We start from the raw sequence: 144179 nt of genomic DNA, 5'->3' as shown, positions 1-144179 counted from the left end.
ATGATATTCTTTACCCCTGTAACTAACATGAGCACTACTAACCAAAGCATGCATAATGTAACCTATGAAATTACTAAAGGTTTAGAATAGATGAAGAGAAGGGAGAAAAGAAGACAAGTGCAGGACATGTTATTTGGAGAGGGAAGGAGATTCTGAAAGAAACACCTACAGCATTAAGTCTTGACAATGCCAAGAAGGGTTCCTTCTGTGTTGTAAGGAAGCGAGAGGGAAATGAGACAGTTGGGAATTTGGGAGGGAGCGAATTCGAGCATAACTATTTATTTGGAGGCAGAACATTTGCTGATGTTAAGGTAAGTATCAAGGACATCAATTATGTGTGTGGTAAGTCAGCTTATTTTCAGTTGCCACATAACTGGGTAGGTAGTTGCTATGCAATTCTAGTTTCCCTAGGATCTATTACACTAACAAGCTGCATTTTCCTCTTGAGAGATACATCAAGCGAAGTAAGAGTACTTTTAAACAGATCCTTAGTGATATTGTTGGATCACTTATACCTTCTACAGGAGTGACATTAAAATGTGTTAAGATTAAAAAGCTGTCTACATTAGTAGATCGACTTGCTACTCCCACAGCAGGAGTGCTGACTGTCATAAATAAAGAATTGCTTGCTATGAGAGCTATAATTATGCAAAATCACTTTGCATTGGATTTGCTTCTCGCAAAGGAGGAGTGTAATCAAATTTGTTTTGGAGAACCATCCTATCACACAGGGGCTTTATACACAACAAATATTTCAGTCTGTACAATGGAATTATCACTGTGCTATCATTACCCCGAGACACACAGGGCCTGATTACAATGTTTGTCAGAATGACCGTCCAACCGACATGGCCGCGGTGAGATTCCAACCGACTCACCTGCGAGCTTTCCGACTGCTGTATTACGATGTACACACGGCAAATTTCGGATTGCATTGGTCGGAGATGACTCTCACACAACCTCGCCGGTCGGAACCGAGTGCGATCCGACTGTGGCAGTTGGAAAGGCTGTTCTATAGGGATTCCGACTCCGCAGATGCATCGGTTGTACCACCGAGCCAATTATGATGCATCTGACACGGTTGCGGTTCCATAGCGGCTGTCTGCCACATGGCAAGTGTAAATCACAGAAACTGACACTAATTAACACAACACCACCCATAGTATGTCCTCACAAAACTGTACAGCTGATGACAATACTAGAAGTAGCTTCACCCACCAATACACCTGTAAAAGACAAACATTACCAGACAAAGATCCTTTGCTATCAGAATCCAGCAGAGCCTGACAGAGCACATTGCTGTTCCTACTTACATACTTTGCAGCCATCCCTTCACACCTTCACACACCCCGATTGCATCACTGACTGCACATTTAACTTTTTTTTTGTTCCTTCTTGTTCTGCACACCTCTTCAATCTCACACTCACTAACTCACAAAGGTCAAAAAGAGGCTGTTTCCTTCTCTAACCGGGACCCAATCTATTTGGATACACACGTATTGCACCACAGGTAAGCTCAAGGGCGCCCTATTAGCAGCACTCTCATAAGACATCCATTTGGCTTCCACATTATATTATATATTGGGTAGGTGCATAACACCCTGTTAGCCACTTTTTTACATGAGCGGCGTGCCCTCTGATATATATCTAGCGCCAAGGATTATTATTCCAAAGCTCTCAAACCCTCCCTTACGGACATGCTCTTGTTTGGGTAGATATGTATGTCAGAAAAATTGTGTCACAAAATGAATGTAACCCTATTGGTTCTTTAGTGCAACATAGACTCCTTAGACAGAGGACCTTGATTAGACACTATTTACCCACACTTTTTTAACTCCATCCATTAAGCTAATATTGGCTTCATCTGGTAGAAATGAGACTTTGAAGGGCAGAAACATGTTGACCTAATCAGGGGTATATTTGCTGATAACCCCTAGTCCTCTTTGCTTTTAATGATGTAAAAGGGTACCGTACATAAAGATATGTGGTCCCCTGGAGACAGTTTTAGATTCCTTTTCCATTTCTTTCTGCACTCTGTCCCTCACTTATCACAGTTTTGGTCCCCTCTTTATAAAAACACCTTAGCTCTTCAGAGTAGAAGAGTGGTTGCCCACACCAGGGACCTTGCGGCCCTGGTGTAAGGAGTGGACCTTATGATGAAGCATGTCACCCTTGGGTGAGTGAGGGTTCTCATCCTAAGAAAGGCCTCTCCCCGCCCCACATAGGGCACACAATTTCTTGGCCTTCTGATTGTCTCTATATTACTCCATGGTTTTCCTTTTTTCGAGTATAAAATGCTCTTTTATGGTTTAAATCTTTTATTGACATTTCAAAAACATGCATAGAGACACTGACAGATGGAATCATCAACTCCCTGTGGGCCTAAAATGTGTGACAGGGCCCTTCACCATGGAAATATGTGATAAGTATTGGGTCTCTGCCCCAAATTAGAAGACCGCACAGAGTCCCAGAGAAGACACCATCAAACGGGAAAACTCTAAAAGAAACCCTCTACCTCCCTCCCTCCCTAGCCCCTACCCACCCCCTCCCCAGTTCCACGTCCATCAACTCAGCCCTCTAACTTTCCCGTCAAGTCTTTATCCCTACTCCTCCTCCCTGCTCATCTGTTAAGCGCAACAAGCGTAAGTAGTGAGGGCAGGTAACCTCTCGGAATTCGAAGGAGAAGAGCACCAGAAAGGGTCTCCACAACTCCCCATACTTGGTGCCCTCCCCCGCCAGTGTTAACGTAAGTTTCTCTATCCCAAGGACATGCCACAAACGGTATAGCCAGCCCGTGAAGGTCGGAATGGTGGGGGTGCGCCAGTGAGTAAGTATGCTCTGTGTCGCTGAACCCAGCGCAATGGCCATTTGCCGACCCCTGCGCGATTTAAGCGGGTAGGTCAAGGAGTTTGGGCGGCCTAACAATGTGTACGCCGGGAAGCGCGGTATCACTGTATTGAAATGCTTGTCCACCTCATCGAGCACCTGAGTCCAATATGGCTGGATGTGTTCACATTCCCAGAGTAAGTGTACCAGGGTGCCTGTATGATCACAACCCCTCCAGCACTTCGCATCCCTCATCCGATCCATAGCGTGTAGACGTTCCGGGTTGTAGTACCAATATGTCACTACCTTTGTAAGGGTGTCTGTAAGCCCCATGTGGTAAGCTGAATGTCGGGCCCTATAATAAATCCCCTTCCACTCCTTGTGAGTCAATGTTCTACCCAACTCCCTCTCCCAACGCATCTTACCGGGGTTGTAAGTGTGTGCGAATCGAACCTGTAGCATCCTGTATATAAAATGCTCTTTTAAAAGAGAATGTACTTTCAGTAAGTTGAAATTTAGATTGGGAGTAGTATGCACTCCCTTTGGGGCTTCTCCCTCTGATCTTTTGTGTTAATAAGGAGAAGGTGTATGCCATCATGCCGGCGGAGAGCTTTTTCGAAATACCAAAAGGTATGGAGTCTGGTAAGTGACCCCAAAACATCAGCCACAAGTCAGCTATGACACCTTACCACACTGAACTGCAATTGTCCAAGTTTTGTAATCATGCCTTTTTGAAAATGAAGCAGTAGCCAAAGTATTGTAGATGTGTAACCAATGCAGACAACCAGTATACCTGCACTGAACATCCAAAATTTCCCAAACAATCAAATTTCCAAATATCTACATGTAGGCTGTCAGTGTATAACAATGCACCTCATCATGGCACCAACAAAAACTTCTGTCAACATTTTTAAAAAATGGCCCTTAGCTAGAGTAAGTAGTTACTGGGTATATAATGAAAACCACTTCATCAAGTAATTAGATCTCCCTAAGGAGGAGTACTCACTGCACTGACCACAAATCCCAGCAGGCCATCCACTCCATACTCCATCCACCTCTGTCAGTCATCTTGCTACTACACTCACCCTCACTGGCGGGAAGTCATCAGTCAAGTTGGGGGGAGGGGAAGGGGTGTTAGAAATGCCTACACATCCCAGCAGGCCGTTCTAATACAATCTCACCTAGGATGTACCTCCAAAACCATTTACCTCACATCTCACGATGGAGTTCAAGGGAATATTCACTGAGCTGTATCTACTCAATGCTATGCACATACACAGATGACTACTCAGGCTGAGGTACCACAGCCTCTTGAATAGAAAAGAAGGAGGCCATCACTCACAGCATGGCTATATTATATGGGAATATACACAAACTCCTCAGGGTTAGGCTGTTACTTCAATGTGTCTGGTGAGACATAGACCATGCACAGCACACACAAATACAAAATAACAGTAACAATAGATGAGTATCTATGTCATGCATTTTTTGTAGATGTTGAGCTCAATAATCCTCAAATGTCAACTACAGAGTGCCAGGTACAAGTCAATGTCAGTAGACATGCTACAATCCAATTTGAGAACATGAGCATATCAGCACAGATGTTGAGCACGGCCATAATTCACATCATGATTAAGTTGCATTGTCTATGCCAAAAAGAGGCTAACATTGCGGGAATAGGTGACAAATCATCCATCTAACACTGTTTAGGCATCTAGGCATATTCTCAATGTGTACCAGTTGAGGTATAATGTATAATCACATAATTGACTGTGTCATCTCTGTATCAACAGGTCAATCTGGGAATACCTCGATGCAGAGTGAAGAAAACAGCCAGACTCAGACTCCAACCTTGAATGAGCTCCCTGGCAAAGAAGACTCTCCCTTACCCTTGGACGAGGAAGAAGAACCTGGCCCATTAGACTTGGCTGGGCAGATGGCACCAGCACGTCCCGCAGTATCCACGGCGACAACTCCCACCTCAGCCACCAACATCCAGGTAACCCCTATCACAGCAGATGCACCAGCAACCACTGGTAACAACATCATCAAGCCTGCACAGTCCACTCTGGAGTTGATGGACAAAAACTCAGTCAATGAGGAAGGAGGATCTGCTTCGACTGTGCAGGGATAAACCGTGCCAGCACGTTGTGGTAGGGGTGGTGGGATGGGACGTGTGGATCCCCGTCGCCAAACAGCTTGTGCCCCTGATGCCCAAGCCAACCCTCTCCTGGGTACCTGATGCCTATGAGGGGTACAAGGGAGCAATGGGCCAGGTTTCTGAACACCTCTGGAACATTGAACAATTGCAGGCGACTCAAGACCGAAGACTCTAGAGCTTCAATGATCAAATTGATTAGGTCACAGTTGTGCTGAGGGAGATCAGTTCCACCCTGCGCCAGGCATTTGCACACACAAGTGCCCCTCTCTGTGTGATGTCTCCAGCTGTACCATCAACATCTGCACAAGCCACAGGGAGAGACACTGAGGCAGATGCAGAATCTTCAGTACCCCAGTAGCCTGCAGTTGTTGCCCCCCTAAACATGGAAACATGGTGTGGGTGGCCCAAAGAAAGATAAGGGAGGGTCAGATGGCAACGCACAAGCACCAGGCAGTAAAAAAAAGGCACACCCATATCCTTCTTTGTGGGCTACCCGTTTACTTTGTTGACTATTCATACCAACTGTTCCACATCAGATGGAAGTACACTGTTAGACTTTGGAGTCTGATAAGTGTGGCTATGTTTTTTCGGATTTCAACCAACAACACTGTCAACTAGTCTATTTTCTTTTTTCTTATGACTGATCCATAATGTGTTTCTTCACCTATCCAACATGTTTTGTAAATCAAATACACTTTGCACATCAATTCCAGCTCATGTTGTGTCTTTGACATCTATCTCAAATTGTTGTGAATATCATGTGAGCACTCTGATGAAAGGGTAATCGAACTAGGTCAACAAGTACATGTAAATTGTCATACAGATTCAGTGTATCATACAAACTTTAGTCCACGGTACATATTTACAGATAGTCATTTGTAAGAACAATCATCACAGGTTGACATCCCACTCAACAATCTATGCCACCTAACTAGTTTGTCATGTTCAAACAACTAGACAAATAATTTGGAGGAGCAACATCAGGCAATGCAAACTTCGATGCGAAAATCACATTTGATTTTCTGTGAACACCTGGTAGCAAATCACAAACACCATAAATGCCATACAAAATTATTGGACAAAGGAAAAGCACACATGACTGTACTACTGACCAGTGTAAACAGGTCCCATTACAACAATTTGGGCTGCATCTTTAGGTAGGTTACAAGCATATGTCAGTGGTGTGGCACTTGCACTGCGACATACAATGAGGACACACATCTACAGCTACATCAAGTTTTCAAACCTTGATCATCTAGGTGATATGAATGGGAACTTCCATAGTCTATCCCCACAACCACATTTGTTTTAGCACATGATGGTACACTTATTGCAAAACAAAGTATACACGATGGGTTGAAAGTCCATTAGTGTTGTAGCAACATCTATTCCTATTATTGCAAGCACGTGTTATAACAGTTATGTATCCTTAAAGTCTGCGCCAGACATTCCCAGGATCATTCCATGTCCAGATTGCACTTAGACACAGCATCAGATGCCTGGTGATGGCACAACTCAAAAACTCCCCTCAGTTGATGACATGGCAAAGGGAACTGAAACAACAAAATGAAATAAGATCAGCAAGGGCAAATCATGTCTCACAAGCAAGTACAAACTGAAATTTCAACCACAACAATGCCACAGTTAACACTAGTTAGGCCTGAATGACACCGTGTGCATGTGACTATGACCATACCCCAAACCTGCCCTGCATAAACATTGGCACACTTATCTTATACTCTGATATGTACATACACATAGTCTACACAGTCCACACAGCTACACAACAACAAACACAGTGGAATTGGAAATAAATCTCAGTGCATACTTTCAGCAATGAAAATAAGTTGTTGATAAGCTGAACTCACAAGTCAACTCCTTTCTCCTCACTCCTGTCTTCATTGCCCAGTCCCAGATTCTCAGCTAGTGAGCCCTTGCTAGTCTTCATCTTCAATCAGAGGGATTTCTTTCCTAATTGCCAGGTTGTGGAGCATGCAGCAGTCAATGGTGATCTGGCACACCTTTCCAGGAGAATATTGTAGGGCTCCTTCAGTTTTGTCAAGACAGCGGAATCTTACCTTCAGAAGGGCAAAAGTCTGCTCCAATATCCTCCTTGTCCTCCCATGAGCCTCATTGAAGCGGACTGCTCCTGGAGTGACTGGATTCCGCAATGGTGTTAGTAACTAAGGCTGGTTGGAGTATCCTGCATCTCCTAAATGGGAGATAGACATGGGAGATAGACATGAGTACAATGTACAAGCATCACACAAACCCACTCACAATAAACATCATTAAAAAGCTTACTTACCAACAAGCCAGGCCCACTCTAGCAGTAGTTGAGTCATCACATGGGGTTTGACCCTGTTCATTAGAATGTACAAGTCGTAGGCTGATCCAGGAAATCTGACAAAGATGTGGGAAATATCTGCCAAATACACCACCTGTAGGTTGATTGAGTGGAAGTGCTTCCTATCCTGATATACTTGCTCATTGGCCTGTGGTGGAAGCAAAGTAATATGTGTCCCATCAATTGCTCTAATGGCATGTCGAATTTGCCCAAACCCATAAAAATCAGCTTTGATATTGGTCAATTCCCCTGGTTAGGGAAACTTGATGTAGCTCACCATGTGTCTGGTCAAGGCCTGCAGTACATCCCTAAGTACATTGCTAAACATAGGCTGGGACATTCCACCAGATGTTGACACTGTATACTGGAATGACCCCCTGGACAAGAAATGCAGTACTGCCATCACCTTAACTTTGGGCGCCAGTGTGGTAGGATAGTAGCGATGCGGACACAATGAAGGTGCCAACTGCTGGCACAAATCATTTATTGTAGCCTTATTGAGACAGAATTTTCCAAGCACGTCTCTCTCTTCCATGGTTTGTAGGTCAGGAAAGGGCTTGTAGACTGGAGGCAGTCCTATGGCTCCTCAGTGAAAACTATGTGAGAAGTGTTAACATAGTAGGTGTTAGATCACATTGTGCCCAGCAACATTCACTTAGACAAACACCAAAAACCAAGTGACCACACATGACAGTCCATGGCAGTGCAAATCAGATTTCACAGAACATAAATACATTAAGCATACCACAGCATACATGATATTTCTGAAAATGTCGCAAATATATAGTTAACAACGTATATTGGGACAGCTTTCTGCCCCTAACCATTGGCACTGCTAATTTCAAAATTGCATTTGCAATATTCTTTTTTTCCACAAATTCCTCTTTTTCGTTTTTCAAATCATTGTTTTACTCCATTAGTAATCCACACTTTCGCTTGAATTAATTATGGTCCTCATGCAAGGAAAAAGCCATTTCCCAAATTTCCAATGCTCCTGCTGGGCCATCCGAACCTCTCTTAAAGAACACGACTAAAGCCAAATTCATCCGTAGCAGTTTTATTAAAATCCAATGCATTTCGGGCCTCTAGGGCCCTTCGTCGGGGAAAACTGAAAATAACAATTACACATATTTTAATATTACATCAGCCAATATATGCGAACAAATGCCAAAAATCTCGTGTTTAGAGTTGCCCTCTCTTTTTTCTCTCAATGATAAGTAAAACTTAAAATGCATTCAAGAGGAATTTGTGGAAAAAAAGAATATTGCAAATGCAATTTTGAAATCAGCAGTGCCAATTTTGTTGTTTAGTTTTACACGTGCTGTTTGGGCTGGGCACGACGACATTGAGCACGCAATGGTAAAAAATGGAAGTTCATAAAATTCAGAGAACTTTGTCGTAAAAGCAAGGTGTGCAACTCGTTCAGATATGATGTCAAATATATAGTTACACAAGAAGTAAAGTAGACTTGACTCATATCACTAGTTGCAGTTTTTTTGGATGCAAGATCAAGCAGTACATAGTCCAAATCTCACAAGCCAAGAACACATGACTTAGGTACATCTAATGACTGAGTGAATTCTGTCGGAAACACAGTAGGATTATGTTATGTATGGCATCATGTACATCACATACATCTTGAGTTTCAGTCAGCACTTCATGCAGACAAATGTTACATGGTATGCACTGTCATGCTATCATGTATTCATTGCACAAACAATGACATACACAACCCATTGACAATGTACATCTTTCTCAATTTGCAGATGTGCACTTAAGCATGGAACACAAAGACACTTACAATGTCCCATTTAATTTCTGTAGGGTGACTGAATTTTGAGTGTATAGGCCCTCTGGGAAGGTAGGATACTGTACATCAGACTCACACACACACTTTCCACCTGGACATCACACCCATCACACACTGACAGTGGCTTCCCAAACTGTTATATGGTATATTTACATATGCTAATGGTCATGGGTGGCATACTGCCGGAGAGAAAGTTGAAAATCAGATACTGTACTGTGTACGTTCATGTTGGTTTAGCCTGCCAACAAGTGTTTCATGGTCCTCTCAAGGTGACTTCTTCATGTGAATGTGGGCTTTGCTTTGCAGGCTCCTTCAATACAGAATATAGTGCATCCAGGCAGGGAAACATCCATTACAATGCAGTCATTACAACAACCTACCTTTACAACGCAACTGTTACAACGCAACTGTCTTTACATCGCGTGCCATTAAAACGCATGTCACTACAATGCATGGCATTACAACGCATTATAAGGTAAGTAATGGAGATTTGTTTAGTATTAGGGTGGGTATGGGTTTTGGGGTACATGGGAATAGTAATTTTTACCCCTACACTATCCAACACTTTCCCTACTGTTGCACTCACTGGAGTGAGAATAGTAATTTTTACCCTTGCACTATCCAACACTTACCCTACTGTTGCCCTAAAAGTATTATGCGTTGTAATGGTATGCGGTGTAATGGAATGTGTTGTAATGGTAGTTTTTAAAAATGCATTGTAATGGCATGCGTTGTAAAATCATGCAATGTAATGGTAGTTGCGATGTAAAGACTGTGTTGTAAAAGCATGCATTGTAATTGCATGTGTTGTAACATCATATATTCATCCAGGCATGGTGTAGTACAAATCATCATCATTTTCTAGTTTTTTTCCCCAACTGATCCCTCATTCAAAAGTTGTGGTAGGTAGTTCAGAACTGAGGCGGCCACAGCCATAGGCTGTAACTTATTATGGTGACAGTTGCGTCTCGCTGATTGTGTCCGCCTGCAGCGAAGACCGACGCTGTAAATTTCCATTGCTAATGTAGCAATCCTACTTGCGGACCACCAGCTATTTTGAACTGCACGGTAGGCGGAGTGTCAGGCAGCATTTGAATGCATTGGACCACTTTGGAAAATGCAACCGATGCGGACCTATCCCTTTGACCGCCATACAGAAGACCGCCTCTGCGGTCTAGATATAAGCCTTGCATTTTGCTACACAGATCACTTGCTTTCAGAACATGCACTTCTTCAGGCCTCCCCTTCTCTCTGCTGCTGTTCACATCCTCTGTGAGTTACAATGTCTCGCTGTACTGGGATCAGGGCCCTCGTCTGCACAGCTGAGGAGCTGAAGATGCTGGTTGACACGGTCCTTACCCTGTACAGGCGAACCAGAGGAGCAGGTGAGAACAATACAGACAGGATACATATTTTAAATGTCATCTAACCATACACATAGGGAAGATTGTTGCAATGAGACACACATCTGAATCTGTAGCCAATTGTTCAAAAGTGTGTTTGGAAATATGATGGACAAGTTCACTACTGTATGTGTGTCAGTACTGGTCTGGACTTCATATCACTATTCTCATGTGAATATTTCATCATCAACTACAAACTTCGTATGGTGTATTAGTTAGGCTCAATCTTTCTGGAAGGTCAGATGGCAGGAAATCGACCGAAGTACTAGGACTGACACCTTAATCCAGTGTAGAAGCTAAGTCGGACTCAGGGATATCAGACACAAGTGATTGAGGATTGATCAACCCATTGGGGCAGTGTCTCCTTTAATTCGAAGCAACCCTGATTGAGAGAATAATACGTCATTGGTGACTCATATCAGAAGCCACTCTTTATGAGAGTTTAAGCCTCACCTTTGTACTGAACACTCCTGCAGAAGTTTCTTCAGAGGAGCGGAGGTCCATCCACAAGAGGACAGCTATAACCTAACCGAGAGAACCATTCGACTCCTGAGATCCGTTCAGAGGTATAATCCCGATGAAAACATAGGCGTCGTCCTCACTTTTCAACACTCCGGCTGGAGTGACGCACTGCAGTCCCATTGGACCAGTGTTAAGAGATCCCCTAAACTCCACTCGTATTGAATTATGAATTATTGGACCTGATGAAGATGGAGATTATCAGCAATTTCCATTGAAATGCACGTCGATCGGATGGTGTGACATTTTAGTCACCAGCACAGGCACTGAGGGTTGATGTTTCACCCCTTGTGCTTCCATCTGTGTATGCAGTGTTGTACTGGGGTGTATATGGGTGTGTGTAGTATGTGTCAGTGATACAATTAAGGAGTACGTGGATGAGGTGTGAGTATGGGGCTGTATCGGGATGGGATTGGATTTTAGTCCTCCAGGACTAAATGGTAATTGTATATTGGATTGACAAATAACACATTGATAATGTTTGTCGAATGAGAAAATTTAATTGATCACATGTGTATATACTGTTTTGTAAATGAGGAGCATTGTCTAAAATATGTATCACAATGAAAAAAAGTTGTTCCCTCTTTTTAAATCAAACGACAAAGAAAATAAATGAATTTTGAATTATAAATAATGTGAGATATGTTGTGTAACAGGAGATGACCCACTAATTTGACGCTAGCTGGTAGCAAAGAAATATAGGTCAAGTGGGAGGTTTTCTATTTTGTAACGGTTTATTCCCCCTTACTCCCAAACCTACATAGGTATCCTTTCAGGGGGGCACCTCTCTTATTCAGACTGTATACAGTCACAACAACAACTTCACATACATAATGCAATATCAGCGTTACCTTAGTCATATCACAAGCCCTCACATTGCAAATCACAGTGATCCACAATGGCCATGTCAGATGTAGGAAGGTGACCCGATATATGGGTCATAATGTCCATTCAGGCCACGTGTAGATCGTGTTAGAAAATGTGCATTTGACACAGTGTAATCATTGGTAATTTAGCATACTAGTTAGGTGCATGTCCAGGGCCAAAATGCCACTGTTCTCTTCCCCAGAACACACAGGTGTGCTGAGGTTAGTAGCTATGAGTGTTCATGCCACCTGTGTTGTTCTCCTATCCATAGTGTAGTGAAATGTGTTGCAAGGTCACTTAGGGCAAGGTCAGGTTGGAATGTGGTGTCAACAGGAAATAAAAAAGTGTCCTGAAATATGTTAAGATCACATTTTTGACAACAGGTGCGGTGTTGAGAGTTGTAGTCTGCTAACTTGGTGATTGTTTACACTAACTATTCCTGACGTATGTGACAATGTGCATGGATATGTACAGCTTGCATGTGTACTTAGTGTCCCATACCATGCCATCCTTACAGGTCAACGCACTTCAAAAGATTTTCCTGTGGAGGACCCTTATCCAGTAGGTGCATTCCCTAGCAGTCACAAGTCGGTACTTTGCCCACTTATGCAAACGGTGGCAGGACCTGAGAGGCTGGGCAAAGAAGATCGCTGAAGTCCAGCTGGGCCTGGCACATCCAGGCAGAAGAGGTGCACGCCACACCCTGACCTCCCTAATGCGTCGCATACAGGCAGTGGCCTATCCTGAACTCGATGGACAGCTGAGAGCCAGACAGCAGCAAGGAGGGGGTGAGGATGTGCCTTGATAAACTTTGTACAATACCATGCATGTACATGTTTTGCAGACAGTGTCATGACTTTTAGTTTTTGCTACAACCGAGACCCATGTAATGTATAACATGTAACATATACAACAAGAGTTGTTGTTGCATGTTAGGTCCCTTGAATCAGGGCCATGTAAGATTAAAAGAAGCTGGGTACTACCAGTAGCGCAATTCTATCATGTAATGGGCGCATGGCAACACAATGTGCAAAGAAGAGACCCTTTACATGTTTCTGTGATGCTCAACATAGATCATCCCAAATACCATTGTTTGCCGTGCTCTCTGTATTGAGACAACAAGACGTTTATGTTATTTGATGCTTGTGAACTTGACTGTGGCATGCCATGCAATACAACCAGGTATCAGGCACTGTGTAATTGTAGGCCTTTGTGAGAAGTTGGCCTGGTATATGCTGTTTACTAGTGAAGGTGAACACCTTGCACCAGTACAACTCTTATGGTAAATAGGTTTAAGAATTGTTTTACCACATAATCTCCTGAATCACCAAATGAAAGGACACCACACAGGTATACATATCAAATATATATGTATTTATTACTAAACAACTCTCTACTAATCTCTTTATGAGATTAGAAGTCAGGAACATATGCACAAATCAACGTTTCACAATAAATTAAGCACAAATATGGCTGGGGCCCTAGGGGCGTACCAGACCACATACTAAAAAAGAGACTTAAGAACAACGACTTGCAAAGGGACAAGGCCTAGGGCCTTTAGAAGTGTTGGGGTCTCACAAAACCACCCAAGGCAGGTAAGTAAAGGACCCACGGGGGACGCGTGCAGTGTGTGAATACAGGCGCGAATCGCCGTAGACTTCAAAGGGGCAAGTCGCAGTTAAGAATTAAGGGTTTAAGGGCACTTCGGGAGAGTCTACAAGCAAGTCACTTACAGGGTAAGTAGTTCTAGGGCCAACACCCACAGGAGCACCGTAGTGCAAGAGTTACCTCACCCAGGGAAGCAGGGTGCATAGGTGGTTTGAGGTGTCGGGTCGCGGCATCGTTTTCAATGGAGACCAGTGAAGACTTGCTGCTTGCGAAGAAGGAAGAAGTGTCCAGTGGAATCCAAGCCTGGATTCGGAAGAGGAAAGACCTGAAAGCAGAGGGGACAGTGTTCAAAGTCACTTGGCAGTGACCCAGGGCAAGGAAGATGAATGCCCACAGTCGTCCAAAGATTCAGGTAGTTCACGGGGGTCTTGACTCTTCAGCCACGAGGTCCAGGAGGTGTCAACGACAACCAGGAGCTGGATTCAGTGTGTCCCACAAAGTCTGCAGCTTACAGCAGTGTCGGTGACCAGATTGGAGCCAACAAGCGTTGGCAACAGCAAGTCTTGTGGATTGGAGAAAAAGGCAGCGGTGTAGACCAGCGAGGTCTTGGGGACTCACCCAGCAAGGGTAAGTCAGGGCAGGCCTGGAGCAACCAGGGGAGCCCTTTGGTTTTGTAGAAAAGTCTTCAGGGGACCCACAAGCCAGCCGGCAAGAGATCGCGAAGATGCCTTGGGAGGATCCACTCAACAGGGGCCCACGGTCACTCGGGACAGTGTAAGCTGCTGATCTTCGGAGGGATCTCTGCTAGAGGCTTGTACCGCATGAGGCCCAAAGCACAGGTTTGTAGAGCATTGTGAAGGGTTGCACTCGACAATAGTGCAAGGTACCCATGGATTGCGGTTCCTCGTCGCTTGTGGGGTCCACTTGCCTCAGCTTCGCTGGGGACTCACGATGGCCTTGGAGAAGTCAGGAAATTCTCTTTTTGGGCTGTAGGGACTTTGGTCTCCGGCAGGAGCGGTGGAGTTTGCGACCATTGTTGCAGTTTTTGGTGCCTGCCAAGCAGGGGAGTCACTCCTTGACTCCAAGGGAGATTCTTCAGTCTTCCAGAGGTAGTGGAACGTCGAAGGTCCGGGATTCTTCTTCAGAGCGTCATCCAAGGATATCTAGTTTGCAATGGCAAGGGTTCCCTAACTTATACTAGAAGGAAGGGAAACAGAAAGGGGATGAGTCAGTTTCTGATTTCTTTACACGATTTGAAGAGACATTCCATGATTTTAGTGGGCAGTCATTGACAGATGACACGGGTAAGCATCTGTTCGTTGACAAATTTGTCGCTACATGTTGCCAGAAATAGCCAGTTGGCTAAAGGCCAGCGAGAGTTCATGGACTACTTCTTCCCCAGTCTCCCTTTTGACTATGGCTCAGTATTATGAGGGACTGGAATTGGAAGCAAAAGGCAAGGAGGATAAAAAGATTAAGGATCTAAAAACGAAAGTTATGTTGGCTCAAATCTGTGGTCCCTCATATAGAGGTGGTGGTAGAGGTGGACGTGCGATGTATCGCCCAGGTGTACCCCCTTTCCCTCGAGCAACTTTGTCTTCTGATCAGTGTGCTTATTGTAAAGAAAATGGACATTGGCGTGCTGCGTGCCCCCTTTTGCAAAGTCAGCAGTTTCATCGGGGTAGAGGAAGTATTAGAAGCCGCCCAGGTAACACAGGAAATAGGGGAGGCATGAATAATCGTACCAGAATTGAGGCAGTTGAACACAATCCAAATTATTTTAATACCTTTGATAGACAAAACCAATACCAACTGTCTGATTATTCGGCTGATGGTCCTAAGGATTCTGATTATGCATAGGAATGCCTAGGATGGGGTAAGCAACCGGTTGAGGTCCCAGTGGATCAGAGGAGTCCCTATGTCGATGCAAACGTCTTGGGATCTACTGATCAGTTTCTGGTTGATGCAGGAGCTACTCGTAGTGCTCTGTCTAAACAATTGGTTCCTAGGGCTCCCCTGTCTGGCACAATGATAACATCGATAGGGTTCGATGGGACACCTACACTTAGCCCACTGTCACAGCCACTTGCATTTAGTCTAGATACATTCACTGCAACATGTCCATTTCTGCTTTCCCCTAACACACCGGTTAACATTGTGGGTATCGATATGCTTAAACATTTTCGTGCTACAATACGTTGTTTCCCAGAGGGTGTGTGTGTTATTTTAAACAATAACTATCCAATGGTTGAGAGGTCTTGGCTAGTACCTTGTGGGCTACATCAGATACCGATGTGGGACAAATGGTTATCCCACCAGTACATATTCAAGTGAAAGGAGGTGCTTCTTTGCCTTGACTGCCCCAATATAAAATATCTCGGGAAGGTGAAGAAGCATTGATACACATTGTTCAGGATTTGATTAAGGTGGGGGTTGTGGAAGAAGTCCCTTACAATACCTGTAATAGCCCTATTCTTCCTATTTTGAAAAAAGACACTGATTCTAAAATTTATAGATTCATAATTGACTAGCGAGAGGTTAACAATATCGTAGTGCCCCAATATCCGGTAGGCTCTGACATCACGACACTTCACTATGGTTCCTCCTACTGCAACTACATTCAGTGTGATTGATTTGAAGAATGCATTCTTCTCTATGCCTATTCATCCTGACAGCCGTTATTTGTTCAGCCTCACTTTGAATAATCGATCATTCAGATTTTGTGGAGCTCCACAAGGGTATACAGAGAGTCCTAGCATTTATAGCCAGGCATTGAAAAGGCAGCTTGATTATTTCCATGTGCCAAAAGGGGTGGCTCTTATTCAATATGTCGATGACATCATGTTGGCTGCCGATACCCCTGAACAGTGTGAAGAAGGAACACTCTTATTGCTATCATTCCTTGCCTCTCATCATCACAAAGTCTCTCGGAAGAAATTGCAATATTGTAGACAGTAGGTTACCTGTTTAGTTCACCTCCAGTCTAAGGAGGGACGTGCACTTACACCAGATCACATTCAAGCTATTTTAGACACGCCTGTGTCCGGTACTCAGAAGGATGTTCTTGCACTGATTGGCCTTACTTCTTTCTGTAGGCAGTGGATCCCTAGCTTTTCTCACATTGTTAAACCCTTGTTGGCCCTTTTAACTAAAGATACTCCGATGCCCCTCCCATGGACTACTGAATGCCAGCATGCTTTTCAACAGTTACGTCAAGCTCTTTGTTCTGCACCAGTATTAGGAACTCCAGACTACACTAAGGCTTTCACACTCTATGTACACAAGAGAGACGGTTGTGCTCACCCAGTTTTAACACAGCCACACGGTGATAAGCAGCGTCCTTGTGCATATTTCTCAGCTGTCCTCGATCCAGTCGCCCATGCGCTGCCTGGGTGTTTTCGAGCGGTGGCGGCGACAGTGTTTGCCTGGAAGGTGGTGTTCAATACCCTGCAGGAGTGTGTGTTGAGCAGTTCGCTGTGTTGCGAGTGGTGAAGTCTACGGTATTTGTTTACTGTTGGAATTTTTATCTTGCTATTTGCACAGTGTTAGATTGCCTCATTTTAATCATTCCTCATTTTAAAAAGTTGCACTTTAAAATAGCTCACCCATTTCCCGCCGCGAGTCTGAACCCTGGGGCCTGCTGCTGAAACCGGGTTCGCCTGTCATTGGTCGCTAACGGACCCTGTAAGCGGCGGCCATTGCTGGGTTAGCACTCTAGTCGCTGGATGTTACTTAAGCACGCCCTGACGCGACCGCGCTGCAGTGTTTGCCTGGAGGGTTGTGTTCAATACCCTCCAGGAGCGTGTGTTGAGCAGTTCGCTGTGTTGCGAGTGGTGAAGTCTACGGTATTTGTTTACTGTTGGAATTTTTATCTTGCTATTTGCATAGTGTTAGATTGCCTCATTTTAATCATTCCTCATTTTAAAAAGTTGCACTTTAAAATAGCTCACCCATTTCCCGACGCAAGTCTGAACCCTGGGGCCTGCTGCTGAAACCGGGTTCGCCTGTCATTGGTCGCTAACTGACCCGGTGAGCGGCGGCCATTGCTGGGTTAGCACTCTAGTCGCTGGATGTTACTTAAGCACGCCCTGACGCGACCGCGCACCGGACGCGCGCAGCCGAAGGTGCGCCCAAGGCAAGCCCATCTGCGCCCGTCCGCGCTCGTGCCGGGCTCAGGGCTAGGAACTCTACCTCTCCTGTTCCAAAACATAGATCTTACTCCAGGGATACACTTCTGAAACTAAACCCTGCTAACGGCATGTCTTCCTGCCCCAGATTCTCCCCCATTATTACACCTAACTTCCTGCCCGCACAATGTGGAGGCTGCTCGGGCTCACTTCCTTTAATTTTGGCTGCTCCTATTAAAACTCCCACTTCAGGCTACTTGAGAGCCGATCTACCTAAGAGGGTATCATCACTTGAATGCCTTTTGGTTAATGCTCGGTCTTTAGTGAAGCATAGCCATGAATGCTCCCTCCTGATTGAAGGTCAGGATGTCAAGATGGCCTTTATTACTGAATCCTGGACAGATAATGCGTCTGGACCAGATTTGATTAAGGACTCTCCTCCTGACTTTCTTAGTTACAGCCTTGACCGCCCACTAAGGAGAGGTGGGGACCTGGCGGTGATATGCCACAAAAGCCTCAGCCCCACTTTTGAGGATGCCTCCAATAGCTTGTGTGAGGCCTTATCAATCAATGTGCGGTTCGGCCCTCATGACACATTTAAGGTGATGCTTATTTACCATCCCCCAGGTATCAAAGGGGGTTTTCTCGACTCCATTGGCCTACTGCTGGAAGAGGGTCTATGTGCTAAAACTTTCACCGCCTTAGGCGATTTTAATTTTCATTTAGATGACCCTACGGACCCCGAAACAGCCCGATTGGTTGATATCATGAGTGCCGTTGATCTCCGGCAACATGTATCTTGACCCACTCACAGGGCTGGCCATACCTTGGATGGGATCTTTACAAATTCACCCTGTCTGTCTATCCTGGATACCATGCCTCTACCATGGTCTGACCACTCAGCCATCATTTTCGAGATCACCCAGTCATCCTCACCACAAGCCTATTTAAAACCCAGGGTCGGGATAGCCTAACGGGCCTGGAAAAATATTAATTCGATCAATCTTAGTAATGCCCTGACTATCTCAGTCCCTGACTTATCTCCAAACATAGAGGAAGCGTCAGCAATTTATGACGACTAGATTAAGTCGGCTTGTCATAAACTTGCCCCTGTTAAATGGTGCTTCCCTAAACGTAGGACACCCTCTGCCCCTTGGTTCTCGCAGAATCTCCAGGGGCTGAAATCAGAATGTAAGAGTTTGGAGCGGATATGGAGGAACGGCTATGATTCTATCAATAAAGATCGGTACAGATCCCGCCTCCTAGCTTACAAAAACTTACTACTGACTGAAAAAAAGGCTTACTTTTCTAAAAAAATCACTGAAGCTAAATCTTCGGCAAAAGAACTTTTTAAAACTGTCACCGCCCTTCTTATCCCCCCTAAACCCACCCTGCACAGCAGTGCTGAGTTCTGCAACACGCTAGCCCATTTATTATTGTCTAAAGTAGAAGCTATCTTTTCATCCTTTAACATGCCCTCAGGCTTCCCCTCTGAGATAAGCCCTGATTTGATGCCCTCCAACAACACCCCCATTCTTGATAATTTCACGCCATTATCCAGTCAGGTGGTGGCCAATCTTTTGCTGGGCTGTAGATCCGGTTCTCCTAAAGACCCCTGTCCTGCCTCTATAATCAAATTGTCCCCTGATATCATCACTAATACTCTTACTCCATTACTCAATCAGATAATGGTGTCAGGGCATTACCCCCTGTCATGGAAAACTGCTTCTATTCTACCGCTCATAAAAAAAACCAACTCGATCCCAAAGATCCCAATCACTACAGGCCCATTTCCCGTCTTCCATTACCTGCTAAAATCTTGGAGAAGGTGATGAATACGCAACTCAGCCTTTTTTTGGACACAAACAACCTGCTGGACCACTCTCAATATGGGTTCCGGGCCGGGCAGAGCACCGAATCAGCCCTGTTAAAAGCCACTGAATAGATCCGGGAAGCCGTCGACCAAGGAGGCTCAGCTATTTTGATCTTGCTGGACCTGTCGGCGGCCTTTGATACGGTACACCATGATGTTCTACTGGGACGACTTTCAAAGGCCGGGATACAGGGCTCTGCCTTGGCTCTCCTGAAGTCCTTTTTGACTAATAGAACTCAAAAGGTGGACATGGGAACGTACTCCTCCAAGTCATTTGTCCTTCCCTGTGGAGTTCCACAGGGGTCTTCATTTAGCCCTACGCTTTTTAATGTCTACGTGAAACCTCTTGCACCTCTCATATGATCATATGGCCTTCGGTTGACCTCCTATGCCGATGATACCCAGATAGTGATATCCCTAAAAAAAGGGATTGAAGCAACTAAATCCTCTATCTGCCAAGATTGTATGGCCACCATCACCAGTTGGATGGCTGCTAACTGTCTGAAAGTAAACGCTGGCAAAACAGAGGTGATCATGTTCGGGAATAATCCTTGTCTCTGGTCCCCGGCCTGGTGGCCTAGTGAAATGGGCCCCCCTCCCCCCCTAGCTACCAATGTAAAAGACTTGGGGGTGACGGTTGATAACAGGCTCTCCTTTGAGAATCAGGTAAATAAAGTGATAACTACTTGCTTTCTAACCCTAAGGACTCTGAGGAAAATTAAACCCTACTTAACAACTGATAGCTTCAGGTCTGTTGTGTCGGCCTTAGCTCTGTCCCATCTGGATTATTGTAATAGTCTGTTCTTTACGGATGTATGTCGTTACAACGCACCCTTTTACAACGCATGCACTTACAACGCATTTTTTACAACGCAACATCCACTACAACGCATTCCATTACATAGCATGACACTACAATGCATGTTTAAAAACTACCTTTACAACGCATTCAATTACATCGCATACTACCTTTACAACGCACACCATTACAACGCATAGTATAGGGGTAAAAATTACTATTCTAACTCCAGGGGGTGCAACAGTAGGGTAAGTGTTGGATTGCGTTGTAATGGTATGCGTTGTAAAGGTAGTATGCGATATAATGGAATGCGTTGTAAAGGTAGTTTTTAAACATGCGTTGTAGTGTCATGCTATGTAATGGAATGCGTTGTAGTGGATGTTGCGTTGTAAAAATTTTGTTGTAAGTGTAGTGCATTGTAACAGTGGCGTTGTAAAGGTTGTTCACCGTACTTTACAGTTCACAATAAATATCTAAGCAGACTCCAGATGGCACAGAATGCGGCAGCTAGGTTGCTAATAAATACTCCCAAGTTCGTGTCTGTCAGCAAAGGACTACGGAATTTGCATTGGCTACCCATGAAACAACGGGTTCTTTTTAAGGCCCTTTGTATAGCTCACAAATCATTACACGGAGCTGGACCACAGGACCTTAGAGAACGCTTCCAGTGGTATCTTCCTGAGAGAGCTCTTCGCTCTAGGGATGCTAAACTGGCTGTTATCACCAGGGCCAAAAAGGCCAACTGGGGTGGTAAGAGTTTTGTGCGTAAGGCCTCCTATGCCTGGAACGAATTCCTTTTTTTTTTAGGTCCACCTTTGATCTCCTTTCCTTTAGAAGGGGTCTGAATACCTGGCTGTTTTCAGTCTAGGCCCCGATTCGCTCCTGGCCATGAGTTATGTTCATTTCCTTTCCAGACATTCTGCTACAGCGCCAGGACACCTTCGGGTAGTAGTGCGCTCTATAAGCTGATATAACATAGCATAACATAACATAACATACGTCAAAGTGAGGGAATAGTCTTGTCACACAGATTGCTTGTGCTAGTACCCCATTCAGTTGATGCTCTTTTAAATCAAACGAAAACACAACATTTGACTAGTGCCCACTTGACAGCATATGAATTGACACTTTTGGCTCCTCATATCACCCTGAAAAGATTCTTGACCCTGAATCCTGCTACATTATTACCATTTCCAGCCACTCAGTCTCAGTCACAAGAGTTACATGATTTTATATCCCAAACTGAAGAACACACCCAGGGTCGTGTCGACCTACAAGATATGCCATTTTCTAGTGTTGATGGGGAACTCTGGGTTGATGGGTCTTGCTTGAAGTTTACTGATGGCACGACATCCGCTGTCTATGCAATCACAACACTTCAGACAGTAGTTGAGACAGCTCGCATTCCACAGAAGTCTGCTCAAGCAGCCGAGTTGATAGCACTGACAAGAGCATGTGAGCTTAGTACAGATCTACTTGTGAACATCTACACAGATAGCCGATATGCTTTTGGAGTGGCTCATGATTTTGGGCAACTCTGGAAGGAAAGAGGCTTTCTTACTTCACAAGGGACGCAAATAGTGCATGGGGAATTAGTACACAATCTCCTTACTGCCTTGACATATCCTAAGAAAGTGGCAATTGTTAAGTGTAGCTCACACAAGAAAGTGACTGATAAAATAGGAAAAGGCAATGCCTTTGCGGATTAAATCACAAAAGGACTCCACTACATATGTGGAGGAGGGAACAAGAGGCATGGGGTTCTAGGAGCTAGCAGCCTCCAATATAAATGTTTTCCACAAAGAGCTGCTCCTAGTGTGATAACCCAAACGAGTTACAAGAACCTCATGAGTGTGGGCATCTCACAAAAAGTTACGGACTGGTCTCACACACCACCTGGTGTCATGCTTCATCATTGACCAGTCCTCTCCCTCTAAAACCTTCGTTTGATAGAGGGCGGGCATACACTTGATGACAAGGATGCACTTCTAAACGACTAAGTGGGGGCCTGTGAGATTGTGAGTGAGGTTAAAAATCATTATAGTAATCAGAAGTGTTTTTTAATGTGACTGAAAACTATATGATATTAAAATGTATGTGATGGTGATTGGGGTAATTAGTGTCCCCTAACCGTCTTGTGAATGGTCAACATGTTTCTGCCAAAGCGGCCCAGTAGGGTCCATGGCATTCATCAGGACCTAGTAATATATGGGGGCTCCGTTCTTACCAAATGTTGGTAAGATGTTACCACTGTGTGGGTGTGGCGAAGGCCACACATCACTTCCTAGAATGCTTCCAATGGTGAAGCCCTAATTAAATAGACAACTTGTCCCATGGGGGGACATTCGGCAGGACCTAGTGAGCCCAGCTGTGTTGGCAGATCATCGCGACATCCTGGACACAGAGAAAGGACAGGCCTCATCACCTCAAGGACCTGAGGAAATCTTCCCGGACCACACAATCCCTGGTACATCTCGATATCAGCTGCGACCCCGGAAGAGAAACACTTCATTGCTGAAAAAGACTGTTTGAGCCACTGTCCTGGGTAGTGAAAGACTGAGTTACAATAGTAGTTTTTTGTCTTCACATAACACCTATTTCATTTGTAGAAGTAAAGGCTATTACCACCTACCTATTGGGTGGTCAGGTAGCTGTTTTGTGTCCTTTTTTTTATCACCTGTGTTTTTGGCACCTGCATCCTACCACAACGACTATAAAATGTTTAATGACATTTCTAAGAGCCGATTTAAGAGGACAATACAGCATGATGAGGTAGATCAAACTGATACTGCATTGCAGCTGTATATTGTCTTTAATTTGGAACTATTCTTCTTTGTTGGTGCGGCCTTAAATAGCAGAAAAATAAGGCACTTAACACGTGCTGTAGAGGCTGTAACCAATCAGACAGCCATGGCACTTGGAAACATCATGGAAGAACTACAAATTGCGAGAATTGTGGCACTCCAAAACAGGATGATTTTAGATGTGATCCTGGCAGACCATGGTGGAGCATGCCGCATTATTGGGAGCAGCTGCTATGTCTACATCCCTGACCATGTCACTTCAGTTTGTGAAGCAATTTCTAAGCTGCACTAGATAGCCACTAAAATCCATCAGGATTCAGGAACGTGGACTTTGACTGGATGGCTATGGACTATGTTTACTGTATGGGGCTGGAAGATACTGTCAGCCCTATGTATATTTGTTGCGATCCTTTTTATTTGTTGCCTATGTATCCAATGTGGCCCGATGCACTGTTCCCTTTGTGCTTCTACCTGTACCTCATGTATACCAGCTAAACAAAATGTCAAGAATGTAAATGCCCGAGAAATTAGTGAGTTAATGATGATTGATGTCCATGATACCTTCCATGCTCCTTCTAAATCATAGAGATGTCTTCAGCTAATGCTAAAAGGGCCGTCTGTGGAAATCGAAAATAATTGCTGTTAGCATGAGCTGAAGCCATCTTGTTTGCAGCATCCATTTTGTTAGCCGTGTGATTCTGCAGGCTTCTCTGTTGCTTACTTTTCTATTCTGCTTGAGTCATCAACCTTAGTTAACTCCTTCTGCACTGAGCCAGAGCAATGTCTGAGCTCAGAAAGGCCTGTAGCTGCTAGAATGCACCTGTTTGGGAATGTAACTGTCTATCATATCCTACTGATGTAAGCAGTTCTGTTTCCTCTCCCACTTTGCTGACTAAGTGATATCCATCTGCCCATGTTAGCGGATACCTATTCCTGTGTAGGCCTGTACCTTCTATTTGTAACTACATGCTTACTCTGCAACAAACTGTGTATAAAAGGCCCATGGTTTCTGTATTCCATGTACTACCTCCTACAGCGCCTGAGGGTGTTGTATTGATGTAGTCCCACTCATGAGTGATTAATAAACTTGTTATTTTGAATTACAGCTTCAGTGCCAATCTCTTCTTTGTTAGTCTAAGGACCCGTGGACAAAATTAAGGGTGAACCCTGCACTGGTGTGCCCCTGAAAAGGCACATTTCCACAGCTTAATACATCGTTAGAGTATGTGAGTCTGTGTATTTACATTATTAGTGATCTGAACATAGGCTACATCATGCTGGCATGATGTGCCTTTATATTCTCTCTTGATGCACACATGGCCCCACATTTGAACTTTTACCCAGAGATATAATGCACCATACTTGACCATGGTTACCTGCCTAATAGGGTATGTATGTGCTATCAGAGGGACATGTTTGTTGTTTTTTTTATAAATAATCTTTTTTCATTTTATATTGAACACAACAGACAGCCGTGGATACAATATGATAACACGTGTTGTAGTACAGAACCATTTGCATTATTGTGCCCTTTAGGTAGGGGGGCGAATCACCATAATCAACATTACAAATAATCAAGGACAACGGTAATTCTCTACATAATTTGTCTACTGATGATATTGCATATAGCTGTATCAAAACATAATGTTAAATAAGAAAAGAAAATTAAACATAATACCACCTAACTAATGTGTCCACCTCATGATTGACATAACCTGTTTCATGTTACCTCTAGATGTGTCGCTTATGCAGGGTCTGATCCATTAGGGTTCTGCTGTGGAAGGTAGTTTCTATGACAGAGAAGTGAGGGAAAGGGTTGTACAGTGCCAATGCCAAGGCACTGAACGCCAAATAGCGATGCAGCGTGCGCAATGAAATTTGTTTTATTTATTTACATTACTCCGGTCGGCCGTGAGCCGGAGTTTACTACCCCCCACCCTGCCCCTTCCCGCCCTGCCCCGCAGCACTCCCTCCACGAGCCGCTACTGGCTCCGCTGTGTAATGCCTAGCAAGTAGTGTGCCCCCTGAGCTGAGATGGTAGTTACCGTTGCTGCTGTCAGTATATCCGTTATCTTCCCCCAGTATGTTGTGATGTGAGGGCACGTCCAGACCATATGTATAAAGTCAGCGCCGAGTCATGACGTCTAGGACAGATATCAACAGAGGTCAAGTACATCATACGCCAGCCTGTGTGGGGTTAAGTATGTGTGGTGTAAATAATTAAATTGCGTGAATTTCAGTTTGACATTCTATTGAGATAATTTTGGGGTTTCCTACACCCTGTTTCCACTGCTTGTCTGTGATTTCGATGGATAGTGCCATTGTCCAGTATTTTCTTAATGGAGTGAATGAGGGGGCTGCGTCTGCTCTAAGGGAATTGTAGATGGTTGTGACGGCTTTCTTGCCTGTTCCATGTGTCAGTAGTGTCTGCAAGGCTTCAGATGTTGGTGGTACCGTGCTGATAACCCCCAAATTTGTGTTGTCTTCTGTGTTAGTGTTTCGTAAATAAGGAATGTTCAAGGTGATACATCATAGTTATCCAGAGTCAAAACTTCATAAAGTGAATCAGTAAATAAGTCTCCCCATGTTGTCAGACCGACTGCCTGCCATTCCACTAATTCTAGGCGTTATATACGAGTAAAGGACCCTGGTGATGTCTCAACGGGGAGATCTGGGGCATACGGTGGAGGGTGGCATTTGGCTAATACATAATTCGACCAGGCTGTACGAGCTGCCAGTCGTACGGTGCAGCCCTCAATCCTCTGGATCTGAGTTTTAGTACCTGATAGCCACTCAAGCAGGTCTGGTTGCGATAACGTAATTGCCCAGGTGTCCAGTTCAGCTAGGTTCTTCTTTGCGAGTCAGTGCATGGGCCACTGGAGTTGAGTGGCTGCATAGTATAGCTCGTAATCGGGCGCTCCTAAACCCCCCTCTTAGATAGGGAGGTGAAGCTTCGAGAGTGCCACACTAGCCCTGGTGTTGCCCCATATCAAGGATACTAGCAATGATCATAGTTCTCTGAATAATTTCCTAGGCGGTTTATAGGGAAGGACCGTAAAGAAGTATAAAAGCCTAGGGAGGAGGAGCATCTTGGATAGGGCTATCCGGCCCATGGGGGAGAGCAGGAGAGTGATCCAGAACAGAAGAGTCGCTCTAGCGCTTGTAATCGCCTTCCCCAGATTACCGTCCATGAGATCAGGGACATGTTGGTTGTTAAGTGTGGGTCAGGGTTGTCAAGGAGTGTTTGTGTGTCAAGTGATGTTGAGTGTGTGTATATGTTGAGGTATGATGTGTCACATGCAATCAGTGGAACAGCCACAAGAGTTAGGACTTCTGGGTTGTGGTAGAGTTGTGGTAGAGTGTATCAGTCTAGTGATATTTGCTTTGTGACTGCTTTATTTGTTTCTTTTATTATGTCGCCCTAAGTGGGAATGGTATACCTCGACGTAAGTCCTGTGCTCACTACACCACTGTATTCAAGCTAGCTTGGCTGATAAAGGGTGATGCCCTGAAACCGGTCCCAGGATGCTTGTTTCCGGTCCAGGGAGGACCTGACTTGGCAGTTCAGGCTGTACCGTTCCCACAAGGACCAGGGTCAAGATTGATTTGCATATGGCTGGGTCCATACTGGGGTGGTGTGGTGAGCAAAAGAATGATGGATTTAACACAGATCCTTGTGACTGGGGATGAATGTCTGCATTGTCCAGCATTCCTTCCATCAATTGTTTCTTATGCAGAGTTCACCCTAAGTGGTAAGGGTATGCCCAGACGTGTGTCCCGTGCTCACTACACCACTGGATTCAAGCTGGCCTGGCTGATGAAGGGAGATGCCATGAAACCGGTCCCAGGATGCTTGTATCTGGTCCGGGAGGACCTGGCTTGGCAGTTTGGGCTGGACTGTTTGCACAAGGAACAGGGTCAAGACTGATTTGCATATGACTGGGTCCAAACTGGGTTGGTGTAGTGAGCAAAAGAATGATGAATTTAACCCAGATCCTTTTGACTGGGGTTGAATGTTTGCATTGTCCAGCATTTCGTGCATCAATTGTTTCTTTTGCATATGTAGTTTTAGAAACAGCAAAACATTAGACATGCAATTTTGTTTTTCATTCACACTACTTGTTTCACTGCTTTGGAGTGAGTTTCTGGAGATTATGTTTTTTTTCCAAGTTGCCATTTTATTTAAGAAAAACTGACAAATATATAAACGGTTAGAAAACAAAAAAAAACTGTTCCAGAGAAAAAAGAAGAAAAAAGGTTCTTGTTAGAACCACCTTTCATGTTTAAAGAAAAGATAAACTGTATGTCTGTATGTATATATAATGAAGAGTGGTTGTATAAGAAACTGACTGGGTGTGGAAGTGCCTGCATAGGTGAGTGATTGGGTGTGTTGATGGCTGCATGAGTGAGTGACTGCCCCTGTAACTGGCTGTATGGGGGAGTGAATGGCTGTGTAAGTGCCTGTATGAGTGACTGACTGGGTGGGTGAGTCTGTGTATAAGTGAGTGACTGGGTGTGTAAATGGCTGTTTGAGTATGTAACTGGGTATGTAAGTATCTATATGGTGAGTGAGTGACTCTGTGAGTGGGTGATTGGGTGTGTGAGTGGCAATATCAGTGTATGAGTGGCTGGGTGAGTGGGTATATGAGAGAATGAGTGGGTGCATCAGCTGCTGTATGATTGAGATAGTGGGCATGTGAGTGAGTGTATGAGTGAGTGACAGCCTGCGAGAGTGCTGTATGGGTGAGTGCTTGGATGATTGAGTGAGTGGTTGTGTGTGTGGCTGCATAGGTGAGAGACTAGGTTTGTTAGTGCCTGTGTGAGTGAGTGACTGAGTGTGAGAGTGTCTATATGGGTGAATGAGTGGGTGTGTGAGTGCCTGTATGATTCAGTGAATAGTTGTGTGACTGGCTGTATGGGTGAGTGGCTGGGTGTGGTATTGCCTGTATTAGTTAGTGAAGGGGTGGGTGAGTGTCTGTATAAGCGAGTGACTGGGTGTGTTAGTGGCTATAGGGGTGAGTGAGTGGGTGGGTAAGTGTTTGTATAAGTTAGTCACTGGATATGTAAATGGTCGAATATCTGACTGAATGGGGGTACAAGAGACTGAATAAGTCAGTGACTGGCAGTGTCTGCAGGTGTGTGGGTGAATACATAACTATGTGAGTAGCTATATGGGTTAGTGAATGTATCTGTAAGTAGCTCTATGAGTGAGTGAGTGGCTATGTCAGTGTTTGCATCAGTGTGTGTCTGGGTGTCTCAGTGGCTGGACTATTGTGTGCATGGGTGTACTAGTATATAGAACTGTGTGTGTCTGGGTGATTCAGTGAATACACAAGAGTGGGTCTGGGTGCTCAGTGAATGCTTGGGTATACTACTGTATGTATCAGTGTGTGGGTGGATGTATTAGTCTATGTAGGAGTGTGTGTCTGGGTGTGTTAGTGTTGGTATCAGTGTGTGTCCGGGTGTGGTACTGTATACAACAGTGTGTGACTGTGTGTGTTACAGTCTGTATATGTGTGTAAATAGGTGTGTGAGTATCCATGTAGATGAGTAAATGGGTACGTGAGTGTCTGTATCAATGACTAATTGGCTGTGTGAGGGCCTGTATGAGGTAAGTACCTGTATGTAATATTGAATATGTATGGCAGTAGCTGTATAAGTAACTGACTGGCTGTATTAGTAGCTGTTTTGGTAAGTAGACATATGTGTCACTGTTTACAGGAACAGCTGTCTTTCTAGCTACATGGGTGAGTGATTGGGTGTATCAGTCGTTACATGGGAAAGTGACTGAATATGTTTATGATTTTATGCATGACTGACTGGTTGTATAAGGTACTGTGTAGGTAACTAACTGCATGTTCTAGTACCTGTATTCAAAAGTAACTAAGTGTTTGAATATCTGTAAGGGTAAGTAAGATTATGTAGTAGTAGATGTATTTGTAAGTGAGATGGTGTGTTACTAACTGTGAGAGTGAGTTAGTGGGTGAGCGAGTGGTTGAATGGATGAGTGACTGCATGTATGAGTTGTATAATCGGTGTGTCTGTCAATGTGACAGTGGTGTATAGTTTTACACTATAAATTTGCTGAACTACACTAAAAGTAATAATTAGGACATCAGCAAAACAAAGTGGTGGCAAGGTATGCCAAGTGCTCATCATGCATAAAAACACTCGTCAGGGGTATGTTTAAGAAATATTTTTGTGGTACAACAACTATTTAGAGACATCTAAAGACATAGCACTCCAGACAGTATTGAAGAGAATCAATATATGCTAGTATTTCATTTTCAAAATTGCAGAAACATAACAATACACATTGGCTATGCTGAAACAGTATATCACAATATAGTAAAACATTTAATTTCATTTTCCCTTTTTTCACTGTTCTCAGCTTTCATACTTGTTCACCATAAATGATGTACTGCATGAAGCTTCATCCTTGAACAGAGGGGAAGAGAGTATTGTATGGATTGTAGAAAAAGAAAATCTGTACAACATATTACTGAACGTAACACTATGCATTGCACTCACTACAATTTGGTAATCAGTTGTTTAACCTATGGTACTACACTAATCTAAACAACTATAGTTTCAATTGTTTTTTAAATATTATACCTGATACAATACAACTAATAAATATAAACTATACTTGAATTTGAGAGATCCTTCTGAAAACATTATCCCTTGTAGGCCAAATGATGTCTAAAACACTAATGATCCATGCACAAAAAATCCCACACATTACTTTGTTCTTCAAATAGTATGTCAAGTTTGGGTTGCAGAAACAAAAGGTGAACATTTTGTAGTTTGAAAGGCAGTTTTGGTTTGTATCTAATATACTTATGATTGAAATGTGTCCATCCAGTTTAACTCTTTAGTTAGACAGTGTAGTGTCCAGATGTTATATTCACTCCTTTCTGGAAGATAAAAGGACTCTTCAATTTTGTAGAACTTTTTAAAGACATCACTCACGATAGGCCGAATGATGTGTTAACCCTAATGATCCATGATGGAGAAACACTATACAGAATTTGTTTTCCAAAAATCCTCCTTGGAACTTTGGTTGCAGAAACAAAAGGTAAGAGTTTGGTAGCTTGAAAGGAAGTTTTGTTTTGTATTTAATGTTGCTGTCATTGGATTCTATCAATCCAGTTTTACTCTTTAAATGCACAGGGTGGTGCCCAGATTTTATATTGAGTCCTTTGTGATAGATAATTGCCAAAGTGCTATAAATTCTTCCAGAAATTGATACTTGTCTGGCCTTGAAGTTTGTAATTTGAGTTTCTAATTTAGATCCATCTGCTCTGCATCATTGTAACATTATTATAAGGTATTTTTCAGTACTTCATAGATGCAACATAGACATAACATTTGATCTACCTTGTGAGCAGGTCATTTTTTAGTTTGCATTTTTTACCTATCTTTCAAAAGGCACAGATTTGCAATCTGGTAAAGATAGGTACAGAAAACGTTCAGAATGTATTTGAGTGGCGGATGTAAAAGAGCAATAAAAGAGCAATCTTCACAGTCATGGTTCCATTTGTAACTTAATCCAAATAAATCATCAATATTTTAGGAATTTGGGTAATTTCGCGTTCCGCGGAGAACGCGAAATTGCCCAAAATTCTGCTTTCCACGACTTTTTTGCTTGTTCGCGTTCTCAAAATGCGTGTTTGCGAGATATTTCTCCCCGAGCACGCAAACAGCGATTGTGAACAAGAAAAAAGCATCGCGAACAAGCAATTCCGCGTGTTCGCGGAGATTTTTTACAGTTTCGCGGAGATTTGCGTAACGCGATTACGCGAATTCCACCCACCCCTACAATATTTACTTCTGCTTGTTCTAAAACTCCAAGGATGACCATAATATATTCTTGTGCATCTTGATGAGTGTTGAGAGTAAATATTAGTGATCCGCTACATATGTCTAAAAGGTCTCGAATGCCTGAAGCAGACTGTATTACAGTTGTGTCAGTGAATAAAATTGGAGCAAATGATCCAATGCAGAATACAATTTCTTATCTGGTTTTTGTTGAACTTGCTTTACAAGATGTGGTAACTGAAACAGTATATTCAGAATAACATTTGCAGAGTAGGTGACATCTGAATAGTTTTTCAACTGGTATACTTCAATATCTTCCTCATTTTCATTTTTTTTCTTAATGCCTTTTAGCTTATCCTTCTTTCCTTTCTATTCTTGAACATCCGTCGACTCTTTTGCAAGCTTCCACTTAGGGCAGATTATCTGTTTCTCATGAATAGGACACTTTTCTCAATGAGAAGTGTATATACTTCTTAAACGATTGTACTCACTGACACAACTTGCATCGGCACTAACTTTCTTAGCATCAAAATCACTCAAAAACAAACCGGTCAATGTTCTAACTTGCGACAATGCTAGGTATGACATTTATTTGTTAAATAAGGTACTTTCAATATTAACAAAATCTGCATTTACTCTTAAACTTTCTGACTTATGGATAGTTAGAGCATACGAAAGAAAGTGTGTGAACTGCTGGCGCTGCACATATAAGTCTTTCACTAGCAAAAATGAACAGCACATTAGCCAATATGTTTGATGCCATCAATAACCCTGGGCGTAGTTCGTGTAGTAGCGCTACGCATAGCTACGCAAAGTGCACTTCGCACTATGAGAGATACTGCGTAGTACGCTGTACGTGAGGATTGCACAGTGCCGGATGCTTGTCCGCACTGTGCAATCATTGCAAATGGCATGTTGCACAGTGCAAGCGGTCGTTTTCTGCCGCTCGAGTAGATTTTTACTCGAGCGGCAGCTTTCTCAACGCGGACTGGTAGTTTCTCATCGCAAGCGGTTGTGAGTATAGGCGACCACTCGCAATGAGAAACCTGACCTCCCCGCGTTGAGAATCTCGCCGGGAGGTTTATTTTCCACGCTCGCGATCGGCAACTTGAGGTTGCTGATCGCGAACAAGGAAAATGTCTCTCCGGGATGTCATTTTGCTTGCTCGTGGTTGCCAACTTGACGTTGAGGACAGCGAGCGAGCAAAAAATGGCAACTACGCTACGCTATGCGATTTTGCACTGTGCTACGTGCAATTTGCGTAGCGCGAAGTAGCACGAACTACAGAAACTTCACGAGCCTAGCGTATTTGTCCGCCCAGGGTTAGCCATCAATCTGATAACATTTTATGGCCAAGTATTTAAGCATTTATAGAGCGCAACAGCTACCTCAAACTGAATTTGGAAAATTGATGAAGTCAATAACTTTACCCATTGCACCATTTACTAACCCTTCTTCAACATTCAAATTATGCTGTAAAATTACTCGACTGTTATTGCACACGCGTAAACGCTTTTCTAATCCAGCAGTCTTGGATACAGACTTCTCTAAATAATCCAAATTTTACTTGTAGTTTTTCTGTCAGCAGTATTGTCACTCCCTGGTGTTCCATTTTATTGATATTTGTCATTTCCAAAATATCTTCTTTCTTCCGTTTTAGTAATTGTTCATTGAAGTTGGAGCACTCGTGAACTATAGACATTAAACAGACTATGGATTTCTGTTCTTCAATAAAATTGTACTTTAGTTCTGCTGCTGCACTGTTAGATGGAAATAGTTTCTTGATAAGTCTACTTTTTAAAGCACGTTTTTCCTCATTTGTTAGAACTCCTATTCTAATGCCCTTAAACATATTTCCCTTATCCACATGAGATGCTTGAAGTATATTTTTCACTAGTATAACCAAATAATTACATTGCCAATACTCCCCCAAAAATGTCTTGTTTCATTATGGACAAGTGTTTTGAAAACAGTCCATCCCCTGTTGCTTTGGCATTCCATTTGATCCAAAGATAAGACCAGCTTTACCAAGTCAAATATTTTAGATTGCTTGTCCATGGATAATGCACTGGCTAAGTTATATAATGAAAATGTATATCAAACTATTTAATATTCCTGTCTGGACTAACCCTTATCGGTAATATCACTTACCAAACTGTCTATTTGAGAAACTTTTCTGACTTATAAAAGGGAAGCTTGGATGGACTGTGAGAGAAGGAAATCAACTGTCACGTTTTATTTAACACGTACGTCAAAGGAGGGCTACCAAGATTTCTTAACTTATACCTCTAAATTAATGCATTATTTTTTATTAGTCAGATTTAGATTGTTCATCATTTAGTTACCTTTCCCATCATCAACATTTGTCCCTCAGATATGATCCCTTGCCCATGTGACGGCCAGGCAAGCACAGCACTAATCACTTTATATTGTTTTGTGACTTTTATTCAAGTTTTAGACACTATTACCTAAAACCACTTCTTCTTGAAAAAGGTATCAGATCCCATATTGCTGCTCTAAAATATATGCTCGAGTTAAATGATATCAGGGTCTGTCTTACTGTTGCACTTTTTATTACAAAAGCAATTATTATACATAAAAGTATTATCGCATCGACACAGTGATGATCTAATGGAATTTAGATGGAAAACCTAATCCTTTAAAATATTTTTTATTCACCTTTGGCATGATTAATTGTGATATCATGATGTACATTGGTTTTTTTTAAAAAATAAAATGTTTTAGCAGAGTTTTATATAGCGCAAACTTGACCCGAATCCAATCAGGTATCAGAGCACCTTACATAGCACCAGTTAGATTACATGAGGACACACATTAATTTTTTTTTTTTGTTAGGCACGGGGAGATTAAGTGATTTGCCCAGAATCGCAGGATGTTTAGCGTTGTTACTGAGACTCGAACCCAGTTCCCCCAAGTCCGAGGTCGAGCGCCCTAACCATTAGGCCAACTCCTCTCCCCTTGTTTTTATCTTATGTTTCTTAACTTTCTACAATAATTATGTGCAATGTGATTTGGTTTTTTTTCTTCTCGTAAATACTTTTATGGTTGTTTTATACATACCGAATAAAGTTTCTTGAACTGAACTGAAAACAGGTTGTCTTTTTACGGGGGGTAAGTTGTAGTAGGCCACCAAATACAATCAAATACTTTCCTCCAAAGAGTACATCGTAGTTTGTTCTTGCAACATGCTGCATTCTTAATTGTATGAAGGCAAGCATTACGTTTGATACCATGCTCACCTCATCAATGATTAAAAGCTTTAGTTGCTTCAATACTCTTGTTACCTCATGACAATCGTCACCAGGTAATTTCTGGTATTCCAGTTGTAGTCGATGTAAAGTAATTCCATTAATGTTAGATAACAATATTGGTGCTGTTACTACACATGACAAATTTGATTTTGAAGTCTTCGGTAGATAACCGGTGAGAACTTTAATTAGAAAGCTTTTTCTTGACCACTGATGTATAGTAGCATTGGTTTATAAGAAGAGCAATCACATTGTTTTTTCTCGTGGAGAAATCCATGCTCAATTTTATCTATAACTTCCATGTAAATTTCCTTCTGTTTGTCATTAAGTTGTTCTATTGAATGTTTAAAATGAACAAGTTCCTCTCTGGCTTGCTGCATTGCACTCTCAACCTCATTGGCTGCTTTGTGAACTCTCCTTCGCTATCTCAGCAGCAATCATTTGTTTTTGTTCAATTTCAACTCTCAACATTTGCAAGTAGGTTGGAAAGACTGTACACTCAATGCTGTCTTTCACAGCATTGAAAGAGTCTTCATAACAAACATACTGTCCAAGTAAATCCGATTCAGCACGCCATGGCTTCAAAAACTATAAAACTGTCAAGTAGAAAAACTCCCTTCTCTCTGGAATTTGGCAACTAAGCTTTCTGTGGTCAATTAGGTTTACTTTGTTGTGTCTCAACAAACAACCATCATATCTAAATACTGCATATCTCCCTTCTTGTATCTAGTTAGATCACCTCTATGTGTATAGTATTGAAGTACTTCCTAAATGCACCATTTTTAAAGATGTGGAGTCCTTATTGGATAGTATGTATCCAACAGATTAGATTTCAGAATGTCTCTACTTTCTGGATCAAATTCTGCTAGCTACTGGATTTCTGGGAAAGACTTTAATACTCTATTTCGACTGCTTGCAAGGCCTATCTTACTCATACAATTCCCTTCGACATTGAGAACAAACTAGCCGAGCTCAACCGTTCTGAGCACTCATAGGGTCCTATCTCTCTATGTGAAAGGATTTTCAAGCTGAAATTGTTCAATTTCTTGGTAAGACTCTTTTCTGCAGACGTCTCCTCCCACATCTCTTTTATCTCCGTCTTCTCTGATGTTGTAGTAAATGAAGTGTCGTAGCGAGCAACAGCAATGGAGTTGTCTGCAACAAATTGTAGATCCATATTTGTGTGCCACTTCTTCAGTATCACAGAGTTATAGTCATTAATATACTTGGAAGCTTCTGTTCTTCTGAGGTTGTATGTATTTTTTGGTGATTTCCATATTTTATATATCAGACTCCAGACAAAAAGCATTTCACTCTTCCTTCAGAGATGACAGGGTTGGGAATCCAAAAAAGCATCTCATGTAAATCTTTCCTTTGCATCTATATCTTCGACGATAGTACTTCTCACATCTATGAGTTTTAAAGCATAGAACTTGTTGTCTCAAGCCCTTTTCACCACCATCTTTTGAGAATTCAGATGTCACATACTGTTCTATGAAAGATAAGACACACTCATCACTGTCTGTTCTAAACTTCGGTGCAATTTTTACGCATAACAACATGTGAATATGTGGAGCACCTCTAGCTTGGTATTCTTCACGCCAAAATAATTCAGTTACTTCACCTAGAGGAGGATTCATTTTCTTGCAGATAAAAGACATCATGGCTTGAAACTTGTGGTTAAAATATCTGCAAACATTTGCAGGATCCAATTAACAAAGTTCTCCAGCTGTCTTAACTTCAATATCCTTTATGTTTGAGTTTGCTTTTCCCAAAGAATGTAGGCAGGTAATCCCACGCATACTCAGCACAACTGAGTCAAAGTATATTTATTTCAGTTAATAAAAACCATAATGTTTTACATAGCTTGACCAATAGAGATTACAAGTTCATTAAATATAAACAAGCACTTCTTTCTAACATTAAAATGTAGTTTGAACAGTTTCTATTCAAAATACAGAGGCTAAAAGTATATTGAAAAGAAAAGCTGATACTAGCATGTTGGGGTATTCAGTACAAGCAGCTCCAGTTTAATGGCGTTAGCGGTTTGTTTAAAATCCAGTTCTTTTCCTGCCTTTGTCCTGGATAAAGTGTGAGCAGATTTGTGCATAGTCACCTTGGGTCAGAAAGGTTATTAATTTCTTAAAGTGGCACAATACCCCTCCTGTTCCTCCCTTTCCCAAATTTGTGTACAGATATGTTTGTGTAAGGTCTCTTAAGGTGCATGAGGATTTTCATAATAAGACTCATGTGGATAAAATATAATCATATTTGTGCAAACTCTGTTATAAGCTGTATTGTTGTAATAGCATTAAGCCAAGGTACCTCTGAAGAGGCAGACGTCAGGTTAAATGATTGACAAACTATGCTGTATTCTTCAAACCCTTTGCTGTCAATAACTGATACACTTTAAGGAAGAATTTTATAAAGGCTGCTATTATTTTAGGTGTCTCCCCATTCATACAAAAAGTAAGGTGTGCCTACATGTTCTAATGCCATTCAAATCATAAATTATTTTCAGTAATATCTTGCATTCAGTTAATGAAATAGAACAGATCAATAAAATGGGTGTCAGGCTTTCTTCATGTACTTGGCATAGTCTACGATTAGTACCCTGTGGTTTTGGTTGCCATTTAGGGATGTATTCTATTGTTTGACAGTAGCCAAATCGCAGATGAAGTAACTTGTTTTTGAAAAAAGATCAGAGTAATGTTGTTAAATATTTCTGTGGGTGAGGTTCCTTGTAAGATTCAATAGTTGACCAAGCGTGACTTCTTTTACTGAACTCCTCTTTATCTTTATACGATGACAACCTTCTTATTTGTTCATTAATTGCATTCTTAAAGGAGTTGTGAGGTGGCTGATCCCATAACTCTTTTGTTTTCAGGTCTTTTAATACTACATGGAAAACCTGGACCCAACTATTTAAGTTTGGTTGTATATTATTTTGAACTTCTTTCCACAGCAGGGCAAATAGTGTGGTTTTACCAAAGACCTTATTAATGACATATATTTGATAAGAGAACCTTTTTGAGGTAATTTATGATTAATCAAACCAAATTCAAATCGAATCTAAGAAGGTGATGCACTCTTTGGAAGATGGAACAGAAGTCAAAAAACCTTATTCTGTGCAGAGTTGAGAAAAGTCCCAAACTTTCCTGGGAAGACTACTGTACCATAGCAAAGCGTTGGAATAAACTTGGCTTTTATTGCTGCATGTAATGGCTGAAATGTTGGGATTTGTAGTTTTCAATGTATTTGCTGAGATTAAGGGAATTAATTCTTGATTTCAATGAATTCTGATAGAGTTGGTCCATTAGTTGACGTACCTCAAAGAATTGACTTCCCACCCAGCGACCAACTCCCCGTCTTATTTATTTTCCTGCTGAAAATCACTACCTGTGTTTTTGTAAAGTTAATAGCCATTTTGTTTTCAGTGCAGTAGAGGTTTAGATGGTTTAGTAAAATTTGAAGACCAATCACAGTTAGGTTCAACAGGATAAAATCATCAGCATCAGGTCACTTTTCTAGGTGCCAATCTTGGAGGGTGAGAGGTGGCTGTGTCTAAATAAGTGCTGAGGTCTGCCAAAAAAAGATTAAAAAGAATTGGTGCCAAGACACATCCTTGCTTCAGGCCTCTCTTTATTAAGATTTTATCTGTCAATCCATTGTTTTGTCCAAGTTTGACCTGGGACCAGTTGTTAGTATATAATAGCTGGATTGCATGCAATCAATTTGCGGTAATATCCCAGTTAATCAGCTTTTTCCATCGTGAATTTAGTTGACGTGTTTGAAAGCTTTGGAGAAATCCACAAAGTATGTATATAAAAGTTGTTTTTTTGACACCCTTTTGTCCGTGATCATAGTGAGGGCTACCAGGTTGTCAGTACTAGATTTTGGTCTAATACCTGTCTGGTTTAATGGGATTATATTTTTTCTTTCAGACCATTCTTCCAGGTCAGGCCCTTATATTGGCTGCAAATATTTTAGAATTTGTGTCCATAATTGCAATCCTACAATCAAAATCTGGAGAAGAATAGGGGCGTTTTTTATATATTGGCTGAAAGATGGAGCCACTACATGTATCAGGAATTGCTTCTGTGGCTAGACTGAAATTAAACAAGGTATGGAAGCAACTGCTCCAAAACACCAGATCTTCTTTGAATATGGCTATTTGGGCTAGGTGCACCATCGCCTCTGCTTTTCCCAATCCTTTCTATGATATCACTTTGTGCAAAGATGTGAGGAAAAATAAATAGCTTCCTCTTAATGACTACAGACCCAACACTTTCCTTTTGTGTGATTGCTTCTCTTCTTCTTTTATACTTTTTCATAGTTCTTATTAGATTCTGAACTACTCTACTACGGAACATTATAACTCTGTTTTCCTTAAACTGCCTAAGTCTTGTGGTGAAACTCTCTGTTTGTTTGTATGATTTTTTACTCTTCATATAATGTACTTTTTCTCCTTTCTTAGTTGATCTCAAACTTTTTTATTTACTTGGTTTCGCTGATTTTCCAGTTGTCCACATACTACTTAAGAAATGCCTTTATTCTCATACCATATATGCAAAAGAGGGCAATCCTATATTCCCTTGGTGGGCTTGGATAAGTAATAAATCAATCAATAGATAGGACCCACAAAGGATTTGTTTATACAAAATTATTGATAATTTAGAAACAATTCAAAATGTCAAAATTTGACATCTGAATATCACTTCAAATTTAAGAAAGAAAGTTATTTACGAAGGAGTATAACTCTTCGGATAAAAATAATTTAGTGGCAGGTGTAATTATTCAAGATTTGATATTCAAAATTCAAAATTGGATCAGTATAAGAGCAAACACACATTCACTAGCAAGCATAAAGCAGCTCCCATTTCAATAATTACAACAATTAATCATCAATACCTCATCCTTTTTAGGGCAAACACACAGAGGTCAAGTCCCACATCGGAAACAACAAGTGGGGAGGAGATGATGTTATCGGAATCAATACACCCCGGGTTTCAGACAAATGAGGAATCATTACCACGAGTGGTAAATCATGCTCAGACCTTACCTATTTTCAATTTGTCAACACACATTGTAACTAAAACAGAAATGTTGGTCCTTTCATCGGGACTATCATTTGAACCTACATATAGAAATCATTTATTTCAAACCAAAATTGAACTTCACTGTTTCTTTGGGTGAATACGGTTGAAAGACTTCTTTTCAAGATATCAATTCTCTTCTACATGTGATACAACAGGTTCACATAAGAATTCAACTTTTATTCCATCAAATCAAATGATTAGAAAGGAACTTGTAACATTTGAAAAATACGCAGTGACAATTGAAATAGAGAATTTAGCCAATAATTCCCAACACTGTAAATATAATCTTTCTAAAGAGTAATATGCTGCCCTCTCTAACCTACAATTCCTTAAGGATGTGGTTTTTAAACCAAGGGACAAAGGTGGGGGTATTGTCCTTATGGACAAATCCTCATATAATGATGAAATTCGAAGACAGCTTACAGTGTCTGAACATTATAGAAAACTATCCAATAATCCTACAAATGAATTGAGCATACTTATCCTCAATCTCAGCACAAAAGGTCATAGTGAAGGATGGCTAAGTAAAAACGAAGCTGCATTTTTAAATAACACTAGTCCAACAGTACCAGCAATATACATACTTCCTAAGATTCTTAAAGACCTTGAGAATCCCCTGGGTGTCCGACTATCTCAGTATGTAATTCACTTTTAAAACCTTTAGCTCAATACTCAGATTTCTTTATCAGACCATTTGCTATTAACCATCCAGATTTCATTAGACACACCACAGTATAATTAAGTCCATTGTAAATCATCCATGTGATCCTTTAGAGGAATATTTTGTGACTATGGATATAGAGAGTCTGTACACTAATATCCCACAAACAGAAATTTTACAGATTCTTGAGACACTCCTGGAAACTAGAATACACCCCCACCCAGTACCTACATCTTTTATTTTAGAGTGCAAAGAACTAGCTCTAAATAAAATTTATTTGTATTTGAAAATCAATTTTATGTGCAACAGAAGGGTGTAGCCATGGAAGCTTTTTTTTTGCACCAGATATAGCAAATATCTATGATGCAGATTTTGAGTCAAAACACATTGATAGTATCAATATTCCAAACAAATCACAGATTTGTAAATGGATGAGAAACATTGTTTTTCTAATTTGGAAACGAGATGTGGAAGGTCTATTGAATTTCCATGAATGGATTGATGGACTAAATTCTCATTTAAAACTCAGTATTGATTATAACAACTGCAATATGATTTTTTTAGATATTACGTGAAAGACAGAAGACAATATGCTGTATGCTACATTATACACTAAGGGGCACATGCATCAAAGGTTTTTGCAATCGCAAACGGTAAAATTCGCAAAAATCGGCCGTGTGCGATCGCAAATTAGCCTTTGGAGATGCATGAAAGTGTTTCCTAAGCGCAATATAAGAATTCGCAATTATTTGTGAATTCCTAAATTGCGATTGCATTTAAGGAATCGCAATTTGCGATTCCTTAAATGGAATGCTAGAAGCACTTTCAAATAGCGATTTCGCTATTTGAGACCGCAAATTACAGACAAATCAAACTTGTCTGTAATTTGCAAAAACTTTGAAAAATGCACTAAAATGCATTTTTTTAAAGTTTTAGGTTACACACACATATGCCCTTGGGGCATGTGTGTGTGCAACATGGGTGCACATCACAATTTCAGGGGTGCAATAGGGTGTCATTTTGACACCCTTGCACCCTTGAAATTGCATGAACAATTTGCGAGTACCTACTGGTACTCGCAAATTGCGCATGCAATCTCCCATTCATTCCTATGGGCCTGTAGGCACATAGGAATGAATAGGAAGGCATTCCTTAATTGTGACTCGGAATTTGCGAGTCGCAATTAAGGAATGTTTAGGAATCGCTATTTTTATAGCGATTCCTACATGCATAGGCTTTTGCGATTCCTTAATTGCGATTCCTTAATAATCAGGAATCGCAAAAGCCTTCATTGATGCATGTGCCAGTAAGCCAAGAGCTCAAAATCCATTATTGAAGTTCAATAGTCACCATCCTCAGTCCTTGAAAGATAAGTTGCCTTTTGGGCAATTTCTTCGTCTTCAAAGAAATTGTTCCAAAAAAGACTACAATTTTGCTGAAGCAAAGTAACTTAAGGAAAAATTTAAAGTACCTGGGCCACCCAGCTAGCCTGCTATATAGATCTTTAAAAAAAGCATGGTACAATGACAGAGAAGCACTTCTAGATATAAAGAAAAGACCTGAGCAATCATGTTTGATTTGTGTCTCTACATCTGGCACATTATCAAACAAAATAAAGAAATAAAGAACATTTTGTGCAAGAATTAGAATCTTCTTTCAGAGGATCCTATCTTCCAAGGAAACCTTTATTTGCTTTTAAAAGAGGCTCAAACTTTAGAGATAAATTGGTCCAGGCATATATTAAGCATACTCCATTGAGCACTGAACGTATGCTATGGATGACACCTATTGTAGGTCATTATAAATGTAACAATTGAGTTGCATGTACTACTGCTAAGATTGTCAAAAATAACTTTGTGATAAATGAACTACAATACATATCAGAATATTTCTCAAACTGCAATACATGCAATTTTATTTATTGCATTGAATGTCCATGTGGCCTTCCATATATAGGTAAAACAGCTCAACCTATTAAAAAGTGAATACTACAACACCAATCTAGAATTAGATGTTGAGTTAAACATGCCTCCATGGTGGAACATTATACACTCTTGAAACACACTGAAAAATACATTAAATGGTGGGTCACTGATGTTTTAAAACCAACAAGTCATTTTTCAAATGTCGACCGTTTTCTAACCAAAGAAAACAAATTGATCTGAAAAATCGATAGTGTCAGAAAGGGTTTAAATATTTCTGTGGAATGGCAAGCACTTTCTTTACTGTGACTTGCAAAAAAGATGATCAATCTGACTCTCTGATGTACAAATTATTTTCTGTATTGTTGAAACAATGTTTTTTCTTTCTATGTGATTTTTTCTTTCTATATGATTGTCTATATTCTGTATTATATCTCTGGATTCTGCTTGGCCCTTTATAACATCTCTGGATTTATTGCACTAATGGATGATATTCAGATTTTGTACACAGAAGTAATGTATCTTTGTTTGGATTGTAATCTAAATTACCTGATTGATGTCTACTTGTAACTTATTTGTATTGTTTATATACGTGTTGTTTATCTGTTGGTTAAAACACATTTTCCATGTATATAAGTGAGTATCGTTTTGGATTGTTCACGGCGATATTCCCCTTTATTTACTAATATTCTTACTAATATCCTTACTAATATTTATTTGAAATTATTTTTGCACTTAATATTTTTTAGTTATAACTTTATTGCTGAGTTATGTGGCATACATAGGTCTTCTACAAGCTACGTAACTAAATGCATTAGCTGTCTAGTTTGTTTTTACGCGTTGATGATTTACTTCCAGTTTACGTTACCAATGTAGCTGTGATACAGAAAGATTCATTAGGAATGATAAAGCAGGGCACATGGTCGCGTTGTGTCTTAACTAAACTCTCACTGCCAGATCTCGTGTTGTATTTAAATTTTGATTGTCAGATCTTGTTCCCAACTTTAAGTTCTCTCTGACTTTCTCTGTAATTTTGTTATTCTTGACAGATAAACATTGAATCGCTCTAAACAAAAAATACATTAATTTATACTCTTTTTGCAGTATTAAAATATGAATACTTGACATGGACCATTAAAGTGAGTCCTAACTTATGTTTGCCACAAAACCACTTCTTTTAATTTTATTTTTACATTTTCCTTCTGGATGTTAAAACACTCCTTATAATCGTTTTCTTCAACTGATGCAGAGAGTAATATACGCTTGTAACATTACTCCACTACGAGTTTCCATTTTTTCGTGTAAGTATCAATAACCCCTAATATATAAATATATTTTTCGCTTTAAAATTTGAAACTTTTCTATATATCTATTCTAATCAACACATTTTAGGAATCTATGTTTCATCCCATTCCATTAATTCTTTATAAACCCATTGGGAATATTGGTTTCTATACTCACATTCTCTACTACATTTTCTAACACCGCAGGTGTTAATACTTTTTTCTTTATAAGTTTGAAGGTATTCATAATTTGTTGTTACTACATCTTTTAGGAGGGTTATTTTCATAAACCTTTCAAAATCTGCAGTCCTGAAGATGGTCTCGCTGACTTATTTCTAAAGAGACCGAAACATTGAGGCATTGTCCAATTTCCATCTGAATTGGTTGATCTATGTGCTACTTTGTAACTGAAAACATTTTCAGTCAGTTTCAAACTTTACATAGGATCTGGACATTCAAACACACTGATTTATGGTTCTGAAAACTATGTAAAATGAAATTGTAACCATTGTGAATGTGTGTTTTCTCTTAGACTGATCCAATTTTGAACACCGTTATATATCTTTTTTTATTATATATTAATAAATAATTTTTTTAATATCGAATCTTGAATAATTATACCTGACACTAAATTATTTCCGTTCAAAGAATTACACTCCTTTGTAAATTGTTTTTCTTAATAAAATTTGAAGTGACATTTGGATGTCATATTTTGACATTTTTAATTTTTTCTAATTTATCAATCATTTTGTATAAACAAATCCTTTGTGGGTCCTATCTATTAATTGCTTTGGATCTCTTACCAGCAGCTCTTTTCTAATTAATCACTCACTCTGAATTTTGCCTTTTTTTCCCAGTTGTGAGGAGATAGCATCCTTGTTTCTGTCTCTTTCGTCTCTCACTTTCTGATGGCGTTGTAACTCTCCATACTAAAAATTGATGCCTTAAAAGGAAAGAAAATAGCTACATTTACCTTTCCGTTATGTACTATCAGATTACCTACTTTAAATATTTAACTGCCAATGTTAACAGTTGTCTTATTCTAATATAGCTAACATTACTCTATTAATTTTCATGTTTATGTCTCTGTGTCTATGTCTGTGTCAGTGTATGCATTAGTCTCTCACTGGGTTTACTACCACATCCATTACTGTGTTCCTGCTGTGTATCTACGCATGTTTAAAGGACTACTGGGTAGATTTATAAACATTTTGCGCTGGGTGAGTGTCAGAAAAGTGATGCCACCCAGCTCAAAATGATTTCTTCCTAATTTACTTTTCAGTGCAAAACTTGTTTTCTGCTGGAATGTACCCTGAAAGTAAGCAAAGCAGCGCAAAGCACTGCTTTGTGTTACTTAGCGCCAAGGGGACATTACATGGGTGGTATATGGGCGGCCCCATGCTACAACCCATGCTTTTTGATACAAAACCCTATCTACAAACAATAGTAGACAGGGTTTAGTGCCAAAAGTTAATGCCATTTGAAATGAGGCATAAAAAGGAGAAATATTTGTATTTCTCCTTTCTTTTCAGACTTTGCATGCATGCTGTACTGTGCAGCACACATGCCAAGTAGGAAAAGTTCTAAAGTGTGTCTAAGCATAGTATTTTGTACAGGAAGGGTACCCTTATTGTACACAACCTATGTTAGAACTAGGCACGCACCCTAGAACTATGGCGCTAAGGCGTTTGCTTGCTGCATGGCAGCTGAAATCAATGCCGGCACTAGGAAGAGGGGAGTTGAGAACCATATTGCCGTAGATATGGCGCACTCCTGCTCTCTCCCTGTCATGCAGCGCAGCATTTTTGGCTGCTGTGCTGCATTCAGTGCTTTGTTTGAAAATCTAGGCCTACTTGTCTTGATGGGTAACTACAGTGTGTCAGTACTTTGTTACATATCTGAGTAAGTGTCAAACTAGAAGTCCCATCAGATGTTAAGTGAGTGTGCCGGTACATGACTGTCTGTTTTAGTAGCTCCATGGTTCTTTAAATGTGCATAAAAGTGGCTAAACAAATAGCTCAGTACCTGTGTTGTTGAATACAGGGGTATGTAAATGTGTCTGTAACTACCTTCGATAGTACTGGACGCATAACTAGTTTGTGAGCATATGAGTGAATGTATAAGTGCCTCCACGATGTCTGACTGGGTGAGAGAGAGAGGCTCTATGCTTTTGAGAACCTTTTAAGCACAAAGCATAGTGCTTTATGGCATACCTACAGCCTATCTGAAAGGTGAGTTATGCTTACTAAAGACTTGACGAAGGAATTTGTCATGCCAAGTTGAGCTGGCACTAAAACTGCAGAGACAGTCTCTCCAGTCGTAGACCTGACCCATGTTTAAAGGACTACTTATCTGGATAGGTGACTATGTTGTGTCAGTACTTCCCTACATATCTCAATTATGTATGAGTTCGCTTTTAGAGCTGCCATCAGGCTTTTAGACAAGTATGCCGGTATATACTGCCCTAGTAACTCTATGGCTCTATAAATATGTATACAAATATCTGAACAAATAGTTCAGTACCTGTGTTGGTAAATACATGTGTATGTAATTGTGTCTGCAAGGCATTTGAAACTGCTAGATACATAACTCGTTTCTGAGTATTTAAGTGAATGTATAACTGGCTCTGTCGCTGTGTGACTGAGTGAGACAGAGAGTCTGTGGTTTTGAAAACATGTGTGTCACTTACATTACAGAAGGCATAGTCTACGCAATACTTGGCATAGGCATTTGCAAGTGCATTGTAATTTAGTGAAACTGAAAAGGACATCTCTTACCTTTTAAATACAAACACCTTGCTTTATTCCATACCTACAGCCTATATCAGACATCAGTTCAGTGTACTAAAAGGTGGGTTTAAGACTTGGCGAAGGGCTCTTTTATGCCAAGTCGAGCTGCACTAAAAGTGCTGATACCCTCGGCAGTAGTAGGCCTGACCCATGTCAAGGACTACTTGACTGGATGGGTAACTACACTGTGTCAGTACCTGGCTACATATTTGAATGAATAAACGAGTCCACCTATAGAGCTGCCATCAGATGGTAAAGCATGTATGCTGGTATGTGACTGTCTCTTTAAGTAACTCTATGGTTCTATAAATGTGTAATAAATGACTGAAAAAATAGCTCAGTACCTGGTTTGGTGAATACCTGGGCTTGTAAGTGTGTCTGCAACAGCCTTTTATTACTGCTGGTTACATAACTTGTTTCTAAGTATGTGAGTGAATGTATATGTGACTCTGTCGCTATGTGACTGGGCGAGAAAGACCTTCTATGCTTTTGAAAATATGTGTGTCACTTACATCATGGGTCCCCAGCGCTAAACATGAAATGAATGCGGTGGCCATTGGGCACCTTCGAAGCCCCGGGGACCGCCACCTCGCTGGGGTAATTCTTTCAAATTAAAGGGGGGTGTGCACCACCCCCCCTGCAGCCCCAAGGACCACCACCTCCCTGGGGCTGTGTACTGCAATGGAGGGGGCAGCCCAACCCCGCTCCTGGAGCTGTAGATGGCCTGGGTACCGCCACCCCCCTTGGCCGGCTCCTGTTATGTCCTGGGGTACCCACCCCCGGGACATAGCTGATTGCTGAGGCTTGGCGGGAGCTTTAAATGCTCCTGCCAAGCCACAGTAAACATTCCGCTTTCAGCGAGTGGAGCATTCATCTGTTCCCCTGCCCGCTGTCTGCTTACTAGGTCCTAAGCATTACTACACAGCAGTGGTTGCCACTCTGTAGTTATAATTAGAACCTAGTTACCATAGTAAATATTTTTTTCACTAATAACTTTGATAAAACTTTATGAAAAAAAGGTTCATCCACCTGAGCTCCTTCCTGGAAGTTTTTGGGCTGATCAGTAAAGCAGAGACCAAGAAAAAAAGGGGCTCCAAAGTAAATTTCCCCCATGCAATCTCCATAGGAATGTTTAATAAGCGCTACAGAAAAAACAACTGATTGGAATCGCACCAAATTTAGCAGAAATCTAGATCTTTACCCTGAAAGTGTGCTTTTTGTGATTTGGTGTAATTTCCTTCTCTAGTACAGTAATATATCTATTCTAAACTAACAATGCATGTGAATACCTGCAAGAAATGTTGTGCTAGCAGACAATGGAAAACAGTCATTTATGAAATGCAAGATGGTAAACTACAGATCTTAATAGTCAAGGCAACTTAAATCATTAACTCAATAGTGCACATTTAATATGTGTGTGCACGTTAAACAGAAACTAATATAAGTTTCTAGTACATGTTATTAAATTCATATTATTTGTGGCATACAGCAAATTTGTATTTTAGTCAAAGTGTAAGTACGGATGAGAACTATATTTATGCGTATACGTGTAACATTAGTGCACACATTACATAAACTATATCCTTTCAGGTAAAATCCCATTTTACATATATGAGGATTGGTTTTAATCTCAGTTTCAAGTCATTGAGGCCTCAATTATGAGTCTGCGGTTCACAGCCGCCAGACTCACGAGGGCAGTGGGACTGCCATGGGACTGCTGCCAGGGAACCGCCGTTCACTGGAGGTGGTGCAGTGGTCGTGAGGCCGCAATATGCTTGGCAGGACCATCCTATTATGATTTTCCTCTCTGGCATAGTTTTCAGTTCCACCGCCATAAAAACCTTGGCGGAAGGAAACAAAGGGGTCCTTACAGCTCTCAATTGTGCCTCACACCCTGTGTGTGCACACAGTGGGGCACAACATGTGCCCCTCCTGTGTGCATGCATACCAGTCCCTGCATGGCATGTACTTTTGAGTTCATGCCATGCAGGAACTGTTTTTGCATTCCCATTGCGGTGCCTGTTTTTAAAGGCACCGCCAAAAAAACCTGCCAGACACAAGTTTAACTCTTAATCTGGTGGGCGACCCGTTAACGGGATTGCTGGTGTGGCGGCACGGGGGACCTGCCGCTGCACAGTCGAACTTGTAATCGGTCCCTTAGTGTTATTCATACTTTATAGCACACGTTTATGAAAGTCTATTTCATTTACATATTAAGTACATTATCCACTAAGTGAGGATGGTTCTTAAATTCATTAAGAGTTCATTTGATAGGTAGATTAGCATGAATAAACATCCACATAAGTATATTCTCTAATTCTACAGTAAATGCACTCTTTAATAGCAACGTCGAATGCAACATTTTCATCAATCATTTAGTCATGTACGAAGCATGTGGTAAGTGCACGTTTTGTCACATATCTATTAACATTTATGTTATGTATTTGTGACGTGTAAAGAATGGGCAACTTTGCACTGCACCAATATGCACTGTTTATGACTTTACATATTACATCACTCATGACATGTTCAATGACACTATTGATGACATCATGAATGACATCACAGAACATAAGGCATTGGCAAAGGGTGAGTTGTGGATTTTGTGTTTAAGATAAATGAAAGCAAACAATTGTTTGGAGAAATATTTTATCATGGGCTATCATTAGTAGATTTTGTGTTCACTGACTCTGATAAAGCCAAGTAGGCAATAAAATATAATTCTGATGTTGAAACGAGATCTAAATTTTGATCTAGATACACATTTGAAGATATGTTTGTGAGGGCATCACCAAAGCTTTGAAACAATATGATGTAGAGCACCGCTTTGGTAGCTCTAAGAATTTAGAACTGGTGGTTAAGACTTCTCACCACACAATGGTTTGTGCCATTTGTACTTCCACAGCTCGTATTTTTGTAAACTGAACATTACTCAGTAGATAGTATTTCAACTGTGTATCTCCAAGCTTGCTCTGTGCAGATATGAAATTCTGCTTGCATGATTTCAAATGTTTTCAGCACCCCTTTTTGTAGAAGTTGTTCTAATGTAAAGATGCTTTTAGATGACAACTCCTTCCAGTGGGAAGGAGGGTCATTTATTATCAGTTCAGTATTGTTCCAAATTGGCACTTGAGGATTTGCATCATATGAGCAGAGAATCATACAAAATCTGCCTCTTGCAGTACTGGATTATTCAGATATCGTGAGATTGTTTTTCTAGTTCCAAAATTTCCAAATCCCATTAGGCCTTCTTCTAGATACCTTTCAGTGACCTCTGTGTCTGACATTTTTAAATTAGAGGCAACATTATAATCCAAATTTGAAAGGTGGTGGGCCATGTAACATAGCTCCATGAGAGGGTGTGTGTGACCTTCCAATGTCACAGCAGTGTACAGTTTGCACATTTCCAGTCTTAGACGTTGGTTGCCCTAGCAGTAGTTTTTAATTGTCCAGTCTATCAAGAGTAGTTATGCTAGAGTTTCCTGGAGTAGCAACATCTTAAAAATGTAATTGAACTAGGAAGCCACCACCGTCTTTATTATTTGCAGCCTGCCCCATACCAAGAGCTATAATTTGTTCTACCTCCACAGTATTGTTTTCTGTGGATCTTAGTGATATTCTCTGTGCCCATCATGGTCATGTGCAGGCTTACCAAGATATTTTACATTGTACCAAAAAAGGGAGAATCACAAGATGATCCTCATTATGCCAGGGAGAAACAATTCCCAGTTTGAGTGCACCAGGAGAATGTCATCTACACACAAAAACATTTTCAACTTATCTTCAGGTGTCATAATAAGAGGAGGGGCAATATAGGTCACTCCTATCTGCTGTTCCCATGATCAGTGATGAAGCTGTCAAAGTTCAATGATCGAGCAAGAGCCATATAATATACTGCATAAACTCAGGTCGTTTCCCAGCTCTAATAAGGGTATGGAATAGATATTACAATTTTACTCAGTTGAAGGTGTTGTCGGCATCTGAAAAAGACAGCCACTCTGTTTCGCTGATCATCTCTTACTTACCAAAACATGCACATCTGTGTCTTAATGTGATGGCTAGAAAATCGTTTAAAAAATAACTTGATTATTATGAATCTATTGGGGGGTGAACTTCTGCAATCTAATAGGCAGGAGTTTTGCCAGTATTTTTGCATGTGTGTTGAGTAGAGAAATAGATCTCTAATAGGCATATAACAGAAAATCATTATCGTGTTTGGCGATCAAGGAAATAGTCAATCTGCTAAATTGCGAGCACATTCTGCTGTGTTTTGTCACTTTGGAAATCTGGGGGTCGGGAAGACTGTTGGTGTAATAATTATTTAGTTTATCTGAATTTCAATATATGTGCTTCTTGCAAACCTTCAATTTACATTAAGACATACAGTATGTTTACAAGACACGTTTAATTCCCATGTAGTTTAGCAAACCTCAAACTGGATAATTTGAGCATTAGGTTCAAACAAGCATTGGCAAACCCAATAGGTCACTCCCATGGGCAAGCTATTGGCTTTGGCAATCGGTGGGAGGTGGCTAATGGGGGGGTGGACAACAGGATGATTATAAAAAGTGCTTTAAAGCCACCAGTGCTGGCCCTTTATATCACTTTTTAGGTCAGGATTGCAGAGACAGGGATGGGTGGGAGGATGAGAGGAGGGGGAAGAAAAAAAAAACAAAAGAGTGAAATGGATGTGTCAAAGGAAGAACACTCAAAACACTGCACATGATTTTGCAAGATGATTGACCTCATGAATGTACTATAAGAGACTATTGAACAAGAGATGCCTCTGATTTTTGACTCTCGGAAGACCAATTATATCGCCTTTTAGTACTATTTTCGGCTACATCTGTGTAAGGGAAGGCAAGTCAATAAGGGCTGGAGCCTGGCTCTAGTCAAATAACTAGGTTGGGGATGCACTTTTTATTGGAGGAAGAGGCTTAGGCAATTAAAGCTTTCTGTAAAAATGCGCTTCTATAAATGTTTATCGAGGAATCACTAAGTTAACTGAGACACACATTTCCAAATAAAATTTGATATTTTCCCAAATTGCTGGTTGTTTAAATGTGATGAAGTCCACACCAAACTAATAGCTCGGCAATACACCACAAATATTTTTTACCTCCCAAGTCTCACGGGAAAATGGTACACAGTGTTACTAAGCTTGTACAGAAACTTGGGGATTCTTGCACCAGCTACATAGATATCTGAGTGCCTCTGAATGGAATTCCAAAGGAAATAAAGGATTGGAGTGTGGTATCTGAACTAAGCAATTCCCCCCCAAAAACCTGATTCCGATAGCAGCCTCATGTAGAGACACATAGACGTGGGGTCAGGTGGGAGGGGGAGAAGAAACAAGGACAGGAGGGCGGGCGTGAAGGGAGAAGAAACAGGGAGGGTTTGTTGATAAGTTGAATATGTAAAACAAAAAAAGCTATGATGCAGCCAGTGTTGATTGCGTAATAGGCAGAAATTGTATCTGAATTCCAGCGCGAGCAGCAGATGGCCAGTGGAGGGGCCCTAATCAAAGCTAGCTAATCTTTACTTGGTCCATGTGCTACGGCAAGACGCAGAAGTGATGCATGGCAACCGCTACCCAGCTAAGTGCTGGTTCCAAGCCCATTATTGAACGCAAGAGTCTTACAAGTGAGAGTGCATGTGCCAGCGCACGCTCGACCTGAAAAGTGTGATTTAGATTTTTTTATTCTTAAGTGTACTATCAGGCTTTTGCCTTTTTACAAAGTTCAAAATCAGTAAATTGGAATAAACAAGAAGATGCAAAATGGGTCGAAATTAAGAAAATAGATTATGCAATATTCTGTCAGGTGTTGTTTTTATAGATAGTGTTAGGGTTGGACTTGCTGGTTTCAGTGCCACTACTGCTACGTTTAACCCAGTAATGTGAAAAATTATGTAACAATTCACACTCTCATGACTGTTTCAGTAATGGACCAAAGTTTTATTAAACTATGAGCACAAAAGATTCTTTGGTGACCCTAAATATATGTTGAATTCTAAAACTGAAACATCCAACTTCTGCCAGGACAGTTATCACATTTCAAAATTTGAGGTACAACTTTTATTACAAACTCACAAAAAGAGACAAGGGAATGAGCCTTCTCTGACTCTTCTTCCAAGATTTTTAACTCACTAAAGAGAGAAGAACTAAAGGGAATTTTAAAAACTAAGGGAGATATTAAAAAATGGGTCAGAAAACAGAGTACTTAATATAGAATCCTCAGGTACGTACTCCCTGTTCTAACTACACTATATCTCTAATTAGTGCAATAGGGAGCAAGGTAAGACAGGAGGAAAGAAAACATTTTTCTTGATACTGCCCTCAACCACTATGCAGTGGCATGCTTCATCATTGGGCCGCTGCAGACGTCCAGGTGCAGACCAACACACTGGACGGAGCGCAATTTTTTAAGAAAAGAATAAAGTGGTGAGGGAGAAAAGTCTCCAGGAGAGTAGATAAAGAAAAGTGCTGGGGAAAAGTATTTCCTCAAGAAGGGATCAATTGGTGCAAGAAAATAGGTTTAAAACTGCCTTAGGAGATACCATATAATTACCTTTATTCTTGGTTCACCTTGGCAGGGTTAAAAATAGATGTTGGGATAAGTAGGAGGGGTAAGTGCCCTTATATCGCAGCTGCAAGAACCAACATGTTGCGGCCTCTCACATATGCCACATATGCCACCATGGGTCAATGAGGCCTTCTTCAGGGTGTAGATCCCTTTGTATTAGTGGTCTGAACCCCCAATTGGAGTGTATAAAAATTAAGATTTTCGGTTCACCTTTCTAGCAATACTGAGAGGTGTACATTTTCTGCAAAAGAAACACAGTAAGTGTTTCCAGTATACTCTTCCATGAGCTTAATCTCCCCTGCTTACTGTGTTTTATTATTTTTGTTTCTTAAACACCCATGTATCACGTGGTGTTAGACTCCCCCGTTATTGTGGTGTAAGACAATGTTAAATTGAGGTTAAAACTACAGCACCCTCGTGCTATTTAAATGCTGGCACATAAACACCTGTGTGGTAAAAGGACAGGAAAATGACCAAGAACTGTTTTAACCATTAGCCAATCATTTGCTCTTTGTGGTCATACCAAGTCACATAAGACAAAATAAATCTGTTGTTGTTCTTACCCGAGTTTACAAAGGATTGCTCTTAACCCAGGATCGTCGTGGGAACATGATCTTAACGTCACACTCTGTGCAATCAAAACACAAAGGGGTCGATTAGGATGTAGGGTGGATCGCTACGCCTGCATGGCGGTGGCGATCCACCCTACATCCTTCCCTGCCCACCACCCATTTCCCCCGCCATATTAGTATGGCGGGGGAAACCCCAGTCGACGGAAAGACCGTCGGCCGGTTTTTCGCCGGTCGACCAGTCGACTGGGCGGAAAAGGTGCTACATATGGTGGCGGTGTCTGTTAGACACCGCCATCCATATTAGCATGGGCAGTGGAGCATGGCTTTCCATGGCGGACACCCCGCCATGGAAAGCCATGCATAGTCTGCTTTTGGGGGCCCGTTGCGGGCCCCTGGGGTATGGGGGGGTTGGGGGTGCACATGGGCGTACCTATAGTACCCCCTGCATTGTCATGGACATGGTGGCAGGCCCCTTGCAGTGCCTGTCACCTTGTGCATGACAATGCACACAGTGCATTCCCAGCATTGTGGAGGGCGGTACTGTGAGCTTCAGGGAAACCTGCTCTCGCTTCAATGAAGCAAAGCAGATTGCTTTTCCACATGGGGAGCTGCATGTTAGCAGCTTCCCATGTGGAAAAGCAATGTCGGCTCCCGCAGGACGCGGGGAGCCGGCAGGGACCGTGGGGGCATTGGGGATCCCTCCGCAGTCCCCAAAGGAGAGGGCCAGCCCTGGGGATGGGGTCCCCGCGGCTAGGAGTGGCCCGGGAGGGGGGCCATGCGGTCCTCCTCCCCTGAGTATTTTTATATTTAAAAAAAAATAAGAGGCCAGGCCCCGGGGGATGGGGTCCCCAGGGCCATATTTGGCCTGATGAGGGGGGCCACGCGGCCCCCCTCACCAAAAAATTAAAAATGATGGCCAGGCCCTGGGGCTGGGGTCCTTGGGGCCAGAAGTGGCCTGGGAGAGGGGGCCACGTGGCCCCCCTCCCCCCAAAAGAAAAATATTAAACAAAGGCGGGCCCAAGGGGATGGGGTCCCCGGAGCCAATCGAGGCCTTAGGAGGGGGGCCATGCAGCCCCCCTTCTATAAAAAAACCAATGTGTGTGGCCATGCCCCGGGGGATGGGGTCCCCGGGGACGGAATTGGCCACGGGAGGGGGGCCCACGAGGTCCCCCTCCCATTTACTTTTTTATTTTAAAATAAAAGGGGGCCAGGCCCTGGGGGATGGGGTCCCCAGGGCACAAAAAAAGCCAAGAGAAGGGGGGTTACACAGCCCCCCTTCTTAAAAAAAAAATGAAAAAGCCGGCATCGCGGCTGGGCCCTGCCCCCTCACTGCAACACTCAGCAAACACACCCCCTAGCACGTTTTAAGTTGGGGAATTAATTCCCCATGAATACTGAGGGTCCCTGGGGGGCAACTAGCCGACCTGGTACCTCCAGTATACGCCAGGGAGTTGTGTTGCAGAGAGGTGTTCAGAGGCTTACTGGAGGTACCTGGTGAGCTAGTTGGACCCCAGGGACCCTCATGATTCAAGGGGACTTTATCCCCCAACTCAAAAAGCACCACGGGGTGCGTTTGCACAGTGGTGAAGTGAGGGGGCGGGGCCTGAGGTGACATGTGTGCAAACACACCCTGTGGCGCATTTTAAGTTGGGGAATTAATTCCTCTTCAATCCTGAGGGTCCCTGGGGGCCAACTAGCCCACCACTTACCTCCAGTAAGTGCCACTGTGCTGCATTGCAGAGAGGTGGCCCAGGCCATGCCCCTTTTTACACCACTCTGCAACGCAGCTCTGTTGTGCTTACTGGAGGTAAGTGGTGGGCTAGTTGGCCACCAGGGACCCTCAGGACTCAAGGGACTTAATCCCCCAATTTACAATGCACCAGGGGGTGTGTTTGCACAGTGGTGCAGGGAGGGGGCGTGGCCTGATGTCAAAAGTGTGGAAACACGCCCTGTGGCACGTTTTAAGTTGGGGAATTAAGTCCCCTTGAATCCTGAGGGTCCCTGGGGGCCAGCTAACCCACCAGTTATGTCCAGTAAGTGCCACAGAGTTGCATTGCAGAGAGGTGTAAAATGGGGCATGGCCTCGGACCACCTCTTTGCAACGCAGCTCTGTGGTGCTTACTGGAGGTACATGGTGGGCTAGTTGGACCCAGGGACTCTCAGGATTCAAGGGGACTTAATCGCCCAACTTAAAACGTGTCACAGGGCGCCTTTGCACAGTGGTAAAGGGAGGAAGCGGGGCCAGAGGTGACGTGTGCAAACTCGCCCTGTGGCGCGTTTTAAGTTGGGGAATTAAGTCCCCTTTAATCCTGAGGGCCCCTGGGGGCCAACTAGGCCACCAGGTACCTCCAGTAAGCGCCACAGGCCTGCGAAGCAGAGAGGTGGTCCAGGCCAAGCCCCTTTTTACACCTCTGTGCAATGCAGCTCTGTGGTGCTTACTGGAGGTACCTAGTGGGCTAGTTGGACCCCAGGGACCCTCAGGATTCAAGGGGACTTAATCCCCCAACTTAAAACGGCCACAGGGCATGTTTACACAGTGGTGAAGGGAGGGGACGGGGCCTGAGGTAACGTGTGCAAACACGCCCTGTGGCGCATTTTAAGTTGGGGAATTAATTCCCCTTCAATCCTGTGGGTCCCTGGGGTCCAATTAGCCCACCAGGTGCTTCCAGTAAGCGCCAGTGCGTTGCGTTGCATAGAGGTGGTCCAGTCCATGCCCCTTTTTACACCTCTCTTCAACGCAGCTCTGTGGCACTAACTGGAGGTTCCTGGTGGGCTAGTTGGACCCCAGGGACCCCCAGAATTCAAGGAGACTTTATCCCCCAAGTTAAACCGGCCACAGGGCGTGTTTGCACACATCACCTCAGGCTCCCCCCTTTACCAGTGTGCAAACGCCCCCATGGTGCGTTTTAGGAGGTAGTTTTTATCCCCCTGCCCTATTATGTAAAAGGGTCTTACAGAGGCGGTCATGCTAATCACAGGGGTACCCCAACGTATAGTGTTTCCTAGTGTATGTAGGTGTTTTCACTGTATTTTAAGTGTCTTTTAGCATAGCACTGGCTCTAGGCCTGGTTGTTCAGAGTCAGTTACCACCAGTACCCGTCTGAAAAAGTTGTGGGCACAGAATGATTTTGCAACAAGGCCTCTTTCTGCTCCTATGTTGGTTCTTTCTGCACATGTATTGCTTCTTCCTGCAATTTTCTTTGTCTTTGTGGACTTCTGTTGCCTCTTTCTGCATTTCTTTTGCTTCTTTCTGTGCATTCTTTCTTCTTTCATCACATGTCCTACGTCTGTAGGCATAGTTAGAAACTATCATTTAAAAAATCTTTGAAATTCACTGAAAAAACCATAGGTTTCAGGCACGTTATAGTTAGAAATTAACATTTAAAAAACCTTTGAAATTCACTGAAAAAACAATCGGTTTCAGGCACGTTATAGTTAGAAATAAGCATTTAAAAAACCTCACTGAAAAAACCATAAGTTTAGGGAAAGTTATAGTTAGTTGGACATTTCACTCGTACAAAACCATAGAAATTCCCCCGTTATAGTTAGTTCAACTAACTATACCTCGCGCCCCCGCAATGCACTGCTGATGATGTCACATATTACATCACTCATGACATGGTCAGTGACATCACTGATGACATCTCAAATGACATCACTGATGACATCATTCATGTGAAAAATTGATGCATCTTCTCACACTCTAATATAACCTTTCATATACCCACTCTAAATTACAGACTGCCATTCTCAAAACCATAGACACTCCAACACCAATAACCACATACCCACTCACTGATTCTTAGCTTTACACACACATCCACTCACTCAACCGTACAGTCACTCATACTTATGGTCACTCAGTACAGGACTATCATATGCACTCATAAACCTATATAGAAACTCACACACCGCCACTCATCCATAGAGGTACTCACACACCTAGTCAGTCATGCAAATAATTAATCACACTGCCATTTACTCACTTATACAGTTATACACACACCAGCTCACTTACTCATACAAATACTAGCACATACTTACGCTCCTATACAATCACTGATACAAGCACAGACTCATCCATACAGCCGCTCTCACATTCACACACTCTCACTTAGAGACATTTATATACTCCAACACACATATATATGCATTTCACATATGTAGTTACTAACACATATACAACTGAGATATACGTTCACTCACTAACACACCTATACACAAACTCACCCACCCATACAGTCCATCACAGATGCACTCTTGAAACCATGCACACAGTGAATCACCCACTCACACATCTATGTAGAGAGTCACATATACCCCACCCACACAAACACTCAGGCACCCATCCAGATACTCAGACAACCAATCAATAACCCATGTAGACACTCATGTAGCTATTCGCAAACCAATGCAGCTGCTTACACACCAACAGACAGACGGATACAGACATTCACACATTAACCCATGCATTCTGTAAGATAAGTTAATTCACTCACTTATAGAGTCAGTCACGCACCTACTAAATCATCCATTCAGACACTTATACACCCACTCATTCTTCAATACGCCGTTCCCTATATCTATTAAACATATTTACACTTTACAGAAACACACAGTCACTGGATGATGTCATCAGTGATGTCATTTGAGATGTCATCAGTGATGTCATCAGTGATGTCACTGGCCATGTCATGAGTGATGTAATATGTAACATCATCAGCAGTGCATTGCAAGGGCGCGAGTTATAGTTAGCTGAACTAACTAAAACGGGGGAATTTCTATGGTTTTGTACAAGTGAAATGTCCAACTAACTATAGCTTTCCCTAAAACCTATGTTTTTTTCAGTGAATTTCTAAGGTTTTTTAAATGTTTATTTCCAACTATAGCGTGCCTGAAACCTATGGTTTTTTCAGTGAATTTCAAAGGTTTTTTAAATGCTAATTTCTAACTATAACGTGCCTGAAACCTATGGTTTTTTCAGTGAATATATATATATATCATATATATATATATATATATATATATATATATATATATATATATATATATATATAAAAGTTTCTTCAATTGACGATGCACACTCAGGAGTCCATTGCATCCACAGGTGTTTATTTCAAACAATCGCTACGCGTTTCGACACACAGAGTGTCTTGATCACACGATCTCATAAGAAGTTCATGACGTGTATATATTAACAAGCAACATAGAAAAGGCACTTCCTGTCAGGTATACACTCTCGCCACATTAATTGGCATCCATCTTGCACTAGTTTACATATAACGAAATACATCCCTGTTTTTTAGGTTTGCAAGTCTATAGAACGACAGAAGATTGGTTCCGGCATTAATATATCATGTATTTCGTAATCATACATAATGTAGTCGTTTGAAAATGGTAATGATAAACATTGCAATGTAACAAAATAATCATAAATCAATGCTATAAAGTTGGTTCGATTGCACAGTAAGTAAATATGTGTGTTGTGCTCGCGAACTGCAAGTGCAGAAAATTGTAAAGTAACACTTCAGCCAGAAGCGTCTAAAACCAATACTGACAGCTGTGTGAACTCGTGTCGTCATTGCCAATTGTCAATAAAGTTTTCAACCAAAAATAATGCGACAAGTGTCCAAAATAATGCAAAACTCAGTTTGTTACTTGGTAAGTTATTAGCAGTGTTGTGCCTACAGGCTATTGTAGCAGAACAGATGCAAAGCATCTCATGATTAAAGAGCTTATTTGGCCATACTGAAAGCTGTGCGATCTAGTGTCCAAATTACTTAACGTTGGTGAAGTATAAGCGCGGCTTGAAAAGGCAAGTGCCCTACAAAAACTGACTTGTTGTTAGGGAAAAGAAAGTGAGATGGACCGTATAAAAATTAAACGCCTAAAACCTAAAAAACAGGGATGTATTTCGTTATATGTAAACTAGTGCAAGATGGATGCCAATTAATGTGGCGAGAGTGTATACCTGACAGGAAGTGCCTTTTCTATGTTGCTTGTTAATATATACACGTCATGAACTTCTTATGAGATCGTGTGATCAAGACACTCTGTGTGTCGAAACGCGTAGCGATTGTTTGAAATAAACACCTGTGGATGCAATGGACTCCTGAGTGTGCATCGTCAATTGAAGAAACTTTTTTGTACTTATTTACCGGCTTGGGTTTCTGCCGGTCGACGCATCACCTGGCGAAGGGACTGATCCCGGAAGGACCCGTATTTCTCTTGGTATATTATTGGAGGGATCGCATGCCGGCTGGAATCAAGAAATGAAAGGACTTCTCCATCGAAATGAGACCGTGTAAAACGCTGCAGCTACGAATTTCGAAGGTGAGCCTTAGTTTGCTGAAACGCCGACTGGGAGACGTTCGTACATTAGTGTTCGAGCGAACTTCCGGGTTGACGGGGACGCAGTAACTTTGGTCTTTACTTTCTTAAATTACGGGCTAGCATGCGGGGAACTAGGAAAACTTGAATACTAATTCATGGTAGCGGAAGCTTTCGCACCTTGTTCCGGTACAGCTTCAAGTATCCACGGTACTCTTAAATTGGATTCAGCACCAGGAACTGCTCACGTGGGGCAGGGGAGCCAGCGCAGTACACAGGGATTAAAAGAAGCGGGGATCTACAACCGCAATTTTCTTTCAAATCGTGACGTGTATAATCTATGGTAAAATACACATAACTCTGTGTGTTTTGTACACGGTTTTTCCAATATGGATGAAGAAGATGCAAGGCGAAGAGAAGCACAAACCTTATTTGCCAGAGCACCGGGAAGAGGCACAAATAAGGTTACAATGGCAGACAAATCGGAGGGGAGTCTGATTAACACTAAACTCAGAAGATACGAAAAATTGAAAAAACAAGAAACCTCTAAGTGGTGGGAGGCAATCTCCCTCCAAGACTACATGGAGAAAGACATGGTACCACGAGGATTGCGCATTTATATTACTCCTTCACACGAATCACCCAACCCCAAGATGCTTGATGATTGGGCAGCAAACTCAGCGGCCAGCTCGAAAAATATGCTAGGCATACTGGTGAAATATGCATGGGAAGATCGGGAAGCCATCATGAAGGAACTTCAACAGCTAGATGAAGAATTTAACAACAGCACTGAACAAGAAAACATCAAAAAATTCAAAGAAGAATTGAAAGACAAATTGAAGAAATATGAGGATGATATAAAGTTCCGTAAACAAAGGAAACTTCACAGGGACTGTGGTGACTATGAAAGTGGCCGTATTTTAACATACAGCCCTAAATACGACCATCTATATAGTCAGGAAGGAGTTCGTGCAGATGAAATTTTCACTGATGAAGTTCCAACAACCATACAAGATCATGGCTTGATTAACGATTCGGACACTGATGTGTCAGCAACAACTACAAGCAGTACCTCTGATGTGGAAATCACCTCCAAACCAGCGTCTTTTTTAGACAAGTTTCGGGTGTTGAGAACACGTCGACAAAAGGAACAGTCACAATCAACACCCCAGTCATACCAAACAGAGAGAGGACGGAGTCGGGGGAGAGGAAGAACAAGAGGCAGGGGCGCTCAAAGAAGAAACGCCTCAAACAACAACAGAGGAAACGGAAGGAGAGAGCCAGTGGGAACCAGACGTGGAGGCTACAGAGGAGCAAAGTGAACATGGATATGTCAATGGTAAATCGTACTATCATTAATTAATCATCGAGAACACTGACTCAACGCGAGAAAACCACACTATGCTTAGGACTGTCGTTCTGTCCCACTGAACTGTTCAATTACACTAACACTAGAGTAGACATTTTTAAATTTATTCGTAAATTAAAATTAAAAAAATGGCACTCTATATTTAACAACGAGCGAACTACAACCATGACGGACATATGTGATGAATCTAGTAATCTTCCCATGTTGACTGTAGGTGATGCAAATATGTTACAAATTGTGTACAATTTGGGTGACATAGAAACGAACAATGAAGATGGGGTATATTCACAATACACCAACACAAATAGAGCAGCATGTACCCCTTTCAAACCCAAATCTGTATTTTGCCCGGTTCTACCCCATGACTCATTAGATACTTTTCATGAAGTTGTAAACAGAGAACTGAACAAACAGAAATACAGAACAGTTAAATATAAGAACGTTAAGTTTAACTTAACTAGACAACAAAGAGATTTCATTACCACATTGGCCAAAGACACTAATGTGATCATTAGACCATCAGATAAAGGTGGCAACATCGTGCTTTGGGGTAGGCAGATGTACATTGAAGAGGCTTGCAAACAACTCAATGATAGCAACTTTTATGTTGTCAGCAACACTACGGAATACAACCAAACTATTACTGACACATGGGAAAAACTGGCTCTATGGCAAGAAACTGGTCTACTGACCTGGCCAGAGTACTGTTTTCTCAAAAAGGACTATCCTAAACTACCCATAATATACCTGCTACCCAAAGTCCATAAAGATGCAAACAAACCACCAGGCAGACCCATTGTTTCTTCGATAGGAAGTGTGAATGAAAATATATCCAAGTATATTGATTTTTTTCTGAGAGAATATGTCACACTTCTCCCTTCCTACACTAAAGACACAAAAGATTTTCTTAACAAAATCGAAAATGTTAAATGGGCCAAGGAGTATCTTTTGATCACAATGGATGTAAGTTCACTCTATACAATTATAAACCATGACCAAGGTATAGAGGCTTGTTTTCATTTCTTACAACAACGGGATATATGCTATCTGGAACATACAAACATGATTATTGAAATGTTGAGAATGTGCCTTACTAACAATATTTTTATGTTTGATGGTGACCTCTACAAACAAGTGCGCGGTACCACTATGGGTTCATGTTTTTCACCGAGTTTTGCAAATTTATTTTTAGGCAAATGGGAGGAAGAAATCCGCAAGGACGATAATCTCAAATCTGAATTTAACTTAGTGGTGATGTGGATCAGGTACATTGATGACCTGTTTGTCATCTGGAAGGGTACGGAATTAGAAGCACACATCTTCATTGAGAAACTTAATTCTAACCCATACAACATTTCACTGACTTCCAACATTAGCAAAGAAAAGTTGGATTTTCTTGACACTCTTATTGTAGTGAAAGAAGGCAAGTTGGTCAGCAGTCTCCACAGAAAAGAAACAGCTGGGAACAGTCTCCTTCATGCCCTCAGTGCTCACCCAGAAGCTCTCAAATGGAGCATCCCTTTTGGGGAATTACTGAGGGCAAGGAGGAACTGTAGTACTGAAGACTTGTATTTACATGAACAGGAGAAAATGCTTGCTAGGTTCAGGGAACGTGGCTACCCAGAATGGGCTCTTAACAGAGCAATCAATAAAATCAAGGACACCACGAGATCAAGTACCCTGGAAACCAAACAACCAATAGTGAGTGAAGAAGTTGAAACCAGAGTAATCACTACATTCAATCATGATTCTGAAAAGATTAAGAAAATATTAGTTGACAACTGGAAAATCTTAAAAACTGACAGCGTGATAGGCCCCAATATAGGAGACAGACCCCTGATCACGTATCGGAGAGGCAGAAGCCTAAAGGATATTTTAGTTAAAGGAGACATTACTGAAATTCCTAAAAAGAACCATAACCTCAAAGGCTTCTACCCATGCGGGCACTGTAGGGCGTGTAAATCTAGCCACATGGTGAAGGAATTTGAGGTCCCAGGGACTAAACACAACAGAAAGATAGAGCAATTCCTAACATGCAGCACTAACTTCACAATATATGTTCTGGATGCCCTTGCAAATTAAGATATGTGGGGAGCACAACCTGCATGGTTAAAAAACGAGTGCAAGAACATCTACGGGCTATTACTAATAAAGACCAGCATTACCCCGTAGCTCGTCATTTCGAAGCTAAACATCAATTGAACAACTCCCTTCTGAGATTTTTTGCCATTGAACAGGTCAACACAAGTAAGAGGGGTGGAAACAGAGAGGCAGCCCTTAGAAAGAAGGAATCCAGATGGATTATAGAATTAGAAACCAGATTCCCGGGGGGGCATAATCTCGATGAAGAACTAGCAAGTCATCTACGTGAAGATTGAATACCGCCCTCTTTTGGCTATAAACTGTGTTTAATGTGAAATTGTATGTACAAAAATTTTGTGATAATTTTATTAATTACTTCATAGTTATATTGTAAATAATGTGTTTTTAACTGAGTTTTTTTTTTTTTTCTTGTTGAATTTTAGGAGGAAAGAAAGGGACCCTTCACTGGCACTTGCGGGCACAACTTCACGGGCACCCTACCCTTTTCTTCGTCAGAATCATCTGGGCACTCACCATCAAGAGAAGTAAAAACACATTAGATTATGTACAGCACTTTTCTGATGCTATTGTGTATGATTATGTGTACTTACCTGGAATTTATTAACTTGAACCACGTCTAAAGGCCTGGATCATAGCCACTGTGGCGTTTAATTTTTATACGGTCCATCTCACTTTCTTTTCCCTAACAACAAGTCAGTTTTTGTAGGGCACTTGCCTTTTCAAGCCGCGCTTATACTTCACCAACGTTAAGTAATTTGGACACTAGATCGCACAGCTTTCAGTATGGCCAAATAAGCTCTTTAATCATGAGATGCTTTGCATCTGTTCTGCTACAATAGCCTGTAGGCACAACACTGCTAATAACTTACCAAGTAACAAACTGAGTTTTGCATTATTTTGGACACTTGTCGCATTATTTTTGGTTGAAAACTTTATTGACAATTGGCAATGACGACACGAGTTCACACAGCTGTCAGTATTGGTTTTAGACGCTTCTGGCTGAAGTGTTACTTTACAATTTTCTGCACTTGCAGTTCGCGAGCACAACACAGATATTTGCTTACTGTGCAATCGAACCAACTTTATAGCATTGATTTATGATTATTTTGTTACATTGCAATGTTTAACATTACCATTTTCAAACGACTACATTATGTATGATTACGAAATACATGATATATTAATGCCGGAACCAATCTTCTGTCGTTCTATAGACTTGCAAACCTAAAAAACAGGGATGTATTTCGTTATATGTAAACTAGTGCAAGATGGATGCCAATTAATGTGGCGAGAGTGTATACCTGACAGGAAGTGCCTTTTCTATGTTGCTTGTTAATATATACACGTCATGAACTTCTTATGAGATCGTGTGATCAAGACACTCTGTGTGTCGAAACGCGTAGCGATTGTTTGAAATAAACACCTGTGGATGCAATGGACTCCTGAGTGTGCATCGTCAATTGAAGAAACTTTTTTGTACTTATTTACCGGCTTGGGTTTCTGCCGGTCGACGCATCACCTGGCGAAGGGACTGATCCCGGAAGGACCCGTATTTCTCTTGGTATATATATATATATATATATATATATATATATATATATATGTATATATATTATATATCTCCCTCTGACGTCCTCCTTGCGGACACCGGATCCAGTGGCGCACAGCTCACAAATGGCAAAACTTCCTGGTAGTTATATTACTTCTTTTTATTGAATAATTTTTGGTATTCAAGGCACATTTTTACATAGTCTTCTTTCTATCTGTCAGAATGGACTGACACATTTCGGTGGATTGCCTTCTACTGGGTCACCCTATATAGTTATTTGTTACATTTTTATATAATTTTATAGTTATAAAATTCATTAACATTTTGGGTTTAGTAATTATTTTAAAGTAAATATATATATATATATTATTATATGTGTGTTTAACTTTTTCAAATGAAGTTTATTTGTTATATTTGTTAAAATGTATATTAAATCCAATTCGTTTTTTAAAATAATTGTATTCTTTATTAATTTATTATATATATGAAAAACGACATTTTGTACAACTATATCTATGGCATCAATATTTTATTGTTGATAATTTTGTACTTACCATTATAAGTATAGGATATAGATATTTTCGACATTGATATTTTGGTCACAATATTCTTGAGTGTCGAAATTTTGTCAGTGTACCTGAAAAGTTCAGTTCTCTCATCAAGTTTGGAATGCTGATGATTGCACAAAATGTAAAGGTGACCCTCACACTAATGGAGGCCTCCATCTCCCTTGTTAGCCCCTCGATGCCCGACCAGGTCTTGCATTTTTGTCTATCTCCAGTTTGGCTGTCCGCAGTATATGTGACAAACCTTCGATCTTTTGTTTGAGGGCTTTTAATGCTTCTTTTGTGTTCGATGTTTTTACTGTCACTTCCTCATGCAGCTCATTAATAGAGCACAATACTGTCCTCTACCCACTCGTTAGCTGAAGACATTAGACAGAGTCATAAATGTCACTTTTTCATCTGAAATCCTATGCAGGATGATAGATACTCTTCATGATCTCCCTTCACCAATATTATTTTCACCTCCAATCTGAATTGCAGTACTGTCTTCCATTTTGCATCTCCAATTCTCATGAAGATCACTTTCAGAAAGTTCAGAATTCCCATGCCCACCTCCTCCTATAAGGATAGGTCAAAATGCAGGTAGCCCATCCCTCTCATCACTTTGGTCTTGTACTCGCCTTCAGAAGTTGTGTGAGTCGAGCTCAAATAGTATTTCGGCTGGTAATGGATAAAGATCTAGGTAATACCCACTGGGCAATCTCCTTGATGAATGTGAGACTATAGGAATTGCCAATCTCTGGCCAGGCTTTGAAGCTAGGGTAAACCTCTAATTAGGTTTCCTGTATAATTCTTGTGGAGGTAGTTAAATCCTCACACCACATATGAATGATTAGATGCAGATCTAGTAATGGATCCTCTATAAGCCCTGATGAATGCCCCTGACCTGTTTGTAGTGTGGGAAGAAACACGTTGACATTATATTGAATGTAAGGGATTTTGTATCCTATAACAGCTGATACATTATTTGAATCATACCTGGGGTAACTACGAATGAAGGTATCAACTTTAGGTTTACCCCAAGGTACTTCTGATTCACCTGGATCCCAGCTATTATACCGTTAGGCTTTATCAAGAACTCCCATTTAGTGAGGTTGAGTCCACCCTGGTAGTATCATCTCACCAGGGTGGGATGAGGTACACAATGATGAAGCATGCCACAAAGGTGGGTGAATCTTCCTCATGCAATAAGGATGGCTTAATCAGCATATCCTAGGGTCAGATAACATGATCAATAACACTGTTTCTACCATACCTTATGCGTTCTCATCAGTTGAGCTCAAAGAATTGTGCAATCTACAAGGCACCTCAATCAAAGGGACTGTGACATCCAACACTCTAGATTCTGGACAGAAGAAACTCCTGGAGTTTGGGTTCAAGTAAATTTACTTTTCTGAGAGCACTACTGTGGAGCCTCACTATTTAATCATGCACTCTCAGTTATGGCCTTTACTAAATAATTTCTGGCCTGCTGTTTGGTACTGTCCAATTCTGCTCCCTCCTACGAATTTTGGCCACTCCTGTGGCAATTGCCATGCTATTCAAGTCTTTCATGAAGAAACTTGCTTCGATGCAATTGGCCATTTTGTTATGTAGCCTTCGAGACTGCTTGTTAAAAGCATGTGGCCTTCTCTGCAATTCTCAGCCAGTGGTTCTTATTTTTTATTTTGCATCCCACCTGCAGCTCCTTCAGAAATTCTCCCATTATTCTCTTTTGCTGGTCAACCACTGCTCAAAACCCGTAAAGGGTCCCCAGAATCCAAAAGTGCTTTCAAAACATACAAACATATATTTATATAGATGCACATAATGTAAAAGGTCTGTGCATATTCCTCACTGAAGCAGAAGCATGAGAAATAAATGTATTTTTCAGCTCTGACATACTCTATTAGTAGCTCTTACAACACAGTATAATTATACTGTCCAATTTGAGCTCTCTGATAATAGAGGGTGCAAACTGTAGTATTTAAAACAAACATTGGCAAAGGCAATAGGACTTGCTTTTGGGACCAATGGACTTTGCCAATGCCCCTTTTGACAATGCTGTTCAGCGTTGGCAAGTTGCTGCGTAGCATGCCCAAAGTAAAAAGAAAATGCCCAAAAAAAGACTTGGTGATGCAGCTATAGCAGCCACGTCACTTTGTAGGCATTTTGGAGACGTGTGCGCAAACGTGCATCATTGCACATGACATAGTATTTTTTTTTAATTAATACTTTGCCGTAATTAAAATTTGTACTCAAACTAATTTAAGGCAAACTAAATATAAGACTCCATTTTTTCAGTGACTTCGTTTTTGTGATTCATTGTTTTCATGTCTCACTAGAATATAAATTAAATGTCTCCCACAGAGAAAGATAATGACTTTCACAGATTGTTCTGAATAGAGTATACACAGGAAAGGTTAAACCTAGCTGTCCCAGGGGGAAGCACATGTTATGGAGCCTTCTCTGTTCCAAGTGTAGACAGTTGCTCGTGAGAAGCTCTATGTAGTAGAATTATGGGAATAATGTTGAATGTGTTTAGTTGTAAATGTTTCTCTTTTGCTTTCTTCTGATTGGTTGAAAGCTTATGAACAATGGTCTACCATACTGACTGTATGAAATCCTTTTGGGGTCTGTAGCAAGCCCCCTTTAACCTGGGGTCCTCCAAATCGGGCCCGTAGGGGTATCCATGGGTCTCCCCTTCCCTTGCATGCGCAGTGTGGCAGGCCGCCACAGGGTGCACGACTTTCTCCAACCACCCCTTGCTTCAATGGGAGCCTGTGTTTACGTTCGGAACACTGGCTCCCATTGAAGTCAATGGGAGTCCGACTGAATCGTATTCCGATGCATCCTGATGCATCCAAATCGCTCTGTCGGACTCACCCGATCCGAGTAGTTCTCAAAGCATTCCGGAACAGATTTGGCGGGGATGCTTTCCTAACAACATCTGCAGTTGAAGGCACAACCTACTTTCATCATCCTTTGTCCTATGCATTTTCCTGTATTATATTTTGAATCTATTCTATCATGTGTTTTCCTTTTCTTTAGAGGTTGAAGAATAATTTCGTGAAAGGGTGGGATACAATTTAGGAAGAAGAAGCTGTCAGCAACAAGTGGGGAAAAAAGAAATAGGATTGATGTGGAACTTGAGGAATTACAAAGTGATCTGTACACTGAGGATGAAAGAGCTGGAGGAAACCAGAAGGAAAAGCCCAAAGCTGATGACTGCTGTCTTGTGAAATTTACAAAGAAAATGTCAATGATATTTCAGAATAAGTATTAGAGGGTTTTTGATCTACCTGTTTTGTTGAAATTGATGCTTTGCAGTATTGAAAAATCGTACACCAGCTAACTTAAGGCAAACTAGACCTGAAGCTCCATTTTTCTGTGACGTTTCCATGGCAAGACTTGCATTTTCATGTCTCACTAGAATAAAGACTAAATTTGTCTCACATAGAAGGATGAAGACTTTCACAGCCTACCCTGAATAAATATACACATTAAAGGGGAAACCTAGCCATCCCAGGGAAAAATCACATATTATTTCACCTTTTCTGTTCCATGTGTAGACATTTACAGGTGAGAAGCTCTAGGCAGTAGAAACATGGAAATAATGTTGCTGTAAATGTTCCACTTTTGCTTTATTCTGATTAAGTGCATGTGAACCATGTACTACTGCATTGAAAGTATGAAATCCTTTTGTTTAGAACCCTATAAAAGAGTGTAATTTCTTAATGTGGCATTAAACCCCTTTCCACTTGCTTTAGAAAGCGAATCAATGCTGGAATTCTTCTCCATCTTAGAGTCTATATTTTGGTGACCTGAACTTTACTGACTTATTTGTTTTATCTGTACTTTAACTGAGCTGGGCACTCTGATTTATTGACTAATTGGTTTGGACTAATCCGAGTTAACTCCTGTGGGCCTAAATCCGTAAATAAAAGCTTTAAGGTTGGGACTCCATTGCCTGTCATTCTTGTAGGACCAACTGGGTATTGCATTTCTGTTATTTGAAATTGCCGCCTCTGACGTCTTAAGTTTGAGATGCATCAAGCAGGGACCACCAAAGTGTGTCTATGGACTTCCCTATTCCTAATCTATGAAGACGCGCTTTGGGGCAAGATTGAATGCGTTTGCACACCGCCACACGTCTACAAAATGACACAGGTGCCATTTTTTTAATTTATCAAGCTGAGATGAATTGATAAAAAATAAAAAGAAATAAAGAAGCGCAAAGTTTATTTTTTCAAGGCAGAGGGGTCGGCAACAATTTGCTGATTCCCTCCTCTCAACAAAATAAAATTCAATATTCAAAAAAAGACAGTGGGAGTAGGAGCAGGGGAAGATCGGGTAGGGTAATCAATAGGGAGTTGTTGGGGGGGGACAGCAACACATGAGGGAGGGCAACATGGTGGGTAGGGAGAACTGAGAAAGCAACACTGAGCGCAGTGAGATGGGGAGTTATGGGGGAGAAGCACATGAGAGAGTCTATTGCACAAGGAAGATAGCAACCTGTAGCGTGGCTGGTGAGTATTTGCTGGAGCAGAAGTATTCAAAGAAGAGAGTGGGAAAACACATTCACTTTCATGGAGTGCTTATGCAAAAAGAAAGACAAAAGTAGTTACGTAAAAGTGAGCAGGGAAAGGGTAGAAGACAAGAAAAGCCATTGAATAAGAAGCAAGTATATAGGAGTGACAACCAATGGTAAGTGATGGAAGGGCCATAGGCCCACCATAGGGTCCAGAGTTCCTAAAAAGTCATGCAATTCAGCAAGACAACTGACTGCATTGCGCTGCGTGTGAGAGAGAGACCAGGAATGCACCATATCTACTAAGGTATGACACATTACTGCTCTCTCGCAACGCTGGTGCAGGGAGTGCTACCTAGCGCCAAAGCTGGCACCCTAGTGCCATGATGCCAGGGTACTTGGATGAAAGGCAGGATTGTTTTTGTGAAGGAAGGGACACTTTCCTGCACAAAAACAATCCTCAGAAGCATTTTCCTCTTTCTCCAGGTGCTGCAGATTGCAGCACACGTAGAAAGAGGAAATAATTAGGAGAAATAAAAAGATTTCTCCTTATTACGCCTCTGTTGGAATGGCGATGCCTTTTGATGCATTCCAAGTCTTACTTTTATTAGTAAATCTGGGAATGTGACAAAAATCAATAGATGGAAATGTGGGAACACCCACACGCCACCCATCGAACACCTTCTCAACAGCTGAGTAACGCAAGTAGCGAGTTGAGTTGCCTTGCTTCACTTTAAATTTACTAAGCCAGGCAGAGCCACGCAAGGTGGCTTTGCATGGTTTAGTATATCTAACTTAAGCCAGTGCTTTAAATGGGCCAGTACTCACCGGTAATAAGTACCGGCACTTCTCAGTTTTCTCCCCCTGAGTACCGGAACTTGTTTTCGGGCAAAGAGAGTACCGGTACTCCCAGAAGCAGCAGGGCTCATGCCCTGAAATACGGGTACGTGCAACGCAAAAACTTCTGAAAATGACCCTTTCAGATGGAGCGTGTTTATCTGCCGCTCCTGCAGTGTTAGATTCTAATTGGCATCGCAGCGAGAATGAGGATGTGGTCAGAGCTGCTGACAGTGGAACTGGAGAACCAGGTTCGAATCCCGACATCGGCTCATCATCCTGGGATTCTGGACAACTCCCTTAACCAGCGGTGCTTAAAAAAAAGTAAGCTTTAATGCAAATTTTCTGATTGTCATGGAAAGAGTTTAAATGCCAAACGCAAATTCGTGCAATATCAACCTGCCAAACATTAGGCCCTGCACCTATGACATAGAAGCTGATGCTTGCCATGTCTCCTATGTGAGGAGGCAGTTTGATATTGCGCGAATTTGGCCCATGGGCATTAAGCGCTTTACATGACAATCAGAACATTTGCAATAAAACTTACTTATGTGGCTGTTGTGACTCACAGCCACACCCCTAACTGCCCACCCAGTCTAATTAGTGAGTACCCACTTCTAATTTTCCATTTAATGCACTGACTTAAGCCTTAGTAAATCTAGGACTTGAACTTTTGCAGCCAGACAGCTTGGGCTGTCATGTTGACACGACCTAAAAAATACTTTTCAACTAGTTTTCACAAACAAAAATAGCAATACCCGTTTAGATAATATTTTACAACCAGTTTACAGCCACTGAAAGCCACATCAGACAAAGCGAAAAAACTTTGAAATATCTGTGTCTGTGAAATTATGTTTTTTTCTTCTCCAAATCAAAATTCGACATCTTTGAAATGCGATTTTGCTTGACCTCTGGCTGCGTTATTGGCCTTCTGAATTGTGTGTGGGGCCTGCTGCCTCTTCGCTTATTTTATACTCCGTGCCCCGGCAGGTAAAACTGCTTGAGTCCCATCCTCAGATAAGCATTTTCCTTCTTCTCTCAGATGAAAACCCATTTGCCTGCTCGAGTGGGGAGAGAAAGCCAAAGTGGTACTGAGAATGACCAGCAGATGGAAGGAGAGGGCATATTTAATAGATCCGCGCCTGAAAAATCAATGCGGAAGACATTAGCAGCAGTGTGTCCTGGTCTTCAGTGGTGCGTTTTCTCTTTCAGTAACAAGGCTGCACGAGCCGTAGGCAGGGAGACTGTCGCGCGCAGCACCGGGAGACTGTAGCGCGCGGCCCACCGTTAGCTGATCCCTTCTCATATTTCACCAGACTTCTTCCCACTCGCGTGTCGTGTTTTAGCACATCCAAAGGCTGCTTGTCAACGTCCCTCCGTGTACTGACAACAAGAAGGCTGTGTTGCTGGAGGTGCTGGTGGGAGCACGCGATGGCACCATGCTGGGTGACAGTAGAGTGACAGATATCCTTGTTGGCAGGGTAACAGGACAGAACAGCCGAGGAAGAGGCAGCAGTGTCATGGTGCACTTATAACCCAAGCGTGCCTCTGTGAGGGATATGCCAACTGAAACGAGAGTGGGCACCCAGCACTCTTAGGAGACAGATTACATAAATACATGTATTATGCATTCAAGCACATTCACATCCGAGTTTAGGAAATGTCTGTGAAAATAGAATTTTTATTTGGTCACTGTCCTTCCTGTAACCTGAACTCGCATGCATATATGCCTGATACCAGGAGAGCAGCTAGAAAATTAAAATCTCCCCTAGTTTGAACGATCTACTAAATAGCTATGAGTACGAATTGGAGCGAGAGATTCTGGCAGCTTGCAGGTGATGGCCGGCCAGCAAGCCATCCATTCATGCATCTCTTGTGCCATTTTTTGTTGTTGCAGATTTATATAGCGCGAACTCGACCCGAAGGTATTGGACGCTTTACATGAGCACCAGTTACCTTACACAAGGTCACATTTTTTTTTGGGGGGGGGGGGGGGTCTGTTAAGTAATTTGCCCAGAACCCCAGGATGCTGAGCAGAGGTTCGAACCTGGTTCATCAGCTCCAAAGTCGGCAGCCCTGGCCGTTAGGCCCCATACTCTCCCCAGTTCTTTCTACTACCCAACTTTCTTCTTGCGGTGGTTTTTATGAGCTCCTGATTGGAAACCAACCAGCAGTCTCCGATCAAAGTCAAAAGGGTAAAAACACAATTTTAATGTTTTGTGTTAATCAGAACTAGTAAGTGTCAAAAGAATCCCGCCCTCCGCACGCACCTCCAGCCTCAAGATGCTGACGTGAGGGAGGGCTCATGACGCCTCTGTCTGATGAGGTCAACACAATATTAAGAACAGGTTTTTGAAGACGCTCAAAGCCTCATGCGCCCTCTGCTGGTCGTGTTTCTTTGAACGGAACTGGACATTTTGTAGGCTGTACTAAATAAAGCATGTGATATTAAATAGTGATTTCACGCAAGTGCACAGAATACGCTACAATGAGTAGTTTGAGTCAAACATGGTATAATCTTTTCAGTTCTGAAAAAACACCTTGTAAATCCCATTGTTTCAAAATAAGACAGGCATTTTAATTGCACCTCCACTAAATCAATTTGTTAAGTCTTTTTAAAATACAGCATTAGCGTTGTCATTTGTATAGCTCTCAGCTGCCATTAATGCTGCCTTTGAGAGTTGTGACCTCATGTTGAGTATGTGGTGTAAGCAAAGATTTGACTGGCATGTGCGAGGCCCAGAAATGTGCTTCAATCTTAGGACAGTGAATTTGGCATTGTGACTTAAGCGTAAAGGTATGCAAAGTGGTAAGATCATAGAGCAGAGAATGCGGCTTGCTGCATGGATAGAGATGTACATGGTTGGATATATCCTATAAGGATGTCTTATGCGAGGGCAGGAGATGAACTCCAACCGTGTTTTCTGGAACTTTCACTGCAGCTGAATGCACTGACGTCCCAAAATGTTGTGTTGGATGGTAAGAAGGGTGAGTCCACACATACCAACATAACAATTGTGGTTCAATTGGAGGGTTGACTTCGGGTCAGTGCTCCATGGATACTAGATGCCATTATATGAAAAATGCCTCGTGGGTGCAAGGGGTGTGTGTCCCTACTTTCTGCATCCGTGAGGCACTTTGGTATTACAGAAGCACTTTAACTTTCTTATTACAGAAGTGCCATAGAAGCATGTGTGGCCCCTTCTGTAATACAGATTGCACCAGCAGGTTTATAGAGCTGGTTGACCTCAAAGGGGAGTTCACTCATTTACAGTGGGGCATGGCATCCTCTCATGGCTCCTACTGTAGGCTGTTGGTGGCGGTCTCCCTGCCATTTTAATCAAGTTTACCACCTACCACATTTTGCTGTTGGGCGGCTGTGTGGGCCATGGGTCCGACATGTTCAAGAGGCCCTTCGGTCCATCTCATGTGCTCGCAGTCCCTCCAATGCTGGCGGTGTCTACCAGGCACCGCCATAGGGAATACAATGTCCCTTACCCACCAGCCTTTCTATGGTGGGTAACCCGCCATGAAAAAGCTGGCGGAAAGTGGCGGTCGTATTATAATTGGCCCTGTGGGACGTCCGCCTTGTAGGCGGGCAGTCCCCAAATCCCCGATATGATGGCGGATAGACTGAAGTCCATCTGCCATCGTAATCAGCCCCTTAGTAACAACAGATATGAGTGGGGCAGGATAGGGTAGGCTGATCATGGGCAACAGACTGCCCAGGGCGAAGGGACTGAGAATCAGAAGAGCAGATCCTCTAATTGGTAGGAGTGAAAAGTGGTACAGAAAGCTTCAGAGCATTTTTCTCTGGACCTGAAAGATCAAAGTGAAAAAGTTAGGCCAGACAACAAGGTGGTCCTAGCCTACATAAATCAGCAAGGGGGACTAACAGTTTGGTGTTTGGGGATGGGTTTGTGGGCAGAGGTGAATGGCCACTCTCTGTCTGCAGTGTATCAGTGTGAGAGAATGGGCCAGAGGACCACCTCAGCAGGGACATTCCCTCCTTGGGCAAAATGGCACTATCCCACAGGATATTATAGCAGATAGTTAAAATATTTCTTAAACCGCAATTGATTTGCTTGCTTCCAGGGAAATGCTCTGCTGCCCTGATCCTGTACTCAAATCTCATGCTCTGAAGTGTGGAAGGTGGATTTATTGTCGTTGTGGTGGCTGGGTTCTCAGGTAAATGCAGGAGGACCAGGTGAAGGTGAACCTGGTAGTTCCAGGTTAGGACTCCATCCTTGATATTCTTGTCTCCTTAAGATGGTAGTGAGGTAACCTTGGCTCTCCCTCTGTACTCATACTTTCGTAAAGGTACTCATTTTACATAGGGAACCATAACTTGTCTCTAGATGGGGCTTTGTCTTTTGAGAGGGTGAATCTTCAAGCTATGGTTTGTTCAGTTGAGGTGGTGGTGTTTATCGAGCAGTCACATCACCCATCAATATTGAAATCCTACTCCCATCATTGGGTACAAATCTGAGAGATTGTACGGGCAGAGAAACGTGAGTCCTACCACATCGGATGCTGTGTTCGTTTTGGATATTTTGAAGGATGGTTTTGTTTGGGTGTAGTGGTCTCTACCTTAGAATCTCTGCGGGCTATTGCTTTCAGGAAGCCCGGGTTGGAGGATTTTGCACCCATTGTGAATAAGCCACTGTGGAGTTTCCTTCTGAAGAGACCCATGATTCATTCACCAGTTCCAAAGTGAGATATGCCCTTGCTGCTACAAGCACTACAAGTAGCCATTTAAGCATTACAGAGGTTGACCTTAGTTTTCTGTCTTGTAAGGTTCACATTTTTGTAGCTATGTCTTTCGGAAGAAGAATAGGCGACTTGGGCATATTGTTAAGTTCTGAGCCTCTCTCGAGGTTCTGCCTAGGAAAGGTGGAATTGCGCTATAGCGCAAGGGAGCCTGCGTTGGGGCTAGGCAGCTAAATTTAGCGCCATTGTTAGGGAAAACACATGGTTGCGCCGTATTCCTGTGAATACAGCGCATCCCTGCATATTGAAAATATCAGAGCCTGATGCTGCCAAATTTGGTTCAGCTCTGCGACATTTTCTTGTAAATATGCCCCTGAGTTTATCAGCCTTGGTTCCTTCGCTCACTGCTCCCACAGTATAGACTTTTCCTCCACCACACACCAGCCTTCCACAGGGCCACAGTTAAATCTAAGCTAAGGCAGAGGTGGGGGCTGAGGTCCTGGGATGACCTTTTGGTAGAGTTATTAACTGACTCATATGAAGAAGTGAAACATGTCTTTCTTTTCTCACGCAGAACAATGGACATATGTGTGTGGACAGCTGTACACCTATATTTATACTTACCCCAATCTCGCAATATTGTAGCATCATAATTATTTGGTGAAACTATTGCTCAAGATAGTGATACCTGTTTTATAAATGTTGGAAAGGTGAAAAGCTTGGTTGGCCACAACAAGATGTGAACCTGTGGCTTTCAAGTTGGTCACAAACTCCTATAGTAGAAACATTTACTCATGGAGTTATAAAAATGAATGTCTGCCAGCCAAGAGTTTCAACTTGGAAGGCAGTTTTCTGGATTAAAGAAGCCATGGCAGCGATATGAATGTGTCCAGCACGAAGATTTCAACATAAATATTGTTTTAGGTTTAAACTGCTCAAAATAAATAAGTCACACATCATGCAGCACAGTAACAGACACTTTGCTTTCTGAATTCACATATCAAGCCTGCACTAATGAGGTGAAAGCTTTGCCCAGACAATAGTGTTTCCATTTGATTGTCTTGGGCTGGACTTTTGTATGCAGAAGGAAAACCCTGAAACATTAAATGTAATTCAGGCAAGGTTGGATAAATGAATCCTTTGTCATGAACAAGGTTTTTTCATTTATACGAATTTATATTGCACCACAGACAGACCTCTAAAACCAGCAGGATTTTCACGAGGACAGTCAGACTACAGAAATATACAAAACATTTTGATTCTCTTTTTAATGCTTCCTAGTGAGATTGCTTTAGGTTAGTCCAGATATACTTTTGATTATGCTGAAGTTCTCGGAGTAATTTCAGTAAATTCCGCATTACGCTTTGATGCAGAATTGATAACAACGTAATTACGCCTGCTCACTTAATTAAGAGTAATTTGGGTGAAAACAATCCCATGGCGAGCGCGCATTCAGTGACCGCTTGTGTTATGCACATTAGCACCATTTCTTAGCGCCAAATGCCGTCAGATGTCCATTTTAGATGTGAGGGTGGCATTTTGCAGTGAGAAATAGTGCTAAATTCCAGGGGTAAATTGGGGGAAAATCCTACCCCAAGAGGACATTTAGCAAGCATGAGCAGCTGCTCATGCTTGCTCTTCATGTTCGAATCCATTTAGCACTATTTATTAGCGCAAAATTTATTTTTGCCCCAATTTTGGACATGATGCAGCGCTCTAGAAAAACTGTTCTTACCATTGGTTATCCAATTGATCTTTTCTCCACAGTTTGAGAGGTGAGTAGAGTTAGTATTTAATTTAATTAATTTCAATCAAAAGTCAACCCATTTAGCTACACTATAAGGAACAGGAATTAGTGACTATAGATAAGAAGATTTATTACAAATTAGCGGTCAGGTTAAGATTAAAATATCTTAGTAACAAACAGTAAAGATACAGAGGGCCTGATTTAGATCTTGGCGGATCGAGTCCTGCCATCATTTTTTCTGCGGTCTTACTACTTGCTGGCTTGGAGGCCCGTCCACCCTATTTAAGGCCTGATTCCAATGCGGTTGGGAAGGCCTCGTAACGGCATTTGCTCCATCGAATCGGATCGGGAACGTGTCTTTCTGACCCACTCAGAAAGGTTTCCGACCGATGAGTACGATGAGAGTTAGGCGTTTAGGAATATCCGACCACGACATCATTAAGAATGACCGAGCCGTACGGAGCAGAATCATATGTCTCTACGGGCTGCGTTTCCTAACAACTGAGTACGATGCTGGATTTGGACAGCCTTTCCGAATTGTGACGTCCGACATCGACAGTCGGAATCAGACTTTGGGGGCCCGTAGTGGGCCCCCCTTCACCCGGAGCCTTTCCAATCGGGCCCGGGGGGGTACCCATGGGTCCCCCCTTACCAGCCATGCACCGTGTGGCAGGCACCAGAGGGTGTCTGCCACAGGGTGCCCGATTTTCCCCAGCCACTCCATTCTTCAATGGAAGCCTATGCATTCGGTCGGAACAAAGGCTCCCATTGAAGTCAATGGGAGTCCAACCAAATCGTATCTGGAAGCATCCGGATGCATCATACTCATTCGGTTGGACTCTACCGATCCGATTCAGTCGGAAGCCATTCCCAAACCCATTTGATCAGGAAGCTTTCCAAACCACATCAGAATCGGGCACTTAGATGTTAGCAGGTCCATAAACGAAAGACCACGTAGATGCCGGGATAGGCAAAAGCGGTTGTCGAAGAGAGGTTCACCAGTTTCCCCAATAGGCCGATCACGATGTGCCGTCCCACCGACTTGACTGTGGCGATAAAACCTCCATACCTGAGGGTATTTGGACTAAAGTTGAGATGCAGAAATATTGAGTTTTTAATATTGTGATCCACAAAATCGTGATGCAGGAATATCATTGACAAGAATATCGATTTTCAAAGGTAAGTGATATTGTTGTCAAAAATATCTATGCTGTTAATATCATTTACAAAAATATCTATGTTGTTAATATCGTTTACAAAAATATTGTTACAAATATCCTTTTTTAAATAATTTTTATCAATTTTAGTATATGTTTTAAATGTATATGTTATAAACTGTATAATTATTGTTAATGTTTTTATTACACTTTGCACATTTTTAATTGCTTTTAATTTAAGTTAATTGTATATTGTAATTTTTAGTGTTGTAGCTGATTGTGGGTTTTGCAGGGGCATAGTGTAGGAAGTAGTTTAATCATAATTAATAATTAATTTGACATTATTAATAATTCTTTAATTGATAACTAATTATGTGTATTCTGCAATTATGTTTTTTTAAGTTATGTTTTCGCTGCAGGTTTTGGGGTTTATAGGGGTACACAGTGGGAAGTAAATAAATTAATAATGCATTTGTAATTATTGATTATTTAATTGATATTTGATTATGTAAATTATGTAATTAATACATTTTTTAAGTTATGTTTTAGGTGTGGATTGTGGAGCTTATAAGAGTACAGCGTGGGAAGTGAATTAGTTATAATTAATTAACACATTTAAAATATTATTAATTATTTAGTTGATAATTCATTGTGTAAATTGTGTACTTAAGTTATTTTTAAATTAATTATTACTTCATTATTAATTATTCTATTGATAATTATGTTAATTGAGAAGTTATCATGTTTGTTAAGTTATATTTTAGGTGTATGTTGTATGTTGTTTAGTTTGTAGAGAAATGGAAGAGCTTACTTAAGGTATCATGAAACAAAAAAATATTGGTTTATTTAAAAGATTTTTTTTATTGCTAATTGTGTTACACTTTATTAATTCCTGTTACATTTTAATTGTTGGCTTCTATGTTTGTGGGGATATAGTGTGGTATTTTAATTATATACATAATATTTGTGTTAATTGATAACAATTTTTATACAATAATCCTTTATGGGTTCCAGAGTAGCATGCTACTCGACAAAAAGGCGCTTCAACACTACATCAGGGGTAGCAAGCGTTATATAAATGCAAACCTCTTTCCCTCTCCTATCCCTCTGCCATCCTTCTCATTCCAAATAACTGACTAATATCCACCACTCAAATTACTTTCATATTTCACTATACTAATTCACCACTGATCCTTTATGGGTTCTAGAGTAGCATGCTACTCGACAAAAAGGCGCTTCAACACTCCATCAGGGGTAACAAGCACTATATAAATACAAACCTTTATTCTTTCTTCTATCCTTCTGCTATCCTTCTGAACCCAAATAACTGACTAACCTATCTACCACTCAAATTACTTTCCTATTTCACAATACTAATTCAACACTAATCCTTTATAGGTTCTAGAGTAGCGTGCTGTTGTAAATTGAAACGACGATGTGATTAAGCATTTACTAAAGACATCAAATCCCCTCTTATAGATCGTGTTTTCCCTGTTATGTTGACCGAAGTTCGGACTCCATTTTGTATTGTCATGCTTCCACGTGTTCCCCACGAGAAGAGTCCAGCCTCTGTGTTAGTTGCTCTTGTAATCTGCCTAGTAACAGTCTATAAATAGCTCCTCTGTCCATTTGGCACATGCCCAGACTTGACCACATCTGTTATCAGTTAGCCTTGCTTGACCATGTTTTCGCGGGCTCAAGGAGTGTGTTAGCTCCGCCCACATATTGATTCAGTATCGAAAATGACCATAAATGGTAATGTTCTTCGGCCTCATGTTGTATCCACCCACTTATGAGCCCCTCTACTGTGTATAAAAGGGGACCATGTACGAAGGTTCTTTGTGCTACTCTATGCAATACTGAAGAGTGTTGTGTGGATTGTAGGACCACCCTTAAGGGTTAATAAATGCTGTCTTTGTACTTTGCAGTTTCCGTGCCAACTTCCTTATAGATTCCATTACAGGAGAGCGAACCCTTGTGTCCTGCGGGCCTAGCTGGGGCCTGTATTCATCAATTGGCGCCCGTCACGTGGGGCTCATCGGCGACTCGGATGCTCGAAGGACTGGTCGCGACGAAGGTGAGGAATTTGGCCGGGGATGTGATCACTGCCAGCGGCGTCTTAGCCCTGGCATCCCGAGGTTTTTCTTCCTTCCCTTCCGAGCTGACCGTCTGGGTGGCGCCGGTCCTCGACTGAGACCTCTTCTGTCGGTCTTGCCGTGAAAGCCGTTTGGGCGATTGTGGAGCTTGGCAGTTGGAATCTGGACTCTTGATTGGTAAGAACCGGTGTACGGTACTTGCTCCGAGTTTTTGAAGCCTGATCTGGCTATTTGAGTTTGATTTGTGATGACTAGTCATATTTTGTATTTGTCTTTGTGAATATATATGCGTTGCAACACATATAGGCAGGTAATGTGGAGAGATTTCTCCGGAGCTGTGTAACTTTGAACGGCGCAACGATTAAGTGCCATTTTTTCTATAATATTGCATATTTTGCATTATTTCTGAGCATGCCTGCTTTCAGCGCACTCCGTAAGTGGTGTTGCTGTTTTGGAAACCGGTTGAACCTCGAGGAATCCGCTCCAGCTCCCCCAGAGGGGACTCCTAATAGGGATATGTATGTGAAGCATGGTCTTTCTTCCATAATGTACAGCACAGTATGGAGGAAATATACAAAAAAAGATCCTGAGTTGCGATGGCCTTTGTATGGATCGTTTGATATACGTAAGATTGAGTATGTGGAACAGTGTATGTGTAAGCGACGTGCTCGTCAGGATATGTTTGAGTGTGTGCGGTTGTGGGTGAAGGAGGTGCGTGAGCGAGAGAAGCGTGAGAAAGCGCTGTTTGATAAAGAACAACGGAAGAATGATCATGTGCGAGCCCAGGAAGCGAAGCGTCGGGAAGACAGAGAACAGACAGAGAGACAAGAGAAAGAACGTAGGCTGCAAGTTTCGGGTCAATATGCTGTTCGACAGCCACTTTATCCTGTCCTTAATAATCTTGATGATGATTTCTATTTACTAGATCGCTCTCCGCCCCCTTATGTCGGCGCATCTGCTCCGAGGCCGCAAGATTCTGTCCCGGGTCCGGGTAAGGTAGATACGCGGTCCATGTTATCGGCTGAGCATATGGCTGAGCTTCGGCAAATTTCCTTCCGTGCACTTAAGGGTAAGGTGTCCGTGGATGAATTGTTCCATACTTGGGGGTCGTGGCAGGATAGAGAGAGATTGTATTTTTTTAGTCATTTCGCTGAGGAAGTGATTGCTGCTTTTCGGAAATATTCTAGTGTCTTTGAGCCTGAAGAAGTGACATCGGATGCTAAAGCATTGCATGATGGTGTTTTTTCTCCCTCTAAGGCTCCTGATACGGCTCGGCGGCTATTCGCCTTGCGGGACGCGGTGCTGGCCCATAAAGGAAAAGCGCGCCCACGAGCAGGGGAGGAGACGCAGTCGGATTCGTGTACCGCAGAAGGCCATTCATCCACCTCTCAATCAGATAAGAGCGATCTAGTGCATGCTAAGCCAATGCGCGAGGCGGCGCCTTTGTATGTTCCTCCTAAAGGAGCGGGGACTAGCTCGGACATTACCTCCGCCGATGCTAAGGGATATTTTGTGTATAATTGGGTTTACACTCCGTGGCATAGGGCTGATGTTATGGCGTTGAAGAATGCGCTGCCCGACCCCTGCAAGAATCCAGCGGCCTTCTATGAAGAAGTTGAGGGGGCCTTGAATTCTTGCGTTATGACGTTAGCAGATATAGATTTGTTCTTTGGGCTTATTCTACCACCAGATATGTGGCGATCTGTGCGAAAGGTAGATGATGTTGCCACTTTTAAGGCTCGATGGTCTGAACTGGAGGATGAGGATAGGGAGAGGAAGCCTGCGCAGAAACCGCCCCAGAATATTTTAGATCTCCCTGCTGCTATTGTGGCTAAGCTAAAGACAATTATCCCCCCTAAAAAGATTGACTGGAATATGTTAGCTGCATGTAAACAGAAAGTTGACGAGTCAGTTGCGGACTTCTTTACGCGCTTTGAGGAGACGTTTCATGATTTTAGTGGACAGTCGCTTACCGACGATACGGGACGCCACCTTTTTGCGGATAAATATGTGGCTAATCTGCTGCCGGCAGTTGCGGCCCGTCTAAAAGCGAGTGAACGTTCTTGGTCCTCCGCTACACCGACGGCCCTCCTGACTATCGCCCAGTATTATGAGCGTCAGGAGCAAGAAGCAAAGGGCCAGGAGGAAAAGAAATCGAAAGATTTGAAAACAAAGGTGATGTTGGCACAAGTCTATGGCCCGCCTCGACGGGGTAGTAATAGAGGTAGGGCAGGATCTTATGGTCCTCCCTCGGGCCGATCTGATTTGAATAGGAACCAATGTGCGTATTGTAAGCAATCGGGTCATTGGGCTAGGTACTGCCCGGTGTTGCAGGCATCGCGTCAGGGGCATACCCACGGTGGCCCGCGAGGTAGAGGGGGTTTCTCGAACTTTCGAGGGAATTCTAACGAACAGGCTCGTTTTGACTCTGCTGGGCAGCACCGAGATAGATCAAATGTTTTCGATCGCCAGCATCAGTATCAAGCGTTAGGGATTGACCGGTCGGGGTACCATGACTCTCAGCATGCATAGGAATGCGTTGGATGGGGGTTAGAATCAGTTGAGGTGCCGGTCGATCAGAAGGGCCCTTATGTATCGGCTGAGGTTTTGGGCTCTACTGATCAGTTCCTAGTGGATACAGGAGCGACACGTAGTGCGCTATCTAAGCAATTGGTTCCGGGGGCTCCCCCATCCGGCTTAATGGTCACATCGGTAGGGTTTGACGGTACACTCTCCCGAAGCCCTCTTTCACAGCCCCTCATGTTTAAGGTTGATTCTTTTTCTGCACCCTGTCCGTTTCTGCTTGCCCCGTACACACCGGACAACATTATGGGTCTTGATATGTTAAAGCATTTTAGGGCTACGATTCGTTGCTCCCCTGCTGGGGTGCGGGTAATATTGAATGACAATTACCCCCGATCTGAATGGATGTGTACGATGTCAGAGGATGCGCTGTTAGCTACCCTCCCTCGTGCTTTGTGGGCAACTTCGGATACTGATGTGGGACAAATGTTGATTCCACCGGTCCACATTAGTGTCCAGGAGGGGGCGGTGTTACCACGCCTCCCACAGTACCGTATTTCCCAGGAGGGTGAGGAGGCTCTCATACAGATAGTGCAGGATTTGATAGCGGTAGGAGTAGTGGAGGAAGTCCCCTACAACATTTGTAACAGTCCGATTCTTCCCATACTGAAAAAGGATACGGATGCCAGAGTTTATCGGTTTATAATTGATTTGTGAGAAGTGAACAAGATCGTGATACCTCAATACCCAGTGGTTTCCGATATCACGACGTTGCTTACCTTGGTCCCGCCTACGGCGACCATGTTCTCAGTGATTGATTTGAAGAATGCCTTCTTTTCCATTCCCATTCATCCCGATAGCCGATATCTTTTTGGGTTTACATTAAATAATAGATCTTATCGTTTTTGCAGGATTCCCCAGGGCTACACAGAAAGCCCTAGCATTTACAGTCAGGCTTTGAAACGACAATTGGATTCTTTTGTTCTGCTCGAGGGGGTCGCCCTCATTCAATATGTTGATGACATCTTGCTGGCGGCTGACACCCAAGAGTTGTGTGAAAAAAGTACGTTATCCTTACTTTCTTTTTTAGCGTCCCACAATCATAAGGTATCTAGGAAGAAATTGCAATTCTGTAGACCAAAGGTGACTTATTTGGGTCACCTTTTGTCTAAGGAGGGACGTGCACTCACACCGGATCGTATCCAAGTAATTTTGGACACACCGAGACCGTCCACACAGAAGGATGTGCGTGCATTTTTGGGCCTTGTTTCTTTTTGTAGACAGTGGATATTGGGGTTTTCGCACATAGCTAAGCCATTGTTAGCCCTCTTGACAAAGGACACGCCTATCCCAATCCCTTGGTCAGATGAGTGTGATACTGCTTTTCAGCAACTCCGACAGGCCCTTTGTTCAGCACCAGTGTTAGGGACCCCTGATTATGCAAAACCCTTTTCGTTGTAAGTGCATGAGAAAGATGGATGTGCATTGTCAGTTTTAGTGCAGATGCACGGCGATAAGCAGCGCCCTTGTGCATATTTTTCGGCTGTACTTGATCCTGTCGCCCGAGCATTACCAGGGTGTTTTCGCTCGGTTGCGGCGACAGCTGTGTCAATACGCCAAAGCGAGGGAATTGTGTTATCTCATAAGCTGTTGGTATTAGTCCCCCATGCTGTCGATGCCCTGCTCAATCAAACGAAGACGCAGCATTTGACCAGCGCCCGTTTAACGGGATATGAGTTGACGCTTTTGGCTCCTCATATTACGTTGAAAAGGTGCGTAACGTTAAACCCGGCAACATTGTTGCCATACCCCGAAACCCAGCCTGAGGCACGGAAAGCGCATGATTGTATTCTCGTGACTGAGGAACAAACAAAGGGTCGTATTGATCTCCAGGATACGCCCTTTCCAGATGTAGATGGAGAACTGTGGGTGGATGGATCCTGTCTGAAGCTACCAGATGGTACGACTTCAGCAGCATATGCAATTACCACATTACAAACGATAGTGGAGACAGCACGCATACCACAGAAATCAGCTCAAGCAGCGGAACTGATAGCATTAACACGGGCATGTGAGCTCAGTACAGGACTATGTGTGAATGTTTATACAGATAGCCGCTATGCCTTCGGAGTAGCGCATGACTTCGGCCTACTCTGGAAGGAGAGAGGGTTTTTAACGTCACATGGAGTACAGATAATGCATGGAGAGTTAGTTCATAATCTTTTAACTGCACTGACATACCCAAAGAAAATTGCCATCGTTAAGTGTAGCGCCCATAGGAAAGTAGTTGATAAAGTTGGAGAAGGGAATGCGTTAGCAGACCGAGTAGCACGGGAGACTGCGATGCAGCCCGGTACTACTGCCATGTATGTAGTAAAGTCACAGGTGGAAAGATGGCATGATGCGAAGGAGGAAGTGCGAGAAATGCAAAGGACCGCTTCTGACAAAGAGCGGGAACAATGGGCTAGTGAGGGAGAATTGGATGATGAGGGTTGCTGGAGAAATAAGCAGATGGATAGATGGAAATTACCCACGGCTTTTGTACAACCTATGGTTCAGATGGCACATGGGCTAGCACATGTTGGAGCTTCCGCAATTGTGAAATTGCTTACCCAAGTCTGGGAGCATCCAGAGATTGCTAGCACAGCAAAGAGGGTGGTGCAGACTTGTATGATCTGCCTGAGGTACAACCCAGGAAAGGGTACTCGAACTCCAGCAGGAGGGTTTGTGACACCCACTGCACCCTTTGAGGTTCTGCAGATGGATTACATCCAGCTGGAGCGCTGTAATAACCTGAAGTATGTTCTAGTAGTGGTTTGCGCCTTCAGCAAATGGGTTGAAGCGTACCCTACGAAAGACAATACTGCAATGACTACTGCGAAGCTGCTGCTGAAGGAGTTTTTCCCCCGATATGGCGTTTGTAGACTTCTGTGGAGTGATAACGGCCCTCACTTTGTAGCGGATGTTATAAAGTATGTCTTGAAGGGCCTAGGCATCACTCAGAAGTTCCACGCCGTGTTTCACCCTCAGTCTGCAGGCCTAGTTGAGAAGTATAATGGTACACTGAAGCTTAAGATCGCCAAAATTCAAGCTTCGACATCTTTGACTTGGCCAGACGCTCTGCCACTGGCGTTATTGTCAATTAGATCGGTACCGCACTCTCGAACTGGCCTTACACCATATGAGATTGTCTTCGGACGCCCAATGAATATTTGGGGTCCGCCAAAACCTAAGGCTGTGCATGATGTACCCTGTGTGATGATGAGTGATTATCTGGCACAGTTAACGGATAACTTGGTTTCTATCCATCAACAGGTCCGAGAGGCGCTCCCTGATCGGTCTACTGGTGAAGGACATGGTCTCCGGCCTGGGGACCACGTGATGGTGAAAATATTTGACAGAACAAACAGCTTGGAACCGAGATGGGTGGGCCCTGAGCAGGTCCTCCTCGCAACGAGGACGGCTGTGCGAGTCTCCAACAGAAAGAATTGGATCCACTCCCTGCACTGTAGGAAGGTGCCGCCCGGATTGGTGGAACCTGCCGTGCTGACCGATCAACGAGAAATCTTGGCTGCAGAGACAGGCCGTGCCGCGGAGCCAAATACCACTGAGGAGCTCTTTCCGGACAACGCGACTCCCGGAGGAAGGCGATATCATCTTCGACCAAGGAAGTGAGTTTTCCAGTACCGGGACATACTGTCAGAACGGCCCTTGGGTTAGTGAAACGGAGAGCCGATGAGGCAAGGGGGGGGGGATCAGCCCTGCATTAGTGTAGCGACACCCGTCTTGGCCCGCTGGTGAAGAAATCAACCGCTGCCCAAGGGGAAGAGTTCTGACAGACTTTTAGTTTCAGGAAGATATTGGGTTTTATTTTTACTTTGATATGGAGAAAAAGAAAATCCTTTGTGCATTAGGGTTCATGTTGACAGTAGCCATTGTTGGGATAACTACATGGTTCGTGGAGGATGTAACTCCCGCTCGGAAGATTCTTGTGTTGACAACTCCGGTGCCTGAGGAGCACTACTTTTATACATTACCGTATCAAGAGTTGAAGCATCGACAGTCTTACTTGAATAACACTTTCATCCAGATGCTGCATCATACCCACGTTGCTACGAATGCTACGAACTGTTGGATATGTGGGATGATGCTAGCTCATCAGAAGAAAGGAGGAACGCCATTTATACCGCTTCCTTTCTCTCATAATGGCTCTTGTAGAGCATGGTATACTTTGCTTTTTGCCACTCGGAAACCGACAGTGGGACGATTGCTTTTTAGACTTAATAAAGAATGCCATCAGGACAAAAATGGGTATCCACAAGCGAATGGGACAATTTGGGAGTGGGAAGAGTACCGACCAGACAATGAATCCATTCCCTACATCTTCACGAACACAAGAGACACTGTGGGAAAGGACAAATTTGTGATCCAAGTAGCCCAAGCTCAAGCGGACCTGTGTGTCCAGAGTGTGGGTTTCATCCCTGTTGGTGTTAGTGATTGTATTACTGTTCTGAATATTGATGGGTTGAACAATAGTACCTTCTTAGCCTCCCATAATACGTACTTTGTGTGTGGAAATAAAGGTTATTACCGTCTGCCGGCTGGGTGGTCTGGGGTATGCTATGTATCATTTCTATTACCTCCTGTATTCCTAGCACCCGCATCTTATCATAAGGATCTGAAATTATTGAATAATGTGACTGTAAATAGGTATAAACGTACTTTATCAATTGATGATGTGGATCAGACTGATACCAGTCTGCAACAGTATATTGATTTTAACTTAGGACTGTTTTTCTTTGTTGGAGCTGCCCTGAACAGTAGGAAGATCCGAAGATTAACAAGAGTGGTAGAAGCTGTGACAAATCAGACTGCTGCTGCTCTTGGGAATATTACGGAGGAATTGCAAATTACTAGAATTGTTGCATTGCAGAATCGTATGGTATTAGACGTTATGCTAGCTGACAGAGGAGGAGCATGTAAAATTATTGGAAGTAGCTGTTGTGTGTTTATCCCTGATCATACGCCATCAGTTTATAATGCCATCAATAAACTGCATAAAATTGCAGCTGAGATCCATACAGAAAACGGCACTTGGTCCTTTTCTGGATGGTTTTGGGCGTTAATTACTGCCTGGGGATGGAAGGTTCTAACTGGTCTCTGCATTATTGTAGTAGTTCTGTTTTCGTGCTGTATCTGTATTCAATGTGGTCCCTTGCTCTGCTCATTATGTGTATCATTCTGTATCCCTGATAAGAAAGCTATTGCCGATGTTGCTCACCAAAAACGTTTAGCTAAAGAAGTTGAAGAAATGATGACAATTGACATACATGATGATTATCCTAACAAACCGGATGTCTTCAGTAAATGCTGAAAGGGTCGTCTGTTGTAAATTGAAACGACGATGTGATTAAGCATTTACTAAAGACATCAAATCCCCTCTTATAGATCGTGTTTTCCCTGTTATGTTGACCGAAGTTCGGACTCCATTTTGTATTGTCATGCTTCCACGTGTTCCCCACGAGAAGAGTCCAGCCTCTGTGTTAGTTGCTCTTGTAATCTGCCTAGTAACAGTCTATAAATAGCTCCTCTGTCCATTTGGCACATGCCCAGACTTGACCACATCTGTTATCAGTTAGCCTTGCTTGACCATGTTTTCGCGGGCTCAAGGAGTGTGTTAGCTCCGCCCACATATTGATTCAGTATCGAAAATGACCATAAATGGTAATTTTCTTCGGCCTCATGTTGTATCCACCCACTTATGAGCCCCTCTACTGTGTATAAAAGGGGACCATGTACGAAGGTTCTTTGTGCTACTCTATGCAATACTGAAGAGTGTTGTGTGGATTGTAGGACCACCCTTAAGGGTTAATAAATGCTGTCTTTGTACTTTGCAGTTTCCGTGCCAACTTCCTTATAGATTCCATTACAGGAGAGCGAACCCTTGTGTCCTGCGGGCCTAGCTGGGGCCTGTATTCATCAGTGCTACTCGCCGAAAAAGCGCTTCAACGCCTCATCAGGGGTAGTAAGCACTATATAAATGCAATTACAACACAATACAATTAAATATTGTAATATTTATGCTATTTTTAAAGTTTTTGTGAAAATTAAGACATTTATTACCCTATTATGATGTCGGGTGGACTTACATCCTCTGACACCGTTGTGGAAAAGAAACTTCCCGACCTTAGGTTGGCGGTTCCGAGAGCACTTTTAGGATATAACCCTCCATAGGGCGGTCGCAAGCCTCCATTTGTCAATGGAAGCTTGTGTGGAAAAGGCCCAAAGCACAAACTTCCATTGACAAATGGAGGCTTTGAAGCATCCCTGCACCGTGTGGCCACACAGCACAGAGATGTTGATTCCAGAGCGATGGCTGAGGAGGGATGCGCGCCCTGCTAGGGGTCCCGAAAGACACTTTCTGACAGCAGTTCCATGTCAGAAAGGTGACATGGAACTGCTATCGGAAAATGGCATTATAATCACGACGGCGGAGCCGAGGCTGGCTCTGCCGTCATTGTGGAGTACGGATCACTTCCAATGCACCGATGGGCTCCTTGAGCCAGTCCGACGCACCACAGATGGTCCCTCTGCCTGATGACTCTGCCCGCCGCATCATAATGCAGCAGGGGAACCACTGTGTGAGATGTTGGTGGGTCCGAAACTATTGTGGTGTCAGACCCACCGTCATCATAATTAGGCCCATAATTTTTATATTTAGAATTGTATATTTTAGAGTTTTTAATAGAGTTGAAAAAGTCTGTTATTTGTTTGAAGTGAAGTACTCTCTTTGTACTGTACCAGTGAATGGAGTGGGAATAGTACATTTTACCACTTCTGAGTCTAACGCTTTCCCTACTGTTGCACTGACTGGAATGGAAATGGTAAATTTTACCTCTCCTGATTGCAACGCTTTCCCAACTGTTGCACCAGCTGGTGTAGGAATACTAAATTTAATTCCTCCTGAGTCCAACACTTTCCATACTGTTGCACATACTGAAGTGGGAATAGTATATTTATTATTCTTGAAGTTTAATAGTTTTTCAGTATTGTTTACATATTAATTATTATTCTCTGCTTGACTTCTCGCTTGAGTGGTGTAACACTGACCTTCGATATCTGGGCATACAGGTGACCAGAGACAGGGAAAACACCATATGGCTTAATTATGGCACGGCTATTACCCAACTCATGAGCAATGTTACACGCTGGATCTCCTTACCTCTCTCGTTTGCAGGTCGGGCATCACTAATAAAAATGGTCGTTCTCCCGCAGTTTCTTTATCTCTTTTTAAATATCCCTTATAACCCTGGCCCCTTTTTTTTTTAAAACATTGCGCGCTGAACTAATTAGGTTGCTCTGGGGAGGAAAGCAGCCGAGGCTCAAGTGGTCCGTGCTCACGAGACCATACGCTCAAGGCGGGTTTGATATCCCCGACTTCGAAATCTATTACTTAAGTGCGCAGGCACATTATGCCTACTATTGGATGAAACCAGCTAAATATATGCCACAGGTGGCTACGGAACATTGGCTCGCCGATCCTATGCCGTTGAATGGTATTATACATGGTCCTGTCAGATCTCGTGCAACTCCGCCCACCACGGTCACGTGCACGGTGGACGCCTGGAGCTGTGTTTCGGGCCTTCTTAATTCCTCTTTTTTATATTCTCCATGACTTCCTCTGTCCTATCATCCATGCATGCCACTACTACAAGAAAAAGGATTTCATACATTGTGTCAACGTATTCATTTTGTCACATGGGAGGACCTCTTTCATGAAGGTTTATTCTGTTCTTCAGACCACTTATTTCAGGGAATACAACCTTCACCTCTGGATGTTTTCATGTACGTACGCTTGCGACAGGGACTTCGGGCGGTTATCCCAGACTTCTCACAGGAGCCCATGAAACTCACCCCGTTACATCACATGCTAGGATCCACAGATGGGAAACACTTAGAATCAGGACTCTATAGATGCATATGCGCATAACAAGTAGACACCATTAGTCCAGCCCGCACACAATGGAATGAGGAATTGGGGTGGGAGGTGACTGATGAACAATGGACATATTGTTGTCTTCAAACCTCACAAATCTCCGCTAGTTGTAGATTACGGGTTATACACTACAAATTTCTCCATCGTCTGTTTTACACACCTGTCAAAAAATATAGACTTAAATTAACTGACAATGATAGATGTGAGAGATTTTTGCATCTGGCATGGGACTGCCCGAAAGTACAAGAGTTTTGGGGACAAATATTTGGGGCACTCGAGAAAATGACGAACAGCACACTAGAAGGAACTCTCCTGTTGTCGCTTCTGGGCTATACATACGGAAATTGCTTGCCATTTCACTTTTGCTGGCCAAGCGAAGGGTGGCCTGCAGGTGGGGTAGGGGTCGAGCCCCAAAGTTCAAGGACTGGTTGGCAGACTTACTCTATTGTCAGGAGCAACTGACTGCCTATGCTGAAACACTTCCTCAGGCTTCTAGGCCGAAGGATATATTGCGTCCTTTCCAGAGCTATTTACTCAGGTGGGACTTAGATGAGACGGAAACACCCCTCTTACAAAATGATGCTTGATCGCTTTGTATATATGGCTTTTCATCCCACAATGTCTTCCCACCTCTATGCTGTAGAACTGTGCCATGCTACTCACTGTTGTGCTGGACTCATGGAGAGGTATTCCCTATTGCCGCTACTGCTTAAAGTTTTGAGACTCAAGTTACCTGGGGGTATGTGGCTGGGATGTTGTTATATGTGTGTTGTACTGTACCACTGATGTTCTAAATGTGCCATCACTATCTCAGACTTGAATATGTAATTTGCTATGACTATGTACCTTACAGGGGTGTTCCATCAACTGTATTAATATTGAGGAGTAGTTTGAGAGAGTACAATGCCAGACAAACGCAAGTTAACATGTGGTAATCGAAAGCTGTCATGTTGTTATATGTGAGAAAACTACTAAATAAAAGGTTTAAAAAAAAAATATTATTATCTGCTTATGTATTTAAAAACATTTATTTTAGATATATAAACTTATGTAACTTTTAACATATTTTTTGTAAAACATATTTTATATATTGTTTATTGTTTTATGTAGCAATAGATTAGAAATATTTTCCTTTTTTGCCTTTTTATTTGTTACATGTATTAATAATTTGTATATGTGGATGTAAGTATATATATTTATTGTTGTTAAATTGGTATATTTAAAAAAACATTAGAAAACTAGAATATTGATTATAATTATTATTCTTTAAATACATTTATATTATATGTGTATACAAATATACACACATTGAGATATATATGTGTGTGTTTGTTTAATAGGTTTGTAGTCATATACATGTTCAAATATTACTCAAACATTTAGGGGCCGATTCTGATCCTGGACTTTTATTTTACATACAAATCGGATCCGTATTTTTTTCCATACAAATCGTACAAGTCCCTTCCAACCTGTGTAGTACGATTCGTACGGGAAAAATACATACAGATCGGCCCAATCCTTACAAATCGTATCGGGAAAAGCTGTACGACACGGACTTGTAAAAAAGACCATACAATTTGTAAAAAGGCTGTACAACCCGTCAAGTACGCGATTTGTATGGAAAATGGCCTGTATACGGGGCACGACTCGTACCGGGCTACGAAGCGAACCCCTATACGCCTTGTACCCTGGTACGACTTGTTCTGGGGGTACGACTCGTGCTGGGGTACGGGTCGTATAGGGGTATGAGGCGTACAGGGGTCCCCCCACATGCGAGGCATGTGTATGGAGCGTACCCCAACATCGCGCATGTACGCACCGTACATACGGGATTTTGGGGTCCGCAGCGTGCATACGCACTTTTGGGGTACGGTGCGTACACAAGCGATTTTGGGGTACGGTGCTTGTACGGTGCGTACACGACCAGTACTCCTTCAGAGCGTATATACGCACCATACCCCACTTTCCGTGTCATCGGTACGCACCGTACATACGCACCATACCCCTGTATTCATGGGGTGTACGACACGTACATGGGGGTCCGTCTCGTACTGTTTTCGGGGTGTACAATGTTTTCCCAGCACTTTTTGGCTCCTGTAAAAAAAGAGCCGTAGGGAGTGCCGATTGTACGAATCGTACTTGACGGGTTGTAAACTGCTGCCGGGAATACATGTGAATGTCGCCTACAGGGCAATCCGAATCGGAATCGCTTGTATATACGAGTTGTATGGTCTTTTTTACAATTTGTATGGAGAGCGTCTATTTGTACGGATTGTATTTCCTAGGCTGTAGGGGAATCCTTACAAGTACGAGTTGTATGGGGAAAACGCTCCATACCACAATTTGTACAGCGTTTTTCCAGGATCGGAATCGGCCCCTTAATGTACATTATAATAATGTTATATGGTAAAATATTAAATTTTTATAGATTTTAACTATATAAATATATATATTACCTACTGGCGGTCGCCAGTAGGTAGTTATAGTTAGAACCTAGTTTCCATAGGAAAAGCATTTTTTGATTTGCTAATAACTTTGGCGTCATTTGACAAATCTTTGTGAAATCCTCCCCAAAAAAAGTCTATCCAGGTCAGCTCCTATCCTGAAAGTTTGGGGGTGATTCGTGAAGCGGGGGCTCCAAAATGCGTTTTCCCCATGTTAATTTCCATAGGAAATTTTGCAATGAGCTACAGCCCGAACTGCTGAGCCCAATTACCCCAAATTTGGCAGAAAGGTAGAGCTTAGTTCAGAAAGCGACCTTTTTTAAAACGGTGTAAATCCGTTCAGTAGTTTTTGAGAAATTCAAAAAATAGGAGTCAAAAAATCAATTTCCCATAGGAACCTTTGTGCAAGGCTATAGCTGAAACTACTTAACGGAATTACCCCAAATTTGGCACAAAGGTAGTGCGTGGGTTAGAAAGCGACCTTTTTTTTAAATGGTGTAAATCCGTTAAGTAGTTGCTGAGAGATTAGAAAAATAAAAGTTTCGATATCTGGGCGGAGCCTAAGTGCCGTGCACGAGCTTCACTGTGATCGGCTGCGAACACTCCAAACCAGGAAGTGTTGGCAGCCATCTTGTTTGTTGGTAGAAGCGAGTCGCCAGAAAGCAGAGACCCCCTAGGCCTGCTCAGGGGGTCCCAGAAGGACCCCCAGGGCCAAAATAACATAAAAAATAAAAGAAATTGGCACAATTCGCGCTGGGGTCACGGGTTCCTGCATTTTATTTTAATGAGACCCCGGGGTGGGCTAAGTCTCGGGGGAATTTTTTATAAAAAAATAGCAGGGGCTCACTGGGGCTGCGGGGGCCTGCTGGGGTCTGCGCAGTCCTGGGGCTCGCTGGGGTTCCCGCAGTCCCGGGGCTTTACTCATGTTGGGAGGGGTGTTGCGCGGCTCATCTCCTGGAACCCTCCATGTGCTTATAACTTTTTGCGGGTTCCTGTGTTTTATTTTCATGAGATCCCAGGGTGGGCTAGGTCTCGGGGAATAAAAAAAAAATTTGCAGGGGCTCGCTGGGGCTGCGGGGCCCCGCTAGAGTTCACGCAGACTCATGGCTTTACTCATGTTGGGAGGGGTGTTGCATGGGCCCTCTCATGGAGCCCTCCATGTGTTTATAATTTTGGCGTCGTTTGATGAATGTTTATGAAATTTTCCCAAAAGTTTCACTTTTTTGATCAGCTCCTATCTTGAAAGTTTAGGGGTGATTGGTCAAGGGGGGATTGAGAAAAAAGGGGGTTCCCAAAATGTGTTTTCTGAATGCATTTTCCATACGAAAGTTTAGACAAGGCTGCAGGTGAAAATGCTGAACGGAATTCCGCCAAATTTGGCAGGGGGAAAGGTCTTGGTCCAGAAAGCGTGCTTTTGTAGAAATGGTGTAAATCCGTTCAGTAGTGTTTTGAGATAGTAAAGGAAAAAAATATATATATCTGGTCGGTGCCTAACTGCTGAGCACGGGCTTGCGTCTGATTGACTGCTGACACTTCAAACCAGGAAGTGTTAGCAGCATTCTTGTGCCTCCCATCGAGTAAAAATATTAAAGAAAGGTTCCGGGGGCAATTTAATACAGCGGAGCTTTGTGTAATGATGATTTGGACGCAGTTAAGGTTTAAGATTTATTAACAATAAAGGAGAAACAGGTGAGTGCCAGGCAGTACGACTTCCACTCCAGGACAGCAGTAGGAAGATAACCCTTTCACGCTTCTTGTGCTCAACATCACCACTTCGCAGCTATGCCGTTAGAAGCCAGTCCGTCGGCACGCAACTTTCTACCTTTGAGAGCGAGTACGCTGCTGTCCCTGTACCTCTGCGAGCTACTATGCTGCTGTTCCTTTGGGAGCGGACGGCTCATAGTTCTGCGTCTGTGAGTTGAGCGGACAGGCCGCAGTTGTCCCTCTGCGAGCCAGGGAGCGAACTGTTCATAAGTCACACTACATAAGCATTGAAAAGCCATCTGTCCGAGGCATTTCTGAAAACATACCAGAGTTCTTTCTGTGAGTGATACCCCTTTCATGCTGCCTCTCCCCACATCAGCAGGTAATGCACCCTCTTCCCACATTACCAACATACCCCCAACAACCTTCTTGGGCCCGGAAGTGTTCCTGTGCGGTTGGACAAACAAGAATCATAGTCATTTATAGATTTACATATAGATCATTTTATTTAAACAAAACCATAACAAATAAAACTATGTACAGCCGTGGCGTGTCATCGCTGGTCCATTTGTGATTCACAGCCTGCAAGACAAAAAGAAAGATAAGATGGTGCGTCATGCATCCAGCAAAGGAGATAGAGAGAGAGAGAGAGAGAGAGGGAGAGGAAGAGAGAAAGAGTGAGAGAGAGGAAGATAAAGAAAAAGAGAAAGAGTGAGAGAGAGAAAGAGTAAGATACAAGGAAGAGAGGAAGAGCAACCGTGTGAGAGAGAGGAATACAGAAAGAGAAAGAGTGAAAGAGAAGAAGAGAGAAAGAGTGAGCTACACGAAGAGAGAAACAGTGTGAGAGAGAGGAAGATAGAAAAAGAGAGAGAAAGAGAGAAAGAATGAAATACGAGGAAGAGAGAAAGAGAGAATCAGTGTGACAGAGAGGAAGAGAGCGAGAAAGAGTGAGAGAGAGGAAGAGAGATAAAGAGTGAGAGAGAGCAAGCCAGCAAAAGAGAGAAAGAGTGAGACAGAGAGGAAGACAACAAGAGAATGACTGTGAGAGACAGGAAGAGAGAGTGATAAAGAGAGAAACAGTGAGAGAGAGAGGAAGAGAGAGAGATAAAGAGTGACAGAGGGGAGGAGAGAAAGAAAGAATGAGACAGAGAAAAAGAGAAAGTTTGAGAGAGAGAAAGGAACAGATGGAGAGGGAGTGTTGAGACTGGAAACATCTTTGCAGCTTACCTTTGTGCCACCGGTGTGTCTCCAACCACGTGCCTGGAGATAGTGCAGACCTCAAGTTTAGTGATCTGAAAGATAAAGAGAGAAAGAGTGAGAGAGAAAAAGAGTAAGATAAAAGGAAGAGAGAAAGAGAAACAGTGTGAGAGAGAGGAAGACAGAGAGAGACAGAGTGCGAGAGAGGAAGAGAGAGCTACAGGGAAGAGAGAAACCGTGTGAGAGGGAGGAAGACAGGGAAAAAGAGTGAGATACAAGGGAGTAAGAAAGAGAGAATCAGTGTGAGAGAGGAAGAGAGAAAAAGAGTGAGAGAGAGGAAGAGAGAGGGAAAGAGTGAGAGAGAGGAAGAGAGAGAGAAAGAGTGAGCTAGAGGAAGAGAGAGAGAAAGAGTGAGAGAGAAAGAGTGAGAGAGAGGAAGAGAGAGAGAAAGAGTGTGTGAGAGAGAGAGAGAGAGAGAGAGAGAGAGAGAGAGAGAGAGAGAGAGAGAGAGAGAGGAAGAGAGAAAGAGAGAAAGAGTGAGAGGGAGGAAGCCAGCCAAAGAGCGAAAGAGTGAGACAGAGAGGAAGACAACGAGAGAAACAGTGTGAGAGACAGGAAGAGAGAGATAAAGAGAGAAACAGTGTGAGAGAGAGGAAGAGAGGGGGTTAAAGAGTGAGAGAGAGGAGGAGAGAAAGAAAGAATGAGACAGAGAAAAAGAGAAAGTGTGAAAGAGAGAAAGGGAGAGATGGAGAGGGAGTGTTGAGACTGGGAAAATCTTTGCAGCTCACCTTTGTGCCGGTGTGTCTCCAAACATGTGCCGGGAAATAGTGCAGACCTCAAGTTTAGTGATCTGAAAGATAAAGAGAGAAAGAGTGAGAGAGAGAAAGAGTAAGATACAAGGAAGAGAGAAAGAGAAACAGTGTGAGAGAGAGGAAGAGAGAGAGAAAGAGTGAGAGAGAGGAAAAGAGAAAGAGTGAGCTACAAGGAAGAGAGAAACAGTGTGAGAGAGAGGAAGACAGGGAAAGAGAGAGAAAGAGTGCGATATGAGGAAGAGAGAAAGAGAGAATCAGTGTGAGAGAGGAAGAGAGAGAAAGAGTGAGAGAGAGGAAGAGAGAGGGAAAGTGAGAGAGAGGAAGAGAGAGAGAAAGAGTGGGAGAGAGGAAGAGAGAGAGAAAGAGTGAGACAGAGAGGAAGACAACGAGAGAAACAGTGTGAGAGACAGGAAGAGAGAAAGAAAGAATGATACAGAGAAAGAGAAAGTGAGAGAGAGAAAGGAAGAGATGGAGAGGGAGTGTTGAGACGGGAGAAAATCTTTGCAGCTCACCGTTGTGCCACCGGTGTGTCTCCAACCACATGCCGGGTGATAGTGCAGACCTCAAGTTTAGTGATCTGAAAGGTAAAGAGAGAAAGAGTGAGAGAGTGAGAGAGAGAAAGAGTAAGATACAAGGAAGAGAGAAAGAGAAACAGTTTGAGAGAGAGGAAAACAGAGAGAGAAAGAGTGAGAGAGAAGAAGAGAGAACGAGTGAGCTACAAGGAAGAGAGAAGCAGTGTGAGAGAGAGGAAGACTGAAAGAGTGAGATATGAGGAAGAGAGAAAGAGAGAATCAGTGTGAGAGAGGAAGAGAGAGAAAGAGTGAGAGATAGGAAGAGAGAGGGAAAGAGTGAGAGAGAGGAAGAGAGAGAGAAAGAGTGAGAGAGAAGAAGAGAGAGAGAAAGAGTGAGAGAGGAAGATGGAAAGAGTGGGAGAAAGGGAGAGAGAGAGAGAGAGAAAGAGTGAGAGAGAGGAAAGAGAGAGAGAGAGAGTGAGAGAGGAAGAGAGAAAGAGTGAGAGAGAGGAAGCCAGCCAAAGAGAAAAAGAGTGAGACAGAGAGGAAGACAACAAGAGAAACAGTGTGAGAGACAGGAAGAGAGAGATGAAGAGAGAAACAGTGTGAGAGAGAGGAAGAGAGAGAGATAAAGAGTGAGAGAGAAGAAGTGAGAAAGAACGAATGAGACAGAGAAAAAGAGAAAGTGTGAGAGAGAGAAAGGAAGAGATGGAGAGGGAGTGTTGAGACTGGAGAAAATCTTTGCAGCTCACCTTTGTGCCACTGGTGTGTCTCCAACCACGTGCCGGGAGATAGTGCAGCCCTCAAGTTTAGTGAGCTAAAAGATAGTATAGAATTAGTAATTGCAGAGTACATACAACTACATACGCGTAATTCTATTTTTCGGTAATGCGCAATAAGGGTGGTGCACCCCAACCACTCCCACTTCTTGGAGGTGTCTGTGCACACAGACTGGTGCACACTATCCACTCCCACCACCCAGAGGTGACTGCCCGCTGCTGCGGAAAGAAGTCTCTCTGCTCACCTTCCGCCACCAGCGTGTGTGTAAGAGGGTCCACCACGTGCCGAAGCAACCTCCTCAGCCGTTGAGTACACACGGTCCAGGTGAACTCACATTTCAGATTGGGTGTTGATTGTCAGGATGGCCATGCATCATCACAGATTTTTTACGCGCTCAGGTCTGGTGGCGTTGGGGGTGGACGTTGATTTGTGATTCTCATCCTGTTAGATAAAAAGCAAGATAAGATTGTGTGTCATGCGTCATTGAAAGGAGAGAGGAAGAGAGTGAGAAAGAGAGAAATAGTGAGAGTAAGAGAGAGAGAAAAGAAAGAAAGTGAGAGGAACACGGAGAGAAAGAGTGAGAAAGACAAAGAGAGAGAGAGAGAGAAACAGTGAGAGAGAGAGAAATAGACAGAGAGGAAGAGAGAGAGAGAAAGAGAAAAACAGTGTGAGAAAGAGGAACAGAGAAAGAGAGGAAGAGTGAGAGAGAGAAACAGAGAGAGAGGAAGAGAGAGAGAGAAAGAGACAAACAGTGTAAGAGGGGGATAGAAAGAGTGTGAGGGAGAGAAATGAAGAGATGAGGAGGGATACTGAGTGCGCACACTGTGTACAAAATCATCACAGCTCACCTTTTACGCCACCGCTGTGTCTTCAACCATGTGCCGCGACGTAGTGGTATTCTCAAGCTCCCACATCTAAAAGATAGTACAGAATTAGTAATGGCAGGGTTGGTTTAGGCTTCAAAATCGATACGGGCACGCTAACAAAATGGCCCACATTCGCATATTGCCTTTCCTCAAAACACTGCTTCAGAGAAATTTTATTTAAAAAAATTGGGGGGGTGGGAGAGATACAAAAAATGCACACATTTTTTTACACTGATGACTTAAAAACAAGTGAGGCCACTTCTGCTCAGGCCCCGTGCTCTGGTAGGTATGTATATATTAATGGGCCAGCCCTGTGAGAGAAAGAAAGTGACACCTCTGCCTGTTGCTAAACGTGAGGTAATGATGCCCATCTGCCTCCAGAAAGGCCATTTGGACACCCACTGGGCCACTGGCTGTATCCGAAGAACAGCAACATCGCCCAAATCTGCCCCTCAGATTGCTCCAAAAAGCAGCCCACAGTTGGAACTGGGCACCGGCCCCTCGGGCATTGCAGACTTAATTTTAAAGACTTAATTTTAATTGTGAGTCCTTATGACCGCAGTGTAGGCCAGAGGTAGTGGTCAGCAAGGGCCCATAGCCATGTGGTGTTGAGTTGCACAGTTAGTGGCACCAGAAGCATTGATGGTGTATGAGCCTGTGATGATGCGTAGTGCGGACCGGGCGCACTGGAGCAATGTCTCTTGTCTACTGGACAGCATCATCTGTAATCGCGACTCTATCTGAATTGTGGGCCCTGCTGATCCCAGTGTAGGCCAGAGGTAGCAGTGAGCAAGGGCCCACAGCCATGTGCATAGCTTGGTTGCCCCACCGGCCTGCGTAGTTCAGGTTCAGTGGCACCACGTGTGGCTGGCCTTCCATATGCAAATACGCCTCACTAATCGAAGGGAGTCTGGTGCTGTGGTCGCTGCCACGGACTTGGGGTCACTGCCATTTAGGACTCAGGACACAGTTCCACATGTGGCATCGGCTTGTGTTGAACAGGGTTAGTGGCACCACGTGTCGCCGGGTTGTGTTGAACAGCGTTAGTGGCACCACGTGTCGCATCTTGTGTTGAACAGGGTTAGTGGCACCACATGTCGCCGGCTTGTGTTGAACAGGGTTAGTGGCACCATGTGTTGTGGCTTGCGCTGAATTCTGCCTCAATAAGGCCACGTGGCGATGACTTGTGGTGCACTGAGTTAGTAGTACCTTTGGCACTGAGCGTGTACGTACGCTGCAATGATGCATGGTCCAGGGGGGGCCGCACTCGGACCAATGTCTTTTGTCTATTGAATTCTGCCTCAGTCGGCCACGTGGCAATGACTTGTGGTGCACTGAGTTAGTGGCACCTAAAGCACTCAGCATGTGTGCACCCTGCGATGATGCGTGGTCCGAGAGGGCCACACTGGGAGCAATGTATCTTGCGTACTGGACTGCGTCATCTGCAATCGCTACTCCATCTGAATTGTGATGCCTGCTGTCCGCAGTGTAGATCGAAGGCAGTGGTCTGTACAGACATAAATCTGCGGTGCTGTGCCGCTGGGTTCGCAGGGGGCCTGTGTCGAGGAGACCTGCGGTCATGGCAGCAGCCTCATGGCAGGGTGAGGCCCGCCGCTCTGGCACACTCGTTGGTTTTCACAGTTCACAAGTGAACCACGCCCAGAGCTACGCTTATACTTACAGGGGGGGACTACACAGCTACATGACTGAGATCTTCCCTAGTGTTTGACGTAACATGGTTGGGTCCACTGTCCACAACACTACAAGCACCAGTAGTATTTGTGCACATCGAGAGGTGTATGTTCTGCATACTGAGATGTGTCCAGCACATCACCACTACACTTTGTATTGTGTGCATTCTTATTCATGGGTGAATTACTTCCTTCACATATAGTTTCTTCATACCTGCTCCAATATTCAGCTATTCAGCTATTGTGTGGCTGAGGGGCCATTTTTTTTTCTGAAAGCTGTCTTGTTCTGCGCTGCCTCGGTGGTAGAGGGGGGTCCTGGGGGTGGTGGTGAGTATTGTGGTATTTTTGGGTGTCGGAGCTGTTTGATCAGTAGGTCTATGTTGGTCTTCAGATGTGGCTCTGGGCTGGGCTCCCTTTCATACTGTATGTAGTTGTTTAATATTTAAAAAACAAGAAGACATTATATAGTTTAAATAAGAAATAAAAAAAAATCACTTTCCCCCCCCCCCCAAAAAAAATTACTGAGAAAAACATAGGTTTTATGAACATTATAATTAGAAATTAGTATTTAAATAACCTTTGAAATTCACAAAAAACATAGGTCTCAGGAACATTAAAGTTAGAAATTAGTATTTAAAAAAACATTCAAATTTACTGAATAAACGATTGCCACATTTCCCAACATTGAGCTATTATATGGCTGAGGGACCATACAATTTTTGGAGGGTTTGCTGTCCTGTTCTGCTCTGCCTTGGTGGTAGTAGGGAGAGGGGTGGTACGGGGGGGGGGGGGGTCCTGAGGATTGTGGCAGTGGGTGTTGTGTCCTCCTTGGGTGTCGGAAAAAACTATAAGTTAAATGAACATTAGAATTAGAAGTTAGCATTAAAAAAACATTGAAATTCACTGAAAAACCATAGGTTTCAGGCACGTTATAGATAGAAATTAGCATTTAAAAAACCTTTGAAATTTACTGAAAAAACCATAGGTTTCAGGCACATTATAGTTAGAAATTAGTATTTGAAAGACCTTAGAAATTCACTGAAAAAACCATAGGTTTCAGACATGTTATAGTTAGTTGGACATTTCACTCATACAAAACCATAGAAATTCCCCTGTTATAGTTAGTTCAGCTAACTATAACTCGTGCCCCTGCAATGCACTGCTGATGATGTCACATATTACATCATTCATGACAAGGTCAGTGACATCACTGATGACATCACTGATGACATCTCAAATGACATCACTGATGACATCATCCACGTGACAATCTGATGCACCTCCTCACACTCCAACATAAACTTTGATGCATGCACTCTAAAATACAGAGTATCATTTTCAAAACCATCGACACACCAATACCAGTTACTACATACGCACTTACTGATTCCTAGGTCTAGGCACACATCCACTCATTCACCCATACAGTCCCTCCTACATGCAGTTACTCATGAATGCAACACTATCATATGCACTCATACACCTATACAGACACTCACACAGTGCCAATCATTCATGGAGTTACTCACCCACCTAGCCAGTCATGCAAAGAATCAATCACACTTCCATTTACTGACCTAAAGAGTTATACATACAACAGATCACTTATTCAAACATAAACAAACACATAATTACTCTCTTATACAATCACTGATACAAGTAAACACTCATCTATACAGCCACTCTCACAAAATCACTGACTCTCACATATAGTCATTTATATACTCCAACTCTCACATACACTGCCTTTTACATATGTAGTTACTTGGACATGTAGCACTGAGACATCCATTCACTCAGTAACATACCCATACACACACTGACCCACCCATGCAGCTGTTTCCACATGCACTATTGAACCCATACAGCCCAATCACTCAAACATGTATGCACAGATTCACACACCTCCCACGCACCCACACACACACTCAGGCACCCATACAAATACACTGGCAACCAATCAATAACCCATATAGACACTCATGTAGCTACTAACCAACCCATGGAGCAGCTTATAAAACAGCAGGCAGACTGATATAGACATTCACACAGTTTAGTCACTAACCCATGCATTCAATAAGACACATGTAATAACTCACTTTCACAGTCAGTGACATACCTACTAAATCCTCCATCCAGACACTTATACACCCACTCATTCTTCAATAAACCTTGGCATATATATAAAACATATTTAAACTTAATAAAAACACAGTCACTGGATGATGTCATCAGTGATGTCATTTGAGATGTCATCAGTGATGTCATCAGTGATGTTACTGACCATGTCATGAATGATGTAAAATGTGATGTCATCAGCAGTGCATTGTGGGGGCGCAAGTTATAGTTAGCTGAACTAACTATAAGAGGGGAATTTCTATGGTTTTATAAGAGTGAAATGTCCAACTAACTATAACATGTCTGAAACCTATGTTTTTTTCAGTGACTATATATATATTCACTGAAAAAACCATAGGTTTCACACACGTTATAGTTAGGAATTAGCATTTAAAAAACCTTGCAAATTCACTGAAAAAAACATAGGTTTCACACAAGGTATAGTTAGCTGGACATTTCACTCGAAAAAACCCATTGAAATTCCCCCGTTATAGTTAGTTCACTGCTGATGACGTCACAAATTACATCACTCATGACATGGTCAGTGACTTCACTGATGACATCACTGATGACATCTCAAATGACATCACTGATGACATCACTGATGACATCATCCAGTGACTGTGTGTTTCTGTAAAATTTAAATATGTTTTATATATTTATAGGGAAAGGCCTGTGGAAGAATGAGTGGCTGTACAAGTGTGTGAATGGATGATTTTCTACGTGCGTAATTGACTGGAAAAGTGAGTCATTAAATGTATCTTACTGCAGACTAGTGACTAAACTGTGTGAATGTCTTCATGTTTCTGTCTGTTGGTGTATAAGTGGCTGCATGGTTTTGTGAATAGCTATATGAGTGTCTACATGGGTTATCGATTGGTTGTCTGAGTATCTGTATGGGTGCTTGAGTGTTTGTGTGGGTAGGCTGTGTGTGACTCTGTGCATAGATGTAAGAGTGGGTGATTCCATGGGTGCATGGTTTTAACAGTGCATCTGTGATGGACTGTATGGTTGAGTGAGTGTATGTATGGGTGTGTTAGGGATCGAATGTATATCACAGTGGTACATTTGTGACTAACAACATATGTGAAAGGCAGTATATATGCGTGTAAGAGTATATAAGTGGGTATATGTGAGAGTGTGTGATTGTGAGAGTGGCTGTATGGATGAGTGTGTGCTTGTATCAATGATTGTATAAGAGCGTAAGAATGTGGTACTATTTTTATGAGTAAGTGAACTTGTGTGTGTATAACTGCATAGGTGAGTAAATGGGAGTGTGATTAATTATTTGCATGACTGACTAGGTGTGACAGTACCTCTATGGATGATTGGTGGTGTGTGAGTGTCTATGTAGGTGCATAAATGCGTATGATAGTCTTGTACGGAGTGACTGTAAGTATGAGTGACTGTACATATGAATGAGTGGAGGTGTATGTAAACCTAAGAGTTAATAAGTGGGTATGTAGTTATTGGTATTGGAGTATCTATGGTTTTGAGAATGGACGTCTGAAATTTTGAGTTCGTGTATCATCGGTTAAATTAGGGTATGAGAAGATGCAGTAATTTATCACATTGATGATGTCATCAGTGATGTCATCAGTGATGTCATTTGAGATGTCATCAGTGATGTCATCAGTGATGTCACTGACCATGTCATGAGTGATGTAATATGTGACGTCATCAGCAGTGGATTGCGGGCGCGCGTGTTATAGTTAGCTGAACTAACTATAACGGGGAATTTCAATGGGTTTTTTCGAGTGAAATGTCCAGCTAACTATAACGTGTGTGAAACCTATGGTTTTTTCAGTGAATTTGCAAGGTTTTTTAAATGCTAATTCCTAACTATAACGTGTGTGAAACCTATGGTTTTTTCAGTGAATTTGCAAGGTTTTTGAAATGCTAATTCCTAAGTATAACGTGTGTGAAACCTATGGTTATTTCAGTGAATTTGCAAGGTTTTTTAAATGCTAATTTATGAATGTTTTATTATATTTTTTAATTATTTGTTTTACAATAAGCTACCTATGAATATGATTATAGATTTACTGTATCCTGCAATATGGAATGGCTCAACTTTTTTTTTTATTTTGGATATAGTTGAACAGCATAGTTAATATCTTCTATAAACCTCTAAACATTTTTTTTTTCTTAAGGGTTTTTGACCGTGCGCGCACCTTATGCGTACGGTACGCGTACGGTGCGCGCATGTTGCTTGCATGCGTACGTGCTCCGTGTGCGCATGCATACGTGCTCCACGTGCGCATGCGTACTTCGTGCGTGATGCGTACGCGCGTGCTCCGTACACGCATGCACTCCTTTCGCGCATGCACGCGTGCTCCGTACGCGCGTGCTCTGTACGCGCATGCGCGCATGTTTCGTACGCGCTCCGTACGCGCGTGCACCGTACGCGCATGCATGCTTGTACCGTGCGTGCTCCGTGCGAGCACCGTACGCGCTTGGTGCACACACGGCAAGTCATGAGATCAAGAAACAACACTTTTCATTGGTTTATAGTAGTTTCAGGTCATGTGATTAAGAAACAACACTTTTCATTGGTTTATAGTAGTTTCAGTTCCAGAAACTTCCAACACCACACCCACTCCCCTCATTATTACTTCTGATTCCCTGGGAGAAGGAGCTGAGCAGCATTTCTAGTACTTCAGTACTTCAGAATGGCAGAGCAGCAGTCATCTTCTGGGAGTGAGCAGGAGACCCTTGTGAGACAGAGACAGAGGAAACAGAAAGACTCTTTTATGTGGCAATTTTTTACATTTCCACTGGGGCAGAAGAAAGTGAATGCTCCCAAAGTCACCTGCACTCTTTGTGATCGTGTCTTATCAAGAGGAGATCCTAAAAAGAAATACTCTTTTAGTATCTTCACTATGATCAGGCACGTTAGAGATGTACATCCTGTGGCTTATGCTCGAGCTGCTAGAGAAAACCCTCCAGCAGCTCAGCCGAGCACATCAGCAGCAGCTCAGCCGAGCACATCATCGGCAGCTCAGCAGAGCACTTCATCTGCGGCGGCAGCTTCACCTTCTTCGGTTCCTCTGGATATACACCCTCTGTTTGAGAGGGTGCATATATGGTGCAATTCGTGTAATGCTCTTATTTCTTATGCGGACACCAGCATTCCGCTAATAGAGAGGTAGATACAGCAGCACACGTACGGCACCCTATAATTTTTGCCATGTCTTTTTTTTCCTCTGTCCCTCAATTAACACAACGGCTCTTTTTAGAGCCACCTAACATCTAAACACTTAAATTTGTTTTTTAATTCTATTTTTTTTATGTTTTTTTCCCGCCGTGTGCGCACCGTGCGCGCACGGTACGCGCACCCCACGATTTAAATAAAGAAAAATGTTTTTTTCACCCTTCATGGTCCTTCAGGGACCCCCTGACAAAAGCTAGGGGTCAGGAACTCTGTACCCTGCCCCCTTTTCACGTTCTCCACTTTAAATGGAAACACACATTTCTTTTTTTGCATATTTCAACCCTTTCCAAATGATTTCTACCCCCAACATGACTTCTGCCTGCTAGCATAGCATTAGATCATGGAATACTGGTGTGAGCAGAGACGTCAGAAGTTCAGCACATAATGTTTCTAATCCAAAGAGCAAGATTGCTTAACTTTTCAAACCTAACAGCATATCCAAAGTAATGTTCTGTGGGAACACATTTTTCTGGACCAATACAAAACATGCTTTTAAAAATGTAAACATACAGCCTAGTTTTTATTGTAAAATGGTCTGAAACAGCCAATGACTTCTTTTTTTTAAAAAAACAAGTATCTAAGCCTCCATTTTACAACTACCTTTCTTTTCATTTTGTCATTCTACTGAAAGACACCTTCAGAGTGCATCCAGGTCTCCTCCTCACTCCCTGAAATACACTGCTGTTCTACCATTTTCAATTAAAATTGATTGCTGCTCAGCTCCTTGTCCCAGGTAATAAGAAGAAATAGTGAGGGGAGTGGCTATGGTGTATGAAGATTCTGGAAGAGAAACTACTATGAACCAATGCTTCTGAGTGCATCCAGATGTCCTCCTCACTCCCTGAAGAAGAGTGCTCTTCTGCCATTTACAACTAAAATTGATACCTGTTCTGCTCCTTGTCCCACGAAATAAGAAGAAATAGTGAGGGGATTGGCAAGGCATTTATAGAGTAGACGGTGTACATTTCACAGATGAAGGGAACAGAGTCTTCCTCTTGATCTTTAGACTCTGCATCGATGCTTACTTATAGGTACCAAAAAACACTAAATTAACACAATGGCTCTTTTTAGAGCCAACCAACATCCAAACACTTAAACTTTATTTTTAATTCTATTTTTTATACGATCTTTTTGTCGCATCTCTATGCTTCCCCTGCGCAGGCGTACAAACTGCAGCCATGCGCCGGCGCATGCTCCCTTGCACCATGGTTCAAGGATGCCTGCGTGGTGGGGAGATTGTTCTTGTGCAGGAAGGGACACCTTCCTGCACAAAAACAATCAAAAGATGCTTTTTCCTCTTTCAATGCGTGCTGTAGAATGGAGGACGCACTAATAGAGGAAAAAACGAGGAGAAATAAAAACATTTCTCCTCGTTGTGCCTCGCAACACCACCTCTAGGGTGGCGTAGCATTCACACGCATCTCCAGAGTTACGATTTCTCATAAACCTGGAGATGTGTCTAGTTTTTTGTGTGTTGCGTGGGAACACCCACAACAACACCCATGGAACGCCCCTTCAATGCACAGTGCTGCGTGTGAAGAGGCTGTATTTATGTGGAGAGGAAAAGTCACGCAGGGTGGCTTTTCCTCTCCTTGTAAATATGGAGGAGCTCCCTGCGCCACCAGTACGTTATGAAAAGTGACGTAGTGGTGGCGCAGGGGCCTTGTTAATCTTCCCCAGAGATGTTAAGCAAATTAAGGGTAAGACAGACAAAGGGAGAGAGACAGAAACAGAGACAGAGAGCAAGGAACTGAGAAGGAGTAAGGTAGTTAGAATGACTGAGACACATGGAGACAGGGAGAGATACATGGTTGAAAAAGTAGTGATGGAGGCAGTAAACCTAGGGGAGTAGTATAGAAGGAGTGAGGGAGTAAAGGAAGAAGAGAGAGAGAAGGGGAATGAGAAAAGCAGAGTGAGGAGAAGTGAAGAAAAGGGAGCATGAAAGTGAAGGGATGAGAAATACAGATATTTCAAACTTACCTGACCAACAAAATAACTTAATTATAAATAAATGTTTTTTTTAAATTGCTAGAAAAAAGGATTACATTTCCTAAATTTTCTTTCTCGATCTGAAAAAAAAGAAAAAAAGTAGTAATATTTAACAATACATTTTAGAATACAGTACACATATTTTCATATTTAACAAAGTAATTTTTTGCCCTTTTTTTGCTGTTTTCAGAATATATTGAATTTCACTGCAAATTGTGAAATCAATTGCATTCATCACTTAACAGCGGGCAAAAAAATTAACAATCTGAAAGATTGTTTAAAAAAAGCCCTGAATGTCTCCTCAGTTAAACATACCTTGATAGAAATGTAACATATATATTAAAAATATCATCTAAGAACAATAACTATTTGCAATAAATAATGTCTGTAAATCTTGTTGCTTAAGCTCATACACCAAAATAATATCTGTCAAAGAAGTCCACAATAGAAACAGTTACCTTTCCATGAGGCCAAATGGTAATTTTTAAATTCTTTTTTGGTGAAATATCCAATGGTAATCCTATAAAATCGAAATAATGGTTTCTTCAGATGCTGCAATTTGTATCTAAAATTTTGGTTTTAGAAAAATTAAGTAGGAATTTGGTAATTCTGCAGGCAAACGTTGCTTGAAAATCAATTGTGAATCATTACACAGTGTCCAGCCTTTTTCACATTTTAGATAAACTGTGTAATGACCAGAAGTTATAGAAGGTCCAGCATGGAAAATTATTGCAACTGCAACAAAAGTTTTTCCTGATATTGATAATTGATTTCCTGTAAACTTCTTTATTAAAGTGTCCAATTTTGTTCCATCAGCTCTACAACGTTGCATCATTAAAATTACATACTGTCCATATTTCTTTAAAAATAACGTTGATAACATTTCTGATTTACATTGAGAACATTCCATGTTGTGATTTGTATCTTTAACTAATTTACTAAAAGTCACTGATTTACTCTCTGGTAATGTTAAATATATGAACCTTTCAGAATCAACATTAGAGCTGCATGTGTTCAAACAGTTTTCACAACTATGTTCCCATTTATAAGACAGACCAAACATATTTTCTATTTCTACCCCTTCATCTTTCAGTACCATAAGCATATACATTAAGAATTCCTGTGCATCTTGCTGGACATTTTGAGTAAACTGTGTACATCCAGAACATACATCTAAAAGATTTCTAACAGCAGAAGCACTTTCTATTTTAGTTTTATCATTACTCAGCTTCTCATAAAGGAAACTCAGCAGAGAACAGAATCTTTTTTCATGATTTAGTATTATCTGCTCTTTCAAACTTTCAAGATAAAATACAACATTTAGCACTACATTAGCGTAGCAGTTGACACCAGAGCTATTTTCAAAATGATAACCAACAACCTCTTCAGCATTGTCCTTTTTCTTTTTGCTTGCAATCACATCAGTCTCTATTTGTTTACTCTTCTGTACATCCTCATTACAGATATTCTCAATTCTTCTTTTCCGACAAACAACACGTTTTTCAAACACAGGATACTGACCTAAATGAGGAGCATAGCTTCTTCTTAATCTATTATATTCATTTACACAGTTTGCATCAGCACTAACTTTTGACTCATCAAAGTCTATCATGAATAAACCAGATATTTTTTTCACGCGTGACAAAGCAACATATGCCATACATTCTTTAAACACTCTAGATCCAATGTTTACAAAAGCACTATCTACAGTTAATCCTTGAGATTTGTGAATAGTTACAGCATATGCTAGAGAAAACGGAAACTGCTTCCTACGTACATATAAGTCTTTCACAAGCAAGAAACGAACTGAACAACGACTAATGTCTTTAACCTCTTCAATCTGATCAAATTTTATTTTTAAAAATTCAATTGCATCTTTTTTCTGGTAATTAACAAAACCCACAACTTTACCCATAGCTCCATTCACTAAACCTTTTTCTACATCCAAATTATGTCTTAAAATTACTCAACAGTTCATACATACATAAAGATTCTTTTCTAAACCAGCTGTTTTTGATATGTTTTTCTCTAGAGAATCCAATTTAGTTGTCAATTTGCTTGTCAATATAATAGTTATTCCTTCATGCTGTATTTTATCCACAGCTTCCAGTTTCATAATCTCTTCATTTTCCAATTTCAAAAGTTCTTGATTGAATATAGAGCATTCATGTAGTGTTGGCATTAAGCAGATTACAGTATTTTTTCCAGCAATTTTCTTGTATATTTTCTCTGGAACTATTTGTTCTGTTGGAAACAAATTACATAGCAATCGACTCTGTAAAGCTTTTCTGCCATGTTCGATGAGTAGTCCAATTCTGATATCTTTGAGAATACTTGCATAATCATCATCATTTGCTTGCCGCATATTGGTAATGAGTTCTTTGTACTTAAAGTATGTCCAAATATTCACATTACCCATACTTCCTAACGACTTTTTTGTGTCTTCATGTGTAAGAGTATGAAATACTGGTTGTCCTTTAACTGGAGTGAGCTGCAGTAGATCCCCAAAAACTATAACATGTTTTCCTCCAAATAGCACGTCATAGTTTGTCTTTAGAATTTGCTGCATTCTTAAATGCACAGAGGCAAGCATTAAGTTTGATACCATGCTTACCTCATCAATAATGAGAACTTTCATTTTTTTTAATACTCTTGAAACTTCAAAACATGCTTCTCCTGTTAGCTTGTGGTATTGAATTTTGTTCTCATGCTCTACTGGTAACATTAGCAAACGATGGAGGGTAATTCCTTTTATGTTATATGCTGCTAACCCAGTTGGAGCAGTAACAACACAAGACAAAGTTAAATCAGTTTTTTTCTGTAGGTAGCTTCTAATTACTTTAATTAAGAAACTTTTTCCGGTTCCAGCTTGTCCACTCACATACATTCTGATTGGTTCAAATGATGTGCATGAGCACTCTGTATTTTCATGTAGTAATCCATTATCAATTTGTTTTGTGACTTCCACATAAATTTGTTGTTGTTAATCATTCAGTTGTTGTTCCAAATTTGGTAAGTTTATTAAATCTTCCTGAGCTTGATTCATAGCTGTTTCCACTTCAGTCATGGCTATTGCAGCTTCATTTTCTACGATTGGTTGTCCTAGAGGATCTTGACTGAGCGTCCCAGAACTTTGACTGTCTTGAGAACTGTCTCTAGCTACTTCAGCTGCAATTGTTGCTTCTTGTTCAATTTCTTCATTTAACATTTGTACATAAGTTGTGAAAGTACTGCATTCTATGGTATCTTTGCATGCATTAAAGGAATCTTCATAGCTTTGAAAATGTCCAAGTAATTCATACTCTGAACGCCATGGTTTAAACAACTGTAAAAGTGCTAAGTGGTAAAATTCCTTCTTGTCAGTAGTGTCGCAACTCAGCTTTCTGTGATTAATCAAACTTCCTTTTGTTTGTTTTACCAAACATCCTTCCTCACCAATGACTTTATATTTTCCATTTTTGATGTCTTCTGTGGTATTCCGTTTAAAAATGTAATTCTGCAGCACTTCATAGAGACACATGTTCTCAAGATGATGACTTCTCTTTGTGTAATATGTGTCCAACATGTTTGTTCTTAAAATGTCTGTACTTTCTGGTTCGTACTCTGCTAAATATTCAATTTCTCGGATAGATTTCAATACCCGATTTCGCATTCCTGCAAGGCCTAAACTTACCCAAATTATTCTTCTGGATTTGGAGTACAGACTTGCAGATGATACCATAACTGAGCATTCGTATGACCCAATTTCTCGATGCGATAACATCTTTAAACTGAAACTGTATAGCTTTTTACTGACAGTCTTCTCGTGAGAAATCTCTTCCCACATTTCTTTCACTTCCGTTTTCTCAGATTTAGTGATGTAAGATGTGACATACCGAGCAACAGCAATAGAATTGTCAGCTACATACTGAATATCCATGTTAGCATTCCACATGGATAAAATGACTGGGTAGTAGTCATTTATATATTTTGACTCTTCTTTTCTTCTTAGGTTGTAGGTATTTTTAGGTGATTTTCTTGTAATAGTATGTCGCACAGCTGACATAAAACTGTTTACTCTTCCTTTTGAAAGAACAGGTCGTAGAAATCCAAATCGACATTTTGTGTAGAATTTATCTTTACTCTTGTACTTTCGTCGACAGTATTTTCCACACCGATGACTTTGGAAACGTAGAACTTGCTCTTTTAAGTTTTTTTCTTCTGTGCTTTTAGGTATAGCACATGTTGCATATCCTTCAATGAAAGATAAAACTGCATCATCAGAATCTGTTCCAAATTTTGGGGCATCCTTGATCCACAACAGCATATGAATATGAGGAGCACCTCTTGCTTGGTACTCTTTTCTCCAAAAGAAATCCACAACTTCTCCAAGAGGTGGATTTTTTTTATTGCAGATGAAGGACATCATAGCCTCAAATCTATGATTGAATTATCTGCAAACATTAACCGGATCCAATTAGCACAATTTTCCTGCTGTCTTGTATTGGATGTTTTCAATATTTGAATTTGCCTCTCGAAGAAAATCCAGTAAATCATCCCAAGCGTACTCAGCACAGCTTAGGGTAAGGAACCATGTAGGAGTTCCTAAATTCCGTAACATACATTTCAATTCTCCATGGCATCGGTACCAATATTCATTAGTCCCACGCTGACAAGCCATCAGATTAATCAATTGTGATTCCAAATGATCATCTCGCTGTTGCACTTTGTTCAGAAAATCCTTTGCAGACACATTATGTAGATGTACTCCAGTTTTTAAAATGTGATTTACTGCATAAGATAGTGCAGATAAGTCACTTTCAAATAAAAGATGGAACAAATAAGGAATACTTCTGCATATAATCTTGTAGTCCGATACTCAGAAGCAGGAATCTGTACTGGACGTTCATCATATCGTCCACCTTTTCCTGTAGGAAACAGCTGGGGAAAACAACGAGCTTCCAAGCTCTCCTCCCATACACTCACGGGAGTTCCTTTTGCTTTTTTCATCTGAAATAGATCACTAGTGTTTCCCATAACTTATTTAGAATGAAGAGGATGTATGCTGAAATGTTCAGAAATTTCTTCTTCTTTTGACTCATCCACTTTTTCAATTTGCCAAGTTGGTATTCCTGTGTCTGCTACTAAAACTTCTTCATCTTCATCCATATAAATTGATTCATACCATTTATTATTTCTTTTCAAATATAAATTTGCTCTTTGTACTTTTCGTACATCTACCAGCTCCTGACAAATTTTCTTATTCTTTGTAGGTACACCATTAACCAGAATAACTAATGGTTCAGTTTCCAAACTATCTGCTTCAATTGTTTCAATATTTTTTTCAAATCTAATGGCAAATAGACAACTCTTCCTTTTAAACCTCTTTGTAAATCTGAAGGAGGTAATTTACCTGTTTTGGGCTCCATACGAACTATAGTCTGAAACTGATGGACACATTGAATGAGTATAGACTCATACGTATTTAAATCACTAAGTTCTGCAGGAATATCAACCAATTCTAAATTATTATGTACAGCTCTAGCTGGCATTTTATTTTCTTCTAACTTGTTATAACAGTATTTACAAATACGCTGATCTTCACCCAAATCAAAACAATTTTCCAGAAACAAATATGTAGCAAAATCCTTCCACTCATAATTATTTTCTTTTTCACTTTTTTTATAGAGATCAACATTCCTTGTTTGAGTTTTATAATGGCTTCTCCGGCAACAAATACAAGTAATATTTGGTCTTTCATTAGAGATGATAGTAAATTTTGTCATTTGATCTTCAAATGTTTTACTAACAGTGGGTTCTACATTCTCTTCCACATTTTCTTCAATAACTGTGTCATTTCCTGCACTTTCTTGCTCTGGACCAAAGTAACAAAACTCAATATCCTCACAAACCTTCTTCACATCTGATACAGATCCATGGAACAGAGCACTATTTAACTCATGTAACTTTAGTGCTGGACTTTTAGCAAAATACAATCTTCTCACAAACTTTCTAATTTCAGTATGATGAACTGCCAGCATCCTAAAATGGTGAAAAACACTTTGACAAACTTTCCTAGAAATACAAGCCAGAGAATGTCCTTGCAAACCAGTATTCTCTCTCACTCTGTATGGATCTAGTCTTTGAAGCACCTTAATCTTCTGTTTAACACTTTTTTTTACTATATTCTCTTAGAAAGTCACGAAATTTATCAATAGATTCCTGTCGTACAGTACAAATACTACTACAATTCCAAGTGTACACTGGGGCTTTAGGACGTCTCCCAATAACCTCATCAGCTAACACTTCTTCCTCATTTCTTGGAACCATTTTCTCCTTTTCCATTACACAACCATCTTTAACTTCATATGCTCTACCACTGGTGTCAACTGCATGCAGCAAACTATTACTTTGAAGATAAGTCTCTTCATTAAAAAATGGTTCAGTACTTGAACTATGCTTCCATTCTCCTAAGAACAATTTACAAAAGTTTTTTTTTTTCACTTCTCTTTTTCTTTTGCTTTTTGACTTCATTACATTCACTAATTTATCTAATGTACGGATCCTGTTCAAAATTAAAATGAATAGTTTTCTTTTTAATTCCAAAGCCTTCGCAACAATTGATTCAATATGTTTCTTTTTCTTATAAAATTTGGCTTTCTTCCTATATTTGTTCACATCCTTTAGCAAATTGAACATCACTCTTCTCTGAAACATTTTTCTACGAATGTTTTTAAAATCTATTTTTCTTTTTAAGTCATTCTTTCTTACTTCTGATTGAACATTAGCATTTAGTATATTCTGTCGATTTGCTTGTTGTTTTCTACTATTTCCAGTGGATATATTTTTTACATTTTTTCTTTGCTTGGGGATATTTTTTATAAAATCCTTAGTCTGCTTACCAGAAAGCGTTTTCTTTTTTCCAACATGAGGTTCTCCAACTAATTTTTGTTGTTCAGTTGTCTTCAAATATAGATGTTGTTGCTGTTCTTTTCTCTTTCTTGATTTTATAGGCATCTTTAATTTATTTCAGTGTTGTTCAGCAATACCTGAAAGAAACTAAAAAAAATACCTTTATGTAATTTAAATATATTACTATATTTATTATGAGCTTTTCAAAACCTATCATATAAGCTGTCCCTTTCCTATGACTGCAAGTCTTACACAATAAAAGCTACACAAATTAAATCTCTGACAACAATTCCTGTGTGCACACAGACTCATGGTGTGATTCTAGGCAGAAAACGATATTTGATTGGCAATTTCAAAGCACATTTACTACTGTGGTTTTGCAAGTGATAATTACTGTAACAGCCTGACACATTTTCCTTATAGTTTAGAGAGGCAGAAAAGAGCACATGTCCTAACAGCTACTTGAGAGCATGAGCATGTGGAACCTGGGTGAGTGATTAGACTAGAGCAAAGGAAATGAGCCTTGGTGATGTTGAATGTGGTAGCGTTACACACTACTATCTAAAATACCACACAGTGCTGAATAGTAAGCATGGGAGTGCAGGAGAAGCAGCTGCCTGTGTGCTAAGAGTGTGTTTCTGGAGACTGTGTATTGTGAGGTGCAAGAGAGATCTGCATGGACGCTTGCAGAACTGCATGAAGACTGCACAGATGTATGTAAGAGTACATGTGGGGTAAGGGTTAATTGGAGTTTTGAACATGTAGGATATCCCTCACCCATTGCAGGAGTGTAAGGAAAATCTACCCTGTTGTTTTCAAATGTGTTAGCATTTGCCTCTCATTTGTGAGATATTGATTTGTGCTGAATACTAGCCATCACAGTTCAAGAAAACAAGCTGCCCCTTTCCTATGAATGCAAGTCTTACAGAACCAGACCACCACAAATTAAATCTCTGACAACAATTCCTTTCTGCACACAGACTCATGGTGTGAGTCTAGGCAGAAAACGATATTTGATTGGCAATTTCAAAGCACATTTACTACTGTGGTTTTGCACGTGATAATTACTGTAACAGCCTGACACATTTTCCTTATAGTTTAGAGAGGCAGAAAAGAGCACATGTCCTAACAGCTACTTGAGAGCATGTGGAACCTGAGTGAGTGATTAGACTAGAGCAAAGGAAATGAGCCTTGGTGATGTTGAATGTGGTAGCGTTACACACTACTCTCTAAAATACCACACAGTGCTGAATACTTAGCATGGGAGTGCAGGAGAAGCAGCTGCCTGTGTGCTAAGAGCATACTTCTGGAGACTGTGTATTGTCAGGTGCAAAAGAGATCTGCATGGACACTTGCACAACTGCATGAAGACTGCACAGATGTATGTAAGAGTACATGTGTGGTAAGTTTTAATTGGAGTTTGTAACATGTAGGAACTACCTCAAATTTCAAATGTGTTAGCATTTGCCTCTCATTTGTGTGATATTGATTTGTGCTAAATGCTAGCCATCACACTTCAAGAAAACAAGCTTCCCCTTTCCTACGAATGCAAGTCTAACAGAACCAGACCACCACGAATTAAATCTCTGACAACAATTCCTTTGTGCACACAGACTCATGGTGTGATTCTAGGCAGAAAACAGTATTCCTGGGTGATACCAGTACACCTTAACTTATGGTGAAGACATACTCCATAATATCTTACAAGTTCAAGGCAGTTAAATATCTTCCAAAACATAAAATGTAAAACACAACTTTAAAACAAGAATCACATTTATATTTTTTATATCAAAATGCACCACATACATCCCCTCTCAAATTCATAACTCACCTTTAAAAGTAGTTAGTTGAGAAAGAAATGTGGCACTCACACAGCAGATTATCAGAGGCAGAATCTCTGAACTGTACACCTCTCAGCAGAACCAGTAAATGGCAATCTTTCCCTCTCTTTTTTCACACATATACATGTTAACTTCAAATCACAGTGCTTCCCACATTTTTTCAAATGGAAACACACATTTCTATTGGTTGCAAATTTCAACCCTTTCCAAATGATCCCTACACCCAACATGACTTCTGCCTGCTACCATAGCAACAGGTCATGGAACACTGGTGTGAGCAGAGAGGTCAGAAGTTCAGCACACAATGTTTCTAATCCAAAGAGCAAGAGTGCTTGGCTTCTCAAACCTAACAGCAAATCCAAAGTAATGTTCTGTGGGAACACATTTTTCTGAACCAATACAAAACATGCTTTTAAAAATTTAAACATACAGCCTAGTTGTTAGTGTTGAATGGTTTGAAACAGCCAATGAGTTCTTTTATTTTACAACTATCTTTCTTTTCATAATGCCATTCTACTGAAAGACACCTTCTGAGTGCATCCAGATCTCCTTGAAAGATGTTCACAGTGTGGATTGTAGGTCATAGCTATGTCTTCTGGAGTGAAAAGTATGCAGAAAAAAAGGTATTTTGAAAGACCTTGCTTTGCCAAATGTAGACATTAAATGGATTGGTCAGAGAGGGTTAAAGTGGCACCAATTAATGCCTTTGGTGAAATCATTTCTACATCTCCCACAGCCTGACCTTATGATTGTGCACTGTGGTGGAAATGACCTAGGCACTTTAACTGGGGTAGGTCTGGAAATGCTTGTTAAGGACACCTTTGTGCAATTGATGTCACTTTTTCCAAAAACTACCTTTGTATATTCTAATATATGCAAAAGGCAAAAGTGGAACTGGTCCAACCAATATTGTCCGCAGATTGACAAAGCAAGAAAGCATGTCAATAAGTCTGTTTCTGCTTTCCTCCGAGACTATGGTATGGGTTCTATATACCACAACAACTTGCGTTACAACATGCAAGGCATTTATAGAGGAGACGGTGTTCATTTCACAGATGAAGGCAACAGAGTCTTCCTCTTGAACTTTAGACTCTGCATCGGTACTTACTTGTAGGTACAAAAAAACACTCAATGAACACAACGGCTCTTTTTAGAGCCAACCAACATCTAAACACTTAAACTTGATTTTTAATTCTATTTTTTTATGGTTTTTTTGCCGCCGTGCGCGCACCGTACGCGCACCTTGCACGCACCCCGCGATATTTAAAACATTTTTTTCTTTTTTTTGGAGACCTAAGGGGTCTTTCATGGTCCCCCTGAGAAGGCCTAGGGGGTCAGGAACTCTCTACCCTGCCCCCTTTTCACGTTCTCCACTTGTGTTTTTAGCTCTCTTCTGCCTCTAAAACTCAAAATGGTGGCTGGGGGGTGCGCGCACCGTGCGCGCACCCCGCGATTATTTGAAAAAAAAAAAAATGTTTTTTTTACCCTTCGGGGTCCTTCAGGGACCCCCTATCAAAGGCTAGGGGGTCAGGAACTCTCTACCCTGCCCCCATTTCACATTCTCCACCTTTCTTTTTCCCTGTCTCACACACAACACACAAAATGGCGGCCGACACTTCCTGATTTCGACCGATTCGAATGTTGACTGTCATGAATCCACCAATCAGAATTAGGCTCGCGCACGGCACCGTGCGCGTACCGTGCGCGCACGGTGCGCGCACGGTGCGCAGCTATAGATATTTATGTACTTTAACTGCAATTTTCTCAGGAACTACTGAACAGATTGACTGTATGCAAAAGGCACATCCCTGACCTGAGGACTACCTCTTTGCCAAATTTCAAGTAATTCTGTTCAGCCGTTCGGGCTGTACCTTCGACTAAAGGTCCTATGGTCCTATGGGAAAATGCATGGGGAAAACATGTTTTGGGACCCCCCTTTTTTCTCGGCCCCCGCTTGACGAATCCCCCCCGAGACTTTCAGGGTAGGAGCTGAGCGGAGCGCCCCATTAGTTTTGAAAATTTCGCGAGTATTCGTCAACTGGCGCCAAAGTTATTTAAAATAGAATTTTCAGATTTCCTATGGAAACACGGTCCTAACTATAACTATCTACTGGCGACCGCCAGTAGATAATATATATATATTGAACAGGCTACAGCCCGAATTGCTGAACGGAAATACACCAAATTTAGCAAAAAGGTAGCTCTTGGTTCAGAAAGGGACCTTTTTTTTAAATGGTGTATATTCGTTCAGTAGTTCCTGAGAAATTAAATAAAGAAAGCTTTCGATATATCTGAGCACCGAGGAGGAGTCGCAACTCTTCCCGAGCATGAGCTGACTTCTGATTGGCTGCCAACACTCCAAACCAGGAAGTGCTGGCAGCCATCTTGTGACTCGGTAACCGAGTCACAAGGGAAATAGTGGAAAAAAGTCTGAAAAACAAGAAAAAAGGGCAGGGGAGAGAGACCTGGACTCCTTAGGCCTGGTCAGGGGGTCCCAGAAGGACCGCAGGCCAAAAAAAAGCATTTAAAAAAAAAAAAAAACGTCTGCAGTCGCGCTGGGTGCGCGAATCTGGACAAGATAAAAAAGAAAAAAAACTAAGCGCTTCGTTTTTTTCTAAGCTCCCGGGTGGGCCAGGTCCCGGGGACAATCAGTAATTATTGTGCGGGGGCCCCCCAGTGCAACAGCGAAAGCTAAATTTTAGAAAAAAGAATATGCATGTTTTTAATAGGTAAGATTAACTGTTGGGTTGTAGGGTGGCTCTAAAAAGAGCCCTTGTGTTAATTATGAGTTTGTTGTAGCTACATATAAGTCAAAAGAAAAGAGTGGAAAAAAGGCTGAAAACAAGAAAAGGGGGCAGGGTAGAAAGATTCTGACCCCCTTGGCCTGGTCAGGAGGTCCCAGAAGGACCCCCAGGTCCAAAAAAAGGATTTTTTTAAAAAAATAAGTCCAACTGGGTTCGTGATTTTGGACAAAAAGAAAAAAAAAATGAAGCGCTTCATTTTTTATTAGCCCCCGGGTGAGCCAGGTCCCGGGAGCAATCAGTAATTATTTTGCAGCCCAGGACCGCCATCTCCCCGGGGCTTGTTTATTCAATGCGCGGTGGGTCATAACTCCCCCCATGCTGCCCCAGGGATTGCCACCTCCCGGGGCATTTGTAATTCTAAGGGGGGCCTTGCTGGCCCCCCATACCCTGGGGACCACCACCTCCCCGGGGCTTCTTTAAAAAATGAGGTGGGACTCGTGGGCCCCCCAAGCCCCGGAGACCACCACCTCCCCGGGGCTTCTTTAAATAATGATGTGGCCTCGCGGGGCCCCCCAAGCCCTGGGGACCACCACCTCCCTGGGGCCTCTTTAAATAATTAGGTGGGCCACGCAGGTCCCCCCAAGCCCCAGGGACCACCACCTGCACGGGATATGAAAATGAAGAGAGGGGGGCCGCGTGACCCCCCTCTTGGAGCCCACGATGGCCCTGGGGACCGCCATCCCCCAGGGTCGGCTCCTGCAATGTTCCGGGGTGCCCACCCCCGGGACATTGCTGTTTGCAATGACAGGGCATTGCAAACACTGGTTTGGTTCTTGGAAGCGAGTACAGGAAACCTGCTCTCGCTTACAAGAAGCACAGCAGTATTGCTTTTGGGCAAGGGGAGCTGCATATTAGCAGCTCCCCTTGTCCAAAAGCAAGCGATGGGTTCGCGACTCCAAGCAACATAAAAAAACAAAGAATATGTATGTTTTTAATAGGTAAGATTCACTGTTGGGATATAGGGTGGCTCTAAAAAGAGCCCTTGTAGTTATTATGAGTTTGTTGTCGGTACATGTAAGTGCGATGCAAAGCTTTAGGTTGCTGAGAAACACTCTGTTTTCCTGATCTGTAAAGTGTACACCATTTCTCCTGTAGATGCCTTCCATATCAAAACGTAGATTGTTGTCATATATGGCGCCCACCCTATGGTCTCTAAGGTAAGCAGAAACAGCATTATTGACATTTTTTCTAGCTTTCTCAATCTGTGGACAGAATTGATTTGACCACTTCCATTTCTGTCTTTGACATATGTTAGAGTATACAAAGACAGTTTGAGGAAAAAGCAACATTAATTGTGCACAGGTGTCCTCCATTAGCATTTCGAGACCTACCCCAGTCAATGTGCCTTGGTCATTGCCACCACAGTGCACAATCATGAGGTCAGGGGGTTGTAGATACAAAAAGGTTTTAACCAAAGGTATCAATTGGTGCCACTTTAATGCTCTCTGTGCAATCCATTTAGAGTCCACATTTTGCAAAGCTAGGGCTTTGTCAATATCCCTGCGTTCAGCATACCTTTTGCACCAGAAAACATAGCTGTGCCCAACAATCTACACTGTAAGCGTCTTGAAGGGATGTCTGGAACTAATTAAAAGATGTCTGCAGCTGAGGTAGTCAGTTGGTAGAATGAGAAATATGTAAAATGATGGACAAGATGCTGTTTTTTAAAAAGTAGACAATTGATTGGCTGTTTAAGAGCATTGTTCATTCAAAAATAGGGTGCATTTTACTTTGTTTAAAAAGCATATTTCATATTGGTTAGTAAAAAATGTTTGAAAGGTACACTAGAAAGGATAAGATCATATTTTGCAAAGTCAACCACACCTGCTGTTTGCATTTGCAACATTGTGTGGAGAACTTGAAAATATGGTGAACTTGTGACCTGTCAGTTAAGTTGAATGTTCCATGAACTGTTACTATGGAAACTGGCCATTACCAGTTTTGCTTTGCTGAAAGGAGTGCATTATATTGATTGTGTGTATAAGAAAATCTTTTATGACTTTCTGATATTTTAAATTCTACAAATCAATTTGGAAGTTGAGTTATAAATTTGTGAGGTGTATTTTATGTTATTTTATTTTTAGGTAAATAATTAATCAAGAACTTTTATGTCTGAAATATATTAGTAAATGTATAGATGTTTATTGTAGTTTGTTTTATTGTAGTTGAATGTTGTTTGAAATAGATTCTGTATGGAATTATGTGTACATTGGAATATGGATTAGTGATTATGATAATTTGGTTTAGTGTGTGGATATGTACATTTGTAGTGTACCGCATAGTTTTAGCTGTTGGTTTAAATTAGGAGGTGGAATCTGTCAAGTTTTAAGGTGTGGATGGATTTCTGTTGTAAGTATGTTTCTACTTTTATATGTATTTTCATATGTTTTATACATTTTAAGGTGCATGATGTATAACAAAGAGCTGTTGTTGCTTTTTATGTGGTAGGGTCAAGACTTTGAGTACTAGTAGAATGGTGATGATGCACCACAAAAGTGTGGTTTGAAAGATGCTTCCATAAGGTGTTATTAATTAGGATGCATTCTTCTACTCTTCAGAAAGGTATAGTTGAATGATGCCACATAAGCTTAGATAGAATGGTGATGATGCTGTACAAAAGTGTGGTTTGAAAGATGATCATAACAGGTGTTATTAATTAGACTTCTTTTTTTAGTCTATAGGAAGGTATAGTTGACTGATGCTGCATAATTTTAGATGGAATGGTGAAGATGCCGCACAAAAGTGTGGTTTAAAAGATGTTCATATAAGATGTTATTAATTAGGCTTCTATTTTGTAGTCTGTAGAAATATATAGTTGAATGATGCAGCATAATTTTAGACAGAATGGTGAAGATGCAGCACAAAAGCTTGATTTGAAAGACGTTCACAAAAACTGTTATTAATTAGACTTCTTTTTGCTAGTGTGTAGAAAGGCATAATTGAATGATGGTGCATAATTTTAGATAGAATGGTGTAGATGCAGCACAAAGTATGGTTTCAAAAATGCTCACATAAGGTGTTACTAATTAGCCTTCTTTTTTTCTAGTTTGTAGAAAGGTATAGTTTTGATAGATGCCGCATAATTTGAGATAGAATGGTGAAGTTGCAGCACCAAAGTGTGGTTTAAAAGATGCTCATATAAGGTGTTATTAATTAGGCTTCTTTTTTTCTAGTCTGTAGAAAGGTATAGTTGAAAAATGCCACATAATTTTAGATGTTTGGTCGAAATTGTAAGTTTGTTCTTTGAATTTGTACAATTTGGATAGTGTAATGTACTCCTTTAATGCCCCACACGTTACCCTTGTACTCATGGAATCACTAATGTATTTGCTATACAGTGCTTCAATCAGACAGCCACTATCCTTCCACTCTTTCAATCATGCACGGAGTTTTCTTGTAGTTATGTAATCATTCAGCCAGTGCCAATGTACTTTTGAAATCACCCAGTCACTACCTTTCCACACCTGTAATCACTCAGGCAGTATCTTAGTAGTTCAATTATCACCCAGGCAGTACTCATGAACTTATAAAATCACCCACTCACTTGCTATCTACTTCAGTAATCCCCCAGATATTACCCTTGCAGGCAAGGAATCACTCAGGGTCTAGTTATGTACTACCCCTACAGTTATGCAATAATGCAGGCTGTTGCTATGCAGTCATGTAATCACCTACACACTACCCTTGTAGTCGTTGAATCACCCATTCTTTTCTGTTGCATTCATGTATTCACCTAGGCAATACTCAATGACTCATCTATGCCTTCAGGTGCTATTTATACACTTATCCATGCACTCAATGTGTATGTTTGCACTCATGAAATTAGCCATTCACTTTTCATCTTGTCCTGTCCTTAACCAGTGAGTTCCCTTGCACTCATACAATTACCCAAGGAGTACCCATTGAGTGTTGGAATTACTTAGTGAGATCTATTACGTGTCTCAGTTTCTAGGTTTAAACATATTTAAGAAATATTGTATGCATATTTCTTTTACATATAATGGAGATTTGATAACGTAGAGGGATATGTATGCATGCTTTTAAACATATGGAGACACTTATAGTTCAGTTATGTAATAGTGTGCTGCTTTATATTTGGCTAGGCCCAACTCTCATGCAGTTATAAAAACACCCAAGTACTCGCCATGCAGTCTTACAAGATGCAGGCGTTACATATGCCGTGCTGTAATCACTCAGGCATTACTGCTGCACTGATACAATCATTTACACAGTATCTATGTAGTTATGCAATCACTAAGGTATTACATATGTACTTATATAATCACCCAGGCACTATGCTGCACTCTTTGAATCATGGAGGCACTACCTTTGTACTCATGTAATCACTCAGCCAGTAGTCATGTACTTTTAAAATCCCCCAGGCATTACTGCTGCACTGATGCAATCATTTACACAGTATCTATGTAGTTATGCAATCACTAAGGTATTACTCATGCACTTATATAATCATCCAGGCACTACTGCTGCACTCCTTGAATCATGGTGGCACTACATTTGTACTCATGTAATCACTCAGCCAGTAGCCATGCTGTTGTGAAATCATCCAGGCACTACTTTCGCACTCTTTTATTTACTCTGGTTCTACCTCAGTAATCATGCAATCACCTAAGCAGTACCCATGCATTTATCAAATCACACAGTCACTTGGTATGTATTCATGCCAATCCCTAGACATTCTCCCTGTATTCATGCAATCAGTGAGATATTATCTATGTAGTCCTTTAATCTCTTTGTGCTCTTTCAATCATATACACACTTTTCTTGTACTTATGTAATCAGTCAGCCAGTAGTCATGTACTTTTAAAATCACCCAGTCACTACCTTTCCACACCTGTAATCACTCAGACAGTAGCTTAGTAGTTCAGTAATCACCCAGGCGGTACTCATGAACTTATAAAATCACCTACTCACTAGCTATCTACTTCAGTAATCCCCCAGATATTACCCTTGACGGCAAGGAATCACTCAGGGTCTAGTTATGTACTACCCCTACAGTTATGCAATCATGCAGGCTGTGGCTGTGCAGTCATGTAATTACCTACACACTACCCTTGCAGTCTTAGAATCACCCATGCCTTTCTGTTGCATTCATGTATTCACCTAGGCAGTACTCAATGACTCATCTATGCCTTCGGGTGCTATCTATACACTTATCCATGCACTCAATGTGTATGTTTGCACTCATGAAATTAGCAAGTCACTTTTTATCTTGTCCTGTACTTACCCAGTGAGTACCCTTGCACTCATACAATTACCCAAGGAGTACCCTTTAAGTGTTGGAATTGCTTAGTGAGATCTATTACGTGTCTCAGTTTCTAGGTTTCAACTTATTTTAGAAATATTATATATGAAACTCCAATTGGATTGTGGAACGTCGCACTCCTTGTGTATATGGTAGATGCTGTTGGATTTATTTAGGGTGCCTGGTAAATGACCTCCTGAGCCAGGAGGTGAAAACTATAAATGTAAATGCGTTGTCTCCCGTAGGAGTAACGTCCTTTACTCAGCACTCCGTTGTTGTCAAAATTCAAATAATGGTAATCCAGTTAATAATGCTTTCTTTGACAAGTTGTTTTTTAATTCGAATTGTGAACAATTTCTTTAACATTCATACTATTTCAAGCATAGTATAATCCATGAGGGTTGTCAACAAATTGTCAACAAATTCATAATCAAGTTCAAAGTATTTCAGCCCTATGCATTTCGGGCGAACCCTTCTTCAGGGGACTTACATTTCTGAAAGCGTACTGATGGCGTTCAAGAAAGTAGCTTATATACACATTTCTTTTACATATCATGATGATTTGATAATGTAGAGAGATAATTATGCCTGCTTTTAACAATATGGAGACACTTATAGTTGAGTTATGTAATAGTGTGTTGCTTTATATTTGGCTAGGCCCAACTTTCATGTACTCGCCATGCAGTCTTACAATGATGCAGGTGTTACATATGCAGTGCTGTAATCACTCAGGCATTACTGCTGCACTGATGCAATCATTTAGGCACTATCTATGCATCAGTTGCCTCTTTCTGTACCTCATTTGTTTTTTTCTGTACACCTATTACATCTTTCTGCACTCTGTTTGCATCTTTCTGCACCATTATTCCTTCTTTCTGCACTTCTTTTGTTTCTTTCTGTACCTGTCTTGCTTCTTTCTGCATTCCTATTGCCTCTCTCTCCACCCCTCTACCCTCTTTTTGTACTTCTGTTGCTTCTTTCTGCATTTATTTTGCTTTTTTCTGCACCTCACTTGCCTCTTTCTGTACCTATATTGCCTCTTTCTGCAGTTCACTTGTCTCCTTGTGCACTTAGTTTGCCTCTTTCTGTAACTCTCTTGTCTCTTTTTACACCTCTCTTGCCTCATTCAGAACTTCACTTGCTTCTTTCTGCACCCCTCCTGCCTCTTTCTGTACCCCTCTTGCGTCATTGTGCATTTCTTCTACTCCTTTCTGCACCCCTCTTGCCTCTTTCTGCAGCTGTGTTGGTTCTTTCTGCATCCTTCTTTCCTTTTTCTGTACCTCTATTCCCTCTTAATGCACCTCTCCTGCCTCACTTTGACAACCTGTTCTTTCTTTATGTACCTCTTTTGTATATAATTATTTTTAAAATATTAAATAATTTAAAAATTCTATTTTTTTCAGATATTCTCCATTATTATTAAGAAAAATTCAAAAACAGCAATTGATGGACAGAATGCAGAACAATGTCATACATTCACCCCAGTACAGAGATCTGGGCCTAAATCCATCGTTTTTTTGCTCACCATGCCATTCTAGTTTGAACCCAGCCATATGCAAATCAGTCTTGACCCTGTGCCTTATGGGAACAGTCCAGCCCGAACTGCCAAGCCAGGTCCTCCCTGAACTGCAAGCAAGCATCCTAGGACCGGTTTCGGGGTTTCATCCCTCTTCAGCCAGGATAGCTTGTTTCCAGTGGCATGGAGAGCACGGGACCCACATCTGGGCATACCCGTCCCACTGTGGGTGACAAATGCAAAAACAACATTTGAGAAAGATTCACCATGACAAAACATCGCAAAAGAAAAAATAACAACGAAAAGAGTACTATTTAAAGGAGAGACAAAAGCAGGAATCAGATGAACTACAACATGTGGCAGTGAAGAAAACGTCCTGTGGTAAGAGAACAAAATAATTTGTTAAAAGACTTTTAGAACTGGAAAGAATTTTGAAAATGCAGAAAATAGAAGGAATAGTTCTAGTTCGAATTATAATGAAATGAAAAAAAGGACAAATTAATGGAAAATCATGTTCTGATAAAACAATCTATGTTGAAAGAAGGATGAAACAATATCATGCTATAAAGAAACGTATTGATAAAAGTAGAGTACTACTAAGAAATATAAAAAATTATCTGTATTTTATAGAAAGAAACAAAAGATTGAAAGTATAGTCGAAAAGGCTTTTGAATTGAAAAGAAGATTGTTCATTTTAGTTTTAAAGAGATTGCGAACATTAGATAAACCAATGCATTCTATGAAGGACAAAAGTAAAAGGAAAAGACTAATTAACAGAACTAACTTTTGTAAAAAATGTTTGGAAGCATACTTCAAGTTCAGAACCTTTTTTTTAATGAAGAGAGTTATTTTCAAAACAATACATTAGTTCACGCAGTTGATACCTGTGGTCCTGCTTATGAAGTGAAGAACGGTTGTGCAATTGAAAAAGAAAAGATGGTTCCCAGAAATGTGGAATAAGTGATAGCTGAAGAAGTTCAAGGGAGACGTTCACAAGCTCCAGTGTATACATGGGATTGCAGTAGTATTTGTAGTATACAACAGGAGTCTATTGATATTTTACTAAATATTTCACAATAGTATACTAAAAAAAGTATTAAACAAAAGATTAAGATATTGCAAGGACTAGATCCTTGTAAAGTGAGAAAAAATACTAGCTTGCAAGGTCCTTCTCTGGCTTGTCTTTCAAGAAAAGTATTTCAAAGTGTTTTTCATCATTTGAGAATGTTAGCAGTACATCACTCTGCAATGTGGAAGTTAGTAAGAAGATTGTACTATGTAAAAAGTCCTGCATTATTTTTAAGTGAAATAAACAGTGCTCTTTTGCATGGTACAGTATCGGATGTAAAAAAAATTGTGATGATATAGAGTTTTGTTTCTTTAGTACTGGAGAAAAGTGTACACAAAGTGAGAGTTTGATGAGTGTAGGTGTTGAAGAGGAGGTGAAAGATAGTACTACTGAGAAGTTTGTAGAAGAAATTACAACGTTTAAAGTAATTTGTTCTGAAAAACCAAACTATGTATTTTTTGCCGACGTACTCACTATAGAAATCAAACTAGGAATGTTGATCTGTATTTAAAAAGTGAAAAGGAAAACAATGATAAGTGGGAGGAATTTGGGGCTTATTTGTTGGTGGAAAGTGTTTTTGAGTTGGGTATTGATCAACATATTTGTAAATATTGTTACAACAAATTAGAGGAGAACAACATGCCAGATAGAGCTGTACATAATAACCTAGAGTTGGTAGCTATTCCAGCAGAACTGGTAGATTTAAATACGTATAAGTCCATTCTGATTCAATCTGTGCACCTGTCTCAGGCTATTGTTAGTATGGATCCTAAAACAGGTAAACTGCCTCCATCAGATTTACAAAGAGGAATAAAAGGAAGAGTTGTGTATTTACCTTTAGATTTAAAGAAAAATATTGAAACCATTGGTGTAGAGAGAGAGGAAACTGAACCTGTAGTTATTCTAGTTAATGGTGTTCCAACAAAGAGTCAGAAAATATGGCAAGAGTTAGTAGATGTCAGCAAAGTTCAAAAGGCTACATTATATCTCATAAAAAACAATCTTTATTACAAAAATGTATATCTGGAAGAACAAGAAATAGTTTTAGGGAAAGATAGCGAAATTTCAACTGGCCAAATTGAAAAGTGGATATCTGCAGGAGTGAAGAAATGTATTAACATTATAGTGTACATCCTTTACATTCAAAGGAAGTGATTGGAAATACTATTGATTATTCCAAATGAAAAAAGTTAAGGGAACTCCTATGAGTATTTGGGAAAGAAGTTTAGAAGCCCATTGTTTTTCACAGCTCTTCCCCACTAGAAAAGGTGGACAATATGATGAACAACCCATGCAGATTCCAGCTTCAGAATATCGTACAACAAGATTGTACTCAGAAGATCCAAGATTTCGACAATGTATTCCATATATATTTAATCTTTTTTTTAAAAGTGACTTGTCTGGACTTTCATATGGAGTTAACCACATATTCTGCCGCCCGCATGCAAATTTCCGCCTGCCATGGCAGGGGACCCCAGCAGATGGAAAGACTGTCCGCCGGTTTTCCACCCGGTCGATGAGTCGACCGGGCGGAAAAGCTGTTATTATGGTGGCGGTGTCTGGTAGACACCGCCATCCATATTAGAATACATGCGGGGACATGCCTTTCCCGCCATGGAAAGGCATGCGATTCTCAACATTGGGGGCCGTAGCGGGCCCCATGGGATTCTGGGGGTGTGGGGGGGTGCACATGGGGGGTACCTATGGCACCCCCCTGCATTTGACAGTACAACGTGGCAGGCACCACGCGGTGCCTGTCACGTTGTACTGTCAAATGCACAACTTGCATTTCTGGTATTGCGGGGGGCAGTGCTGAAAGCACCGCCCACTGCAATATTAGAAATGCGGGATGCGCCCGCCAGTGTGGCAGGCGCATCCTAATGGGATGTGCGGGACTGCCGCATGCATTGCAGGCGGTCCCATTTCCCGGGGGTATGGTGGGCGGACTCATGCTAATGACTCGCTTAGCCTTAAAATAACCGGAAAGTACAGATATTGTTAAAACAAACATGTTAGATACGTACTATCCTAAAATAAGTCCCACATCTGGAAAACATATGTCTCTATGAAGTACTGCAATATTACAGCTTTAAGAGAAAAGTTATAGAAAATATAAATGAAGAAAAATATGCAGTCATTGGATGTGATGGATGTTTGGTAAAACATACCAAAGGAAATCTCACTAATCACAGGAAACTCAGTTGTGATACTCCAGATAACAGGGAATTTTTCTATTTAGCACTTCTGCAACTCTTCAAGCCTTGGCGTACTGAAATGGAATTAATTGGAGATTTTCAGTGCTATGAAGATGCATGTAAAGATAGCATTAAATGCACAGTTTTTCCAAATTATCTACAAATATTGAATGAAGAGATTGAACAAGAAACTAATATTGTAGCTGAAATTGCTAGTGACAATCCTCAAGATAGTCAAAGTTCTGCTCCACTGAGTCAAGATCCACTAGGAGAACCAATTCTTGAATACGAAGCAGCAATAGCTATGAGTGAAGTAGAAACCACAATTCAACAAGCACAACAGGATATTGTGGAGTTGGGAAACTCGAAAGAACAACTAAATATTGAACAGAAAGAAATATATCAGCAAATTACACAACAGATAGAGCATGGTTTTCTTCATGAAAAAAAATGCAACTGCACATCATTTAAACCTATTCGAATGTATATCAGTGGTCAAGCTGGTCCAGGAAAAAGTTACTTAATTAAAGTTTTGACCTGTTATCTACAGAAAACCACTTATCTTGTTTTGTAGCCGCTCCAACTGGGTTAGCAGCACACAACATTAAAGGGATTACTTTACATCATTTACTGATGCTACCAGTTGAACATGAAGACAAGTTGGAATATGACAAGCTATCTGGAGAAGCTTGTAATGAAGTTTCAAGAGTACTAAAGAAAATGAAACTTCTGATCATTGATAAGGTGAGCATGGTCTCAATCTTAATGCTTGCCTTTGTACATTTAAGACTGCAGCAGATTTTAAAAACAGGTTATGATGTTTTTATTTGGAGGAAAACATGTAATTGTATTTGGCGACCTACTGCAACTTACTCCTGTAAAAGGGAAACCAATTTTTAAAACACTTGTGCATGAAGACACCAGGAAATCTTTGGGAAGTATTGGAAATGTCAACATTTGGTCTAATTTTGAATATAAAGAACTTATTAAGAATATTCGACAAGCAAGTGATGAACATTATGGAAGCATTCTTCAAGATATAAGAATTGGTGTTTTGACAAAACATGGTAATGAAGCTTTACAAAGTCGGCTACTTACAAACTTGTTTCCAAATGAAAATGTTGCTCCTGAAATAATATACAAAAAAATTGGAGAAAAGAAATCCATAATTTGCCCAATGCCAACCCTGCAAGAGTGTTCTACATTCTAACAAGAACTTTTGAAGCTGGAAAAACAACAAATAATGAAAATGGAAGCCATTGATAAAATAGAACACGAAGGAGTTACTATTATTCTGTCTGAAAATTAAAATCAAAATTGGATTCTTTGGAAAAGTCTATATCTAAGACTGCTGGTTTAGAAATGAATTTATATGTATGTGAAAACTGTTGGGTAATTTTACGGTGTAATTTGGATGTAGAAAAAGTTTAGTAAATGGAGCAATGGGAAAAGTTTTTGATTTTGTTAATTATCCAAATAGAGATAGAATTGAATTCTTGAAGATTAAATTTGATCAGATTAAAGAGGTAAAACAGATTGGACGTTGTGATGTTAATTTGTTTCTTATTAAAGACTTGTATCTTCGTAGAAAACAGTTTCCTCTTTCTTTAGCATATGCGGTGACCATTCATAAATCTTAAGGTTTATGTGTAGACAGTGCTTTGGTAAACATTGGAAGTACAGTGTTTAAAGAGTGCATGGCATATGTTGCATTGTATCGAGTAAGAACATTATCTGGATTGTATTTGATTGATTTTGCTGAAAGAAAGATTAGTGAAGATGCAAATTGTATAAGAGAGTATAACCGGTTAAGAAAACTGTATGCTCCCAACTTAGGTGAATATGCCATATATGAAAAGCATATAGTATGTCCAAAATGAACATATGAGAAACACTCTAGTGAACTTTTAAAGCAGTGGCTATTATTTTCCATGATGGACCTTCTACAACATCTAGACACCATACTGTGTATTTAAAGTGCAATAAAGGATGGACACATTGTAATGATGCCCATTTGGAATTCAAATGCCGGTTGCCTAATAAATTACCAAATTCATATCTGATATTTTTGGTACCAAAGTTTTGAAAACATCATTCGGCCTATTGGGAAGATGTCAACAATTACTGTTTGAATTATCGTTTCTGTTCTTTAATATTGTATTTAGAAAATTGTGTTTGAAATAAGCAGTTCATATATTTGATCTTTGTATTATATGCAATGTTAATGAGAGTGTTTATTTTTGAAAATGTAAACAGATAGTTAAGTTTGTTGTAAATATTTTGAACACAGATTTGTTTGTTTTTAACAATCTTATTGTATTTTTTTGCCCGCTGTTACATGAGGATCAACATTGAAATCACTGTATATGGTGAAATTCAATTGAATCTGAAAACAGCAAAAAATACAAACTGAATATATTATGTAATTCTAAAATTCAATTGTGTTCTTAAAATTATAATATTATATGCAATAACAGTGTTTGTTCTTCTCTTTTACATAAAGTAATTCTAAAGTTTGAAAATATTTTACATTTCGATTATAATAACACAAAAATGTCAATGAGTTTCATATCTACTTCAATAAAGAAAGTAAGATAAAGTAATGTATAATGTTATAAATTAATATTTACAGTCACTTCTATTGCAGTCATTCATTTTTCAAAACTGAATTATCTCACTCATCATACCACTTTACCAGAACCCATGCTCTTCTTCAATCTCTGAAATATAACCTCTCTACTTACAAAATCACCTATGCATTACCAATATACAGCGTTAATCACTGTGGCAGTACCCATACATCTCTGTAATCACCCACACATTACTTCTACAATGTTGCAATAAGCCAAGTATTACCTATCCAGTCCTTCAATCATCCAGACATTTCTCCTCCACTTATACAATCACCTGAGCAGTCACAATATATACATGCAATCATCCAAGCAATATTTATGCACTTAAAAAAATCACCCTACCACTACCCATGTACTCCTCCAATCACCAAGGCACTACTCATCCACTTATGCAATAAGTCAGACACTACCCATGTACTGTTCCAATTACCCGTGCACTACCCCATGCACTCCTACGATCACCCAGCCAGTACCATGTACTTAACCAATCACTCTGGCAATACCCACACACTTATGAAATCACCATGCAGTATCTCTGCACTCCTACAATCCCCCAGACACTGACCATGCACTCTTGCGATGATCCCTGCATTAATTATAAACTCATGTAATTACCCAGGCATTACCCATGCACTTACAAAATGACCCAAGGAATACCTGTGCACTTACAAAATTAGCCAGACATAACCCATGTACTCCTGCAATCACCCAGGCACTAGTCATCCACTCATGCAATAACTCAGGCATTACTGATGCACAGTTCCAATCATCTATCAACTACCAATGCAGTTCTCAAATCATCTGGACACTAATAATTTACTCTTTCGATTACCCAGGCACTACCCATGCATTTCTCTAATCCCCAACCACTAGCCATGCACTTATCCAATCACTCTGCCAATACCCATGCACTTATAAATTCACTATGCACTATCCTAGCAGTCCTCTAATCACCCAGTCACTACCCATGCACTCCTGCCATCACCAAGCCAGTACCATGTACTTACCCAATCACTCCATCAATACCCGAGCACTTATGAAATCACCAAGCGGTATCCCTGCACTCCTCCAATCACCCAGGCACTACTCATCCACTCATGCAATAGCCCAGCCACTACCCATGCACTATTCCTATCACCCAGCTGGTACCCATGAACTCATCCAATCACTCTGCCAATACCCATCTACTTATAAAATCAGAATGCACTATCCTTGCAGTCCTCTAATCACCCAGTCACTACCCATGCACTCCTGCAATCACACAACCAGTACCATGTACTTACCCAATCACTCTGCCAATACTCAAGCACTTATGAAATCACCATGCAGTATCCCTGCACCCCTCCAAACACCCAGGCCCTACTCATCCACTCATGCAATAACCCAGGCACTACCCAAGCACTGCTCCAATCACCCGTGCACTACCCCATTCACTCCTACAATCACTCAGCCAGTGCCATGTACTAACCCAATCACTCCGCCAATACCCAGGCACTTATAAAATCACCATGCACTATCCGTGCAGTCCTCTAATCATCCAGGCAGTACCCATGTACTCATGCAATGACCCAGGCACTAACCATGTACTCAAGCAATCATCCTGACATTACATATAAACTCATGTAATTACCCAGGCATTAAGCTTGCACTTGTACAATCAACCAAGCAATACCCTTGCACTTAGAAAATCATGCAGGCACTACACATGCACTCCTGCTATCACCCAGGCAGTACTCATGCACATATAAAATCACTATGCTTGTGCTCCTCCATTCATCCAGGCACTACCTATGCACTCATGCAATCACCAAGGCACTACCCATGCACTTCTCCAATCACGCACGCACTACCAATGCACTCATGCAATCACCCAGGCATTACCCATGTACTCCTACAATCACACATACATTGCCCTTGCACTCATTCAATCCCCCATGCATTAACCAAGCACTTACAAAATCACCCACGTACTATCCATGCACTCCTCCAATCACTCAGGCACTACTCATCCATTCATGCAATAACCCAGGCACTACCCATGCACTGCTCCAATCACCCATGTACTACCTGTGCACTCCCCTAATCACCCAGACACTACTCATTCACTCCTTCAATTATCCAGCCAGTAGCCATGCACTTCTCCAATCACCCAGGCACTACACATGCACTCATAAAATTACCCAAGCATTACCCACACACTCAAACAAACACTCAAGCATTACTGATGAATTTTTCCAATCACCCATACATCACCTCTGCACTCATGCAACCACCCAGACATTAACCAAGAACTTACAAAATCACCCAGACACTACTCCTTCACTCCTTCTATTACCCAGGCTGTAGCCATGCAGTACTCCAATCACCCAGGCACTAAACATGCACTAATGCAATCACCCGGCCATTACCCATACACTCATGGAATCACCTAGGCACTACCCAGGCACTCATGCAATCACCCAAGCACTACCCATGCACTCTTCCAATCACCCAAGGACTGCCCATGTACTCTTGCAATCACCCAGGCATTACCCATGCACTCATGCAATCACCCATGCACTACCTATGCAATCCTCTAATCACCCAGTCAAAACCCAAGCACTCATCCAGTCACTCTGCCACCACTCAAACACTCTCCAGTCATCCAGGCAGTACTCATGCACCCATGTAATCATGCAGATATTATCCATACACTTCATACAGCACATACAATTCTCTATTTTTTAGAAGAGTATGTGGTTCTAACAAGAACCTTTTTTCCTCTTTTTGTATTTTATATTTTTTTGGGATTTTCTAACTTAAAAAAAATTGGTGTTTTAAAAAATAAAATAAAAAATAAACAGAACTGTGAAAACTTTCAAAACATTTTGCAATTAAAAACACATTGCAAAAAAAAAAAACTTACAAAAGTGGTTTCTGACAGCAACCACAATGGCGTCTACTGATTGTTCTCCATGGGACAGAACTTTGTTGCATTTAATGGAACATTGTTTAATTCTTGCAAATTATGGTTTAATGTTGCTTGTCATACTGGTGGAAGAACCAGATGATGTGCCAGGCCCTCCAAGAAGGTGATCTTGTGCAGCCTGTTTCTCCAGATCACGGCGGTGTTGCTCCCATGCAAGAGCCCGTGGGTGATTAGTTTGAAGATGCTTGAGCATCGAAGATGTGCCGCACAAATATTTTTTATCTGATCCACGCGACAGGACGTTTTTACAGATAGTGCACGTAATCTTTTGTGCGTTTACTTTCTTCTCGCCTTCAGGTATTGAAAAAAAGGCCCAGACTATGCTTTCATATCTTTTTTTCACCGGTTCTTGAATATCATCTTCTTCCTCTGCATGAAGCAGTTGGTTAATGTTGGAAGAAGCCATGTGGAATCGCTGTTCAAAAAACACCCAAAACATCCAGAAAAGGATAGAGAAATCAAAAGAGCTGTGTCTAAATCTTCTGGAAGGAAGGAGAAAATTGGGTGGGGTCTTCTAACTTCTAGAATGAAAAGGTTCTCAACCAATGAAATTCTTTTTTTTTAACATCACATGGATTCGCGCACCACGCACACACCCAACATGCACCCATCGCGAACCCGTAAAAATATATTTAACAATAATTTATCTTTATTCTAGTTACAAATATATGATTTTTATTTAAAAAAATCTCTTGCTTTAATATATATATATATATATAGTTTTAAAACTTAAAATTTTGCAGGAGATTTGTGCATCCAACGCGATCTACGGAACCACGTACGTAACGTTACGCAGGGTCGTAATTCGCGAACACGTCGCTTACGAAGCATGCATCCTACACGACTTTACCAATATGGCGGCATTGATTCACGCAGCGATCGAGACAGGTACATGATTGGTACATGAATCCACTTTTATATTAAAAAAATGTATATTTATTTTTTAGAAATTAGAAAATAATACATTATTTTTATAAGAATTAAAAAATAAGAAAAAATATTTTTGGGACATTATACTAAGAAATTAGCATTTAAAAAAAACCCTAGAAATTCACTGAAAAAACCATAGGTTTCAGGGACGTTATAGTTAGTAATTAGCATTTAAAAAACCTTTGAAATTCACTGAAAAAACTACAGGTCTCAGAGACCTTATAGTTAGTTGGACATTTTACTCATACAAAACAGTAGAAATTCAGCAGTTATAGTTAGTTCAGCTAACTATAACTCGCACCTCCACAATGCACTGCTGATGATGTCACATATTACATCATTTATGACATGGTCAGTGACATCACTGATGACATCTCAAATGACATCACTGATGATGTCATCCACGTGATAATCAGATACACCTCCTCACACCCTAATATAACCTTTGATACACCCACTCTAAAATACAGACTACCATTTTCGAAACAATAGACACTCCAATACCAGTTACAACATACCCACTCACTGATTCCTAGGTCTATACACACATCCACTCATTCACCCATACAGTCACTCATATATGCAATTTCATACAGCACAATCATTTGCACTCATACACCTATACTGACACTCACACACCGTCACTCATCCATAGAGTTATACACACCTAGTCAGTCATGCAAAGAATCAACCACACTCCCATTTACTCACCTATACAGTTATACACAGCCCACCTCACTTATTCATACAGATACTAACACATACTTACTCTCTTATACAATCACTGATACAAGCACAAACTCATGCATACAGCCTCTCACAATCACTCACTCTTACATATAGTCATTTATATACTCCAGCACTCACATATACTGCCTTTTACATATATAGTTACTCACACATGTACCACTGAGACATCAATTCACTCACCAACTCACTCATACACACACTCACCCACCCATACAGTCCATCACAGATACACTCTTGGACCCATACACCCAGTGAATCACCCACTCACACATTTATGCACAGAGTCACACACCCCTCACTCACCCGCACAGATACTCAGACAACCAATCAATAACCCATATAGGCACCTATGTAGCTACTGACCAACCCATGTAGCTGCTTACACACCACCTGACAGACTGATACAGACATTCACACAGTTTAGTCACTAACTCATGCATTCAGCAAGACACATTTATTCACTCACTTATACAGACAGCCATGCACCTACTAAATTATCCATTCACACACTCATATACCCACTCATTCTTCAATATACCTTGGCCTATGTATATATATATATATATATATATATATATATATCTCCACACCAGTCCCACTCCAAGAATGGGTCCGACACATGCTCCGAGGTTCAGGTAAAGATTTATTGCTTCTTCAGGCATAGAACTAATGTCCTGTAAAATGCGGTGAAACGCTGGGCAGACGCGTTTCAGCCTGATGGCTTTCCTCAGTGCCCACTTCATTATTATTGTTGTAACACCTGGGGGCTCATTTTAAAGATGAAATTACTGTTTGCTCATTGGTGCAAACAATATGGCCCGCCCTCCACTACTTCCAGCCTCGTCAGTCCTGCGTTAGTCCATGCCGGTTTTTCCATGCCTCTCGCTGTTGAATGCTGGTCCAGTGAACAGCATATTCAAACACCCAGTGGTGTCCCAACCTCTGCTGGCAACGAGACGCACATTTTCTTCAGCAGGGTACGTAGGGAGCAAAGGTGACAAACTCCACTCGAGCCTCTTCAAACAGCATACAGCTGCTTCCTTTCTCCCCAATTGGCCACAAACTACAGTGAGTATTTTGGACCATCCGGGGGGTGACGTGCTGTGTTTTTCCACCATACCACTCTGCACAGGTTATGCACATAGCTCCAGAACGAAAGAATATATATCTTGATTGACTGCTTTTTCGAAATCCCCAATTCCGGGATGTAAAACAGGCACGGACCACTTTTCTGTGCAATGCTGTTTATGCTAGTCGGCCATGATGCGTTTCGGTCCCTCCTGGACCTTGATCACATATATATATATATATAAAACATATTTAAGCTTCACAGAAACACACAGTCACTGGATGATGTCATCAATGATGTCATTTGAGATGTCATCAGTGATGTCACTGACCATGTTTTGAATGATGTAATATGTGATGTCATCAGCAGTGCATTGCAGGGGCGCAAGTTATAGTTAGCTGAACTAACTATAATGGCCGGATTTCTCTGGTTTTGTATGACATCACTGATGACATCATCCACGTGATAATCTGATGCACATACTGATGGCCTAATATAAACTTTGATACACGCACTCTAAAATACAGACTACTATTTTTGAAACCATACACACAACAATGCCAGATACTACATTTGAGATGTCATCAGTGATGTCATCAGTGATGTCATCAGTGATGTCACTGACCATGTCATGAGTGATGTAATATGTGACGTCATCACCAGTGCATTGTGGGCGCGCGAGTTATAGTTAGCTCAACTAACTATAACAGGAGAATATCTCTGGTTTTATATGAGTCAAATGTCCAACTAATTATAACGTCCCTGAAACCTGTTTTTTTCAGTGAATTTCTAAGGTTTTTTAAATGCTAATTCCTAACTATAACATCTGTAAAACCTATGGTTTTTTCAGTGAATTTCAAAGGTTTTTTAAATGTTAATTTCATATTTTAATATTTGCAACTCTATTATCGTTTTCTTTTAAATATGTATATATATATATATTTTTTTTTAGAAAACTAGACTCTCGTACTGGTAGTGTACCAAGCTCCATCACCACGTGAATCCTATCCGCAATATTGCGAAACTCGTTAAGGATGCGCATTTCGTATCCGACGGCTTCGTAGCACCATGTCCCGCCTAACATCATATACGTATAAGGTCGCGCCAGCTCCTAGTTTGGTATGCGACGACTGCGTGGTACCAATACGCGCGTTACGTCATCTACGTATAGGGTCATGCCGGCTGCGCGTTCCGTATGCGGCGAGTGCACGCTACCAGGCCCTGTGTTAAGTCATAGACGTATGGTTTCACGCAGGGTACGCCATTCCCTCATTTATTTTCTTATGTCTCAAAACTATATCTAAATAAGTTTACATTCTAACATTACATACTTACACTATAGTTGCCTTACCTACTAACATTCTACTATGACTTACATTGGAATACTACACAGAGGACTTGACTTTACAGCAATGAGCTCATGGTTTCATCCACGAGTCTTGAGACCGGTAGGGGTGAGTAGTTCGCTTCCCACTCCATGTATTGTATAAACGCAAACTAACACTACTTCCACAGGTATGCTACAGCGCCCATAGCTCATCACTTTACAACAATGAGCAAACTGTTTAATCCCCGAGTCTTCAGACCAGTAGGGGTGAGTAGTTCGCTTCCCACTCCCTGTATAGTATAAACGCATACTAACACTACTTACACAGTTATAGTACAGCGGCCAGTATGCTACAGTGCCCACGGCCCATCACTTTACAACAATCAGCTGGGTTTGATCCCTGAGTCTTCACACCGGTAGGCATGAGTAGTTCGCTTCCCACTTCCGGTATAGTATAAACGCACGGTAGAGGTCAGTAGTTTGCTTCCCACTCCCTGTATGGTATAAATGTCTACTAACACTACTTCCACAGGTATGCTTCAAACACCAGAGCACATCACTTTACTGCAATGACCTCATGGTTTAGGCTCTCGGTTTCATACCCGAGTGTAGCAGCATCTCATCTCAGCACCATGTCACTTTGAGCAACACTGCACTTTCAGTCAGGTAGGAGTGACTACTTCGCTTCGCACCCCAAAAAAGCAGCAAGCTCATGCTCGTAATGCCTCAGCCAATTAGAAGGCAGAATTCCCAAATATCGATATCTCTAACTTTCGATACTTCTCTAAAACTACTGAACAGATTTACACCAAATAAACAAAAGCGTGCTTTCTAGACCAAGACCCTTCTCTCTGCCAAATTTGGGGTAATTCCGTCCACCCGTTCGACCTGTAGCCTTGTCTAAAATTTCCTATTGAAATTAACATGGAGAAAACACGTTTTGGGACCCCTTTTTTCTCAGCCCCCCCCTTGACAAATCACCACCAAACTTTCAACATATGAGCTGATATGAGCAAAAAATTAGTTAGGAAAATTTCATGAAGATTCATCAAACGATGCCAAAGTTATAAGCAAAACAAAAAATGCTCTTCCTATGGAAACTTGTTCCTAACTATAACTATAACTATAACTACCTACTGGCAACCGCCAGTAGGTAATATATATATATATATATATATATATATATTTATGAATGCCCACTTGGGCTGTATTTCAAATGTTTACGCACAATGCACTGTTTTTTGGAAATTTTTCCTGCATTTATTTAAATAATGATGTACTGATGTGCCTCTTTTGTAAATATTTTGTATCGAGTGACACTTGTCTGAGGAAAGACTTGTTTGACAATAAGTATTTCTTTCATGCTAATTGTTTGTTGATTGGTTGCCAAGTAATTGGGGGGGGTGTATTTTGTGCACATAATTAGCTTATAAGCAGTGTATGCGAACTGGGTCAGACACAGTGAGCAAGGCGGACTCGTTCGCCGAAACGCGTCTGAGCCACAGCTTTTGAAATAAAGCATTTCTTTAAAAATCATCCCACGGAGTCGGTGCCTGATTCGTATGCAAGGAACCCGGTTTGGAGCTAATATATATATATATATATATATATATATATATATTCACTGAAAAAAGTTATAGCTGAACTAACTATAATGGTGGATTTTCTATGGTTTTGTAAGAGTGAAATGTCCAGCTAACTATAACGTCCCTGAAACCTATGATTTTTTTCAGTGAATTTCTAAGGTTTTTTAAATGCTAATTTCTAACTATAACGTACCTGAAACCTATGGTTTTTTCAGTGAATTTCAATGGTTTTTTAAATGCTAATTTCTAACTATGACATCCCTATTAAGTCCCCTTGTACTGTAGGTGCCTGGTGGGCTAGTTGGCCCCCAGGGACCCCCAGTATTGAAGGGGAATGAATTCCCCAACTTAAAATGCGCCACAGGGTGCGTTTGCAGTGTGATGGTGGGAGGGGGCGGCACAATGCCGGTCTTTTTTTTAATTTCTTTTTTTTAAAAGGGGGTTTGTGTGGGCCCCCTTCTTTTTGCTTTTTTATAGGCCCTGGGGACCCCATCCCTCAGGCCCTGACCCCTTTTAAAAAAAAAGAAAAAATCTGAACAGGAAGGGGGCCGCGTGGGCCCCTCTCCCATAGCCAATATCCCCCTGGGCATGGCCACATTTATTTATATTTTATGGAGGGGGACTGCGTGGTCCCCCTCTTGAGGCCTCTATTGGTCCTGGGGACACCATCCCCCAGGGCCGGCCTTTATTTATTTTTTTATATTTTTTTATTTGGGAGGGGGCTGCGTGGCCCTCCTCCTGGGCCACTTCTGGCCCCGGGGACCCCATCCCCTGGGGCCTGGCCATCCTTTTTTTTAAGTTACCTTTTGGAGGGGGGCCGCTTGGCCACCCTCCTCAGGCCAATTATGGACCCGAGGACCCCATCCCCGGGGCCGGCCTGCCATTCTTTTTTTTTAGTGGAGGGGGTCCATGTTGCCCCCCTCCCAGGCCACATCTGGTCCCGGGGACCCCATCCCCCGGGGTTGGCCCTAATTCCCCCACGGTCCCGTCGGCTCCCCACCTCCTGTGGGAGCCGGCATTGCTTTTCCACAAGGGGAGCGGTTAACATGCAGCTCCCGTTGTGGAAAAGTAATCTGGTTTGGATTTTGTGAGCGAGAGCAGGAAACCTGTTCTCGCTTACAAAATCCAAACCAGTGTTTGCTATGACAGGGCGGTAATAGTGTAAAACAATATTTTTTTACATTGCTGTACCTACCATTATATATTTAGAAAAACAATATTTCTGTGATCGATATTTTTGAGAGGATATTTCTGTATCACAACATTTTTGGAAGGGATATAAGACACAAACTCACCTTTTCTCACTTTCACACTTCCTGTTCTGCCATGAATCTGAAATTCCAAGTCCTGCTGCTTGTTGAGGTAAAAGAACAACACTGTTGTTAACTCAATTGACAGTAAGCTCCACTTTTACCTGTTACCCATTAACTTGTCTGTTAACCTTTGCACAGGACTTGTTCATGTATCAATCTCTCCTAGAAGCAATAGCATACCAATGTGCAATGCATATGTCTGTAATAGTGACGTTTACACATTGTATGCATCACGTTTGTGCAAGATGCCTTTCAAAAAATTGACATTTAAAAAAAAGATATCAAATAAAAAAATAAAGTCCCCATACAGGTGTGGTTACAAACATTTCGTAAATTGACACATTAAAACATATACAACAGACATCATTGAGATAAGTGCAATCTAACATGTTTTAGAAATGGCAGTAGATAAGATATAACCTTTGCCTTATTAATTACCTGTCAAATCAATGTCAGGCCCAAATTTGAATCATTCAACATTTACCGCCATGTAGCATTTCCCCTTCTCTACTGCACGTCCTGTACTGTATCCAATTTCAATAGTCACAATATTGTATAATGTGTAATGCATGTGTGCTAATACTAATCTGTAATCAATGTGAAACAAACACACCTGTAGTAACAAATTCCCAAACATGTTTTACCATCAATTAGTTGGTGCAAGTGGCCATTACTATCATAAATGCATTCCACTTAATTTCATAAGACCATCACATACAATGTTACCCAGGGTATGCAGTTAACAAAGTAGACAATGAAAAATCTGTTGGATTATCTGCCATCATGGTAAAGAAAAATAAGTACTTCTCATTTTACTAAGAAGCATTGCTAGAAATTAAACTATTGCAAAGGAAAATAAATGACAAGACTAATGTAGTGAAATCAAACAATGTCTGTTTTTCAACAAATTTGAGAACTCTATCAATAACCCCAAAAAAGCAAACTGCCAGTCCATTATTCATATAAAAAGTCCTGTGCACTGTTGTGCCATGGCTTAAAGCTTGCCTTGTAAATCACTGCCAAGTGGAACCTCCTCCCTCAGGAGGGGGCATCTAGTGGGCAGATCAGGCACCTCAAAGATCTTACATGGGAGGGGGGATGGGTTTGGGAGGGGTGCTCTTGAGTTTTGGAGGGGTGCTCTTGGGTTTGGGAGGGGCTGTGGGTTTGGTTAGGGTGCTCTTGTGAGGAGTTGTAAGTTTGGAGGGGTGCTTTTGAGTTTGAGAGGTGGATTGGCATTTGGGAAGGGTGGTTTGGGCTTTGGAAGGGGTTGATGGAAGGGAAAACAATAAACTGTCACATGGAAAATGGGGAGGATGTTAGGCAGGGAGTTGGGTTTGGGGTAGAGGGAGTGGCAGTGGCTAAAGAGCATGTGTCTATTGAGGGTGCAGGTGTCTGTGGGTCTGGTATATGTCATCCATGTTTGGGTGTGTCTTGCATACTAGGTGTCTGTTGTTTGCTTGAGTGTGGATGTTTGAGTTTTTTGGTGTGTATTCTAAGGTGTACATGTGTGTGGATGGGTGTGCTGTAGAGGGGCTGAGTATGGTTGTGGTGCATGTGGATGTGGTGGAAGATGAGGCTGTGGTGGTGGGTGCAGTGTTTGTGGGTTTACTGGTAGTGGGAGTGGTGCTTGTGGGTTTGGTATCTGTGGGTGTGCTGGGGTGGTGCTTGTAGTAGGGGTGGGTGTGGTGTCTGTGGGTGTGCTATTAGTGGGAGTAGTGCATGTGGGTATGGAGGTGGGTGCAGTGTCTGTGCTTGTGCTGGTGGTGGTATCTCTGGGTGTGCTGGTTGGTGTGGACATTTGAGTTTTTTTGGTATGTGTGTGTGTGGATGGGTGTGCCGTAGAGTTGCTGAGTATGCTTGTAATTCATGTGGTGGTAGATGTGGCTGTGTGGTGGTGTGGTGTTTATGGGTTTGCTGGTAGTGGGAGTGGTGCATGAAGGTGTGCTGGTGGATGCAGTATCTGTGGGTGTGCTGGTGGGTATGGTATCTGTGGTTGTGCTGGGGTGGTACATGTATTTGGGGTAGGTGTGGTGTCTGTGGGTGTGCTGGTTGTAGGAGTG

The 144179-nt window shown here is 41.5% G+C and overlaps 1 long non-coding RNA gene across 2 annotated transcripts; it reads right to left on the bottom strand.

Annotated features, from left to right (window-relative positions):
- Positions 1-96011: 96011 nt before the first annotated feature.
- LOC146817949 (uncharacterized) lies at positions 96012-129618 on the bottom strand. 2 transcript variants are annotated; one of them, XR_014962599.1, is made up of 8 exons: positions 129517-129618; positions 100858-101064; positions 98935-99000; positions 98331-98527; positions 98059-98123; positions 97307-97371; positions 96771-96832; positions 96012-96077 (listed from the first exon to the last, which is right to left on the bottom strand). It is a non-coding gene; the product is annotated as an uncharacterized LOC146817949 (long non-coding RNA). The 2 variants fall into 2 exon arrangements; XR_014962600.1 differs by lacking the exon at positions 100858-101064 and having other exon boundaries at positions 129517-129612.
- Positions 129619-144179: the final 14561 nt, after the last annotated feature.

Source organism: Triturus cristatus, chromosome 6, assembly GCF_964204655.1.
Source record: "Triturus cristatus chromosome 6, aTriCri1.1, whole genome shotgun sequence".
Taxonomy (NCBI): Eukaryota; Metazoa; Chordata; class Amphibia; order Caudata; family Salamandridae; genus Triturus; species Triturus cristatus.
The sequence above is the reverse complement of the archived record's forward strand: the minus strand, read 5'-3'. Positions and strand labels throughout refer to the sequence as shown.